Below are 144,179 nucleotides of genomic sequence, written 5' to 3'. Positions count from 1 at the left end.
CTCAAGTAATTGTGTTCCCATCATCCACATGGAACCTCTGGATTGCATTCCTGGTTCCTGACTTCAGGCTGGGCCCAATACTGGCCATTGTGGGCATTTGGGGGAGTGAACCAGTAGAGGCAAGCCCTTTCTCGTGTCTCTCTTGCTCACTTGCACTCTCTCAATCTTTCTCAAGTAAGTGAAAATTTTAAAATCAATAAATAAATAGTCAGGACTTGTGTTAGGTTCTTTCCTGGAGCCAAAATACACCAGATATATTTGTAAACTCTAGTTTTAAAATCTCTCTGGAACACCAGGAGTCGAGTTCACTCTGTATCTAACAGACTTCATATATTACAGATCACTGACTTAATACAAAATATTTCAGACCCATAATTTAGTGGACTTGATCTTCACAAACCCTCAGACAGGAAGCTTACTGTATCACTGTGGTGCCCTGCAGCTTCTTTCCTCTTAGTAGGAGAGGGGCCACTTCCCTCAGTACACAAACTCTCCTTCTAGCCCTTTAGTGTCCAGAGACCCCTGAAGTCCACCTCTCCCACGCGTCCACAATGCTGGAACTGTGTGTGTACAGGTCGGCCAGAATCCTGCTGCCACACCACTGGAGAGTGGGTTAATAAGAAGGACCAACTCCAGGGCAACGTGAAGAGAGTCTTCTGTGAGCAGCAAAGGAGCTTTCTTAACAGGTCATTTTAACTCTAATTATTTTCCAGGGTTCCACCTCCAAGGTCAGCATTAAACATGAAAATGGGCGGCTCCGTGGCTCAATAGGTTAATTCTCCGCCTGCGGCGCCGGCACCCCGGGTTCTAGTCCAGGTCGGGGCACCAGATTCTGTCCCGGTTGCTGCTCTTCCAGGCCAGCTCTCTGCTGTGGCCCGGGAGTGCGGTGGAGGATGACCCAAGTGCTTGGGCCCTGCACCCGCATGGGAGACCAGGATAAGTACCTGGCTCCTGGCTTCGGATAAGCGCAGCCCGCCGGCCGCAATGTGCCAGCTGTAGCGGCCACTTGGTGGGTGAACCAACAGAAAAAGGAAGACCTTTCTCTCTGTCTCTCTCTCTCTCACTGTCTAACTGCCTGTCAAAAAAAAAAAAAATGGATCTGTATGAAAATGACAGTCTTTCCTCATACAAATCAATGCAAAGAATTAAAATAGCCCCATGTTAGCCAATGTTAAAATATCAGTTGTAGGGTGAAATATAATAACATTTAGATTTTAAAAGTTGGAAACTGTTTTGAAATTATTTCTTTAATATTGACTTAAATAAATAGGATAATGAAAAAATAATTTTAAGGACACAAATATTTTACAGATTTGAAATTTTCTTAATTGTGTTAAATTGAAAACAAACATGTTACTACTCCTTGAAACTCTCATTTTTCTAGCCATGATGCCAATACAAGGATACAAACAAATGTCTTCAACAACCGAGTAACAAATGAACGAGACTCAACTGCCAATTAATGTGACTTGCCAAGGTTCAGAAATGTGTACTTTCACAGAACGTTATAAAAAACAATGTTAACACACACACACACACACACACACACACAGCATATAAAAAGAACCAGACATCTCATTTCCAGAAAGAGATGACCCTAAAGGCACACAGTTCTAACTCAAATGACTCATACAAAGATTTTTTTAAGAAAGTCAGCAGAAAGGTCAATTACAGAAATATACTATCGTGGGAGTTAGTTCAAAGGTTATTGTATTTCCTTAATATGTTTTCATAATGACATAAACTTTCAGGAAATATTACCCATAGGGCCACATATGCTCCCCTCCCCATCCATCTCTTTCTATCCTTTTCCATATCATTTCATGGTAAGGAACAAAAGACGTTGAGTACTACTTATAATGGAAAAAGATGATATTTTCCTTCAGTTTCTCCCAGAAATATTACATAAAAAGCACTTATCTAAGGAAAGAAAATCAGTTCTCACTCTTGAACAAAAGTTGCTCAAATAAAATATACTAATGATTCTTTTTTGATTTGATTTTATTGGGAGAAAAATCACAGTATTAAATTTTCAGTTTTGCTTTCTCACCTATCTTCCAAGTGCATTTAGTTTGTATTTCTTTTTTTTAGTTTTTTGTTTGTTTTTGTCCTTTTTTAATTTTTTTATTTTCTCTTTTTATCTTCCCCAAATATTTCTTTTCATGTGTGCTTTTTCCTAATAGTTGCTTTGCTAAGAAAACAAACAAACATAAAACTCCTGCCATGACATCTACTCTTGCTTGCTTACTTTTTCTTTCTTTTAATTTAATGGACTAGGATTTTTAATCTCTGGGATTTGTTTTTCATTCTTCCAGCAATGCCTCCTGCTTTGTTTTGAAACCATTACCACTTTCACTATGCAGTTAGCATTCACATTCATCTGAAAGTTGGTGAGTTGATGCAGCATTGGAGAACTATCCCTTTTGTATAACAGGTTAAGGTTTGGGAATGAAAGAAAAATGAGTTTCCTACAAAAGACAGAAAACACCATATTGAAGAATATAACAGGATGGGCCTTAATTTTTTTCTCAGTGGAGATTCAACACTGGCATTTAAAGTATTTTTAAAAATACCTTTAGGATCTAATTGAGCTAAGAATAAAAGTCAAAGATTTTATATATATATAAAAGATATATATATATAAAAGACTTTATATATATATATACACATATACATATATATAAAGATCTTTGGGAGGATTACATTCCTTGCAATGAAATAAATAGGCAAAATAAGTTGTCAAAATGTTAACAGTATTTAAGTTTTAAAATTCTCATTATTAAATGTATAGTGCTCTTTTTCTATTAGCCATATGTTGACTATGCTGATTACATGATCAAACGCACCAAGTGAATTTCTGCTATGGATATTTTTTTCAAATGTTCTGTGCCTTGAAAAAGAAATTAATTTCTTAAACTAATATTCAAAATAAAAGACATTATAATAAAAATCTCTTGAACTACAGAAAGATAATCCCTGGTAAGAATAAAAGATGATTTCTGTAAGGGCCAAAACAAAGCACATTACAAAAAGTAGTACAAAGTACAACCATTCCCTGTGATTCCAGGATTTCAAGTTTTTGGCAAGACGTTTTTACAGCCCATTTGTGTATAAAAGAGAACTTTATTCTAGACAAGGACCTGTGTGTTTTATAGATGTGTTAAGTGCCTGCTTCCTTCCCAAGTGTTCTCCTTAACATTTCCTAAGTTTATATTTATCAAGCCATTGAATGACATTTCTATGTGTAATGGAATTATTTGAAGAACTTAATAGCTTTTGCGATTTTCCCATGGGAATTCTTCAAAAACTAACAAAGATTGGTTTTTTCATGTATTTACTAAGTTACTGCATATTTGCTGAATATTGAAGTTTGTTCCTGGGAATCTAACTATGCAAATACTTTGAAGCAAGTCGGTCTTAAATCCATGTCTAAAATAACTCTTTCTACTATTCATGTTTCATAAAGACACCTGTTTTCCCTTCAAAATATACCACTTTTAATATAAATAAAACTCATATAAATGTAAGTGTTCAAATAGCCTAGCTATTGTGGTATGTTCTTTAATTTTATTTGCACTAAAATTACAGAATTCCTGTAGTGTATGATTAATGTTGGTTATTTTCACCCTGGTTCTAGAACCTTGAGCTTATGCAAGCCTCATATTGGGACATGTGCTCCTGATACCGGTGGTAAAAAACTTACCACTCCTAAGTGAAATCTACTGGTAGGCTCCAAGTACCTGCCCAATAGTTGTGAAGCATACAGATACACCCAGAAACCTTCCAGGGACAATGTGAACTGTATTTAGAGGAAACACCCCATTTGGAGGCCGATCCTTTTTCCTAGGGAGCATGATGACCAGACTCCGCTATAGTTTGGAAACCCTGCTCAGCTGCATCAGTGTGGCTGAATCAACTGATCCTGTCCTTACTGCAAAGATTGACTGGTTCCCCTTATGCAACCCATACCTAAGCAATGATTATTTGGTTTATCATAACATTATATTTGTAATATGAAGTCACCATTATTTAATACCAAAAGGAAATGAAAGACATCCTCATACAGATATTGAAGGATAATCCCAAGAAAATATCAAAATACCAAAAAAAAAAAATCAGAGTGGAAGGAAAACAAATCCTGCTCTTCCAGCATTTCTAAGCCTGGAACAGAAATGATAATATTATAATAAAAAGATGAGTAGCCACAGAAATGCACAGTTTGACCAATTTTCACCATAGAAGAGAAAGCAAACAGCCTTGTGTGATAAGAAATCTCCCAGCTGCTAGGAGAGTTCCTGGCCTTTGGGAAGTCAGGGAAAGGAATCCAGGGAAGGGAAGAGTCACAGCCAGCTCCACCAGGATATTGACGGTAGCAAGAAAATATCCCTGGTACAAACTCACAATCACCCCCGGAGCCCCCTGATTTTAGGGAAAATGTCCCAAACCAGACTTAGTCTAGTGGACTTAACAAGGAAAAAAAAATAAAGAACAAAGCCAGTATAATTCCATTTGCATGGTACTGATTCCCTCTCTCATTCAACTAAGCCAGTGCCCTGCCCCAGGGGAAGCTGGAAAGTCATCTTTGAAGACAGCATTCCCAATAGCCTAAGGAGCCATTTGGGATTTTAGGATGACAACCTAAAAGTTTAGATGAGAATCACTCAAAAGTGGCAAAAAGTAGGAGAGAAGATCACTGGACAGATTAAGACTCAAACCAAAGGAAGGGGGGCAGGTCAGAGTTGCACCCAGAGTATCATCATCAAGGGAAGAATACCTGTGGAAAAGAAAGAGGTCAAAATATTTCCCCAGATCTTCCTTTGAGTTGAAACCATTTAGAAGACAAAGAGTTAGAAATACCTGGGCTACCATGTAGCACACAACATTTACAACTTGATGTGGCTCAACCACCACCATTTAACTTAAATTCAAAAGAGAATGCTAAATTGGTAGGCACAGGTAAAATCCAGGCGTCGTAAGAGGGCAGTGGCCTGAATGAAAGGAGCTTTGTTAATAATTTATAGATTTATGATTTTCCATTGCTAAGACACACAGTGTAGACACTTTTTTGTGGTTCAAACAGGTGCCTGCTCTGTGTAGATGAATTGAGAAAGCAGTCAGCTTCCTGCTCCCTGTGGAGATGAGACTCCCTCCCCAACCTTAATATGGTGTTTTTGTTTTGTTTTGTTTTTTTAACAGGAAGTAGTCTTTTATTAAGCTGGCGTAAGGCACAGGTGAAATTTCTTATCCAAAACTCTGAGCCCTGAACAAAAAAGGGTTTTCCCTTCTATATGGTTTTAGCCTCTTTGTCTGCCTTATATGGTTACCTGCACACATTTGATTGGATGTTCTTTTTTAATTTTTTTTTATTTTTCCCACCAAAGAAACCTTTTAGTTAAGGAATACAGACTTCATGCATTTCGTAAGTAAAACTTTAGGAATATAGTGATTCTTCCCACCATACCCACCCTCCCACCCACTCTCCCACATGTTCTCCTCCTCCCTCTCCCATTCACAGTCCCATTCTCCACTAAGATCAATTTTGATTAACTTTATACACAGAAGACCAACTCTATACTAGTAAAGAGTTCAACAATTTGCATAGTTAAAAAAAAAAAAAAAAACCTGTTCCTAAGCAGTGGAGACAAGAACTGTTCAAAGTCATTGCATCTTCAAGTTAATTTCACTTCTTTTTTTAAGAAACTTAATTAACATTAATGAAACACCTGAGAATGATACATCTTTTGTGAACACTTAGACACAGTAATAATACAACTGTGAAAATAGAGGTCATGCATGGGAACCTAGTGCACAATGACTCTTGTTGTTAACTTAACACTTAATACTCCTGTGTATAACATCAGTGATCACCTGAGGTTCTTGATATGAACTGCCTAGGCTGTGAAAGCCTTTTAAATGCACAAACTATGTCAGTATTTAGACAAGGCCATAAGCAAAGTGGAAGTTCTCTCCTCCATTCAGAGAAAAGCACTTCCTTCTTTGATGACTATTTCTTTCCACTGGGGTCTCACCCATCAAGATTCTTCATGCAGGACATTTTTTGCCTCAGTGTCTTGGCTTTTCATGCCTGAAATGCTCTTGTGGGCTTTTCAGCTAGACTAGAATGCCTGAAGGGCTGATTCTGAGGTCAGAGTGCTATTTAACATGATTGCCATTCTATGAGTCAGCTGTGTGGACTTCTTCCCGTGTTGGAGCATTAACTTCTATTTAATTCTATCTATTATTATTACCAGACTCTTAATCCTGTCAAAATGAATACATATGATCACTTTAACACTTAAGATGGTATTTTTACCACCCAACTTAAGGGGATTTGAGGTTCCATGGCAACTTTTTTAACTGTACCCTTAGAAGTAAGTCCATAGGAAAGTATGCAGAACTATACAGCTTTATAGTTACAAACCTCATACACTTCATAATTACAACTTTAGGAACATGGTGATTCTTCCCACTATGCGCACCCTCCCACCCAAACTCCCAACCCCTCTTCCTCCTCCCTCTCTTATTCCGAATTTATTTTCTACTGAGATCTATTTTCAATTGACTACATACACATATGTTTAACTGTATGTTAATTAAATAGTTCAACAAATAGTATAAAAAATGTTCCTCAACAGTCAAGACAAGGGCATTTCAAGTCATTGTTTCTCAAAGTGTCAATTTTACTTCTACATATTGCCTTTTAGGTGCTCTGTTAGTTATCACAGGTCAGGGAGATCATGTGGTATTTCTCCCTTTGGGACTGGCTTATTTCACTAAGTATGATGTCTTCCAGATAAATCCATTTTGTTGTAAATGACTGATTTTCATTTTTTATCACTGAGTAGTATTCTATAGTGTACATATCCCATAATTTTTTTAACCAGTCTTCAATTGACAGGCATTTGAGTTGATTTCCTTTCTTAGCTATTGAAATTGAGCTGCAATAAACATGGGGGTGCAGATAACTTTTTCATATGCTGATTTCATTTCCCTTGGGCAAATTCTCAGAAGTGAAATGGCTTTGCCATATGGTAAGTCTATGTTCAGGTTTCTGAGGTATCTCCATACTGTCTTCCTTAGTGGCTTTACTAGTTTATATTGCCCCCCAACAATGGATTAGGGTACCTTTTTCCCCATAGCCTTACCTGGATTTGTTGTTTCTTGATTTCTGTATGAAAGCCATTCTAACTGGGGTGAAGTGAAAACTCAATATGGTTTTTAATTGCATTTCCTTGATGGCTAGTGATCCTGAACATTTTTTCATGTGTCTGTTGGCTATTTGGATTTCCTCTTTTGAAAAATGCATGTTAAGTCCTTTGCCCATCTTGTAAGTGGGTTGTTTGTTTTGTTGTTGTGAAGTTTCTTGATCTCTTTATATATTCTGATTATTAATCCTTATCAGTTGCATTATTTGCAAATAATTTCTCCCATTATATCAGTTGTCTCTTCACTTTCCTGAGCATTTTCTTTTGTAGTACAGAAGCTTCTCAATTTGATATAATCCCATTTGTGAATTTTTGCTTTGATTGCTTGTGCTTCTAGAGTCTTTTCCAAGAAGTCTTTGCCTTGCCAATGTCATTGCAAGTTTCCACATGGTCTCTAATAATTTGATGGTGTCAAGTCATAGATTTAGGTCTTTAATCCATTTTGAGTGGATTTTGTGTAATGTGTAAGGTAGGGGTCTTGCTTCATACTTCTGCACGTGGAAATCCAGTTTTCACAGCACCGTTTGTTGAAGAGACTGTCCTTGCTCCTGGGATTGATTTTAGCTCCTTTGTCAAATATAAGTTGGTTGTAGATGCTTGGATTGATTTCTGGCATTTCTATTCTGTTCTATTAATCTATCCATCTGTTTTTGTACTATTACCAGGTTGTTTTGCTTATAACTTCCCTGTAGAATGTCTTGAAATATGGTATTTTGATGACTCCAGCTTTGTTTTTGTTATATAAGATTGCTTTAGTTATTTGGGCTCTCCTCTGTTTCAATATAAAATTCAACATCATTTTTTTCTATATCTGAGAAGAATGTCTTTGGTATTTTGATTGGTATTGCATTGAATCTGTAAATTGCTTTTGGAAGACTGGGCATTTTGATGATATTGATTCTTCCAATCCATTAACATGGGAGTTTGTTCTATTTTTTTTGTATCTTCTTCTAATTCTTTCTTTAATGCTTTGTAATTCTCATCATAGAGATCCTTGGTTAAATTTATACCAAAGTATTTGATTTTTTTGTAGCTATTGTGAATGGGATTGATTTTACAAGTTCTTTCTCAGCCATGACATTGTGTATTCAAAAGTTGTTTATTTTTCTGTATTGATTTTATATCTTCAACCTTACCAAACTCTTCTATTAGTTCCAAGTCTTAATAGTCTTTTGGATCCCTTATATAAAGAATCATGTCATCTGCAAATAGGGATACTTTGACTTACTCCTTCCCAATTTGTAACCCTTGATTTTTTTTCCTGGCCTAATGGCTCTGACAAAAACTTCCAGGACTGTACTGAATAGCAATGGGGACAGTGGGCATCCTTTTCTGGTTGAGATCTCAGTGGGAATGCTTCCAACTTTTCCCAGTCAGTAGGATGCTGGCCACAGGTTTCCCCAAAATTGACTTGTGTTGAGAAATGTTCCCAATTTGCTTAAATTTTCATCATGAAAGAGTTTTATATTTTATCAAATGCTTTCTCTACATCTATTGAGGTAATCATATGGGTTTTGTTCTTCAGTTTGTTAATGTGATGTATCACATTGATTGATTTGCAAATGTTGAACCAGCCCTGCACACGAGGGATAAATCCCACTTGGTCTGGGTGGGAAATCTTTCTGATGTGTTGTTGGATTCCATTGGCTAGCATTTTATTGAGGATTTTTGCATCTATGTTCATCAGAGAAATTGGTCTGTAGTTCTCTTTCTCAGTTGCATCTTTTTCAGGTTTAGGAATTAATGTTCTTCTGGCTTCATAGTTAGAATTTGGGAGGATTCCCTCTCTTTTGATTGTTTTGAATAACCTGACAAGAATTAGACTTAGTTCTTTAAATTTCTGGTAGAATTCAGCAGGAAATCCATTCTGTTCTGGGCTTTTCTTTCTTGGGAGGATCTTTATTACTGATTCAATTTCTGTCTTGGTTATGGATCTGTTTAGGTTTTCTATGTTTTAATGGCTCAATTTAGTTGGGTTGTATATGTCCAGAAATCTATCCATTTCTTCTGTGTTTCCCAGTTTGTTGGCATACAGCTCTTTGTAGTAATTTCTGATGATTCTTTTTATTTCTGTGGTGTCTGTTGTTACATTACCTTTTTCATCTCTAATTTTATTAATTTGGATCGTCTTTCTCCTTTTTTGGTTAGTTGGGCCAATGGTGTGTCAATTTTGTGTATTTTTTCAAAAAATTATCTCTGTTTTGCTGATCATTTGTATTTTTTTAATTTTGATTTTATTGATTTCTGCTCTAATTTTAATTATTTCTTTTCTCCTACTAGTTTTGGGTTTGGTTTGCTGTTGTTTTTCTAGATCCCTCAGATCCTAATGCTCATTTATTTTTACAGTTTCTTGACATAGGCACCAATTGCTATAAACTTTCCTCTTAACACTGCTTTTGCTATATCCCATAAGTTTTGGTATGTTGTATTGTAATCTTCATTTATTTCTAGAAATTTTTTGATTTCTCCTTTGATTTCTTCAATGACCCACTGGTCATTCAGGAGCATGTTGTTCAGTCTCCATGTGTATGCATGTGATCTAGAGATTCCTAAGTTGATGATTTCCAGCTTCATTCCATTGTGGTCTGAGAAAAAGCATAGTATGATTTGATTTTTTTTAATTTGCTGAGACTTGATTTATGGACCAGAGAAATCCTAAAGAAAGTTCCAAGTTCTTTTCTGCTGAGAAGAATGTGTATTCTGCAACCATAGGATGGAAAGTTCTGTAGATATCTGTTAGGTCCATTTGGCCTATAGATCCCTTTAGATCCCTTAACATTTCTTTTAAATAGCCAGGTGCTCTGTATTAAGGTGCATATACATTTATAATAGTTACATCTTCCTGTTAAATTGGTCGCTTAACCATTACATAGTACCTTTCTTTGTCTCTTTTAACAGTTGTTGTGTTAAAGTCTACTTTGTCTGATATTAGGATAACTACCCCAGCTATTTTTGCTTTTTGTTAGCATGGAATATCTTTTTCCATTCTTTCACTTTCAGTCTGAGTGTATCTTTGTTGATGAGATGTGTTTCTTGTAGGCAGCAAATAGATGGGCTTTGTTTTTTAATCCATTCATCCAGTCGGTGACTTTTAACTGGAGAGTTCAGACCATTAGATTCAAGGTGACTACTGATAAGTAACAACTTTGCCCTGCCATTTTTCCATAAATATTCTTATTTTTTACTTTGTATTTCCTTTCTACATTTAATGGAGATTTTTTTCCTTTACCTTCTTTCATAGTAACGACCATTTTTCTGTGTGCAGCACATCCTTAAGCATCTTTTGCAAGGCTGGACAGATGGTGACAAATTTTTTCATTTTTTGTTTGTTATGGAATATCTTTATTCTACCTTCATTCATAAATGAGAGCCTTGCAGGGTTCAGTATTCTAGGTTGACTTTTTTTTTCTCTTAAGACTTGGGATATATCTCGCCATTCTCTCCTACCCTGTAGTGTTTCTGACAAGAAGTCTGCTGTGAGTCTAATTGTAGATACTCTGAAAGTATCTGGCATTTCTCCCATGCACATTTTAGAATCTTTTCTTTCTGTTTTCCATAGTGATTTTGATTACTACGTGTTGTAGTGAATATCTTTTCTGGTCATATCTATTAGGAGTTTAATGTGCTTTGTGTATTTGGATGTCCCTTTCTTTCTCCAAATTAGGGAAGATTTCTGTTAGTATTTCACTAAAAAGGCCTCTAATCCTTTCTTACTTTCCACACCTTCAGGAACTCCTAGAACCTGTATGGTAGTTCATTTGACAGTATCCTGTAGATTCCCAGCACTGTTTTTTGGTTTTCAATTTCCTCTTCTTGTTCTTGGTTTGACTGTATAATTTCCTGTGCTTTATCTTCTATGTTGTATATTCTTTTACTGCTTTACTGATTCTGTTGTTGAGGCTTTCCATTGCATTTTTTTACTTGTTCTATTGAATTCTTCATTTCCAAGATCTCATTTTGCTTTCTCTTTAAGATCTCAATTTCGTGGCAGAAATTTTTTTTCATGTCAAGTACGGAGCCCATTAATTCATACATTTGCTGATTACTTCTATGTAAACTTATGATAAATTTTTTGAATTCCATTTCTTGCATTTCTTCAAACTCTTCATCTTCACAATCTAGTATTGAAGTGTTGTATTCTTTTAGGGGCATCATTTTGTGTTCCTTATTCTTGTTTCTTTAATTGGTGCATTTATAATTTGGCATTTTTGGAGATGCTTGTTGGTTTCTTCTTTGTTTTTTTTGTTTTTGTTGTTGTTGTTGTTGTTTTTGCTGTGGCAGCTTTTATCTTTGAACTATGTCTGCATGGATTAGTGGAGTGTCTGCTTTAAGGGAGTACCTAGAGGCATGTGGTAAGTGTGGCCTGGGAGTTTTCTTCAGTGCTCCGGGGTGAATGGAGTGTTAAAGTGACACCCAGGTTGTGCATGGTAAATCTCCTCTTTTTTAAAAAAAATAGATGGGAGTTTTTCTTCTGTTGGTGTAGTTTCAGCTCATTTCCTCTCCTCAAAGAGACCAATGCCTAGGCGCTAGCCCCAGTGGGTATATTTATCCACACTTCCACAAGTACCACACAAAGGATCTGTGCAGTCTTCAGTGTTAGAAAATTCCCCAGCAATGTCCCTCACCAGGGAACGAGGGAGCCCTGAGCATGTGGAGCCTCCCACAGTGACTGCTGAAAGTCCCAGCCACACCCTAAACCTTCCCATACAGCTTCAGTGTTTTCAAAGCTACACAGTCTCAGTGTTTTCACAGTCTTGGTACACAAGCCTCCCAGAGTCACAAGCACCCAGCCCCCCATCAACTCTCACAACCAGACACAGGAGTCTCCACTTGGCTGGTCGTTGGGCATTGACATGAGCTGCAGCAGCTGTTACATATGTTCAAAATGGTGCCCACTGTGTATTGGCTTATTACAGGATGCCCATTGCAGGGTGATCAGGGAGAAAGAAACTTGTCCTCATCCCCCCCATTTTTTTCCTCTCTAGTTTGGCAGGTACACTATCCCCCACAGGGTCCAGGTCAGATTCCCTTCCAGCTTTTCCTGTAGCTTTATAGCCAGTGGACTGGGCTGCTACAGTCTGGTTCCTTTCTCCAAAGCTTGTGCAGAGGCTCTTGGCTTCTGGGGTCCTGAGTTGTGTGTGTCCACACCCTCCACGTAGTCCACTGTGTCCCTCTAATTTGTGTGGAATTTCCTTTGCTGTTTTCTCCCTATCTCTTACCTGAGACTGTGCTCTCTCCACTTTTTTAAAACTATCTTCTCCTACACCACTATCTTAATCCAAAAGTGACATGGTGTTTTTAAATGTAGATTTTCATTATTCGGGTATGGCAATGCCAACAGATCAGAAAATGACAGCTGTTAAAAATATGCACATTATACTCACAGATTCCAATGGGAGAAGGAACACCACACCACAGAAGGTTGTATGGAGAAACACCAGGGCAGGTCAGGTGACAGAGGAGTGGAGGAGAAAATTGTTACTTTCTTTATTTATTTTATCTTTATTTCAGGGAAGGGGTGTTCAGATTTATGTATTTATTTGAGAGAGAGAGAGAGAGAGAGAGAGAGAGAGAGAGAGATCTTCCACAATGGCCAGGAAGCCAGGTAAATCAAACTCCATATGCATCTTTCATAAGAGTGGAAGGAGCCCAATTTTGTCTCCAGGGAGATCCATCAAAAGTGGAGCAGCTAGGACTTGAACTGGTGTGCATACAGGATGGGGCCATTGCAGGCAGCGTCTTTACCTCCTGCACCATGTATCAAACCCTATTGTGACTTCTGTAGGAAGGAATGGTTAGAGTAAGCAGGTTTCAGATGAACTGGATTAAGTCAGGTCACTGAGCTCTGTGTTATTATCTAGGTGTCTGGGAGCTGACCCTGGGGCGATTAGGGCAGGTGGATAGTGGCCCAGAGAGCCAATAAAAGAGATGGTGCAGGTGCGGGTTCTGCTTGCTTGCTTTGCATATCAAAGGTGCACCCACAGGCTAGTGTTGACTAGCCTGAGGGAGGGACAGGGGAAAGCAAAGCACCAGGTGTCAGGAAACCATACTTAATAATGCATTTGTGGAACTAAAAACTTTTCTGGGGAGAGCAGGATTTGGCAAATCAATCCTGCTCATGCTGTGCTGGTATACTTTAACAACCTGCTCTCTGAAGAAGCACAGTGCCAAATCAGCATCAGCTCCCAATGCAGCCCTCTTCAAGATCAACTTGCTCAATAAATTCCTGAATCTTAACAAATGACTCTCACAAGCAAATACAAACCCACTTCAGCACCTCACTCCAAGGTCGTACATAACTTTTAAAAATAAATTTAAAAAGAAATATTTACACTATTTTAAATAAAGGAGAGGATATGCTATTTGAACCCTCACTCCTCACCCACACTCTTGGTCTTTAATATTTGTACACTACTTGAACTGCAAACCACAGGCAAGGGTCATGATTTTTTCATAAAGTGGGAGCTATAAACTAGAACAAATGGCATGTGAATCTGATTGTAAAAGTCATCCATAAAGGCAGAACACAGATTGTTTAGAAAAAGAGTAATCTTTAAGAATTTAGACATGTTTCTCCTATCGAATTTTCCTGGTGGGTGGCTCTCATATTTCAGAGCAGGAGGTGAGATATCACTAAGAAAGGAAATTTGGGGTCAAGACTGGTGGCACCATCTCTTGTTGAGGGTTTGAGAGCTGAGATAAGAGCTCAGTAATATGAGATGAGGCTTTTACCCAGTAATAAGTATTATTCAAGTATTAACATTCCTGCAGAATTATGGGATAAAGTACAGGCAACAAGGAAACAACACCAAGGCAAAGTGAGTTCCTTTCTAGGGAGAACTGAATAAAACCTAATTAAGCTTTCGAACTATGTGAGCTTAGAAATGACTTTGTTGTGCTTAAAATAATTAGTATAAAGAAACTGACATATTATCCCAACTGACCTCAGAACTGCTACATACTCAAGTCTCCAGGCTCCGTAGTTCTTTATTTTTTTTTTTTAAAAATGTATTTTTTTATGTTTGGGTACTCTGTGCATTGATGATCAGTGAGTCTTTTTAAAAAATGTTTATTTTCCATCTATTTGAAGGGCAAAGCTAGAGAAAGAGCAAGAGGGAGAGTGAGAGAGATATCTTCTATCCACTTATTTACTCCCTCAAATACCTGCAACAGCCAGGTCTGGGCCAGGCTGAAATTAAGAGCCCGGAATTCCACCTGGCCTGCTACATGAAGGGCAGAGACCCATGCACTTGAGCCATCATGAGCTGACTCGCAGAATGCATTAGCAAGAATCCTAGATGGGAAGCAGAGTAGTGGGGACTGGAACCAGCACTCCAAAATGAGATGCAGGCATTCAAAGTGGCAGACACAAAAGAAAGCAAAATTAACAAGCAAGTCAAGCTCTGGTGACATCAACCTGCCTTTAATGAGTGAGAGACCCCAGCACCCAGTACTCTTCCACATCTCTGGGCACTTGCTACTCCCATCACAGAAGACAACATAAATAGCAGAAGTCAATGAATAACATAGCTTAATGAGCAAGGTGGTAAACAGAGGCAGCAGTTCAGTAGAGGCAGACAGATGAGAGTCTGACAGTCAAAGCAGCCCAGGGTCGGGCATACAGCTAAATCACATAAAGCCTAATATGCTATGTGAGTGGCACTCAGTCGCAAATTATGTTCATGCCAGAACTGCCTCTACAGTTATAGATGAAATAGGTGTTTATGAGTGCAGATTTTATCTATACCCAGGGTGGTCTGAGGAAAAGCAACTGTGCAGAATACTCCCCACAAAATAGTTCCACATCCAAACTAGATGTCCGCAGGGTTCCGTGGTTGGTGAATGGCACAGAATGGCACATGAATCACCAGAACCACCAGGACAGCAATGTCAACTTGCAAGAAGGAAAAGCAGTGGTGGTCAGACAGCCACGTGTAACAGCTAATCTTACTATTCCTTTGCAATGGTTTAGAAATTCACTCCTTGATTTCTTTTCCCACATATTTGATTGGTATTTGGCTACCTATCTGCTATGTACATGGCACTATAGTAAACTCAGTTTAGATTGGGGATAAAGTCAGGTACTGCTTATTCTTGTGAGTTTACAGTATGGAGGAGAAAGACCTATAATTATACAGATATGTTTCCTAGCTTTTTAAAGTATCATTGTGCTGTAAAGGATGCCATATGAGTGAATCCAACCAAGGTTGGAGTGAAGGGAGAGAATCAACAATTGCTTCTGTCTCTTTAACAAGGCAACCAGGCTCATAGTTCTGCTGTCTAGTCCCAAGATACATCTTGCTTCCACATCTATAGTTGTGGCTTCTGTGAATATCTTTTGGGGATACTTGAATGGACTCTAGGAGAAGGGCTAGGATCTCTTAGGTCACATCCAGATGCTATGGTCTGGATGTGGTTTGTCCACCAAAGTTCCATGTAGTGTAAGTTCAGTTCCCAGTTTGGCAACATTGAGAAGTAGTGGAACAACCATGCAGTATGACCTAGTGGGAAGTGGTCAAGATACTAGGGCTCGGCCGGCGCCGCAGCTCACTAGGCTAATCCTCCACCTTGCGGCGCTGGCACACCGGTTTCTAGTCCCGGTCAGGGTGCCAGATTCTGTCCCGGTGGCCCCTCTTCCAGGCCAGCTCTCTGCTGTGGCCAGGGAGTGCAGTGGAGGATGGCCCAAGTGCTTGGGCCCTGCACCCCATGGGAGACCAGGAAAAGCACCTGGCTCCTGCCATCGGATCGGCGCTGTGTGCTGGTTGCAGCGCGCCAGCCATGGCGGCCATTGGAGGGTGAACCAACGGCAAAGGAAGACCTTTCTCTCTGTCTCTCTCACTGTCCACTCTGCCTGTCCAAAAAAAAAAAAAAAGATACTAGGGCTCACACCTTCCAAATGGATTAGTGCTGTTTCTCGGGACTTGCAGCTCTCCTGGCATTAGTTTAGTACTTGCGAAATGGGCATGTTATAAGTAATCACCCTGAATCTCTCTTGCACATTTTCCACTTGATTCTTCTATTGCACTCTAAGCTACTTAGGGTCTCCTAGTGAATTCAATCTTATTAATTGAGCTATGCACTGCTTATAGTACCTTATTAATATCCTTTGATGGATACGAGCTGTGAAGTTGACTGGTGGTAGGAGCAACATTGAAAAACTGAAGGGCAGAAAACATTTACATTTATTACTTCTGGTTGTGGGCTGAATTATATCCCTCCAAATTCATATGTTGAAATCTTAGCTACCAGTACCTTAGAATGTGACAGTATTTGGAGACAAGTTTTTAAAAGAGGTAATTATGTGAAAATGAGGTTATCTTAACTCACCCTATCCCAATATAAGTGGTGTCTTTACAAGAAGGGGAAACTGAGAGACAGGCAGGTGCCCTCAGATGCACTTGCCACTGTGTTGTGCTATCTACCATGTCACAATACAGCCAGAAGACCCTCACCAGAGACAAACTAATGGGACCACAAAATCTTGGACTTTCAGCCTCCAAGACTGTGAGCTAAATAAACTTTGCCCCTTAAAAAGTACCCAGCCTTAAATAGTTTGCTATAGCAACCCCAAAATGCACTAAGACACCAAAAAGTATCTCAAAATGTTTATGGAAATGCTTAATGATAAAATTATGCACGGATTCTAAACTTTTTGCACTAAAATAAATTTATCTCTTAATTCCATTTTCCATGAATTTTTGAAGTACCCAGAAACAGGAAAATAAAGATCTTTTTAAGATTTATTTGTTGGGGCCGGCACTGTGGCAAGTAAAGCCACCACCTGCAATGCCAGCATCCCACTTGGGTGCCAGTTCAAGTCTCGACTGCTCCACTTCCAATCCAGCTCTCTGCTATAGCCTGGGAAAGCAGTGGAGGATTTTCCATGTCCTTGGGCCCCTGCACCCACATGGGAGACCTGGAGGAGGCTCCTGGCTCCTGGCTTCAGATCGGCATAGCTCTGGCTGTTGCAGCCAACTAGGCAGTGAACCAGCAGATGGAAGACCACTCTGTCTCTTCCTCTTCTTCTCTCTCTGTGTAACTCTTTTCTTTAGGGGCCATCACTGTGGCCTAGTGGGTAAAACTGCTGCCTGCAGTGCAGGCATCCCATGTGGGCACGTTTCAAATCCCAGCTGCTCAACTTCAGATGCAGCTCCCTGCTAATGTGCCTGGGAAAGCAGCAGAGGATGGTTCAAGTCCTTAGGTTCCTGCACCCATGTGGGAGATCTGGAAGAAGCCCTTGGCTGCTGGCTTCAGATCAGCCCAACTCTGGCTATTGCGGCCATTTAGAGAGTGAACCAACAGATGGAAGATCTCTCTCTTTTGCTCTTTTTCTGCCTCTGCCTCTCTGTAACACTGCCTTTCAAATAAATAAATAAATCTTAAACAAACAAACAAAAAAAACCTCACCTTACTAAGCCACAGTGCCAGCCCTGAAAATAAAGATTTTCACAACTAATGTAAAATTGATAAAATGTTTCTCCCTTCCTCTCAAGCAGCACTGAGAAAAGGTTACAAGAAGGAAAAGAAAAGTATGTGAGAAGCAAGTGTCCAGTCCTCTGGATCCATGTCTGCCCCTGACAGTCCTAGTAGGAGCTGTGAGCACAGAAACAAGACTAAGGTAGGAGCAGGGGAACAGCAGGGTCTAAGAGAGCTTTTTCAATCATTTCAGGAGAAATTTGGAATAAATAAATTTTTGGTCAAAGAACAATACAAACTCTCTTCTCCTTACCAAATTAGTGAATCAGTAAGTTTTTTAAGGCAAAGAAAAAGACATTCAAACAGCTAAGAAACAAAAGAGATTTTTGTGCTAGTTAAATTTTTATCCAGGGGTTGGCACTGTGGTGTAGTAGCTAAGCCTCGGGCTGTGACACTGGCATCCCATATAGGGGCTGGTTCGTGTCCCGGCTGCTCCTCTTCTAATCCAGCTCCCTGCTTATGGCCTTGGAAAGCAGTAGAAGATGGTTCAAGTGTTTGGACCCCTGTACCTACATGGGAGACCTGGAAGAAGCTCCTGGCTCCTGGCTCCTGGCTTCTGATCAGCCCATTCTCCAGCCATTGCAGCCAGTTGGAGAATGAACCAGTGAATGGAAGACCTTTCTCTCTGTCTCTCCCTCTGCATGTCTGTAATTCTGCCTTTCAAATAAACAAAATCTTTAAAAAATTTTTCTATCCAAAGCATATCAGAAAAAAGAAGTAAATGACATCATAACAGTGTTTGTCAAGGAAATGGATTCCATTTTTATTTAGTGTTAAAGACCTTAGAGCAGACTAAGAAATTTAACTTGCAGAAATGTAGGATATTGAATTCACTTTATAAAATCTAACGGGACATCTTGGGAGCAGTCTGGGCTTTGGATTAGCCTGTCTTCAAAGAAATGAATTTTCATGAAAATCTTTCAGATAACACATTACATTTTCATATAAAATGTAAATCATATTTCTTCCTGTGACTACAGCCTACATCTCATTTAAAAGAGAAAAAATAATAAAGTGTGAGATAATCCTTCTGTTCTTTGCCTCCCTGGGGTCTCACTGTCTGTCTCACATTTCCTGATGCTTGCAAGGACCACTGGCTTCCCACATGTCAGGAACCTCCCATGTAGGTGCAACACTGAATATATAAGGTCCATATTACTAATAGAGAAAACAAGGTTTCCATTCCAGGCCACCAAACACCATATATGAGGAAAAGGCAGGGAAGTGGCCCTAAACCTCCTGTTCTCCACTCTCACTGCACAATAGCCCCCCATGGAATCAGAATTTCTTAAACCTCCCCAAATTATTTTAAAGGCACCCAGGCTTAAGAGTTTCTAAGCATGCAGATGAGGACTTGCACATCATTACATTTCCTCACCAACGTGGAGGAAACACTGCCTGTACTCAGAAAAAGAGAAGTGTCTTAGTTTACTGGAGCTGCCATAACAAAGTTTCACAGACTGGGTGACTTAAGTGACAGATTTTCCCACCACCATTCTAGAGGCTGGCACCCCAAGATCAAGATGTCAGCGAGTTGATTTCTTCTGAGGCTTCTTTCCTGGGCTTGCAGATAATTATCTTCTCTCTGTATCTTCATGTGGTCTTCCCTCCTCACCTACCTGTGTCCCAGCTTTCCATTTTTGTAAAGCCACCACTTAATTGGGCTAGGATGCAGTACATTAGGCTAAGATGCAGTCAGAAGACCTCTTTTAAAAACTTATCTCCAAACGCTGTTTCATTCTGAGGTAATGGAGGCTAAGATTTCAACATACTGATTTGGGGTGAGTAGAATTCAATCAATACACAGAAGTAATAAATGTAAATGTTTTCTGCCCTTCAGTTTTTCAATATTGCTCTTACTACCAGTCAACCACATAGCTTGTATCCATTAAAGGATATTGATAAGCTACTACAAGCAGTACCTAGCTCAGTTAACGACATTGAACTCACTAGGAGACCCCAAGTAGCTTAGAGTTCAATAGAAGACGTGTGACGTCAAGGGGCTGGTATTGTGGCATAATGGGTGAAGGTAGTGGAACTGGCAAACCATATGGGCACCAATTCATGTCCCAGCTGCTCCACTTCTGATCCAGCTCCCTGTTAATGGCCTGGGAACAGTAGCAGAAGATGGTCCAAGTGTTTGGGCCCCTGCCACCCATGTGGGAGTCCTGGATGAAGCTCCTGGCTCATGGCTTCGGCTTTCCCCCTTCTGTGTGTGTGTGTGTGTGTGTGTGTGTGTGTCTATCTCTCTGTAAATCTTTCAAATGAGTAAACCTTAAAAATAAAAAAATAAGAGTCAAGCATGTGAAAATCTCAAAGGTCTTAAATGATAAGTAGCAGTTAATGTGGGGAGCAACTCAGACTAGACTAAGTTACTCGAATTAAGACTTATTCTATGCATCTGCTCTCCCACAATATGGCGCTGGGAGAGGAGTAAACAGCTTCTACACAGCTGCCTCCAGTTCAACCAATAAGCTGCAGGAGCTGCTCCTGATTGGAGGAGAGCAGCGTACTCGGCGTGTGGGTAGCAGAGTTGGGATTGGTGGAAGAGGACTATAAAGGAGGAGAGAGACAACATGCACCAGGAACATCTATCTGAAGGAACACCTGAGCAGCCCCCGAGAGAGCTGGCTGGCGGTGTGCCGCTCCCCCGTGGAAGTGGGGAAAGTGGCAGGGGGAACCGCCCTTCCACGGAGGTGGAAGGGTCGGTAGCCAACCGGGGAAGAACCAGCAGCAAACCCGGGGAGGGCCGAGCAGACAAAAGAACAGCGCAGGGTCCTGTGTCGTTCCTCCACGAAGAGGGGGAGCGACATAATGGTGCCGTGACTCGGATAGGAAGCCTAGGAGGCATAATGGTGCCGTGACTCGGATAGGAAACCTAGGAAGGGTTTAGTGTCATTCCTCCACGAAGAGGGGGAGCGACAAGTTAACAGACAGCTGTGTGAGATATCAGCAAAGACTAGAACATACTCCAGTGCCCTAGCTGATGGGTAGAGGAACAGGCTGCCAGGAACCAAACAAGACTTCATGGAGAGTTAGTGATGCAGGATGGGCTGGATTTAGACAAAAAGAACTCAGAAGGTGGTAGATGCCTTCCTTTAAAAGCCTGTGGTAAGTTGTGTCCTGCTTATCAATAAAATGAATAAGTAAAATTAATAAAATAAAGATAAGATAAAATAAAATAATAAAGATGACAAAAAGGAAGTTTGTGGCTGAACTATGAATATCTTTAAAGTTATAGGCTATGGCTAAGGTCAATATTTAAACTTTTGTTAAAATGGCTATAAGTCAATATTTTAAAAATTGTTTTCTTGAACTTGGTAATGATGTTGCTTAAACTCTTTTTTTAAAAGATTTATTTTATTTATTTGAAAGAGAGTTACAGAGAGAGGTAGAGACAGAGAGAGAGGTCTTCCATCTGCTGGTTCACTCCCCAGATGGCCGCAATGGCCGGAGCTGCACCAATCCAAAGCCAGGAGCCTCTTCCAGGTCCCCCACATGGGTGCAGGGGCCCAAGGACTTGGGCTATCCTCTACTGCTTTCCCAGGCCAAAGCAGAGAGCTAGATCGGAAGAGGAGCAGTGGGACTAGAACTGGCATCCATATGGGATGCCAGCGCCTCAGGCCAGGGCATTAACCCGCTGAGCCGCAGCGCCGGCCCCCTAGAGTAAACTCTTAAATGTTCACTGAATGGGACTGATGTTGTGGCATAGTGTGTTAGGCTGCCTCCTGTAATGCCAGTATACTATATGGGCAGCAGTTTGTGTCCCAGTTGCTCCAATTCCAATCCAGCTCCCTGTTAATGCACTTGGAAAAGCAACAGAATATGGGCCAAGAGCTTGGGACTCTGTACTCACATGGGAGACCTGGATGAAACTTCTGGCTCCTGGCATCAGTCTGGCCCAGGCTCAGTTATTGCAGCATTTGGGGAGTGAACAACCAGAAGGATGATCTTTCTCTGTGTGTCCCTCCCTCTTTCTCTCTCTAACTCTGATTTTCAAATAAATAAAGTAATTCAGAACCAGATAAGGATGCCCACTTTCACCACTGCTATTCAATATAGATCTGGAAGTTTTAGCCAGAGTCATTAAGCAGGAAAAAGAAATCAAAGGGATACGAATTGAAAAGAAGAAACTCAAATTATCCCATTTGGTCAATGACATGATTCTATATATAGGAGAGCCAAAAGACTCCACTAAGAGACTAATGGAACTCATAATAGAGTTTGGTAAATTTGCAAGATATAAAACCAACACACAAAAATCAAAAGCTTTTGTATATAAAATTCCATGGCTGAGAAAGAACTTCTAAGATAAATCTCATTCATGATAGCTACAGAAATTTTAAATACCTTGGAATAAATTTAACCAAGGATGTGAAAAGCCTTTATAGTAAGGATTACAAAATATTAAAGAAAGAAATAGAAGAAGACACAAAGAGAGTTGAAAATCTTCTGGTTTGTGGATTGTAAGTATTAATGTCATCAAAATGTCCATACTACCCAAAGCAACTTACAGAATCAATGTGATCCCAATCAAAATACCAATGGCATTCTCCTCAGATCTAGAAAAAACAATGCTATTAGTCACATGGAAACACAAGAGATCCCAAATAGCTAAAGCAATCTTAAACAACAAAAACAGGAGGCATAACAATAGTAGATTTCAAGACATACTATAGGTCAGTTATAATCAAAACATCCTGGAACTGGCACAAAAACAGACATGTATACCAATGGAACAGATTAGAAAACCCAAAAATTAACCCATCCATCTACAACTAACTAATCTTTGAGAAATGAGCTAAAATCAATCCCTGCAGCAAAAACTGTCTCTTCAACAAATAGTGCTGGGAAAATTAGATCTCCACATGCAGAGGTATTAAACAAGACCCCTGCCTTACACTTTATAGAAAAATGAACTTACAATGGATCAAGGTTCAAAATCTATGCCTGGATACCATCAGATTACTAGAGAAAAACATCAGGGAGTTCTGCAAGACAATGTAATAGGCCAAAACTTCTTGAATAAGACCCCAAAGCATAGCCAATAACAACAAAATAGACAAATGGGATTACAGCACGTTAATAAGCTTCTTCACAGCAAAGGAAACACTCAACAAGTGAAGAGGCAACTGACAAAATGGGAGAAAATATTTTCAAACTGTGAAATTGATAAAGGATTACTATCCAGAATCTATAAAGAGCTCAGTAAACTCAACAACAGCAAAACAAACAATCCAGTTAAGAAAGGGGCAAAGGACATGCGCATGCATTTTCAAAGGATGAAATACAAATGGCCAGCAGACACATGAAAAAATGTTCAGGATCACTAGCCATCAGGAAAATGCAAATTAAAACCATAAAAGAACGGGTCATCAAAGAAGGAGGTACCTTTCTCTGAAGGGAGGAGAGAACTTCCACTTTGACCATGGCCTTGTCTAAATATGATCAGAGTCAGTGAACTCAGGGGGCTTCCATAGCCTTGGCAGTTCATGACAAGAGCCTAGGGTGATTACTGATGCCATAAACAAGAGTGTCAATTTGTTAAGTCAAAAACAGGAGTCACTGTGCCCTTACTCCTCATGTAGGATCTTTGTCCTTAGTGTGCTGTACATTGAGATTTAATGCTATACCTAGTACTCAAACAGTATTTTTCACTTTATGTTTCTGTGTGGGAGCAAACTGTTGAAATCTTTACTTAATGTATGCTAAACTGATCTTCTGTATATAAAGAGAATTGAAATATGAATCTTGATGTGAATGGAAGGGGAGAGGGAGTGGGAAAGGGGAGGGTTGCACGTGGGAGGGACGTTATGGGGGGGAAGCCATTGTAATCCATAAGCTGTACTTTGGAAATTTATATTCATTAAATAAAAGTTAAAAAAAAAACACAATGAGGTTTCATCTAACTGCAGTTAGAATTGCTAAAATCCATAAATCAAGAAACAGTAAATGCTGTTGAGGTTGTGGGGAAAAATGTATCCTAATCCGTTGTTTATGAGAATGTAAACTAGTACAAGCATTATGGAAGACAATATGGAGATTCCTCAGAGATCTGAAAATAGATCTGTACGATCCAGCCATTGAATTCCCGGGAATTTACCCAAATGAGATGAAATGAGCATATGAAAGAGTTATTTGTACCCCCATGTTTTTTGTAACTCAACTCACAATAGCTAAGATGTGGAATGAATGCAGATGTCCATCAACTGATGACTGCATAAAGAAAACATATTTATACACTCTGCACTACTACTCAACCAAAAAAAATGTAATATTGTATTTTACAACAAAATGGATGCGACTGGAAACCACTATGCTTAGTGAAATAAGCCAGCCTCAAAAAGACAAATATCATACATTTTCTCTGATATGTGGCAGTTAATATAGAACACAAAATAATGTTCAGGAACAAAATGGATATTTTGGGATATGATTATCATTTTCAGCCCTTGTTTATACTCCTGTGGAAATGTGGTTTTTCTACTTTTTATTTGTCTAATATTATGGCTAGTGGCTAATTAAACCTGTGATATAGAGTAGATTAAAATTATCTCTTCGTTGTACAGTGTGGGACATGCTCAATCAGACTTGCCCCAAATGGTAGAGTTAGAAACGTGCCAGGGACAGTTATTCTTAAGTGTTGAAAATTAACTGAAATGTGATCCCTGTTGAACATGGGAGTGGGAATGGGAGAGGGAAGAGATGTATAATTTGGGACATGCTCAGGCTGACTTGCCCCAAGTGGTGGAGTTGGAAGCATACCAGGGGATTCCAATTCAATCCCATCGAGGTGGCATGTACCAATGCCATCTCACTGTTCCAGGTGATCAATTTCAGTTCACAGTTGGTCATGGTGGAGGGACTGGGAGTCAAAGGGAGCACATAGACAAGTCTAGTACCTGCTAACGCTAACCGATGGAGTAAATAAAGGGGAGAGTGATCCAACATGGGAAGTGAGATACTCAGCAGACTCATAGAATGGCAGATGTCCTAAATAGCACTCTGGCCTCAGAATCAGCCCTAAAGGCATTCAGAGCTGGCTGAAAAGCTCATGAGAGTATTTCAGGCATGGAAAGCCAAGACACTCTGGTAAAAGATCTCTGCGAGTGAGATCCCAGTGGAAAGAACAGGTCTTCAAAGAAGGAGGTACCTTTCTCTGAAGGGAGGAGAGAACCTCCACTTTGACTATGACCTTGTCTAAACAAGATAAGAGTTGGAGAACTCAGAGGGCTTCCATAGCCTTGGAAACTCATGACTGGAGCATAGGGAGATTACTGATGCCATAGACAGGAGTGTCAATTGGTAAAGTCAACAACAGGAGTCACTGTGCACTTACTCCTCATGTAGGATCTCTATCCTTAATGTGCTGTACATTGAGATTTAATGCTATAACGAGTACTCAAACAATATATTTCACTTTGTGTTTCTATGGGGGTGCAAACTATTGAAATCCTTACTTAATGCACACTAAACTGATCCTCTGTAAAAAAAAAAAAAAAAAAAAAAAAGAAATTATCAATTCCCAACTTGACTCTCACTGGGATTAAACATGACAATAGGTCTGCTCTGATTTCATCATCATTTAAAAAAAATCATCTATTATTTTTCACTTTATGTTTCTGTGTGGGAGCAAACTGTTGAAATCCATACTTAATGTATACTAAGCTGATCTTCTGTATATTAAGATAATCGAAAATGAATCTTGATGTGAATGGAAGGGGAGAGGGAGTGGGAAAGGGGAGGGTTGTGGGTGGGAAGGACGGTATGGGGGGGAAGCCATTGTAATCCATAAATCGTACTTTGGAAATTTATATTCATTAAATAAAAGTTAAAAAAAAAAAGAAAAAAAAAAGAAACGTGCCAGGGGATTCCAATTCATCCCATCAAGGTGGCATGTACCAATGCCATCTCACTAGTCCAAGTGATCAACTTCTGTTCACAACTGATCATAATGATAGGACTAAGAGTCAAAGGGATCACATAAACAAGACTAGTGTATGCTAATACTAACTGATAGAATAAAAAACGGAGAGAATGATCCAAAATGGGAAGCAGGATACACAGCAGACTCATAGAATGGCAGATGTTGGCTGGCGCCGCGGCTCACTAGACTGATCCTCCGCCTTGCGGCGCTGGCACACCGGGTTCTAGTCCTGGTCAGGGCTCTGGATTCTGTCCCAGTTGCCCCTCTTCCAGGCCAGCTCTCTGCTGTGGCTAGGGAGTGCAGTGGAGGATGGCCCAAGTCCTTGGGCACTGCACCCCAAGGGAGACCAGGAGAAGTACCTGGCTCCTGCCATTGGATAAGCGTGGTGCGCCGGCCACAGCACACCGGCCGCAGCGGCCATTGGAGGGTGAGCCAACAGCAAAAGGAAGACCTTTCTCTCTTTCTCTCTCTCTCACTGTCCACTCTGCATGTCAAAAAAAAAAAATTGTAGATGTCCTAAACAGCACTCTGGCCTCAGAATCAGCCCTTAAGACATTCAGATCCGGCTGAAAAGCCCATGAGAGTATTTCAGGCATGGAAAGCCAAGACACTCTGGCAAAAAAAAAAAAAAAAAGATCTAAATGAAAGATCTCTGCGAGTGAGATCCCAGTGGAAAGAACAGGTCATCAAAGAAGGAGGTACCTTTCCACTTTGACTATGACCTTGTCTAAATATGATCAGAGTTGGCAAACTCAAAAGGCCTCCATAGCCTTGGCAACTCATGACAAGAGCCTAGGGTGATTACTAACGCCATAAACAAGAGTGTCAATTTGTTAAGTCAAAACAGGAGTCACTGTGCACTTACTCCTCATGTGGGATCTCTGTCCCTAATACGTTGTTCAATGTGATTTAATGCTATAACTAGTACTCAAACAGTATTTTACACTTTGTGTTTCTGTGTGGGTATAAACTGTTGAAAGCTTTACTTAATATATACTAAATTGATATTCTGTATATAAAGAGAATTGAAAATGAATCTTGATGTGAATAGAAGGGGAGAGGGAGTAGGAGAGGGGAGGGTTGTGGGTAGGAGGGAAGTTATGGGGGGGGGGGAGGAAAGCCATTATAATCCATAAGCTGTACTTTGGAAATTTATATTCATTAAATAAATGTTAAAAATATTATCTCTTCATAAAAACTAATGAAGTGAAGGGGACTGTGGGAGACAAGGGAGTGAAGGAAGTGTGGTTATCTTCTCAGAACTGTAAAAATGGAATGCATAAAGTCTGTTCTCTTTATATGAATAAATTTTTAAATAAAATAAATCTTTTTTAAAAAGCTCACTGAATGACCAAATACTTGATGAGAGACCCACAAGAACCTGTTGGCCCCTAGCTTCAGCCTGGCCCAGCCCTGGCCATTGCAGCCATCTGGGGGTGACCAGCAAATAGATGTGTGTGTGTGTGTGTGTGTGCCTGGGTGTGTGTGTATCACTCTCTTTGTAACTCTTTCACTTAACTAAACAAATATTTTTTAAAAAACAGAGAAAATTTTTTCATGAAATATTTTCTGCTAATACTGTAAGATGGTATTAGAAAAACATATAACTTTCTACATAAGTAAAATAAGTAGCTATGCACAGAGATGGTAAAAATGTTATAACATATCGAAAGGGAACTTTATAATTGGCAAGTCAATCATCTGCACTGGGGAAACAGCCAGGACTGTGAGTGCCTGATGTACTACACCAGGAAGTGCTCTACTGACCTTGTATCAACTCAAGCTCCCGAGTCTAATTAACCAGTCTACAGGACACATGGCAGACAGCAAATAATGTTAAGCAGCATCAACCTAATTCAGAAAGGAAATTCCAGAGGACGAATGACCTGGTTTCTTCAATAGACAAGTGAGGTAGGGAGAAACAGGCAGTGTGAAACTGTAGATTAATGGTTACTTTAAAAAAGCCTATGACCCTTCTTGTGAGAATTTTGGATTTGTAGTCAAACAATTTATAGGAAAAAAAAATTTGAGATCATTGGGAACATTTTAACATGAGTTAAGCATTAAATACTATGCAACACATAGTTCTTGCTGATTAGAGTTACATATCAGTTAAATGGTATAATATCTTAAACTTCGGGCCGGTGCCGCGGCTCACTAGGCTAATCCTCCACCTTGCGGCGCTGGCACACCGGGTTCTAGTCCCGGTCGGGGCGCCGGATTCTTTCCCTGTTGCCCCTCTTCCAGGCCAGCTCTCTGCTGTGGCCAGGGAGTGCAGTGGAGGATGGCTCAAGTCCTTGGGCCCTGCACCCCATGGGAGACCAGGATAAGTACCTGGCTCCTGCCATCGGATCAGCGCGGTACACTGGCCACAGCGGCCATTGGAGGGTGAACCAACGGCAAAGGAAGACCTTTCTCTCTGTCTCTCTCTCTCACTGTCCACTCTGTCAAAAAAATATATATATCTTAAACTTCAAAAACTCCAGAAAGTAGTATCATACCTTAAACTTTTAGATACTCCAAAAAAAAAAAAATGAGGGAAATATAGATGAAATGAGGTAGACAAAATTTGGTAATTGTTGAAGCTAGGTGATGTAGACATGGGAGTTTATTATAATATTCTCTCCACTTTTAGGTATATATAAATATTTTAAAAGTTTGATGATTAGAAAATAGTGTTTTTCAACTTTGTTTAGTTATGATTCACAAGTTAAAAAAAAATGGTACTTTATGAACTAAAAATAAGGTGCCATATATCTTCCCCAAGATTTATTTTATTTATTTGAAAGGCAGAATTACTGAGAGAGGAAAGGATAGCAAGGTTTTCTATCTGCTTGTACAGTCCCAAAATGGCCACAATGGCCAGAGCTGTGCCAGGCTGACACCAGGAGCTTCATCTTGTTCTTCCACATGGATGTAAGGGCCCAAGGAGTTGGGCCATCTTCCTCTGCCTTCCCAGGCACATTAGCAGGGAACTGGATTGGAAGTGGAGCAGCTGAGACATGAACTGGTGCACATATAGGATGTCAGCATTGCAGGTGGTGGCATAACCTTTTTTGCCACAACACTGGTACCCAAGATGATTTTTAAAAGAAGAGAATGGAGCCAGAAAATCAATTTGATGGCCATTAGCATATAATGTAGTAGAAGTAAGACAATAATAGCCAAATAGATGTGGCATTATTAGTAGAAAACTAGGAAGAAAAAATACCACAGATGATAAAATGTTAAGCCAAGGTAATGGGGTGATACGAGTAATTATTACTGACATCTCCCTTTTTCAACCCCACCAGTTCATTGAGAGCTACTAATATTAGAGAGGGATGGAGATGGAGAGAATGGAAAGGAGAAATATTGTGCCTGACTGTATGTAATAATTTTGAGCTTTCGGCAGGAGTAGAATTGATGGAGCAGAAAGGCAATGACCATGATCCTACTTGCATGCCTGGCCTGTATGAAGGAGTGGGGGAGCAGGTAGGAGTGAGGACTTCTGTTGAGGGCTCAGGGCCCATGGGGAACAGTGCAGCCCACAACAACATGGAATTGCCGGAGAAGCATGGTAAAAACTGTGGCAATCAGGGACTCAGTGATTCCACATTTTGGCACCCAGAAAGTTGGAATTCTTAAGTGATCTTAAGAGGTTATATTTCCTACTAGACCAGATTGTTGGAGGCTCGGAGGATATTTAATCTGACTTAGAGAAGTTAATATGATACAGAATGTTAATGCTCATCAGATATTTTATCAAATATTTCAGGTGCCTCCCTACTCCTCAAACCCTCTTGCAGTTAGGTGGAGCCACGTGACCAGTTCTGGTAAATGCACTGACAAGAAGTGGCATGTACTTCTCCTTCCCTCCCTTCCCAGCACAACAGCTTTGGGAGTTATTTGTTCTGAACTGAGTTGCTGCAGCAGGGTGGAGGTTCACCTGTCCCAAATCAAATGTCACAAGGTTGAGAAATAAGCATCTCGCTTGGTTAATTCACTAAGATCACGGGCCTTACAATTGCACTAGTTAGCATTAATTACTCTGGTACAGAAGACAGTATATGCCCCAGTTAGTCAAATATGTGCCCACTAAATGTAGCCATTCTCTACTTGGAGTGGTGCTCCATTAGAATATCAGCTATTTGATTGGAAGACAGAAAGCTGAGTTATTAATGATGGAAAGAAACACAAATCATAAATCATATGCACAGATGACATCATTGAAATCACAGAAGTATTCAACATCTTCTAGGAAGGGAGTAAAAATAGGACTTAAGAGAAGGGAATGGAAAGAATGGAAGAAATGTAACTTCCAAGAGACCCTGATATCTGAGAAATCTGAGTCTAAGCAAAGAGCTTAGAGATAGGAAAGGTTTTCATGGGCTGATGTGGGCCCTTGAGAGATTATATAGAGAAGATCTACGCTCCTGAGTTCCTCCATGCAGAACCATTAGATGAAAAAGAAATTTATTTTTTGTTAGGCCACTGAAGTTCTTTTGTTTTTGTAGCCTACCCTAACCTCACCAATGCAGTTGTTGTTACTGCACCTTCTGGCTGCAACAATATAATGCTTGAGCTTCTAATTAGGCACCACGGAGTAACCACTGGGGCAGGCATTCGGCTCAATGGTTAAGACACCGCATGAGACACTCACATTCTGTATCAGAGTGCCTAGCATTAAGTCCCAGAACCGCTTTTAATTCAAGCTTTCTCTTAATGTGCAGCCTGGGAGGCACCAAGTGATGACTCAAGTATTTGGATCCCTGTCATCTGTAAAGGAGACCTGGATTGAGTTCCAGGCTCCTGGCTTTGGCATGGCCCACTCCCAGCCATTGCAGAAATTTGGGGAGTGAACCAGTAAATGGGAAATATCTCTCTCTCTCTCTCTCTCTCTCTCTCTCTCTCTGTGGGGAGCAGCCCGGACTGGACTGAGTTACTGGAATTAAGACTTATTCTATGCATCTGCTCTCCCCCAATATGGCGTTGGGAGAGAAGTAAACAGCTTCCGCACAGCTGCCTCCAGTTCAACCAATAAACTGTAGGACTTGCTCCTGATTGGAGGAGAGCAGCGTACTCGGCGTGTGGGCAGCCGAGTTGGGATTGGCAGAGGAGGACTATAAAGGAGGAGAGAGACGGCATGCACCAGGAACATCTAAGGGGAACACCTAAGGGGAATACCTGTGCAGCCCCCGAGAAAGCCGGCCGGCGGAGTGCCGCTCCCCTGCGGAAGTGGGGAAAGCGGCCAGGGGGAACCGCCCTTCCATGGAGGTGGAAGGGATAGTAGCCAACCCGGGAAGAACCAGCAGCAAACCCGGGGAGGGCGGAGCAGACGAAAGAACAGCGCAGGGTCCTGTGTCGTTCCTCCACGAAGAGGGGGAGCGACATCTCTCTCTCTGCCTCTTCTTCTCTCTGTGTGTAATTCTTTCAAATAAATAAATAAATCTTAAAAAAGAAAAAGTGGAGCAGCTAGGGCTTGAATCAGTTCTCTGATACGGGATGCTTACCCCAGCACATCACTACACCTGCTCTGTCCAGTTCCTTTTAGAAACCCTTGTCATGACAGCCATCATAGTTTCTAAGTCTGAATATTTAGGGGTTTATAATTCTGTTGTCAGGAAATTGTGTATGATACGGATGATTTCTGGAAAGTGATATTTTATTACCAGCATCTTCACTGAATTCATCAAATTTAATAGCTCCAGAAGCACAGCTAGTATGAGGCTACAAATATGTCATTTCCATAACACTCATCAGTTTTGAAAAGCCTTTTTAAAAAATAAAGGAAAAGAAAAGACCAACATATCCTAGTTGATCTTGTAGAGATCACATCATGCCACAATGAAGAGAGAGAAAAAAAAAAGGACTTTTTACATGTCCACCCTGCATCAGGTATCCACCCTGTTCAGGGCTCAGGGAGCACAGGAATGAGCAGAACAGCCTGGTTTATTGGACACTTCCCTTCTAGAGTCTTTCTGTCTTAGTTTTGCTGCTTTTGCTAGAGTAAATGAAGGTGGCTAAGAAAGACATCTGAAAAATCATAATTTCTTACTAATAATTCGAAATTGCCTTTGCTGAAAACAAATCCTTGGAGGAGGTACAAATTAGTTCAGGCCTGGAGAGGTGCAGCAGAGATTCTTTTGAAAAGTTGTGCTAAGACCCTAGAGCAAACATTGCTGCTTGCCACTTATCTACCCAAAAATCTCTTTTAGGTATTTCCCACAGGTCCCAAATGTTTCCACAGCCTCTGCCTGCCAGGGAGTCAATGCATTAGGAGGCTTCCTTTGTTAAGAATCAGTTTTCCAGAGCCAGCACTGTGGCATAGCTGGTAAAGCTACTACTTGCTGTGCCAGCATTCCATATGGGTGCTGCTCCACTTCGGATCCAGCTCTGCTATGACCTGGGAAAGCAGTGGAAAATGACCCAAGTCCTTGGGCCCCTGAACCTGTGTGGGAGACCCAGCAGAAGCTCCTGGCTCCTGGCTTCAGATTGGACATATGGGAAGTGAACCAGCAGATAGAAAACCTCTCTCTCTTTCTCTCTCCCCACCCCGCCACCCTCTGTAACTCTGCCTTTCAAATAAATAGATCAATCTTTTAAAAAATGAGTTTTCAGTGCTTGTTTTGGCAGCACATATACTAAAATTGGAAAAATACAGAGAGGATTAGCATGGCCCCTGCGCAAGGATGACACGCAAATTCGTGAAGCGTTCCATATTTAAAAAAAAAAGAAGAAGAAATGATGGCTTTCACACAAAAATAAAATGAGTACCAAAAAAAATGTTTAACTGATTAACTGATGGGGTAACTAATAAGTGTTATGATTAGTTTAAAGGAAAATTCAAACTGACACACAAAAATAAGATGTCTCAAAAACTTCAAGGAAAAGTATGAGCTTATTTTGCAAAGAAAAAAATCATATATAGGAGATATATACTATGGAAAAAGCTGCATAAATTTCAATTTTTCAGTAAAATAAACTCATATTTTAATTTTTTTAAATTTATTTACTTGTGAGGGATGAGGGTGAGAGAGACAGAGTGAGAGAAAGAGAGAGCAAGAGAGAGAGAGTGTGCAAGTTTCTATCCACTGTGACAAGCTCCCACAATGGCCAGGACTAGGTGAAGCTAAAGTAAAGAGCCAGGAAATCAATCCAGGTCTCCCACAAGGGTGTCATGAACTCAATTACTTGAGCCATCTTTATTGCTTCCCAAGGGTTGCACTAGTAGGAAACTGGAGTCAGGAACCAGAGCTGAGTATCAAACCCAGGTACTCTTCTATGGAACATGGGCTTCTTAACCAGTATTTTAACTGCTAGGATAAATGCCCCAATTCATACTTTTAATTTTTTTCTATGAATTCTTTGATGTACCCTCATATGTGCAGATCAAGAATGTTGAGATTTGGGTGGGCATTTGTCCTAGCAGTTAAAACACCCTTGGGCCACCTTCATCTCATGTAGCATTGCCAAGATTTGAGTCTTGACTCCAATCCTAATTCCAACTTCCTGTTAATGCACGCATCTAGGTGATGGCTCAAGCAGTGAGCCCCTGCCACCCATGTGGGAGACTCAGAATGTATTCATGGCTCCTGGTTTCAGACTGACCCAGCCCCAGCTTGCATGCATTTTGAAGAGTGACCCAGCAGATGAGACTCTCTCTCTCTCCCTCCCTCTCTCTCTCTCTTTCTCGCTCACTCTCACCCTCCCCTTCAAATAAATAAATAAAAAAGTCTTTAAAAGAAAAATTACAATGCTGAGATTCATTTACAAATAAAGCAAAACCAGTTAATTTCTAGTAGGCAATAGTCAATTGTAGTCACTGCATTTCTATATACAAGAATAATTTTGTGGCCGGCGCCGCGGCTCAATAGGCTAATCCTCCACCTAGCGGCGCCGGCACACTGGGTTCTAGTCCCGGTCGGGGCGCCGGATTCTGTCCCAGTTGCCCCTCTTCCAGGCCAGCTCTCTGCTGTGGCCCGGGAAGGCAGTGGAGGATGGTCCAAGTGCTTGGGCCCTGCACCCCATGGGAGACCAGGAGAAGCACCTGGCTCCTGCCTTTGGATCAGCGCGGTGCGCCAGCCGCAGCGCGCCAGCCATGGCGGCCATTGGAGGGTGAACCAACGGCAAAGGAAGACCCTTCTCTCTGTCTCTCTCTCTCACTGTCCACTCTGCCTGTTAAAAAAAAAAAAAGAATAATTTTGTCATTATCTATTTTCTACCATTTATAGAATTATAAATAAGTCAAAGACAATGGAAAGTAAAAACCACTTGAATAGGTAGCTAGACAGGACCACTAATCTCCTTTTGCCCATTTCAAAGTCATTTACAATTTTTTCTGATGTGTTCAACCAATGAAGCGTAGCTTCCTTGTCCCTAAATGAGATAATCCAAAGATGTGTTCTACAGTTTCTCAACATGTCTTCAATGGGATTCAGTTCAGTCTGCCCACAGCTGTAAAATAGTCAGTAACATTTTATCGGCTTTTCTTAGTCTTTCCCAGCTTACTTATTCATTCCTTCAGAATATTCCCTAGAATCACTCCTCAAATTTACTGCTTATACCCAGTTCTTATCTCACAGCCTGTTTTTGGAGAAACCCAAACTAAGACAGATTCCCCATTCATGCACTTAGCTCAATTTCCATAGATTGAAAGAGGCTTTCATCTTCAGAAATTTTCTTTAAAAAAAAAGATTTATTTATTTTTTATTTGAAAGGCAAAGTTACAGAAAAAGTGAGAAAAGGAGACAATGAGAGAGAAATTTTCCATCCACTGCTCACTCCCCAGATGGCCCCAAAGGCTGGAGCTGGGCGAAGAGCCTGGAGTTTCTTCTGGGTCTCCCACAAGAGTGCCGGGGCCCAAGCACTTGGGCCATTCTCCCCTGCTTTTCCAGGCACATTACCAGGGAGCTGGATGTTAAATGGAGCATCCAGGTCAAACCGGTGCCCATATGGGATGCTGGCACTGGAGGCAGTGGCTTAACCCGCTGCACCACAGTGTTGGACCCAAGAAACTACTTTCAACATGTGGAAATACGAAGCTCCATAAAATGGTTAACCTTTCTCTCCTCTACACCCTCCACCTCCATCACCCATCATCATTAGTATCACCACCCAGAAGCTTGCTCAGATGATCAGCATTTCCTAAAAAAGAGCACTGAACAAAGTTGACTTGAAGCAATACTAAGCTTATCTTTGTACACTGGTGTCCTGAGAGCACAGAGGTCATTCAGTGTGCAAACTTGCCAAGTTCAAGGTGTACCTGCAGCAATGAATTTGTGTGGACATTTGCTGTTACTGATGTTTCCGTTGCTGCTATTCCCACTTCCATCAAGATATCCAGCCTGGAAGCAGAGGCTATGATATGCGTTCACAGACCCAAGATCAGGAAACCATACATAGCATGTGAAAGAGTATTTCCCTAGACCACAGTTTTAACAAAGCAAACCCTATCCTGGAAAATGTCTACAATGTAGGTTAGTCAGCTCTGCATGACTATAACACAAGCTACTAATGAAGAAAGGAATATCATTTCAGCTCACAGATCTTGAGGTTCACAGTCTAAGATCAGGCAGGTCTCATGGTTTAGTCATCTGGTGAGAGCAGGATGTGGTAATATAGAGGAAGTACAGAGAAATCATCACACGATGAGTTGGAAAGCATAGAGAAAGGCTAGGCCAAGCTCCCTATTGGAAGCTACTTCCTGATGGCATGGCCCCCATGACCATAGGTATCCCACTAGGCCACCTCCTAGACACCATCTTAATTGGATTGAGTTCCCATGCTCTCAGCACCATCAACCTATGATCTTAGAATTTAACCATTTTCATGAGTTTTGGAGCTATATCCTATCAAACATAGCCAAACTTTTTAATTTTTCAACTATGTGGGGGTAGGTTGGCAAGATATGACCTGTATTGAGTTTACTCTCAGATTCAGATAGCCTCTGAATCCTTTCTTCTCTGAATTCCATGTTAGATGTTAAATATTTGCCCACAAAAAGCAGAAAATCTCCATGCAGATAAGGGGCTATCAACAGAATTCTGAGATACCTACTAGGGTGGTTAATTTTGTAAATGGAATGAATTGCATATTAATATCCAAGTTAAAGAATGCAAAAACATAAATATATGCCATTTCTATCCTTCATGTAACAGAAAATAATAGAAGACTGGGCTCAAAAGACAATGCGGGGAGCCAGTGCTCAGCCAAGGCTCAGCCCGCAGTGCCTGCATCCCATGTGGGTACCAATTTGAGTCCCAACTTCTCCTCTTCCAATCCAGCTCTCTGCTATGGCCTAGGAAGGCAGGAGAGGATGGATCAAGTCTTTGGGCCTCTGCACCCATGTGGGAGACCCAGAGGAAGCTTCTGGCTCCTGGCTTTGGATCAGCTGTAGCTTGCAGTCATTTGGGGAGTGAACCAGAGGATGGAAGACCTTTCTCTCTCTCTGGCTCAACCTCTCTCTTTAAAAAAATTTTTTAAAAAATCATTTTTTTTACCTTGCTTATGTCCTAGGATTACCTTGCTTATATCCTAGGAGTAAAAATAAACTGTAAATTTATTTAAGAATGAATAGTATTTTGAAAATTATTAAAATGCTGTTTTAAAATTGCCTTTCTAAGTACATGATGTTTGAGATATTTATTTTCTATGAAAGTGGGGGTAAATTTTATATGCTTAGAATGTTCTGGAAGGAATGTAAAGATCTCTGACATTCAAAAGTAGCATAACCTTTCAAGCCAGGCAATTATACAAAGGATTATATAAATTGCTCTATTTTCCCCTTTAGGATACTTCAAGCTGAGCTTTGCCAGATAATTTTGCATAATGGAAGTCCAGACAAGAAAAGAAAAGGAAGAGTGCTTGCCTGTTCTAATGTCAGGAGATTTGGTGAAACAGACAGCAAAGTTTGGCTGAAGAGAGAGAGAGGAGAGAGGAAAGAAGAGAGAGAGGGGGAGGGAGACAAGAAGTAGGTGAGTACAGTGAACAACAAGAGCTTCTGTGATGTTGCTCCTCATCCTCTCATTTCTTATTTATGCCTCTGAAACGTGATTACTCCAGGTAGGCCACAGGTAAACACATGTAGTGAACATTGTATGTGGCACAACAACTAGGATTGACCTGAGAATGGCTGGTCTTCACTGCACCTCCATTGCTATAGACTTCAGGGATAGCCTGGTCATGACTGTCACATCTTGGCTCTGTGGCCTTCGACAGCCACTTTGCTTTTCTGTTTTCTAGTCTACAACACATAGTGAGATTCAGAAACCAGGGTTTTCAAAGCAGACCATTGTGAAGGTAGATAGGGATGGAGAGATGAAAGGGACTTACAGAAGGACACTCATGATCCCTTCCTGACTATAACCAGAGGAGCTCCTTGTTTACCAGTTGCACATACTGGGTGTTGCTTTAAATTTCCATTTAAAGAATAATATTTAATAACAACAGTTGAAAACCACCGGGTAGACAACCTCTAAGGTCTTTTCTAGATTTTCTCATTTAAACTGCTTCCTGTCTGGACTTCCTTTTCAACATCTCCACCTTTTCACATCTCCCAGGGAGATTGCCACTGTCTTCTGGCAGCCCAGAGCCCCTTGGGGTGAGCCATCAATACAATTGACATTCAAGTACCTGCTGTAGTCTGACCATCGGTGTTCTCCCAAAACTCAGAGGTTGAAATCTGAACCTCCCAGGTGATGGTGTTAGATGTGGGGCCTTTGGGAGCTGGTTAGATCATAAGGGCACAGCCTTCATGGCTAAAGTGAGTGTCTTATAAAAGAGGCACAGGGAAGTCTCTCTTCTCACGCCTTCCCCCATGTGAAGACACGGAGAAGGCACCAACCAAGAATCAGAAAAGAGGCCCTCCCAGGGCATCAAAGCGGCAAGCACTTTGATGCTAGACTGCCCAGCCTCCAGAACAGTGAGAAATAGGATGTTATTGTCCATCAGTTTCTCAGTTTATGATATTTTTCTATAGCAACTAAATAGATTGAAACAGTACCAGTATCACTGGTATTACCGCCAGACCCAGCAGCAAAGAGGCAATGCCTGTAACAACTAGGGGCTTCCAACACTGCTTCCACACTATGGTTACTGCAATCCATGCCTGCTGCTAACACAAAAATATCTGATGGGGACTGTCTACACTGGCTTAAATATTGATAAGGGTAACCATGATAAGGATAACCTTATCCAGGACAAGGAGAATGCACTCCTCTCTCCAAGAAAGTTTATCTACTCTTTCCTCTCCTGGCTTTGCCCTCCCCAAGAAAAAAACAACTGTAGCCTTATTTCAGGGTTTGGGATGGGGTGACTGTGTTTGGAATATCAACCTTGGCATTTAAGTTCCAGGAAAGCTTTGGTCTTTCCAGATTCTTCTATAGCCTGCTTGTCCCCAAATACACTTACATCCAAAGGTCAGCCTTTAGTAACTAATATAATAAATGATCTGTTGAAATCCATACTGAAGAATTAATGAAGCTTAGGGCTGGAGGGTATGGAGTAATTTGAAACTACTAAGGAGCTTTCAAAGGACATCTCCCACAGCCCCAAGATTCTGATATAGTTTTTTTTTTTTTTTTTTTTTTTTTTTGACAGGTAGAGTGGACAGTGAGAGAGAGAAACAGAGAGAAAGGTCTTCCTTTGCCGTTGGTTCACCCTCCAATGGCCGCCGCGGCCGGCGCACCGCGCTGATCCGATGGCAGGAGCCAGGAGCCAGGTGCTTTTCCTGGTCTCCCATGGGGTGCAGGGCCCAAGCACCTGGGCCATCCTCCACTGCACTCCCGGGCCACAGCAGAGAGCTGGCCTGGAAGAGGGGCAACCGGGACAGAATCCGGCGCCCCGACCGGGACTAGAACCCGGTGTGCCGGCGCCGCTAGGCGGAGGATTAGCCTAGTGAGCCGCGGCGCCGGCCTGATATAGTTTTCATACCACCATTCCCAATCCACAGGGGATGCAAGAGGGTATGTGCTTTGTAGTTATTTATTTCGTGTGTGTGTATTCTTTTGGTTTGGCTTTTTTGTTTATTTTTCCTTTTTTTTTTTTTTTTTTTTTTTTTGGAGGAGGTGGGAACTGTGCGTTTTGGAAAGAAATCTCTGGTGCTCTGGTGAGTGAGAAGATGTTTCTCTTAGGAAAACCTCTGGAGTTTGCTGTGCATTGCCTGAAAAGATTTACATCTTATAATGTAAATTACTGAAACAAACAAAAATGTATTAACTGTAGATTTGCAAAATAAAGCTAAGAAAAGATATTTGCAATAGGCCAGCAACACCCCCTTGTACCAGCAGGGACTCCTCAGGTGGCTGCCAGAGCCAGAAGTGTTCCAGTCTGGATGAAATCTGTGCCATTGTTCTAAGTAGAGAGAGTTCCAGTAACTGTCTAAGTGACATGACCTCACAAACTCAGATTGTGGCTGTAGTTGACCTGTCTTGGATTTATGCTTATGCATCTAAGTATCTAATTCCATTCAAATACAGGTACTTAGCAGCCCTTAAGGAAAAAATATGTATCTCAGTAGGTTAAAAATTAGTGCTAGGGCCATAGAATCAGTAGAATCTACTACAAAATCTGTAAGCTGTGGGTTGTCCAAAAGTGATAGGGTTTCAATGGAAAAAACAAATAACAAAATCAAGGGTTTAGTGTGATTCCCATACTGCCTGCTTATGTAGCTAATGCCTGTGTGCAGACAGCAGGTGTGTGAGCAGAGGACATGGAGGTGATGTGAGCAGAGATGGGGGCATGTGAAGCAGGTGTGATTTTATGGGAGGGGCGAGGAAGGGAGTGTGAGAGGTGTGGAGACCATGTTCACACACATGGACATATTTGCATACATTTGGAGTCATGAACACTATAGGACTCCAACAAAGCAAAATGTTAAATGCACTCACATTCTTTGGATGCTTTATTTTTAACAAGCTATTGGATGCTAGGGCAGGGCAAGTAGGTGTTGAGGAATAGAGGTAAAGTTCACAAGCAATCCTCCAATACTTATGGCTCTTGGGACCAACAACAGAATCAAGACAGGAATTACACAGGGTGTTGTTCCCTACGGTTTCAACCAATGAGACCTTTAAAAAACATTCTCCTTCATAAGCCAATAAATTGCCCAGAGTATGCCACCTTACTATGCCTTGTCCTCTGGACCCACCCCCAACTGAGATGCTGGAAAACTGAGAACTGGCTGACACTCCCAGCAGGTTGTGTGACAAAACAGTGGGGATCATGAGCAGAAATCAATTCCCTCTGTGGGGATGCTGGCATATTTGCAGCTGGAAACCTCCGTGCCTCTTTCGATGTAACTTCAAAATAAATCATAATTTTCAGCACAGTGGGATTTTGTTGCAGCTATTGGAGACTGAGCAAGTAATTATTTGGGATTGGAAAGCAAATAATGTAATATATATGTGAGGCCAATGTTACTTTATATATTTTACCTAGAATGCTTCTTGAAACACCTAAAAAGCAATTTGGAAATCTTAGTCATAGTCACCCAGTATTTCCTCTCCCACTGCAAGAAAGTTGCTGATAATGAGCCAGAGACAGCTAGTAGTTAACTATATAAGCATATTGCAAAGTTGATCATATCATTAATAATAAAAGTCACACACAGCCCTCGGTTTTACTTCTTCGTTTCTTTTGTAGCCTCTACAGCTTTCTCCTGCTAGTGTTTTCTAAGCCTACAGTTTCTGTGGCTTCACTAGTGCTGAAATTTTGGAACAGATACAACTCTCTAAGCGAGGGACTAGCTCCCTCAAGAGGACTTCAGGCTCAGCTGGGAACCTTCTTGCTGTTGTCATAGCTGATGCCACCAATGCCCTCCAGGATATTCATGGGCAGAGGGAACACAATGGTGGAATTCTTCTCGGTGGCTACAGTGGTTAAGGTCTGTAGGTAGCGCAGCTGGAGGGCTACGGGGGACTCAGCCAGCACCATCGAGGCCGACTTCAGAGACTTGGAAGCATTCATCTCTCCCTCAGCTGCAAGGACCTAAAACGACAGAAACACACGTTCACAGCAGGGACTGGAGCTTTCTTTTCCTGGAACTGTGCCCCAACTTGGCCACAAGTGCGCTATCTGCTTCTTTGGCGAAGATCAGGGTTTCACATGCTTACATGGTCAGAGAAATGCAAGGAGATTGCAGGAAGCAGGGAGAGATATTTTACAAATTATAAGCGTCTGGATTTCATTTTCAAACAGAAGTAAAAGTGCTATCTTTAATGCAAAGGATCCAAGGATTCCTGGCCAGCCACCCCAGGAATGCTCTTGAACCACTCTGGAGCCTCCCTAACCGCTGCATTAGTTTTGAGAAAAGTCTGAAATTGAAGGCTTCTAACTGATTTTTTTTGTCTGTTTTTTTTTTTTTAATCACAGGAGAGATTTTGTTTATTCTGTTGCCAACAAAGTCTAATTCTTACAATGCCAGAGCTGTTCCTAGTTCTCCTGGCTCTTTATGGCTAGTGCTGAGTGCCAGTCTGATAACACCCACTGGAAATCTTTTAAGCACTCTGCTCTCCTCATAGTTCTCAGGTTGCCCACAAACAACCCTGCGGCTGGCACCCGGTTGCCCAATTGGTGGGCGCTTCCTGCCTGTGTGTGAAAGTGATCCCCATGCAACATTGCCAAGTGCCCGCTGGGAAGCTGCTGGAACCTAGCAGACAAACCAGATATGAGTAAGAAATAGGGGTAGAGAAAAACCTTCATCAGCTCACGAGTGAGATTCCAAAAAGGGCTTCCCAAAGGGTTCTAATCTGCAGGTTGCTGATATTTCAGGAAACCAATCCACATGGACTTGACAGCTACAGCACCAATGCATTCAGGGACTCTCAGGGCCAGGGTGCACTTACATTTTTAACCCTAACATGAATTGTATTGCATTACCTTTTTAAATCCAGTAGCATTTAACATCCTAGCACAATGATGCTCAAGAGACAGACACCAAGTTGGCTACATCCCAATCATTAGCTTTATACAAATGTAGGAGCCTGAGCCCACCCCACACTCTGCTTCCCTGTTCTGGAGTGAGGTCTAGGAGTTGGTGTTCTGGATGTGCATCCGGAGTTGGGCCACACATGGCTAAGTGGCTCCACACGTGCTGAGCCTCCTCTTGACCTGATACCAGGCTTCCCTGGGGTATACAAAACTGTTCATAACTTTTAATTTCAGGAGACTTCACTGGTAGAAAAATCTTTTCTGATTAAAAAATAGCAATAATAATAATTGCAAGGAGTTGACATTGAGGCACAGTGGACTAAGCTGCCACTTCGGACACTCTCATCTCATACAGAGTGCTTGGGTTTGAGTCCTGGCTCTCCTGTCCATTCCAGCTCCCTGCTAATGGCATCAGGGAGGCCGCAGGGGATAGTTCACGTGGTTGGGTCCCTATCACTCACATGGGAGACCAAGGTGGGGTCCTGGATCCTAGCTTCATCCTAACCCAGTCCTGGCTGTTGTGGCCAGTTGGGGAGTGAACCAGTGGATGGAAAACTTTTATCTCTCTCTCTCTCTCTCTCTGCCTTTCAATTAACATATGAATAATTAAATAAACTTTAATTGCTAAATAATTGCTAAAGATAGGATTAAGTGTCAAAGGGATCACATAAATAAGACCAGTGTCTGCTAATAATAATTGATAGAATTAAAAAGGAGAGAAAGATCCAATATGGGAAGCGGGATACACAGCAGACTCATGGAATAACAGATTCCCTAAACATCACTCTAGCCTCAGAATCAGCCCTTAGGCCATTCAGATATGGCTAAAAAGCCCATGAGAGTATTTCAGGCAAGGAGCACCAAGACACTGTGTCAAAAAAAATGGCCTACATGAAAGATCTCTGTGAGTGAGATCCCAGTGGAAAGAACAGGCCATCAGAAAAGGAGGTACCTTCCTCTGAAGGGAGGAGAGAACTTCCACTTTGATTATGGCCTTGTCTAAATAAGGTCGGAGTTTGTGAACTCAAGAGGCTTCCATAGCCTTGGCAGCTCATGACAAGAGCCTTGGGTGATTACTGACGTCATAAATAAAGAGTGTCAATTGTTAAATCAACAAGTGCACTTACTCCCCACATAGGACCTCTGTCCTTAATGTGTTGTACTATGAGAATTATCAGTAAAACTAGTCTTCAAACAGTACTTTATACTTTGTGTGTCTGTGTGGGTACCAATTGTTGAAATCATTACTTAGTATAGAACTGATCTTCTGTATATAAAGATAATTAAAAATGAATCTTAATGAAGAATGGGATGGGAGAGGGAGTAGGTGGGATGGTTTGGGGGTGGGAGGGTGGTTATGGGGGAAAAACTGCTATAATTGAAAAGTTGTACTTTTGAAATTTATATTTATTAAATAAAAGTTTTCTATTAAAACAAATAAATAAAAACATAATTAATTGAAAAACCCTGACCTTCAAGCTCTATCCCTGTCTACCCCACACCAGCAGCTCATCCCCCCCCCCCCCCCCCCCCGCCAACTGGGCAGTCCTAACCTTGGCTCGGGCTTCCCGGGTGGCCTCCGCCTCAGCCGCCATGGATCTCTGCAACTGCACAGGAATCCGGACATCTTTGATTTCCACTCGGGCCACATGGATGCCCCACAGCTCAGTGGCATCATCAAGCAAGGTCTGTTTCCGAATCAAAAGGAAGAACATTGATCAGAAGGCAGGGGCTGCGATGTACGATTCGGACACAGTCAATACCACACGATAAATCCTCCGTCTCTTTCTCCTTTTGTAGTCACAGCATGTGGACTGACATTCTCTTTCCACACTTTCTGATGACTTCCTTGGATTGAAGTGAATCCCATAAAGGATTCAAGAGCAAAACCTGCCAGATCGTCTGTGGGAGATCTACCAGAAAGATCCACCGCAAACCACCCCTAGGAAGTATCTGACATCCATTCAGATTGGAGCGAATGCCTCACGCTTTCTTGTCACTGACATCGAGCAGGCAGCCATGCATGGGTTTCTCAGATAGACGCGGGTTTTGTTCTGGCCCTGTCACCTGTTGTTGTGAATACTGGGCCAGTTTCTTACCTTTCTGGTTCTCAGTTTTCTTACCCATTACAGGTTTCTTTTCAGGACAGTATTGAGGTTTGGACAGAAGACCTCCACCTCTCAGTGTCTAACAGTGACCCAAGGGATATTATTTACTTTTGGAGATGGTATTCATCTCATTCTGTTTAACCTCTGTCCTGTAGCCAGTTCTTAAAAAATAGCAAGGCATGTTTTTTTAAAAAGCACAAGCAGCCTTAAATCAAAGATATTCTTGTCCCTTGTGAAAATTTAATACCACTGCAGACAACTTGCTGGTGAACCTGAAGGAGGTGATGGGGAAAATGCTTTAAGAAATGGTAAGATCAGAAGGGAGTCCCCCAGAGGGAGGCGTGGAGCCCTGTGCTGCCAAGTGATCCAGTAATCCCTGATCTTTCTGTGATCCTCGTAGAACCAGGGATCTGGTGAAATACACAAGAAGACCTGACCATGGCTGGGAAACGTTGGAGCTACATCCTTACAGACTGGAACAGATGCTGAGGAAAACAAACCTCAACTTCCTCACCCAGCTTACAGAAAGGGGGATCAGTGTGAAAACATTACTGCTGGGGCCGGCACCATGGCACTGCAGGTAAAGCCGCTGCCTGCAGTGCCAGCATCCCATATGGGCTCCACTTTCCATCCAGCTCTCTGCTATGGCCTGGGAAAGCAATAGCAGATAGCCCAAGTCCTTGGGCCCCTGAACCAATGTGGGAGACCTGGAGGAAGCTCCCAGGTCTTTGGCTTCAGATTGATGCAGTTCCAGCCATAGCAGCCAGTTGGTGAGTGAACCAGCAGATGGTAGATCTCTCTCTCTCTCTCTCTCTCTTCTTTCCTCCCTCTCCTCTCCTCTCCTCTCTCCGTGTAGCTCTTTTTATTTATTTATTTATTTGACAGGTAGAGTTATAGACACTGAGAGTGAGAGAAAAGAGAGAAAGGTCTTCTTTCTGTTGGTTCACTCCCCAAATGGCCACTACGGCTGGCGCTGCGCCGATCCGAAGCCAGCAGCCAGGTGCTTCTTCCTGGTCTCCCATGTGGGTGCAGCAGCCCAAGCACCTGGGCCATCCTCCACTGCACTCCTAGGCCACAGCAGAGAGCTGGACTGGAAGAGGAGCAACCGCGACTAGAACCCCGGCGCCCATAAGGATTGCCGGTGCATGCCGCAGGCGGAGGATTAACCAAGTGAGCCACGGCGCTGGCCTAACTCTTTCAAATAAATAAATAAATAAATCTTCAAAAAACATTATTGATTCAAGAAAATATAGAAATATGATTGTGTATAAACCAGGATGTGCAAGAGATGGGATTGATACTTGATATATCCTCATCGATACAATAAATATTATTAATATTGCTATTGATACTGATAGTATGGTAGATCTGTGATTCATATCCATTGTCTTCTAACTTTCATACTTCTACTGAATGTAGGAATAAATACACACCCTAGGAAATGCGAGCCCTTCTGGAGTAATCTATACTAAAATAAATCTCATCTCTGACTTCTTCAGAAAAAGCCACACTACTAATTCATAATTTTGAATTCCAAAGAAAATTGCTAAGAATACAATTCCAGCAGCTCTCTTCTCCCACCCAGATATTTAAATATGTACCTCGTGATGATCGATAAATAAAATCGCAAGCTGAAGCTCCCCTCATGCATGTGTGTGAGTATGCATGTGTGAGAACACACATGTGGGGGATGCTCTGACTACCACTTGATAACCACGGATCACTGAAATGATTGAAAGCACAGGTTCTTCATTCTTGGAGCCTTTACCTGGATGCTGTGAGCAATCTCTTCCCGCCCTGACAAAATCTGGGACAAAGTCTGTGTCCCTAAGACGTTTCTCAGAGTGGTCTGAGCCAGCAGAAACGTGGCCTGGTGGACATCGTTGACATTAGCCACTGCCGAGACCGCACTGTAGATTCTGTAGTAGACGACTCCATCCACCTGTGTCGTCACAGAGTCTCTGGTGAGGATCTGTAGAGCAAGAACAGGGCAAGCTCACAGCGAGTGATGAAATGACAGCCAGCCCAAGAGCCCTCCTCCACAGGACAGCATTACTGACCAGACACCTGTCCTTGCTTAAGTGTAATATCTTCATAGTTGATGCCAAAATTCCTGCACAGACATAGCCTATATCTACCTGTTACTTCACCTTAGAGACGCCTTAACATCGCATAGGCAGAAGCCCTTGGCTGGCAGTGGTGAGAGCAGATATTTCCAGTCTCAACAGAGTAGTGGAACTTTCTGGGACTCCACCACCTTTTAATTCTAAACAGAGGTAGTACATTGTGTTCTTGCTAATCTATTTGCTTCTAAGACTTGACGATGCAGTACTTCTTAGAAACCATAGATGGCACCAGAGACCGTGTTTATATTCAAATAGCGAAAAATGGATTTAGCATTACAAAGATTGGACATGAAGCTTTTTGTGTGTGGCCAGGTGTTTCGAAGCCAGTGAGAGATTACTGCGTGTATCATGAAACCCAGACCTACAACTGTCTATTATGGAGACAGAAAAGCCCCACTCTAGGTCAGCACACATTGCAAGCGCTTCTCGGCCTGGGCCTGCCTGAATCCAGTTTCTGCTCTACAGTTCCCGACAGCGGCCTGCAGGTGGCACTTTTGGTCCTGATTGCGTTTCCTGAGCCAGGGAGAAGGAAATGAAATTTATTCGCAAATGTTGACTTTTTGCCTTCCCTCTTCCTTTGTCCTCCCACATCCTGGGTCCTATTTGGATTTTCCTTTCTTCCTGGATCACTCGGGTTCTGACAGGGTGACGTCATTATTATTAGTCACTCGGTTCCTCTTCCCTAGGGCCCACTTAATGGTTTGATCATTTGTAGCACTTCAAGTATTAGAAAGAGTGTGGCCTTCGCTCTGTCCCCAGAGCTGTCCTACTCAGACACATCCAAACACACATGCAACTTAAAGTCATAAGCAAAGGGACATCATGACATGCCACTGTCTCAGGCCAGGTTCAATTCTGCGGCTCTGTCCAGTGACTTTTCTGCCTCTTCCAGGGATCTGTTTCCTCCTCCATTCCGGCTCTCCTGACAGTTGCAAGTTTTCTCTCGGAACTTCTCCCATCTGGGCTGTTCCAAGTCTTCAGTTCTACCCTTGCACTTGGCTTCCTTCTCATTTTTCAAAAGTTTCAGAAACCACCTTGGTCAAATAAGTAGGTTTTGGGGGGGAAGTCGGTGCATTGTCCACCTTATATTTGAAAACATTCTGTAAGGTTTCAGTTGTCAGTGTAATGGGAGAGATAAGTTTGATTAAAAATGCAAGGGATCTTCAAAAAGTTTATGGAAAATGTGTATTAAGAAAAAACTATAGATAGACTTCAAAATGGACTTTTATTTCTGTTTTCTGCACAACTTTTTGAAGTACCCTCCTACCTTTACCCAGCATTACCTCTTGTGGAGGAATGTTGCATGTAACTGTTCGGAGATCAACTTTGACAAACACATCTATGCAGGGCAGGATCAGAATCAAACCTGCAAAGGAGAAAATGAGTTTGAAATTCCACTCCACTGAAAACAGTCACAACAAGTGTTTTCCTAGCTCATCATTACCATGGGCTGGCTCATTCTGCCCTTCATGTGGTCATCAGTGTGTACACATACGGCTGTGGGAACAATGATTTCCATCTACTGGTCAGCAACTAAAGGAAGGGTGTTGGTTACCTGCGAATTAAGGTCTTTGATAAGGAGCTAAAGAGTTAATTCTTTAGATTTTATTTTTAAAACACTCATTATGCTATCCAAGTGTTTGATCTGACATTAATTAAAGACAATATTTTGTAAGTTAATTTTTCTATAATAAAGATTTTTTTTATAGATTCAAGAAATATAAACTTTTATCCCTGAATTCCAGTGACTGGCAACATTCTCAGCTGCCTTCAACAATACTAAAGGAATATTGATTAAAATGTTCCCAGGACCTTAGAGTCCCTGAAACCAGCGTATTACAGGACTCAGAGTTTCCCAATAGCCACGTCTGGTTTGAGGACAACAGCATCCCCCGTTGTGAACACTTTCTCTTCTTCCCGAGCTGGGAAGCGTTAGAGCTGGGTAGCCGGGGAAGGATGAGTACAGGAGCCCTGTCAGTCTTTAGCATTAGCCCGAGAATGCTCTTTCTTTACTGGAAAAGTTACGCTCCAGCAAGATGCAGATTCATTTCTGTTTATAGGATTATTGTCCCAGTTTTCTTTCTTTTCTTTTTCTTTCTTTTTTTGGGGGGGCAGGTAAACGATCTTCCTCTTTTTATATTTGCAATATGAAATAGAAGCTCAGCACGGACACACACACTCATGCTAGCCTGGGTGTGGGGAGTGGAACAAGGCCCCCTGGCAGCAGGACAAACCCCAGGCCGTCAGGGTGCAGGGCGTCCCAGCCAACAGATTCAGGGCCTCTGGGGAGGTTGCCAGGGAGGTCCCTGCTCCCCAAGGCCAGGTCCCTGGGTAGAAGTGCAGGGTCTGAGTGAAGGTACTGCCCCCTCCTCAGGCCCCAGTGCCAGCAGCCCTCAAGGTGGGTTTTCGAAGCAGACATTATTTTCATTTTGAGCATTATGGAAAAGACTGATAGTTTTTAAGCAGAAAACAATGTGAAGGTGCTTTCTTTCAATCTCTAAAACTTCCTGAGATTTGTGGTCAGAATTACCACTCAATTCACTTTCTTTATTTTTAAATTGTATGTATCTCATAAATACATTATATACATAGTAATTCTTCCCACCATAGCCTCCCTCCCACCCAGTCTCCCTCCCCCTTCCTGCTCCTCTCCTGTTTTATCAGAAAAAGAAAAAGAAAAAGAAAGAAAAAGAAAAAAAAAAAAAGAATGAATGGAGTAAAGCAAACTAAGAGACGTGTTCCTCAACATTCTATACAAGGGCTGATCTATGTTGTTGCTTCTTGAAGTTGATTTTGGTTTTTTGTTTGTTTGTTTGTTTTTTTGTGCCCAGTCACTGGGTTAAGATCACGGCCCTTGGAAATAGAGAGAATTAAGTGTCAGCCCAGCTACTTAGGAGCCTCATAATCAGGGAACATTCGCCTAACTTTTCTGAGCTCTGCTTTCCTAATAAATATAAGATGGTAATGACAATTAAAGCATGATTCAACATAATAGCGAAATAAATTACTAAAGGCAGCATGAGGTGAGGTTTTCCATTAGCAGTTTGGCTTGTTTCCCTCCCGGTAACTTGCTCACTCTAGAGACACGGATGACGAGAGTTGTTGTCACCCTGGGACACTTCGTGGTGAAATCCTCTGGGAAAGCACATTTGAAAAGAGATATCTTTCTCTCTGTTCTCCATGTTACCACTCTTCTGCCTCGCTCTGATCCAGTTTTATTTTAACTTAGATGGGGGGATTGCAACACTTCTGTTTGACAAGTTCATAAGGACATCCATGATAAGTAAATCTTGTGCTCTCTTAGGTCTTTTCTGAAACTAGAGAGGAAAGTTTGTACTACTTGGAATGGCCAAACCTACTTCACCGACCTGTTTTGAAGTTTCTCATATTTTTTTTTCAGGTTACAGATATCTGGGTACCTACCATGATTCACAACCAAGTGCAAAGCACACAGAGTGTGACCACAGATAGAAAGTTCTTGCCACCAGAGCTCCGAATACAGTCGGAGAGAGAACAATTTTATTCAACCATGATATGGAGCAGAAAACAAGTATTGTCAGAGAGCCATAGCTAATAACCATTGTTTCTGAGATTATAGGTTTTTTAAATTCCTAATTATTTAATTGTGTTTTATTTGAAAGGCTGAGAGACAGAGAGGGAGATAGAGAGACAGTGAGAGATCGTCCATTTACTGGTTTACTCCCCGTATGCCCACAACAGCCAGAGCTGAGCCAGGCTGAAACCAGGAGCTGGGAACTCATTCTGAGTCTATTCTTTGAGTGGTAAGGACCAAACTCCTTGTCCATCACCTGCTGCCTCCTAGGGTGTGCACGTTATCAAGAAGCTGGAAATGGGGGCTGGCATTGTGGCATAGTGGGTAAAGCTGCCACCTTTTGGTGGCATTTGGGCAATGGGTTGTGGCCTGGCTGCTCCACTTCTGATCCAGCTCCCTATCAATGTCCTGGCGAAAGCAGCAGAGGATGGCCCAAGTGTTTGGACCCTTTTCACCCATATTGGAGACCTGGATGAAGCTTCTGACCACTGAATTTGGCCTGGCCCAGCCCTGACTGTTAAGGCTATCTGGGGAGTGAGACAATGGATGGAAGATTCTCTCTCTCTTGCTCTCTCTCGCTTGCTCTGTGTGTGTGTGTGTGTGTGTGTTACTCTTTCAAATAAATAAATAACTCTTACAAAAAAAAAAAAAAAGCTGGAATTGGGAGTGGGGCTGGAACTCAAATCCAGACCCTTCAATATGGCATAGAGATGTACCAAGCAGCATCTTAACTGCGGTGCCGCAAGCACACCCCTAAGATCCTGTTTTGATAGCATTTCCCTTCAAGAACATTTGAATTAGTTTTATAAAATGGCCATTTTTTTTGTCACTAGACGTCCAATGTGCTATCCATTGCACCACAGAGCCACCTAAAATGGCCATTTTTGTGAATCAAAACAAACCTCGCAATTTCATACTAAATATGCACTGGGAAAAGTTACCAGTATTAAATCAAGATCTTGTTTCCAAGGAGTTTTAGTATCAACACCTCCACCCTTAGCCAAATAAAAGGAGCCCCATCCTTTTATGACATGACCTGTTTAGAACATTTTTTTCCTTCCAAGGTTGTAGAGAGAAGGACACAACCTACATTAGGTGTTGTAATACCTAAAGCCACCTACAAAGCTAATCTTAAATAAATCGTCAAGCCTGCGTTGGCTTCAGATTTCTTATTTTCAGCGCCAGGGTATCTGACACAAGAAGTTGGCAGCAGTTTTCTGCTCTATCTCTCTATTAATTCAGTTGCCACAGGAGGAAATTATCTTTTGCTTTTCTGTTAGCAAAGAGTGAGAAGCGAAGTCAGCTTCCTGAGTACTGCCCCTGGGTAATGCAGTGGCTTACAGTGGTCATTTACTATTTCCATCATTCTATGGCATTCGCTTAGAGATCCTCGTAGTAAGTGACATCCAACCAACCTAGCCAGAGCCACCGTTTGCTCAAATTCACTGGACTCCTCAGAAAGACAGAGAGGGGAAGTGGGTTCAGATTTTCACTCTCAGACGAGGGGGCACACCCATTAACAGAGCTCCGGCTCCCAGTTCTGCTTGGCTCTCCAGCAGTGCACAGTGCCAGGGAAAATATTGGCAGCGATAGCACTAGGAAGGTGCCCATTGTCTTGCTCTGGGGCAGCCATGACGTCTTACCTGGCCCTTTGGCTTTGTCAGCTTGGATGCGTCCCAGCCGGAACACGACAGCACGTTCATACTCCTTAATGATCTAAGAGATTGAGCGAGAGCGTTTAGTCTGAATGCATCATCAGCTCATATGGAGAGTCCCATTGACTTCCCAGGGTATTACCTTCAAGCACATCCATATGGAAATGGGGAAGGTGATGATCATCAACAGGAAAGAAAGTGTAAGCAGAATCCAGCCACACACACCGAGCCGTTTGCTGTTGATGCCTAGAAAAGGAGAAGGTGGCAGGTCTGCAGTCAGTGTGATTCTTAGAAAACTGCTCGGGTGTGTGAGTGAGTGAACTAGCTAGGTAGCTCCAAGCCTGATGTGTCAGAGCTTCTACCCATCCCGACCGCACAGTCTCACACACACACACATACACACACACAGGCCTTTAGAAATTAAAATTGACCAGTCCCAGGGGGCAGCCACTGTGGTACAGTTGGTTAACGCCCTAGCCTAAGGCGCTGTCATCCCTTATGGGTACCGGTTCTAGTCCTGGCTGCTCCTCTTCCAATCCAGTTCTCTGCCACGGCCTGGGAAAGCAGTAGAAGATGGTCCAAGTGCTTGGGCCCCTGCACCCACGTGAGAGACCTAAAAGAAGCTCCTGGCTCCTAGCTTCAGATCGGTGCAGCTCCGGCCATTGCAGCCATCTAGGGGAATGAACCAGTGGATAGAGGATCTCTCTCTCTCTCTGTCTCTACCTCTCTCTGTATCTCTTTCAAATAAATAAATCTTTTAAAAAAAATTGACCTGTCCTGCCCAAAAACACCTCATAGCAATCAGCAGCAATAAAAATTATTGCATTTGTATAGAGCTATCATGATTTAATATTTTCTTTCTTAAAAGATTTTATTTATTTGAAAGACAGAGTGAGAGAGAGACAGAGAGAGAATCTTCCATCTGCTGATTTACTCCCCAAATGGCCACAACTGCCACTGCTAGGCCAGGCTGAAACCAGAAGCCAGGAGCTTCTTCCGGGTTTCCCATGTGGGTGCAGTGGCCCAAGGACTTCAGGAATCCTCTGCTGCTTTCCCAAGCACATTAGCAGAGAGATGGATAGGAAGTAGAGCAGCCAGTACTTGAACCAGCATCCATATGGGATGCCTATCCTGTAGACAGTGGCTTAATCCATTGCGTCACAGTGCCAGTCCCATGGTTTAATATTTTTTAAAACACATAAAACAGCATTTCTCAAAATGTGATCCAAGGACTACCCAGACCAGAATCATCAGATTCCAGGCCCTGTGAATTCTACGGGTAAAATTCTAAGCCACATCCATGGCAGGTAGGTAAGTAGGTATGTAGGTAGGCAGGTACTATTATCCCCAGACTGAGACAGTGTGGCACATGGTGAAACATTTTAAAAAATCCTGGGGCTGGCGCCGCAGCTCAATAGGCTAATCCTCCGCCTGGGCGCCAGCACCCCAGGTTCTAGTCCCGGTCGGGGAGCCGGATTCTGTCCCGGTTGCTTTTCCTGTCCAGGTCTCTGCTGTGGCCCGGGAGTGCAGTGGAGGATGGCCCAAGTGCTTGGGCCCTGCACCCGCATGGGAGACCAGGAGAAGCACCTGGCTCCTGGCTTCGGATCAGCGTGATGGGCCGGCTGCAGTGCGCTGGCCGCGGCGGCCATTGGAGGGTGAACCAACCGCAAAAGAAAGACCTTTCTCTCTCTCTCTCTCTCTCTCTCTCACTGTCCACTCTGCCTGTCAAAAAAAAAAAAAAAAAAAAATCCTTGGATAGGAATCTCACTGTGAGTTCTTACTTACTAGCTCTGTGGCCTTAAACAAATCACTCAATCTCTTTGAGTCTCCATTTGTTCACCTATAGGAGGGGAACAGAAGTTACCTAACTTAGAAGATTGGATAAGAATTAAAAGATATTACTTTTACATGGTTCCTGGCCCGTACATTAGCAACTATGTTAGTAAATATGTATTTTTATTATTATTTTTATTTTACAGATGGGTAGGTATTATAGAGACTTCTTTGTAGACCTTGGTATTTGACATTTCTAACTTTTTATGAAATTTTATTATCAACTCTCATCACAATAGATTTATTTTCACTATTCACACATTACAATAGCAATAGCATTTAGCTGGGTGAATGTTGCCTTATTATAAGATGAGTTTGAGTCCAAATCCTACCTCAACCACCTAAAGTTATATACTTATTTCATACCAATTACTTAGCTTCTCAACTCTCAAGAATCTTGTTTGCAAAATATGCAGATCTGGTTAGCTGTTTTATGTCAGAATTATTTATATCTACCATTTTACCTAATTGTAATTCTTTAGTCTTGTTCTTCCATGACAACAACCCTGTCCTAAATCCCACATTCCCTCAATTGACTCATGTTCTTCAGCCGAACTAAACTCATTATATTTACCACATATCTCTACCCAGGGACTCCTACAAACACCATCTTCTCTCTGTATATCAGTTGATGCCTTAATCACCCACCCTATGGATCAGGCTAGAGACCAGGGTCACCAGTGCTTCTTCCCTGTTCAACTAGAGAAGCCACTAAATCTAAAAGATGCCACCTCAATTCCCCTCCCAACTTGCTTTGGATTATTTGGTATCTAAGTCACATTTATGAATATCTAGGAAAGTTCTAATGCTATGAAGAATGCTGTTAAAAGTGTTTTTTGTTCACATGTTTGGGATTAATTCCTGGTGGTGATATGTTGTCAAAGGGATTAGTATTTATAATTTCAATAATTATAACCTATACTCTCACCTACACTCTCACCTACGATATAAACATGTGCCTGTTTCTACATGTCCTGTCCTCATTTAACAATTTCAATCATTATGTCCTAATAGGTAAAACTACCAAAGTTTTAGATACATATTTAATCTGGAAAAGCTTTTATGTGCAGATATACTTTTATAAGTTTAAATATGCATAAATGTAGATGTTGAATGGTAAGATTTGCCGGTGTACCCCCAAGGTCAAATTCCTAAAATGTCACTTTCCAAGCCCATGGATCCACACTGAGGTTGGATCAGACTATTTTTATGGAAGAATAAAAGATGCTTTGTGCATTATTTTAGAATATTTGTTGCATTTTATATATTAATGCTTCTTTAGTAACAATAACACATCATATATATATATATATATATATACATACACATTCTCATTAAAGAAAACAAACTCTGGCCATCTCCCCCTCTTCTCCATTCCACTTTTATTTAGAACAGTTCTCATAGTTCTGTTTGGTGAATGTCCTCATAGGTCCACTTCTATGTGTTTACACACATCATTCTATTTTTAGAAGCTACATGGCGGCCGGTGTCTCGGCTCAATAGGCTAATCCTCCACCTAGCGGCGCCGGCACACCAGGTTCTAGTCCCGGTCAGGGTGCCAGATTCTGTCCCGGTTGCCCCTCTTCCAGGCCAGCTCTCTGCTGCAGCCAGAGAGTGCAGTGGAGGATGGCCCAAGTCCTTGGGCCCTGCACCTCATGGGAGACCAGGATAAGCACCTGGCTCCTGCCTTCAGATCAGCATGGTACGCCGGCCATGGCGGCCATTGGAGGGTGAACCAATGGCAAAAGGAAGACCTTTCTCTCTGTCTCTCTCTCTCACTGTCCACTCTGCCTGTCAAAAAAAAGAAGTTACATGGCTTTGATCTATAGATCTTTGTTCTATGATAAATTGCATCACAGACAACTTGAGTTTCTACTCTCTTCACTTAATGTAACTTGGAGCTATTTCTTTGTCAGTTTATACTCATCTACCTCATTCTTCTGTATTGCTGCATTGTATTTCATTTTTCATTTTCAGGTTACTGAGCTCTCTTCCTACTGATTGACATTAAGGTTATTTACAGTTTTGCTTTGACATACAAGGCTGCAATTACAGTGCTTACACATGCCTCCCTGGGCCAACAAGCACTTCTGCTGAGTCTTTGTTGTTTTAATACTTAGCTCATTTGAAAGGTGGAACAACAGAGAGAGAATGGTGGTGGGGTGGGGAGAGAGAGAGAGAGAGAGAAGCCAGGAACTCTATCCATATCTCCCACATGAGTGGCAAGGGTTAAATACTTGGGCCATCTTCTGCTGCCTAACCAGGTACATTGGCAGGAAGCTAGCTCAGAAGCAGAGGAGGCGGAACTCAAACCGGCACTCTGATAGGGGATGCTGCTGCTGCAGGTGGCAGCTTGACTTGCTGTGCCACAAAGCTGGCCCTTTCCATCATGTCTTGATGAAAGTGCTATAAGGCAGCACAGTCTGTCACCTTTGGTGTACGTCCTCCCTGCTGTCACTGGAGTATTTGGTATTCAGAATTCTGGGGCTGAGATTGTAGAGTGCAGCATACACAGGCAGCGGGAAAAGATGCCATCCATACTCAATGCCCTGAGCCAAGCTGAAAACATTTCCAAAGTAGCGCAGTCCTAACACCAGCAGCCTAAGCAAGCGCTTATCTCCCAGAGAAAATCCCCCTGACCGGCGGGCACTCCACTGAAGTCTCAGCAAGTCTTTGCATCATTCCACACATGCTTGAGGCATGGCTCCATTAGGTACTAAACATACTGAGATGGAAAAGAAACGAGACGTGATTAATCCTCCAAGATTTACACCTGAGTATTAGAATCACCCAGGCCACTGCTTCTCTGAGAATTGGTGGAGCCTAGGGGTGTCATTAGCTGGTTAACGTGGGGCTGTGGGTACTGATGCAGCTTCCCAGCAGGCTCCCCAGCTCAGCCTAGTGAGCAGGCACAGCTCGGGGGCAGAAGGCAGTGGGCGTGGACCACAAAGCTTCCAGTGATGCAAATCTTTTTTTAAAAAATTTACTTTATTTATTTGAAAGGCAAAGTTACAGAGAAGGTGAGAGAAAGACAAAGAGAGAGACAGAGAGATCTTCTATCCTCTAGTTTACTCCCCAAATGGCTGCAATGGCCAGGGCCAGGACAGGTCAAAGCCAGGAGCCAGGAGCTTACATTGGTCTCCCACATGGATGCAGGGACCATGTTCCACTGCTTTCCCAGGCACATTAGCACGGAGCTAGATTGGGAGTTGAGCAGCTGGGACTCGATCCGGCACTCATACAGGATGTTGGCATTGCAGGCGGCAGCTTAAATTGTTAGGCCACAATGCCGGCCCCAGTGGTGTAAATCTTTGAGGTATCCTTTCTTCTCCTTGCAACTCCCTTCTCCATCACCATCACAGCAAGTTAAAACCAGGGTGCCAGGCTGAAGCTTAGATTTGAACATAACAGTTCTGATTAGAATGCTATGCTGGGGTCGTATTACAAAGTAACCAGAAATTTCTCATACTGATGCTAATGTAGTTTACACAAGGCTCCAGCTAAAGCCCTCCCTTGAGGCTGAAAGAATGATGGAAGAAATAATGTGGCACCACCTCTTTGCTGGGCACTAAGTTCCACTAACATGTACTCTATGGGCAATTGTGGCCTAACCATAAAACCACTGCCACATGCTTACTTCCTGGTAGAGAAATGGATTTTGCCACCCCCACCCCCAACAAATTGCCCTGTGCTGGAGCTGAGGTCTCAAAGGAGAATACAATGTGAACTTATCATGGAGGGTTCAGGCATCTGAGAAGAAAGACAATAGAGTTAGAAGGATTAGTAGAGTCAGCATTCCACTGCGCTTATGTCTAAGAAGTATACAGCTGGAGAAATAAGTGGCAGCTATGTCCAGCATGTGGTGGTGACAAAGGACATCACAATGTTTGATTGACACCTTTCCCTTCAATCTGCAAAGGGAAAGAAAGGTAGAGTCATAACCTCTGGCACCTGAAGCCCAGAGCCACTGGCACTGTGGAGAAGGACTCCACTAGGTCAGCTGGAAGGACTCTGGAGATAACCAAGGCCAACCATTCACTTTGCAGCTTTAAAACCTCTGAGTTCTTGCTGTCATCATCATCTTACTCTCCCTTTCATTAACGTGGCAGTCACCAATTTCACAAGCTGACAGTCAGTCACATCTACCTTTACTGATTTAGACAGTCATGCAAAACCCAGCTACAACTGTAAAGGAGTTCCCCAGGGCTTTGTGCCTGGTGCTAAGATACTCTTTGTACCTCTGGAGACTTAAATGCCCTCTAGGACAGGGGCAAATACTCCAAGCAAGATTGGGTTTTTGTGGAGACCAGGAAGTAAGGAAGAACATTCCAAATATTCCAACTTAGATGCATTAGAAGCAGAAATAAATCACAGTAAGTAAAACAGGCTACATGACTTGGTTGCCTATATATAGCTGTCGGCTTGGTCATCAGTATTTACATATTAGATCAATCCCACTTACAATTTTTGACCAGAGATTTGTGTTGCCACAAATGGTCGTGTCCTTTCTTTCTTATTTTCAGACATCAAAGAAGAATGATGTACATGGCACATTAGGGAATTGAAAGCTACAACTACAATGAGGCACTAATACATTGTTATCAGAGTATCAAACACCAAAGAACGACATTACCACATTTTAGCCAGATTGTAAAATGACTGAAACTCCCAGGAATGCTGTTGGAAGTGCAAATTGGTTCAATCACCAGAAAAACTCTTTGGATGTATCTACACATACTTTATGACTCCAAATTCAACTTTTAAGTAGTATCTATGATGTATGAGTACTGAGAAAAGTGGAAAACATGTCCAAGAATGTTCTTTACCATTTTATTCATAAAAGTCAAGAGATGAAGGAAGAGTCACCTGAATCTATTAAAAGTAGAATGGATAAACAGAGCTGTAGATACATTTTTAAATTTTTTACTTATGCATATTCATTTTATTTGAAAGCAGAGAGAGAGGGAGGAGAGCGAGCTCAATATACAATCCAGTCGTTTATTCCCCAGATGCCCAAACAGCCAGGATTGGGCCAGAACAAACTCAGGATCTTAGAACTCCATCCAAGTCCCCCACATAGTGGCAAGGCCCAGAGTACTTGAACCACAATGTGTGGCATCCTGGGGTGTGCATTAACAGGAAGGTGGATCAGAAGCTGAGTAGCTAGTCCTCTACCATAAACTCCAATATGGTATGCTATCATCCCAAGTGATAACTTAATTGTTGTGCCATATGCCTGCCCCAAGTTGTGGAATATTTATACAATTAATATTACCCAGGAAGAAAAAAGTCAAAATTATTGCTATATGCAAAGTTCAGATGAATACAATTTGCTGTAAAATATGTCAGACACAGAAGTAAATACTTTTGATTTCATGCATAAGAGGCCAGCGCCGTGGCTCACTAGGCTAATTCTCCGCCTTGCGGTGCCGGCACACCGGGTTCTAGTCCCGGTCGGGCGCCAGATTCTGTCCTGGTTGCCCCTCTCCCAGGCCAGCTCTCTGCTGTGGCCAGGGAGTGCAGTGGAGGATGGCCCAGGTGCTTGGGCCCTGCACCCCATGGGAGACCAGGAGAAGCACCTGGCTCCTGCCATCGGATCAGTGCTATGCGCCAGCTGCAGCGCGCCGGCCGCAGCGGCCATTGGAAGGTGAACCAACGGCAAAAGGAAGACCTTTCTCTCTCTCTCTCTCTCTCTCTCTCTCACTGTCCACTCTGCCTGTCAAAAAATAAAAAAAAAATTAAAAAAAACCACGTAAGAATATTATGTTTGGTGTCAGAGTAGTGGCTCTCTAGGTGTTGGGGTTTGTGGTATTCATGAGGAAGGAACATGAATGAGTCTTCTGGGGGTGCTGGAAGTGTTCCATGTGTTTATCTGGGTAATGACTGCACAGACTTACATATGTTCATCTGGGTAATGGTTCCATAGATTTCACTATGGAAATAAGTGAGGATCAAAAAATGAGAAAAGCCAAGGTTATTTATTCAGAACTCGCTAAAATAAGAGAGTCCTGTACCATCATTTTGACAGAGGCTCAAAGGGAGCAGAGATGAGAAAGGCATGGGCAAAGGGAGGGCTTCGGGTGTGCTTGACTGGTGCTCCTCCTCCTGGGGAGGCTGCAGGTGGGCTACCCCAGAGTGGGGCATCCTATGGCACTGGCTAGGTGGCACATCTGATTTTCCCTGGTTGGACCTAAGTTAGAACTGGGGGGACAATTAGGGAAGCTGTTAGTTATTAATCAAGTCCTGACTTCTGGGCTGATTGCTGACCAGTTTGGTTTCCTGGGTTCTTATTAGAGGTAGCATTCTGGCTTCTTACAAGTCTGCCTTACAGGAGGCTGGCTTCCTGAGTTGTGTAGAACAGGGAAGAGTTTGTTTGCCTTAGCAACTTGTTGTAAGTTGTGGGCAAAAACTTTGAAGGTACTTCAAAAAGTTGAAAGTGGAATTAAAAGATAAGTTTATTTTTGGTGTAAAAAATGTGAAATGTATACAGTTTTTTCGTAATTCACATTTCTATGAACTCTTATTTTTAAATTTTTAATTATTTATTTCAGAGGTGGAGAGAGAGAAACAGATGGAAAGACTTCCATCCACTGGTTTGCACCCCAAGCTCACAACAGCCCCTGGCTGGGCAAATCCAGAGTTCCTTTATAGGTGGTAGGAACCCCATCAATGATCCATCACCACTGCCTCTCAGGGTCTATGTTAGCAGAAAGCAGACTCAGGAACAGAGTTGGGTATTGAACTCAGGCACTCTGATATGGGGTGTGGCATCATAACCACTTGGCCAAGCGCTTGATCTTCGTGAACAATTTGAAAACCTCTCATATATTTTTGTGCATTATATTGCCATTGCCTTGTCATACGTTTAGCCACTCAAGCTAAGCACTTCAGACTTGTGCACTGAGACCAGAGTATGGAATGTAGCCTTGGAGAGGAAAACTCCCTCCTTACCAGATCCACAGAAAGAGAAGGGTGAGGAAAGCGCTGAGCAAAGCCAGCTTGTGTGCAGAGCAGGGATGTGTCGATCCCCGTCTTCGTGGAGGAACGACACAGGACCCTGCGCTGTTCTTTGGTCTGCTCGGCCCTCCCCGGGTTTGCTGCTGGTTCTTCCCGGGTTGGCTACCGTCCCTTCCACCTCCGTGGAAGGGCGGTTCCCCCTGCCACATTCCCCACTTCCGCGGGGGAGCGGCACACCGCCGGCCGGCTCTCTCGGGGGCTGCACAGGTGTTCCTCAGGTGTTCCCCTTAGATGTTCCTGGTGCATGCCGTCTCTCTCCTCCTTTATAGTCCTCCTCCGCCAATCCCAACTCGGCTGCCCACACGCCGAGTATGCTGCTCTCCTCCAATCAGGAGCAGGATCAGCTCCTGGAGGTCATCACTCAAGTTGGCAAGAGGCAGCTGCGTAGAAGCTGTTTTCTTCTCTCCCAGCGCCATATTGTGGGAGAGCAGATGCATAGAATAAGTCTTAATTCCAGTAACTTAGTAAAGTCCGGGTTGCTCCCCACAGGATGGAAAGCCCTGGCCCTGTGGTCTGGGTCAGTCGGCTACACATCCTAATCCAGACACCTCACTTCAAGGCTGCATGGCATCTCACAGGTAAGTAGCCTGCTCAGCTCTTAGTTTCATCTTTTAATGATGGTAATAGCTGGTTATAAGGGTTAGATAAATTAATACATGCAATGGAACCACTAGCCACAGCATGAGGCCATCTGGCCATCCTGGCAACTCCCCAGGGTTTGCCTAGTGCCCTGCTCTGACCGAGATTGCCTAAAGCTCACCCCAGCTCCAACAAGTTTCTTCCTGACTGGAGGATGCTGAGGCCCTTTCCTGTGCCATTCTCTTTAGAAAACTGATCATTGTACAGTCTTTCTCTGTCCCTTCAAGATTTTAAATCCTTTAAAAAACCTCTTGCTGGTTTCACAACCCAGGACTATCTTTTTCAAGGATTTGCAGACTATTCTCAGAGAGTGCCCATATCTCCCCTTCCTGTGGGAATCAAAAGCCTAGCTACAGTGGGCACCTTTCTTCAGGTGGTGAAATTCCTGCCTGTCAAAAGATCTGGGAAATAAACCAATAAACACACAGCCTATGACCTCCTGCTAAGGTCCTCCAGTACCAGCCTTTTTTAGAAACCACTGCCTCTGGAAAGCCAAGACACCATGGAAAAAAAGTGTTCTACATGAAGGATCTCTGTGAGTGAGACCCCTGCAGAAAGAAGTGGCCATCAAAGACGGATGTACTTTTTTCTGAAGGGAGGAGAGAACTTCCATTTGGCTTATGGCCTTGTTTAAATACTGTCTCAGTTTGTGGATTCAAAAGGCTTCCACAGCCTAGGCAGCTCATGTCAAGAGCCTCGGGTGGCCACTGACATCATACATAAGAGTCTTAATTGTTAAATTATCAACAGGAGTCACTGTGCACTAACTCCCCACCAGGACTTCTGTCCTCATTGAGTTGTATTATGAGAGTTAATTGTAAAACTGTTCTCAACAGTCTCTGTGTGTGTGTGCAAATTGTTGGTCTTCTGTGTACAAAGTTAATTGAAAATGAACGTTAATGGAGGATGGGAAGGGAGGAGGTGGAGAGGTAGGAGTGTGGCTGGGAGGACGGGTATGGTGGGAAGAATAACTATATTCCTAAAGTTGTACTTGTGAAATTTGTATTCCTTAAAAATAAATTAAAAAAAAAAAAACTGCCTCTTTGTTTCAATGGAGTTGAGCTCCGACAGAGTTCTCTTCTCTATCACCTATTGCCTTCAGTAAAGTGTTCCTTGCCTGTTTAACTGTGTTCCATACAACTTTTGCTTTGATAATTTATGTATTATTTTGTTGTGTTGTTTTTGTTTCTTTGTTTACCAAACAGGATTTTAACATCTATTGTGGATGATGATTCCTTTACATATGCAAGAACAAAAAAAAATTTTTTTTAGAGATTTATGTATTTATTTGAAAGGCAGAGCAACAGAGAAGCAGAGGCAGAGAGAAAGGCAGGTCTTCTATCCACCAGTTTACTCCCCAAATGGCTGGACAGCCAGAGCTGGGCCTATCAGAAGCCAGGAGCCAGGAGTCTCCTCCCAGTCTCCCACACAGGCACAGGACTTGGGCCATCTTCCACTGTTTTCCCAGACCACAGCAGAGAGCTAGGTCAGAAATGGAGTAGCTGGGACTTGAACCAGCACCCACAGGGAGCACCAGCACTGCAGGCAGCAGCCTGACCCACTATGCCACAGTATTGGCCCCAAGAACAAAATTTGTTTTTCTTTTCTTTTTTTTTTTTTTTAGACAGAGTGGACAGTGAGAGAGAGAGAGACAGAGAGAAAGGTCTTCCTTTTCCATTGGAAGAACAAAATTTTTAAAAAATTTATTATTTTTTTTTCATGAGGCAAAGAGAGAAAGAGACAGTAGGACAGGGAGACAAACAGCTCCCAACCCCTGGATCTCTCCAAATGCCTGCAACAGCTGGGACTGGATCCAAAGCCAGCCTCAATTAAAGTCTCCCATAGTTCAAGTCTCCCTCGTGGGTGGCAGGAACCCAGTTACTCGAGCCATCATGTGCTGTCTCCCCAGTTCTGCATTGGCAAGAAGCTGGAATTGGGAGTTGGGGCTGGGTATCTAAGTCAGGCACTGCAATATGGGACACAGAGGTCTATACTGGCAGCATAACTGTTAGGCCAAATGCCCACCCCATGAGCTGAAGTTTCATCAACATAGGAAGCCTCTAGATTCCCTGAAGGTTTCCACTTCTTAAAGGAATCTGGCCACTGACATCACAGGCTCTCTCAGTTAACCCTTGGAGCCTTAAAAGAAATAGAGATGCCAGGGCTTTAGAACAGAACCACTAAATCAGATCTGGACAATGATTTTCTCCTGGAAGCACAAAATTCCATAACCTTGTGAGGTTTCTAAATGACCAGATTCATGTTCCTGCTCCAGAATGATGATCTGTGCTTAGTTATTACATGAATTTTACAGGAAATTACCTACTGGGAGTTCCTTTTTCCCGTTCACTTTTTTTTTCCCCAGAAATATTTAAAACATATTTGAAATAGAACATTCAAGAAGCCATGCACTAACAGTGCAGGGAGAAAAGCCACCAAAGGCCTCATGCATCTTTGCACCTTGGCACAGGCCTTTGTGCCCCTACTTCTATTTTGAATCCCACATCCTCCTGCCATCCAATCACAGAGCTAGGCTCAAATGTCACCCTTGTCCTGTAGAGAGATTTTTCTGTAACTCCGACCCCCACCTTTGGGTGCTCCTCTGTGGAGTCTTTAATACACCCTCTATCATCACTTTTTGCAGGACATTGTAGTTTTTAGGTAACTTTTGTGTCTTCCTCATATGTTCCCAGTACTCTCAGGGCAGGTATTTTATTTGTATGTTTCCACCTCCTGACCCCCAGCAGACGCTGAATGAGTGGTGTGAATGGTTCACTTTTAAACACTTGGGCATCAGAATGATGCTCAGCCATGCAAAGTTCTTGTCTGGAATAATGATCCAATAGGCAAGATTCTGTTTGCTTGAAGACAGTCCAGCCCTGGTCATGGCCACAGTTTGGGAAGTGAACCATTGCATAGAAGATTCTCTCTCTCACTCTCTCTCTCTCTGTTTCTCCATCTCTCTGTAACTCTGCCTTTCAAATAAATATTTTTTGAAGAAAAAAGCACATTTTCCTTGCATCATTATCTTATCTCTCCACCTCCCAATGCTTTCAGTCCTCCCTGTCTGAAACAACAGCCCTGGAAACAACAAGCACCAATACTTTCCCCTTAAGATTGACACCCAAACATTCTCATAACGGTGTTATTTACAACAATGGCAAATGACAATCATTCTGAGAGTCAGCAATGGAGTATGACATAGCCAAGTATGATAAAGCTACACAATATCACATGCGAAAGTTATTATAGTATAGTGTTAAGAGAAAAAAGAACAGGCCAAAATCATACAGATAGTAGGATACCAGTTAGTATCCTACATTAATACATGCAGAGGAAAAGTTTTGGAAGATAATTAACCAAAATATTAACAGCAGTTATTTCCAAGTGGTGGAAGTGTAAGTGGTTTAGAGTTGTGAGCAGTCTTAATTCTGATTTGTTTATGATTTTAAAAAGTAAAATAAAATTAGAAAATCAAGTCAAAATATTTAAAAGTTATTTACATTTACAGAGCAAAAAAAGACAAGATGCTTCCTTGGAAAAATAGAAGGGATGTGGGATGGGGACACCCACGTTCCCCGGCTTGGGGATGAGTGTTAACAATTTTCTCTATATACAGTCATTTCCATCCTTGTGAAGACACAGTCAGGAAAACAGAACTGCAGCAACACCTTGGTTCCTGCTGCGAACAATCAAGGGCTTTGAGCACCAACCATGAAGCCTACAACAAACCCCTACGGGATCAGTGCGAGCTTCTCATCACCTGTCATTCATCTTCCTTCCTGCCTCTTTTCCCTGAAAGATACACAGTTTGTGTCAAGGAACACTTTCCAGGAAAGTTGAAACTGCTGAAAAGAAATCTAGTGCTTCTCAAAATGCCATCTGGGTCTGGCAACTTCACCAGCTTCTGGGACCTTGGTTTGTTGCCAGATCTCAAGCCCGGCTCAGACCTGGATTGCCAGAATTTCTGGGTTTAGGCACCAGGAGTCTGACAAGCTCTGCAAGAAGAGTCTTTGGCAGGTTGATGCTGAGAAGAATAACAAGGATATGGGTGATCTGGATTCCAATGAACTTTAACTCCTTTGTAAGAAAGGATCAGAAGTCGCGAAGTAGTGGTGTGTTCTTAGAAGTTTAACAACTTCGTTTCTGAGGGACAGTAGCCCTCACTGCCAGCATTTCCTTGGTGAAAATACACCATACCCACCCAGGTGACTTCAGTCTACACGGGTGACTCATGAACTTAGACTTAGACAGAGATGCACACAGGTGGTTTTCAAAAGCTGGCAATTGTCAGCCACACGAAACCTACTTCGTGAGGCTTCTGTTGGGGGTAGTGACGAGAGCTTGGTCATTCACTTATTTCCCAAACCATTTGTGAGTGGAAACAGCTGTGCTGCTTAACTGACTGTCTCGATAGTACATCTGAGTTGGAGAGGGGCAAGGGCAAACTTTCCCAAAAATCCAAGGGAACAGCTGACATTGCAGTTTTTTTAATTTTCCAAGAGTCAGTTTTCTCATTTGTACAATGAAATTATAGAAGGATCTACCTCCACATTATTGTAAGATTTAAAAGATAATGGAGGACCAGTGCTGGGGCACAGCGGGTAAAGCCACCACCTGCAGTGCCGGCATCCAATATGAGCACTGGTTTGAGTCCCAGCAGCTCCACTTCCAATCCAGCTTTCAGCTATGGCCTGGAAAAGCAGTAGAAGATGGCCCAAGTCCTTGGACCCCTGCATCCATGTGGGAGACCCAGAGGAATGTGGGCAGCCACAGGTAGTCGCTCCCTTTGTTTACACTTAAACACATGAATGGAGACTTCCAGGCACAGACAAATGGGCTAGGGAGATTCCGGGAAGAGGCAGGAAGAACCTAAACCTCTCACAAGAGATAATATAGATAATCAGTCACACCTGAAACCTGCATTTATCACCTAAGTGTTTTATTGTAACCTTAAAAGCCTTTTTGATATGTAAATCTTTTGTGCTCCTTCTTGTAAACAACTGGTCATGTTTAAATACTACTGGATTTGTTCAATAAAGGAGCCTTGATCAGGACTTGTCTTGGTTCCATTCTTTGCGTCCTTGTCCCTGCATTCCCACTCTCTGTTTCAGGAAAACCCAGTTCATTGTGCCGCAGGCCGGCACAGAGGAAGTTCATGGCTCCTGATTGGCACAGCTCTGGCCGTTGTGGCCATTTGGAGAGTGGGCCAGTGGATGGAAGATCTCTCTCTGTCTCTCTGCCTCTGCCTTTGTAATTCTGCCTTCCAAATAAATGAATAAATCTTAAAAAACAAGATAATGGAAGCCTTATGATACATAATGGTCGTTAATGCTCAGGCAAGTACTTTGGTCTATATTTTCTTTTTCTCAACTTCTCCCCATTGATCAAACATGATAGAGCTCAAAGCAAGCAAGTTTTCCTTTGAATCATAGCATCATCAGATGACCAATGAAGAAAAGCCATGCTCCTCAGTATATCTTTGTTATTCAATACAAAAAGAATGCAAAGGTAAATACCAATTCTATCAGAAACCGAAGAAAAAGAGCAAACTGCTGTGCAAGAAGCAAATAAAATCAACATAAGTGATGAATCCAAAACAAATTTGGGAGCTAAATGAAATTGAAGCCGGTTCAGCACATCTATCTCATGCTTCCTCTGTAACTCTCTATAATGCTACTACTCCTGCCTTGCTTTGGTGTGTATAAAATAAGCTTAATACATGAAAATGGAACTTACCCACTAAATTCTCTTTATCCTGCTTCTCAGGCGAAGACACCCCAGAATCCATCTCATTCTTGAGAAGCTATTACACTGGGCAGATCTTCATGAGTGTGGAGCCAGGCAGTCACCCAGGTGTGCCTGGAAGGCAGAGGAGGAGAGACAGTGTGAGGAGTAAGAGAGACTCCTTCTGTGGAGTCAGCACCCTAAGGAGAAGTTGCCCTGGTGAAGGACGCCTGATAACATAAACAAAAGCACTTCCTTCAGGAGCTCAGCCTGCCTTTGTGGATAGAGAAAATTCAAAAGAATATGCTGTTGCTTCATGTAGAATGTCACTATGTGAAGTTGGTATTGAATAGCTTTTAGAAAACACTTATTTGTACCAAGTGTCATTTGTTCACCACAGTGAGCTCTCCAACATACATGACATCTTCCTTAGGTGTCAGAGGAGGAAAGTTAATCCAACTCATTCTGCCTTTGTGATCTTTTGAGACATGAATTTGATCCCATTATCATCTTGCTTAAAATAATCTAAGATTCCCAACTGTTAGCATGGTAAAAACTAAAACCTGGAGTGTCTTGCAAGACACTGCTGGACTCCCTCCCTCCCTGTCCAGCCTCAGTCACCAGACAGCCCCTCACTCACACTAAGTTCTTCCACAGCTTTTTGTGTCCTCCTGCCACCAGGCCTTTGCACTTGATACATTTGCATAATTAATTGTCTTGTGCCTATTTCTTCCTCTACTCAAGGAATTAGCAAACATGCCAACCAACTTTGGTCTACCACCTTTTTTTTTTTTTTTTTTTTTTTTTTTTTTTTTTTTTTTTTTTTTTTTAATCAAGTGTTACTGAAAGACAGCCATGCCCATTTGTTTCTGAATTGTCTGTGGCCACACTTGCACTATACTTGCAGAGTTGAGTACTTGTGATTGAAATTCTATAACCGGCAATGCTTAATTATCTACTATCTCTCCTTTTACAGAAAAGTTTGCTGAACCCACCTTACACTGTATATTTCCATGAGGGAAGTGACTAAGTCTGATATTACTCACTGTTGCATCTTCAGCATTTAACACAATGCAAGTACAAAGTAGATTTTCAACAGATGCCTGCCAGATGAATGATTAAATAGTTATCAATGACATTAGCTCACAAATGATAAAACTCTTTTTTGAAACCAGCTCCTTGTCTCCTGTCCCAGGATTCCTTCTTTTACCACACTACATGAAATAAAGGTCAATTTTGATCCTATCCCAATACTAAGAACACGAATTTTCTGGTGTTCCTTTCTCTTGTATCAATGGCCCAACAATATTTTGCTTTTCTTTGTATGAAAACCAAACAATATAAAACAAACTGATCTCTCCCCAGTCATCATCTGTTTTCTAGCGTTCCTTCTCCCAATCACCTGGTTATTTTTATTTTTTTTTTTAGCAACTGAATTTTAAAAAAATTTCTTAGGTTGGGGTGGGAATTTGCCTTAGGGGTTAAGAGACCCATGTTCTATATCAGAATACCTGGCTTTGATAACCAGTATCTGGCTTCTGACCCCAGCATCCAGCTAATGCTGACCCTAGGATGCAGTGACTGGGTCCCTGCCACCAAAATGTGAGAACTTGATTGAGTTGCTGGCTCCTGGTTTCAGATCCCAATAGTTGTGGGCATTTGGGGAATGAAGTAAATCTCAGCATGCTACCTCTGCCTCTCTCTACCTCTTAAATAAACAGGGAGACAGGTAAACAGAATTTCTTTATTCCCAACACAAAGAAATAATAAATCTTTTAAAACTCCCCATCTGTGGCTTACTTTTACAACTACTTGGTAATCTTAATTGCATTCCCTGCAAACTCAAATTGTCATAATAAGCATGGCTGCTGTCTATATTTTGTAATTATAGGGATTAAAACAGAGTATGAGAACTTTAGGAAAGGAAGCTAGGGACCAGAAATATAGAATGAAAACATGCCACTGCATGCACAGTCAGCATCTGTCTGCTCTGTAAGCTTTTCCACTGCATTTTACTTATTTTTTCTCTCCTGTACAAAGTTCAATGTGGAAATGATGTCAGACTCCCAGGGTCAAAGAAAGTGGACTCTGGTCTCACCCTGCCTAGTACAAAGAAATCCATGCAGTGTCATGAAGGAGCTGTGTGATGCTCGAGAAGTTCCTTAACATTGTCAAAGCTTCATTTTCTTCTTCTGTCAAATGGGAATGATAATAGTAACCACCAAACTCATTTCGCTATAATTTCACTTGTGATAGTAATTAAAATACTCAAAAGGATGATTTGTTTTAACAAATGCTGACTATTATTACCATGCACGGGCACTGAGCTGTATTTCTCAGAACTCATTTACTTACTCTCTAGAATGGGAATTTTGGGTTCATTTTGGCAATATCAGTTTTCCCCTGTTTTATTATGAATGCAAGATCATGAGAGATTGATTGATTCAGTGTATAACATTTTCACCTCCTTTCTCTTTTCCGTCAGGCGTGATCTCAGTTTGCTACAGATTCAATGACTTGAGGTCCATTCCTGGTTCTGCACCATCAGTACACAGGTCCCATTGTACTTCTCCCGGGCCTCTACTCAGCGCCATGCCATCATTACTTTGTGACTAACTGCTCGTGGAAACAGCAAGAGAAAAACTTACTAATTCCATCATCTCTCCTGACAATCTTTTCCTGGAAATGGGAAGCCCCTTTTCCTTAGAATAGGATGCCCACCCAGTCATGCAGCGCCCCAACAGGCAGCAGGTGATGGCTCAAGTACTTGGGTTCCTGCCACGCATATGGGATACCAGGATTAAGTTGTCAGGCCCTAGTTTCAGTATGGGTAATTGAGAAGTGAACTAGTGGAAAGGAGAATTCTCTGTCCCTCTGTTTCTACCTCTGCCTCTGCCTCTATATCTGTCTACCTCACTGCCCTTCAAATAAAATGAAAAGCTATTTAAATAAATTTAAAATGTATTTTGGAGGGGCGAGTGTTGTGGCACAATGGGTTAAACCACTGCCTGTGATATCAGCATCCCATTTTAGAGTGTTGGTTTGAGGCCTGGCTATTCCACTTCCGATCCAGTTCTCTGCTAATGCACCTGAAAGACCAGGGGGGAAGATGGCAAGTACATGGGCACCTGCCACCCACATGGGAGACCCAGATTGAGTTCCTGGCCCCTGGCTTGAGTCTGGCCCAACCTAGACCATTGTAGCCATTTAGAGAGTGAAACAGCAGATAAAATATCTCTTTCCCTCCTTTTTTCTCCATTTATGGCAATATTTCAAATAAATTAATCCTTTAAAAATGTATTTTGGGGGCTGGCATTGTGCTTCAGCAGGTTAAGCCTCCGCCCGAAATGCTGGCATCCCATATGGACACAGGTTCAAGTCCTTGCTGCTACACTCCTGTTCCAGCTCCCTAATAATGCACATGGGAAAGCAGTGGAAGATGGCTCAAGTGATTGGGTCCCTGAATGCATGTGGGAGACTTGGAAGAAGTTCCAGGCTCCTGGCTTCAGCCTGGCCCAGCCCTGGATGTTGTGGCCATCTGGGGAGTGAATCAGTGGATGGAAGATCTCTCTGTGACTCTGCCTTTCATCTGCCTTTCAACTAAATCTTTTCTTTTTAAAAGTGTTTTGGAGGTGCTAGTTTAGCTTATTTCTAAATATATTCCCACTCCATATTAGCCCAAACTCAGTGTGCCAGCAGGGCCAGTCACTGAGGTGCAAGGTTCAAAACAACACAAACAGTAATTGTTCCCTTGAGGTGCCTGAAAACATGCTCAAGGGTGTAAGTCTCCATTCATCCCCCTGGAAGATGATTAAGCACCTGTTTTTCTTCTTTCTGCAAAATGTTCCAAATATCTCAGCCTAGAAAGCAAGAATGGGTTCAAGAACTAACGAGCACCTATGGCAAATAGAGTTCCTGCAGAGGCGCCTTTGGAAACAAACAGGGAGCCCATTTCCAAGTTCCTTCCTCCTTTGTCAGTTACAAATGATTAGGTCAAGATGATAACCTCTCATCAACTGGAGGGCACATTCACAAAATTCTATTCTCTCCTCTCCATCAAGCAGGAGTGAGGATGGGGTGGGGGGAGATTTCTGCAAGGTGCTCTGGTGACTTTTCTATATCTTTACACTTCTGTTCCACACGCTCTTGTGCTAGTCAAAGTTCTGAAGGAGGACAACTGAGCTTTTAAAAGTCCTAATTCTATCCCCACTCTTGACATACAGGATTTCTGTCCCTATGTGTGTATTACATTCATCTTAGAGTCAAACTTTATGCTTTTATTTTTAAAAGTTTATTAATTACGTGAAAGGCAGAGTGATATATATATATATATATATATATAGAGAGAGAGAGAGAGAGAGAGAGAATATGAAGGCCAGGTTGAAGGCAGGAGCCACTCCACTCAGGTCTCCTACACGGATGGCAGGGACCCAAGTATTTGAGCTATCACCCGCTGCCTCCCAGGGGCATTATTTGGAAGCTGGATTGCAAGCAGAGGTGGAACTTGAACCCAGGCATTCCAATATGGGATGTGAGGATACCAAGTGGCCTTTTTTTTTTTTTTTTTTTTTTTTTTTTAAGATTTATTTATTTGTTTGAAGGGCAGAGTTACAGAGGTGCAGAGGCAGAGATAGAGAGAGAGGTCTTCCATCTGCTGGTTTCCTCCCCAGATGGCTGTAATGGCCAGAGCTGCACCAATCCGAAGCCAGCAATGAGGAGCTTCTTCCAGGTCTCCCACACGGGTGCAGGGGAGTATCTTCCATTACTTTCCCAGGCCATAGCAGAGAGCTGGATCAGAACAGAAGCAGCCAGGACTCAAATCGGTGCCCATGTGGGATGCTGGCACTGCAGGCAGTGGCTTTACCTGCTACACCACGGTGCCCAAGTGGTCTTTTAACTAATATACCAAACGCTCGCCCCTCCCTTTCTTTAAAAGGAAAAGTGGTTTGATTTCTTTAACTTTTTACAACAATCATCATCCATTCTCTTATTCACTCCCATTTGTCATATCAGTTCTTGAATTCCCACATCTTTAACAAATACATTCCTAGATCAGTAAGTGTATTTATTGGAATAACTCACCAAACTGCAACTCTGGCCTAGACCTCTCTCCAGAATAGTAAGAATTTCCAACTACCAGCTGATCAAACTTCTCTACCAGGATGTCCCCTTGATTAAATATTCTAGACATTAGAAAGCAATCTATGGAGGGGATTAAGATGGTGGAATAGGGAGGGAGCTTACTGCTCTAGTCAAGGAGAAGATAGTTTTAAAAGTGGAGACAATGCAATCTCAGGGAAGAGTTAGGGAGAAAATGGCAGAGGAAACTCCATGCAAGTTAGAGGGACAGTTAACCTACATGGAGGTCATGGATGCCCACAACTCAAGACCCCAGCAGCTGAGAGATTCTGCTCCAGCACTGGAGAGCTAGACCACAGCAGCCCAAGCCACTGGCGATAAAGCCGCAGGAAGAGCCTAAAGGGAATCTGGTTTGGAGCCCCGTGGGGGATAGTATACCTGCCAAACCAGAAGAGAAAAAAATTTTAAAAAGGAGGGACATGCTTCGCTCTCCCTGATCACCCTGCAATAGCATCCTATAACTAGCCGATGGAGAGCAGGTGCCATTTTGTACATATGTAACGGCTGTGCCAGCTCATGTCCATGCCCAGCAACCAACTGAGTAGACTCCTGAGTCTGGTGGGGAGAACTGACAGGGGGCTGAGTGCTTGTGACTGTGGGAAGCTTGTGTGCCAGGACTTTGAATAAACCAAGGTGGTGTGGGAGGGCTCACAGTGTAGCTGGGACTTTGGGCAGTCACTGTGGGAGGTTCCACATGCTCAGGCTCTCTGGTTACCCGGTGAGGGACATTGCTGGGAAATCTGAGCTTACACTGAGGACTGCACTGATCCTTTGTGTGGTCCTTGGGGCAGAGCAGACCAATATTATACCAGGGGATAGCACTCAGACACTGGTTTTGTTTGAGGAGAGGGCTCAGCTGAGCAGAATAAACCTCCCTTCTGATAAAAATTTTAAAAAGAGATTTACTACACCAAAGCTGGGTGCATCACCTTAGACATGCTCTTCACTGTGGAGAATTGAAAAGAGCTCCCTGGCTACACACACCACACACCTCTAGGTATTCACTGAAAGAAGGTACTCCACTAATCTACAAAGGCATAGTACAAAGATAAAAGCCATGCAACACAGCAAAAAAAAAAAAAAAAAAAAAAAAAAAAAAAAAAAAAGAAGAAGAAGAAACCAACAATTATCTCTACAAATGCCAAACAACAAATGCACCAATTCAAGAAACAAGAAAAAAGAAGACAACAAGATGCCCCCAAAAGAACACAAAACACTTCAATTTTAGATTGTGAAGATGATGAGATTGAATAAATGCCAGAAATGGGCTTCAAAAAATTGATCATAAGAATACTTAAAAATATTATTAAGAATATAAATAGAAGGGGCTGGTACTGTGGCATAGTGGGTTAACACCCTGGCCTGCAGTGCCGGCATCCCATATGGGTGCTGGTTCGAGACCCGGCTGCTCCACTTCCAATCCAGCTCTCTGCTATGGCCTGGGAAGGCAGTGGAGGATGGCCCAAGTCCTTGGGCCCCTGCACCCACATGGGAGACCTGGAAGAAACTCCTGGCTCCTGGCTTCGCATCTTCACAGCTCCAGCCATTGTGGCCAACTGGAGAGTGAACCATGGGATGAAAGACCTCTCTCTCTCTCTCTGCCTCTCCTCTCTGTGTGTAACTCTGGCTTTCAAATAAATAAATACATCTTTTTTTTTTTTTTTTTAAGAAAAGAATACATAGAAGTAATGAGAAGCAAATGCATGAACTAATGAAATCCATACATGACATGAAAGAAAATTTCTCCCAGTAAATTGAGATCTTAAAGAGAAATAAAAATGAAATCTTGGAAATGAATAATTCAATAGAACAAATAAAAATGCAGTGGAAAGCCTCAACAACAGAACTGGTGAAGCAGAAGGAAGAAAGGATATCCAACTTGAAAGAGAAAGCACAGGAAATTATACAGTCAGACAAAAAACAAGAAGAAATTAGAAAACTAAAAATCACTGTTGGTAATCTACAGGATACTATGAAATGACCCTGAAGGTATGAAAAGAAAGAAAGGATTAGAAGGCCCTTTTAGTGAAATAATAACAGAAAACTTCCTAATTTAGAGAAAGAAAGGGATATCCAAGCACATGAAGCACACAGAACTCCTAACAGACATGACTAGAAAAGATCAAGGATGTCAAAGATCTCTACAATGAAAATTTTAAAAAACATTAAAGAAAGAAATAGAAGAAACAAAAAATTGGAAAAATCTTCCATGTTCATGGATTGGAAAAATCAATACCATCAAAATGTTCATTGTTACAAAAGCAATTTACATATTCAATGCAATACCAATCAAAATACCAAAAACATTCTTCTCAGATATAGAAAAATGATGTTAAAATTCATATGAAATTCAGGAGACATCAAATAGCTAAAGCAATCTAATACAACAAAAACAAAGCTGGAGGCATCACAATAATACCAGATTTCAAGACATACTACAAGGCAGTTACAATCAAAACAGCCTGGTACTGGCACAAAAACAGAGGATCAGACCAATGGAATAGTTTAGAAATGCCAGAAATCAATCAAAACATCTAAACCAACTTATATCTGACCAAGGAGCTAAAACCAATCCCTGGAGCAAAGACAGTCTCTTCAACAAATGGTGCTTGGAAAACTGGATTTCCACATGCAGAAGTATGAAGCAAGACCCTTACCTTACAAGTTACACAAAAATCAACTCAAAATGGATTAAAGGCCTAAATCTATGACCCAACACCATCAAATTATTAAAGAACACTGGGGAAAGCTTGTAAGACATTGACACAGGGAAAGAGTTCTTAGAAAAGACCCAAGAGGTACAGGCTATCAAAGCCAAAATTAACAAATGGAATTACATCAAATTGAGAAGCTTCTGTACTGCAAAAGAAACACTCAGGAAAGTGAAGAGGCAACTGACAGAATGGGAGAAATTATTTGTAAACAATGCAACTGATAAGGGAATAATAACCAAAATATATAAAGAGATCAAGAAATTCCACAAGAGCAAAACAACCCAGTTAAGAGATGGGCAAAGGAGTTAAACATATATTTTTCAAAAGAGGAAATCCAAATGGCCAACAGACACATAAAACAATGTTCAGGGTTACTAGCCATCAGGGAAATGGAAATCAAAGCCACAATGAGGTTTCACCTCACCCCAGTTAGAATGGCTTTCATACAGAAATCAACAAACAACAAATGCTGGTAAGGATGTGGGGGGAAACATACCGTAATCCACTGTTGGTGGGAATGTAAACTGGTAAAGTCACTATGGAAGACAGTATGGAGATACTTCAGAAATCTGAATATAGTCCTACCATATGACCCAGACATCTTGTTCCTGGGAATTTACCCAACGTAAATGAAAATAGTAAATAAGAGTTACCTGCACCCCCATTTTTGGCAGCACAATTCATAAGAGCTAAGACATGAAATCAACCTAAATGTCTTGTCAACTGAAGACTGGATAAAGAAATTATGGGATATGTACACTATGAAATACTATACACAGCAAAAAAAAAAAAAAAAAGAAGTCCAGTCATTTGCTACAAAATGGATGAATCTGGAAAACATAATACCTAGTGAAATAAGCCAGTCCCAAAGGACAAATACCATATGTTCTCCCTGATCTGTGATAATTAATAGAGCACCTAAAAGGAAATCTATAAAAGTAAAATTGACACTTCAAGAAGCAATAACTTGAATAGTCCTTGTCTTGACTGTCAAGGAACAGTTTTTTTTTTTCTTCAGGCTATTTGTTGAACTCTTAAAATAGAGTTAATCATATGTGTATAAAGTCAACTGAAAAAATAAGAGTGGGAATAAGATAAGGAGGAGGAATTTGTAACTGTAAAGCTCTATAGTTCTTCATACATCCCTATGGACTTACGTCTAAGGGTATAGTTAAAACTTGCCATAAGACCCCAAATCCCATTAAGCTGGGTGGTAAAAATATCATCTTAACTGTTAAAGAGATCATATTAAGTGTTAAAGTGAACATATATGGATAGGATTAAGTGTTAAAGTGATCATATAAATAGAATTAAGTATTTGGTAGTAATAATAGAATTATAAAGGAGAGAATGTTCCAACATGGGAAGTAGTCCACACAATAGATTCATAGAATGACAATCACTTTAATTAGCACTCTGAACTCAGAATCAGCCTTAAAGTCATCTTGGTCTGGCTGAAAAGCCCCTGAGAGCATTTCAGGCATGAAAAGCCAAGACACTGGCAAAAAAATATTCTACATGAAGGACTTCCGTGAGACCCCAGAAGAAAGTCACCATCAAACAAAGATGTACTTTTCTCTGAATGGGAGGAGAGAACTTCCACTTTGTTTACGGTCTTGCCTAAATACTGTCATAGTTTGTGGATTCAAAGGCTTCCATATAACTAGGTAACTCATGTCAAGAACCTCAGGTGGTCACTGACATCATACATAAGTATTACTTGTTAAATTAGCAACAGGCGTCACTGTGCACTAACTCCCCATCACAACCTCTGTCCTCAATGAGTTTTATTATGAGTTAACTGTAAAACTTGTTCTCTCTGTGTGTGCGTGCAAATTGTTGAACTCTTAGTAGAGTTAGTCTTCTGTGTAAAAAGTTAATTGAAAATGAATCTTAATGGAGAATGGGACTGTGAATGGGAGGAGGAGGAGGAGGAGCAGTGGCAAAGTGGGTGGGAGGACAGGTATGGTGCGAAGAATAACTATATTCCAAATAGCTGTACTTATGAAATTGTATTCCTTAAACAAAAGGTTTCTTGGGGGGGGGGGGAAGAAAGCAATCTATTGAATAAAGATCTTGTTGCGAGACTTTTGCTGACACATGCGAAACATATACAACATATCTTTACTTAACACAATATACAACTGTGAACAGAGGACCCAAGTCCTAACTAAAGCATTACCATTCCCTAGTTCTCTGTAAGCACAACCCACGATTTTGTTGATTATGGACTCACCTTTAAAATACAGTTTTTATCATCACTTATGTATTTATAAACAAGATGGTATTCAGCTTTGTTTTTAATACTTATGTAGTCTTCCTCTGTGATTGCTTTTCTCTCTCCATGTTATGTTTCTCAGGTTCATTTGGATTTAGATTTCCATGAATTTTAAGGTGGCTGAACAACATTCACATTTATTTACAATTCATGTTTTTTCCTCTGTGAAATGCACATAAATGTTTTTGGCTCTTTTTTTTTTTTTTTGGCCTTTTTCTTACAGATTTATAGGTACTCTTTGTATATACAGATGTTCCTAACTTAGGATGTTTGGACTTAACAATTTTTGACTTTATGATGATGCAAAAGCAATGGACATTCAATGGAAGCCATATTATGGTTTTGAATTTGGATGTTTTCCTGGGCTACTGAGATGTGGTATTATACTCTCCTGCAATGTGGGCAGTGGCAGTGAGCTACAGGTGCCTGTCAGTCCTAACACCATTGGGGAAGCTACCTGAGACTCTGCATTGTGCTATTACTTGCTAAGCTACATTAGTTGGTCGCTTAGGTATATTAAACTAATTTTTGACTTATATTAGTTTCAACTTAACGATGGGTTTATTGGGATGTAATCTCATCATAAATCAAGGAGCATCCGTATTTATATATGCTTGATACACAGACAAGCACATTTAATACAAAATGTATACTTGAGATTTAAGAATGAAACCAGTTGCCACTTTTTATTTATTTTTTTAAAGATTTATTTATTTCAGAGTTACACAGAGAGAGAAGGAAAGGAAGAGACAGAGTCTTCTATCCACTGATTCACACCCCAATTGGCTGCAACAGCCCGAGCTGCACCAATCTGAAGCCAGGAGCCAGGAGCTTCTTCCAAGGCTCCCACATGGGTGCAGGGGCCCAAGGACCAGGGCCATCTTCTACTGCTTTCCCAGGCCATAGCAGAGAGCTGGATCGGAAGTGGAGCAACTGGGACTCAAACTGGAGCCCATATGAGATGCTGGCACTGCAGGCAGCGGCTTTACCTGCTATGCCACAGCAGCAGCCCCCACTTATCTTTTTAATGATGTATCTGATATCAAGTATATGAAGATTCACTGTATTTAGTGCCTGATGTATTTTATTTAAAAATCCTTCCCTTCCAAACTTTCTAAGGATCTCAAGGATCTAAATATGTTGTTTTAATGTTCAGCACAGCAGTCCTCTCCATCTTATTTCTTGTCTTCACCCTTTGGTTATCTACCTAAACTTTAGAATAAGGTCATTAAGCTTACTGAAAACTCTGTTGGGATTTCAACTGGAATTGCATTGAACTCTGGTTATTTCCAGAGATTTGATATCTTGAGGGTATTTTATTTGCAGCCATGATCACTGTGCATGCACAATTTAAGCTAGTTTTCTTTAAAAATTGTCATAAGGTTTCAAACATTTCTCTATATTATTTACTTCTTATAAATAATATAGGTTATAAATTATTATTAGAAACAACAGAGGCCGGCACTGTGGTGTAGCTGGTGAAGCCGCTACCTGCAGTGCTGGCATCCCATATGGGTGCCAGTTCAAGTCCCAGCTGCTCCACTTCCGACCCAGCTCACTGCTATGACCTGAGAAAGCAGTAGAAGATGGCTCAAGTCCTTGGACCCCTACACCCCTGTGGGAGACCTGGAAGAAGCTCCTGACTCCTGGCTTTGGATCAGCACAGCTCCAGCTGTTGCAGTCATCTGGGGAGTAAACCAGTGGATGGAAGACCTCTCTCTCCCCCTCTCTGTAACTCTTTCAAGTAAAACAAAATAAACTCTTAAAAAAATACCCACCATCACCACCATCAAGTTTTTTCTGTTCTTGCTCATGTCTCAAAGTGCAACTGGCCTTTGAATGCACTCTGTGAACCTAAAACTTATTAAGATTTATTAAACCTGAGTACTGCCAGTCTTAGAGCATCCATTCCAATCCTTCTATTGTTTAACATTTCCTGTGCCTTACTACACCAGCTGGCATGTCTATCTAGTACAATGTGGAATTACCCTTTCCTTGATCAACTGATTTTAAAGGGGTATTTTTAATATTTCATAATTAAGAATGTGACAAGCTCTTTTTTAGAATTCCTTTACCTAATCAACTTTCCTTCTTTTCCTAATTTGCTAAATTGTTTTTTTTCCCCCATCATTATTGTGGTTGAATATCATCAAATGCTTATTATGTACAGGCTGAGAAAACAGCTTGCTACTTTCTGGTTTCCTAATGTTATTTTACCTTTATGCTCCTGATAGGATACTCAACTTGATTATGCTATATCACTTTTTTTTTATTTTATTTATTTATTTTTTATTTTTATTTTTTTTTGACAGGCAGAGTGGACAGTGAGAGAGAGAGACAGAGAGAAAGGTCTTCCTTTTTGCCGTTGGTTCACCCTCCAATGGCCGCCGTGGCCGGCGCGCCGCGCTGATCCAATGGCAGGAGCCAGGAGCCAGGTGCTTTTCCTGGTCTCCCATGTGGTGCAGGGCCCAAGCACCTGGGCCATCCTCCACTGCACTCCCTGGCCACAGCAGAGAGCTGGCCTGGAAGAGGGGCAACCGGGACAGAATCTGGCGCCCCAACCGGGACTAGAACCCGGTGTGCCGGCGCCGCTAGGTGGAGGATTAGCCTAGTGAGCCGCGGCGCTGGCCACTTTTTTTTTTTTTTTTAAAAGAATGCTCTATTTGTGCTGATTTATGATTTTCACTCTTCTCTTGAATAAGGTTGACTTGTATTTTTTTATTTCTCATATTTTGTCTAAGTTTTGGGATCATGGTTTTGGGATCATGGTTCTGCTGACCTTATTTAGAATGAATTGAGCAGTGTCTGTTCTTTTTTCTTGGAAGTTGGTATACTCTTGAATGATTCATTCCTCCAAGTTCAGTAAAACCAGTCTGAAAAGTCTTCTGAGCCTATTGCTTCAATTCAAAAGAGCTGTGATTATGAAAACATGGAAGGTAGCTAGTATCTTATCATGTACTGCTTCATTCTTACCTTCTTATTAGTTTCCCTCTCTACCAAATAAGAGTTAGAACACCACCTGACATTTGGCTCATACCATGATATTTTATCAGATATTTAAATTAAAAAAATGGTATAATAATGCTCCATCTGAATACAACAGGACCTCAGGGACACTTTAGTTTTGAGCACTCTTTTAATTTTTGATCACTTGCTAATGTTGTTTAATCTTTTAACTGACCAAATTAGGCATGATTTACCAATACATTGTATCACCTTTAAAAGCAAAAAAGACTCATTAAGTTTCATTTGTAGTAAAGTCTTTTCTAAAACTCTAATACAGATTATTATATTTTATAAATACAGATTGAAGCCACCTGGTCAATCAAATTGTGAGGCTTAAAATTAAGGCCAATAAGTTATATAAATTAACAGATTTTATAAACTCCACAGACCATAGGCCTTCATTAAAGGGAGTAAACAGAAATATTTCTATCTCCTTTCCATAATGTCAATCCTCAGTCTTCATTTTTGGATTTCTGCTACAATCATCCAGTTTACTTCTAATCCAACCTCATGATGCAGGCTCAGTGATTTTCTGGTATTTTCTAACTGTTGATCATAGAACAAACTGCCAGCTCGTTAGCTCAGGTTACAAGGCTTTTCTTGATCAAGTCTCTCTCTTGCCCAACTTCATTTAAAGTCCACATGATACTCCATGAGTATAGCACTAAGCTATTCTGTCATACTTTGTGCTTTTTTAAAAATCTTAATTCTCACTCATTTATTAGGATTTCATCATTACTAAGAAATCTTTCTGGACTCCATCAGATAGTAAGATATTCCCTTCTTCCTGTCACCTCTGACTTCACCAATATATTTTTCTAGCATTTGGTAACACAAAATGACTGATACGCAGAAAATGTTTGATTCAAATTTACTATTAGTCATTGTGTACTTTAGATCTTAAATTCTTTAACTAGAGGATTAGGTTACTAGGACTTATTTCATAGGGTTGTGAAACAGAGGCATAAACCAGTCCCAGTTATTAGTGTAAGTTCCTTCTCTTCTATATAAATCTTGAGTGCCCAATGCATGCAAGATGTCTGGAATACACCTCAATGATGAACAGCTTCTCTGCTCAAGGGGTTCAAAGGATAGCAAAACTCAACTGCAGTAGCATCACATTGCATAAAGATTATTCTTCGGGACATGCATTGTGGGCCAAGGGGTTAAACAGCCTAGGATTTCTGCATCCTATATTGGGAGCGTCTTGCTTGAGTTCCAGTTACTGTATACTTTTGATCAAGCCACCTGCTAATGAGTTTGGGAGGCAGTCAATGATGGTCCTAGTACCTGGGTTCCCTGTCACTCATGTGGGTGACCTGGATGGAGTTCCTAGCTCCTGGCTTTAGTTTGGCCAAGTCCTGGCTATTGTGGGCAGTTAGCGAGTGAACCAGTGAACAGACTATCTCTCTTTCTCATTGTCTGTCACTCCGCCTTTCAAAATAAAAGTACTACTACTAATAATAATAAATACAGATTATTCAACCAGAAACTATTTCTGAATGAATTAGCAACATATATAAGCAACTCAATACAATCTTAAAAAGTTTTATGAGCACAGATTTAAAAAGAACAAATGACAACTTCTAATAATTGCTATCAGATTAACTACTGAGACCATTATGTGCTTGAAGATAATTAAAGGCAATCAGTGTATTTCAAGTGCTGAACATGACTTCTGCATAACATATTAAAGGACTGGGCAACAGGTTTAAATTGAGCTTTGTAAATTTTGACAAAAATATTCAATATATTAACTCTAGTACATACAAAAAGTTAAAAAAAATCCATCCAAGCATTTCATCAAACACTTATAAAAGATTTGTCTTATCCATAAAGTTTATTTTTAAAAATTGTTAAAAACTAACCATACAGGAATATTTATTAATATACTTAAAAAGATTGTTCCCCATGTTGAAGGAAAATACATTTGCAACATCTTCTAGACACCATCTTTACAAAAGTAGAACTTCTAGATGCTGAAATGTACTACAGTAGATTCTATAGTTTACACTTTTAATCACTGAATTGGAATTTATTCTCCCTTCTTCTCCCCCCTCCCCAATGTGGCAGTTATTACTCTTAAGTTAATGACATTCAATCATGTTATACTACCACAGATCCTTAAATAGACTACACACTGCATATTTACTAACAGAGCAAGTCTTCTCTATTTGTTGTCACATAATTATTTCAGATAAGCATTTGACTTTAAGTACAAATAGAAATACTACATCCTGTGATTGTAAACATTCACCAAGAGCTTCCAGAGTACAATGAGCAATAGAGGCGGCCCAGGAGTCAGTCAAGTGTTCCTCACTCATTTGGATACTGCTGAGATTAGGAAAAATGTTTTGAAGGCAAATTATAAGCCTTCTGTAAGAAAGTAGTTCTGGGTATATATTTTTAGTCAAAAACACCTGAAAGTCATTCTAAAGACTACATTAAGCACCATTTTCACTTACCTGAAATATATTGAGTTAAATTCATCAGTATATATGATCCTTAACACTAGAAATTAAATATAACGGTGGGTCTCAAGTTCCTTTTTGTGGATACATAATGGAGTACTGGGTTCTCGCTGATGCTAACGGGAGTCACTCATGCATACCGAGGGTGGAAACTCCTCAAGGGCCATGTGCAACCCAAAAGCTTGAGGCACAACTATTACTTCTGTCAGTGGATGCTATACAAGCAGATTTAAGGCTGTATTCGGCTATAAAGAGTTCAATCTCCTCATTAATATTCTTTCTATGTAGATCACATACACAATTCATAATTTTGTAGGATGGGAGGTGAAAAGTCCCCAAATACTTCTGAAATACTATTCTCCATACAATTTAGTCATTGTCAGCATATTTACACATGGGGATGTTTTTACTTAAAACCCTTTTAAAAGCACAAGTGGGATTTAAAAACTCTTGTCATAATTTCCCCAGGATTAGCCTCATTTTCATTTTCTGACTTTTGGCCAAATTCACATTTATCAGATTCTTCACTATAGTTCTTAGGCAATTCTGATGATGAATCGAAGGAGAAGAAAAATCAAAACTTGTTCACTGCCACCCACTTTGGGACAGGCCTGTTTGTAAAGAAAACGGTGTTCCTGGTGTGGAAGGGTAATTGGGGAAGCCCTCAGGCTGAGCCGGATAGCTTTCCAGAGCCGCAGCGGAATGCACCTGAAGGAAGAACAGCACAGTTCAGCAGAGTGCACATTCAATCCAGACTGGATGTGGTTCTGCCTTCCCCACACACTAAGTAATCAGAACAGGAAAGAAAGAAAACATTTGGGGCCAGATGAAGTCTACTCACTCTCCTAAGACTTTTAAGCCTCAGTAGAGGAAATGCATAGAAATGCCACTAAAAGATTTAATATTCTTGCAAAGAAAACTCAGTTGGTTTTCCAGAGATAACTTGCTTTAATGGTATATAACTTTGGAAGACAAGTTAAAATTTAATTGTTGTTCCATTTTATTGAGTTAATTTTTCCACGATGAGATTCAAAAAATCTGTCGGCAAAAAAAACCATTCATGCAAATTTGGGGAGAAGTAATCATCAATTCTCTAAACACTTTGATAATTATGGCCAGTGTTGCCGTATCTCAACAACGTATCTCAACAATGGAGTTCCCAGCTCCTGGCTTTAGTTTGGCCAAGTCCTGGCTATTGTGGGCAGTTAGCGAGTGAACCAGTGAACAGACTATCTCTCTTTCTCATTGTCTGTCACTCTGCCTTTCAAAATAATAAAAGTACTACTACTACTACTACTAATAAATACAGATTATTCAACCAGAAACTATTTCTGAATGAATTAGCAACATATATAAGCAACTCAATACAATCTTAAAAAGTTTTATGAGCACAGACTTAAAAAGACCAAATGACAACTTCTAATAATTGCTATCAGATTAACTACTGAGACCATTATGTGCTTGAAGATAATTAAAGGCAATTCAATTATCTTACCTGCTGTAACAATGCTGACTGTGCTGCTGCATTGTGCTGTAATTCTTGCAAAGATGATTGTGAAGGATTCTGGGAAAACCCAGGGATACCTGGGAGGGACAAAAGGCCTGGAAAAACAGAACTGCCTGCAGCTTGAAGTCCAGATGATAAGCTGAAATGATTGACAGAAAAACAGGTCAAAATATGCATCAGACTTAAAAGCTACTGCTGCTGTATTGGTCAAATACCATCTACAGATGTTAAAAACAAAATAAGAAGACTTAAAATTTATTCCGCCATTGGATGGAATCATAAAAGTCAGTCATTCACTGGTGTAAAACTTAATTTTTACTGTAAGGTGTGTGATTCTGAATTCATTAAGTCTATATTTTGCACATACAGTCATGCACAACACAGGAAAGTTTCAGTCAGCAGCAGGCTGCAGGCACCATAGTGGTCCCACCAATTCTATCTCCTTAGTTTGTGTCAGTCAGTGCACTCTATTATGTGCGCACAACACATCATCTAATGACACATCTCTCAGAACATGTCCCTGTTGTTAAGAGACACATGACTAGGGCTGGTGTTGTAGCAGAGTGGGTTAAGCTTCTGCCTGCAAAGCCAACATCCCATATGAGTGCCTGGTGGAGTCTGGTTGCTCCTAATGCTACTGAGAAGACAGTGGATGGCCCAGGTACTTGGACCTCTGCCATCCACATCCAAGTCCCAGATGGAGTTCTAGGCTCCTGGCTTTGTGGCCATTTGGGGAATGAACCAATGGATGGAAGATCTATCTCTCTAAATCCCCATCTTTCTAATTCTGCCTTTCAAATAAATAAATGAATCTTAATTTTAAAAAATAACTATTTAAAGAGAGACGCATCACTGTTAAGTCTTTCTACCATTTTATAAGCAAATTAAATGACCAAATTCAAGTATTATGTTAGCAGGCATTCATGTTACATATTTTAATGTGCTTCAAGAGCTAAAAGGCAGAAAATGCTAACTTAACACCACTGAATAATTAGATTTAACTTTCGTTTGAGTAGCTTAAAATAACACTATGGACTACAAGTTACATGAACAATGATTTCATCCTGTTTGCACACTATTCACGTACCCGGCTTGTGCAACGAGAGCAGAGTTGAAATTGGAGCTGAACGCTGAAGCAAATCCTGGGAGGACGGGGGCTGGAGATGGGGCGGTGGCAGCAACAGGCAGTGGGGTGACAGCTGCAACTGTGGAGGGCGCCTGCAGCCCCGGGAATGAGGAAAGGGCAGGGGTAACACTTGAGGCATTAGAGACAGAAAAGCCGGGATAGGAGGGGTTTGAGGATGGCAGAGGTCCTTGGGTGACTGAGAAAAGCGAGGGGACAGCAGTAGACAGGTTGAGGGGGAAAGGTGCTGCCGAGACTGGTGCTGAGGCAGAAAGCCCTGAGAGAGCGGCTGCTGTCGAGCTGGGATGAGGGACGGAGGTGGAGGTGGCAGGGGCAGATGAGGTGGCTATTAATGACCCCGGGAGAGACACTGGGGGATTAAGGGATGGGTTGCCAGTTAAGGGAAAACTGTTGGTTAGAGAAGTAAAAGGAGGCAGAGCAGTAAATACTGGAGGGATAGGAGCAGAGGAACCATGTGGTGGAAGGGAAATGGAAGAAAGAGGATTTGAACCATTTAAGGGAGTACTCAAACTGGAGAGCCCTGATAATGCGGGGTTAAGGCAAGTAGACAGACTGATGGGCACTGATGTTGAGGGATATGCACGGCCCAAGGTCCCTGACAAACCTAACGTGCCATGAGCGGGATTCACGGAATGAGACGGGCCTTTGAAGGCGGAGGGAGTAGGACTCGTGGGCTCAGTTTTGATCATCACTGGAATTGTCGTTACAGCAGGGGTGGATGGAAGGTGCAGTTCTGAGGTACCTGGGTGAGGGCCATGCAAAAGGGCAGTGGAGGAGCCACAGCTCACTGGCACAGACGCTGAGGAGGACGTGGGAGTAGCCAAGGGAGACTGGGCAGGCAAAGTAGGGGCAGCAGAAGTGGCGTTAGCCACAGGGGATGGCAGGCCCGGAAACATGGCCATCCCTGGAGTGGAAGACCTCTGGGGAGCAGGAACGGCCGAGGGGGTGAAGCATTTGCTAGGGGCTGAAGCAGCAGCATCAGAGTTGGGGTTAGTGAGAGAAGATAATGAAGCCAGCCCACTTGTAACAGCAGAGGATAAAGCAGAGGAGTTCATTAAGTTGGAGTCATTTGATGTCAAAAAGCCTTTTAAAGCAGACAGAAGAGGGCTGTTTACAGCAAGTGGACCAGCAACACTGGGAGCAGCACCGCCGGCAATTACGGGAGTTGGGTTGGATACACCTTGGGATGTTGGTGCTAAGGGCAAAGGGAGACCTGCAAACACTGACGACAGTGAAGCAGAATTGGGGTTGTTGATAGAAGCAGCAGTGGAGTTGGCAGAAAAGGAGAGGCTAGTGAAAGAAGCAGAAGTAGAAGCGAAAGTTTCACTGGAAGCAAGAGTGGCCCGAGGTGTAGACGTGGCTTGAGGGGCTGGAGTAGGAGCGGCAGAAGGACCTGGCAGTGGCACTAGGCCAGAAAAAACAGAAGGAATAGGAGCAGATGTTGTACTGTGGTTGGAAGTAGCAGGTGCAGTAGGCAGCGAAAGGGTTCTGATCACTGTAGGGTTTGGTGTCGATGGCTGAGGCGTAGGAACGGCTGAGGAGACCTGTCCTGGGAACACAGGAAGGACAGTGTTTTGCATGTTCATCCCAGAAATGCTGGCTGCTGCTGATGCTGACGGATGATTGACTGCCTTGACTGGAGATGCAGTAGGGACAGGCGTCGCAGCAGGTGTTGAAGGATTAGAACCATGAGGAGAAAAGAGTTGACTTGCTGGGGTAGAAAATGCTACAGGAAGGAGAGAAAAAAAGAAAAATGTATGTTGACATGTCCAATTTTAACTTAAAATAAATACATAAGAATTTTTGTACTGTTTTACAAGTGTCAAAGAAAATTAATGAGAGATATTAAAAAAAATAGGCTCCTGGGGCCAGCTCTGCGCACAGAGGATTAAGCCACCATCTGCAGCGCCAGCATCCCATATGGCGCCAGCCTGAGTCCTGGCTGCTCTGCTTCCAATCCAGCAATCTGCTAAGGTGCCTGGAAAGGCAGTGGCAGATGGCCCAAGTGCTTAGGCCCCTGCTGGCCTGGCCCAGCCTGGCTTTGGGGCCATCTCTCTGTCTCTCCTCTTTCTCTCTGTTATTATGACTTCCAAATAAAATAAATACATATTTTTTTTTAAAAAAGGGCAGCTAACAATATCTAAATTGCTGAATTCCATTCCCTAAACTTTGTTCCATCAGATCTAGGTGCTGCTCACAACAGCCCTTGAGAAACAAAGCCTTGAGAAGCTCATAAAAACACTTTCATGTTTTCCCACTTTCTTAAAATTCCAAGAAATTATTTTAGCTGTGAATAGTGCCGATGTGCTGCTCTCCCCCGAATCCCCTCAAACCATGTACTTAAGGAAGAGTCACAAGTCAGGGCTCCTGAAGAGCTTTCAGGACATGACTCTCCTTCCAGGAGCTTACAAGGCCTTCTAGGATTCACACCCATCTCACCAAGACTGCCCGTTGCCACTTGGTGGGCTGAACTTAATACTCCAAATTATTAATTTGTGCAGTTTTTCCCTATGCATTTGATCTTACTGACCACTCTATACCACATTAACCTACGTGGCTTCTCTTATACATGGAATTCAGGTTTGGAATCTTAGTATATTGAGCACAGATCACAGCACCTGTGTACTTAATAAAGTGCTGGCTGTACTGGCTTCATCATGATTGACTCAAACGACACTTCCCAAACCTCATCAGGGACTCATTCTCAACATTATTTTGAGTTTGCTATAGTATTTTTATTCTGATAAGCTTTACAAATTATTACTGCAAGCCGTTTGGGAGGATTTGGTTTCCTCTATGAATGAATTCAATGACTCATCTACCCAAAATGATCTTGCCGGTGCAAATGGAAAGCAAGACATGGGTAGCTAAAGTTATAACCGTAACTATCATCCTACACTGTACTTGGACCAAACTGCTTCAGTTGTAATCAGAGAATGTTCCCTATGTAATGAAAATCAACTGAAAGACAATTTCATGGACTAAAACAGACATTTTAAAATCCATGCATAATTAGAATTCTTGACATACTGCAGTCAATGACATAATGCACTATTAAGTGTGGGGGGAACCAGGGAAAAACTAGAGATAAAAAAAACATACAAATAATTAATTTGTGTAAAGTGAAGGCAAAAGAATGCCATATTGGGTTAAACATATTTTGCTATTGTTTTAAGAAAAAAATATGGCAGGAAAGTTGACAAAGAATAATTTATAAATACATAAACTGCAAATTCAAAAGTAAAAAAATTAAGTCTATACCACATTCATGTTGTAAGCAGTAATTTAAAGAAAACAAGACAGCTATTGTTTTAAATTTAGACTACCTATGACAATGAATGTATACTTTTTAAAATTTGTTTTGTAAAAATTAGAGGCATAAGGAATATATACCTAATTTTGTGCTGTAAATAATATGCCAAAAATATGTTGAGTCCACAGTGGTTAGGGAGTTGAGAATTCACTATCCTATTAACTACAATTTCAAGAGAGTTTAGTGACAAATAGCAAGGTAAAACCAAGGTATCCTAGAGTGTTCTTTCAATAGCAACCTTTGTTGACAATCTTTCCTATAGTAAAGCAAAAGCTACGCCCTTATCTCTCATAGTGCCTGCAGTTAAAAATGGAACAGAATAAAAACAAACTAAAAAACTCAACCATGTACCATGATAAGCATCCCTTTGCTGTCATCTAATTTTGTTATTAACCATATAACGTAAACAGTCCACATCCCCATTTCATTTTTTCTCACATTGGCCCATGAGACCTCCATTTTCAGGATGGGTAAACTGAGGCTTGTGTTGCCAAGATGTCTAAAACATGAAGCATCGGGGCACCGGATTCTTTCCCGGTTGCCCCTCTTCCAGGCCAGCTCTCTGCTGTGGCCCAGGAAGGCAGTGGAGGATGGCCCAAGTGCTTGGGCCCTGCATCCCATGGGAGACCGGGAGAAGCACATGGCTCCTGCCTTCGGATCAGCGCGGTGCGCTGGCCGCAGCGCGCCAGCCATGGCGGCCATTGGAGGGTAAACCAACGGCAAAGGAAGACCTTTCTCTCTGTCTCTCTCTCTCACTATCCACTCTGCCTGTCAAAAAAAAAAAACAAAATACAAAAAAAAACCATGAAGCAGCTATTAAGAGGTGGGGTGGCTGGCATCGTGGCTCACTAGGCTAATCCTCCGCCTGCGGCGCCAGCACCCCAGGTTCTAGTCCCAGTTGGGGTGCTGGATTTTATCCCAGTTGCTCTTCTTCCAGTCCAGCTCTCTGCTGTGGCCCAGGAAGGCAGTGGAAGATGGCCCAAGTGCTTGGGCCCTGCACCCGCATGGGAGACCAGGAGGAAGCACCTGGCTCCTGGCTTCGGACTGGGGCAACGCGCCGGCCATGGCAGCCATTTGGGGGGTGAACCAACGGAAAAGGAATATCTTTCTTTCTGTTTCTGTCTAACTCTGCCTGTCAAAAAAAAAAAAAAAAGAGGTGGGGCCATGACTGGACCCCAAGTCTGTCAGGTATGTTCTTAACCACTTTCTTAGTGTGTCTTTCACAGTATTTCTTAATAATGCTTCAAAAGGGGGGGGGGGGGCGATGTTCACCATGTTAAAATAACAGCATAGGAAAATACAGTATGCTGTTTCTACCAATGGTGCTTATGCCAAGTAACCTGGTTACTGCCTTCAAAAATCAGATTTATTGATGAAGCTGAGGTTTCTTTAATTTCTTTCTATAGAAGGAAAGTTAAGATTATCTGCTTATGGTCACAAAGCCAGGTGGTATCAGAGGCAGAATAACAGGATAGCCTGACAACTCACTTGCAGTTCTCTCTACCCCACAAGGCCACTTCCTTTGGAAACCACCAGCCCCAAAGTCCCACAGGGCACCATTTCTGGGGAGTGGGATTCATCCACTGAAACTCCCGATCACGCTCCATAACAGTTACATTCATGTGTACCTCTGCTGCGCAACAGCTAATGCCAGTTTGTCTCACATCAGACAGCATCTCCTTCCTCACCCACCTAAGCCCAAGGAAGGGAAGACTATGACACCTGGTGCTGCTGCCATCTGCAGGCCACATTTCACCTTCACTTTCATTTTCTGCTTTGGTGTCCTTTACTCGTTTCTATTTTAAGTTATACCTAATAATACTTATTGAAATAATTACATCTAAGCACAGAAATGGACATAGCATTTGTCAAAAAGGCTTTTATCAGCCTGTGTATTTTACTGAAAAAGAAATGAGGCTTCTAAATCAGAGTGTAAAGTGAACATGGATATAAAGCCACACAGCACTTAGATTCCATCACAAGTTTTACAAGTAGCATATAAAGTACTAAGATAATTTTAACTTAGTTAATATTGTGGTTTCATGTTGTGTGAATAAAATGTATCACTCTAGCACTTATTAATTAATTACACACATTAACCAGGAACTTTTTTTTTTTTTTTTTTTTTTTTTTGACAGGCAGAGTGGATAGTGAGAGAGAGAGAGACAGAGAGAAAGGTCTTCCTTTTGCGGCTGGTTCACCCTCCAATGGCCGCCACAGCCGGCGCGCTGCGGCTGGCGCACCGCGCCGATCTGATGGCAGGAGCCAGGTACTTCTCCTGGTCTCCCATGGGGTGCAGGGCCCAAGGACTTGGGCCATCCTCCACTGCACTCCCTGGCCACAGCAGAGAGCTGGCCTGGAAGAGGGGCAACCGGGATAGAATCTGGCGCCCCGACCGGGACTAGAACCCGGTGTGCCGGCGCTGCAAGGTGGAGGATTAGCCTAGTGAGCCACGGCGCCGGCACTTCTAAAACATAAAGACTCCAAACATACAAACAAATTAAACTCAATAAATAACAGAATACACAACCACAAGACTTCAGATATCTCCACATCAAATTAGTACTTACTTTGATTCTGTGTAGGTTTTGACTGATTAGAAAGGTCTTCATTTTCTATAAAAAAAAAAAAAAACAACAACAACACTGATTTCATGTTTTAATCAAATTACTATCGTAACAGTAAGAGACTGGGTTCAAGCAAAGAAAAATGCAAAATATAAATGAGTACATGCATATTACATGAGGAAATATGGTGCATATGGAAAAGAAAAGAAATAAATAAAAACCCTAACTATATGAAAATGGAGAGGATTACAAAGAATTTCTCTTTCCCTCCAACCCTATACATCTTCTTATCCTGTCAGGTTTTAAATAAACACTGTTATTTTACAAACATCCTTGGAACACTTTCTGGAGGGATGCTGGCCTCAGTGTGCCTTCTAAGAGAAAGGGCAGCCCGTGGCTGGACTGCAGCGAGGAAACACACCTGGCTGAGCCAACTGCCAGCCACCCTGGGTACTACTGCCACAGGACTGGGAAGACTGCGAAGTGGGAGGTGGCTGCTTGGGGAAAAAGTACAGAATCCGCTGCCATCTGAGTGGCTGGTGGATCACCCAAACCAGCACAGCAGAACCGCATGGCGCACTTGCTGCGCTCAGTTCTGGGGGAGTCTCTGCTCGGAGCTGTCGTGGAGAACCGCTTTAGGAATGGCTGATGTGAAGCCTATGACACTGGCAATGGGAAGCACCCACTCTCCACTCCCACAGGGAAAGCGACTGTCCTGCCGGCCCACCAGCCAAGGACACAAAGGGGAAACAGCACTGTCACAGGACAAGAAGCGGCAGAGGGAACCATAAAGCCTGACACGGGGATGAAAGGAAGGCTGCAGCTTGCTGAAGGAATTTGCTTGCTTGACCAGGTGACAACAAATAACCATCAGAACAATAAAAATTCAATTAAAGAGAACAAGAACTTTTAAAACCTGTAATGCAAATTAAGAACACAGACACATTACTGTGGAGAAAGAACAAAGATGGCAAAGATTTTACATATAAAAATCTAATACCAAATTAATATTGCAAAGAGTGGGAAAGATTAAAAATAACACTACTAAGTACTAAACTCCTAAACTGAAAACAAGAAAAAGACAAATCCCACATAAAATGCCAAAAATACACACACACACACATTTAACTAAGAAAGGAGGAAGGAAAGATGGTAGGGAAAGAAGGGTCAAAAACAAAAGGAGGCTACAATAGGAAATCTAACCAACCTGAAATACCAGTGTCAGAAAGGGATGGATGAAAACAAAAAAGCAACAGTTAAAGGAATAAAAGCTACAATGTTTTTCCTAAGCTTTCAAGACTTGAATTTTCAGATCCAAAGAGTTTACAGGGACCCAGGAGAAATTAATGACAAGATACACATCTAGACATCCTGGTGAAATTTCTGAAATCCAAAGCTAAATATTTTCTTCATAAGCTTACAGGAAGGAATCAAGTTTCCAATAAAGAAAGGAAAATTAGCTGAAATTGAGTTTCCTAAGCCTCAATTCTACACATGGGTCCTTTCTTAAGATATTTATTTAAAGATATTTTCTAGCAAAGAAAATTAGAATGAACATATTCAGACTAGACAATCAAAGAACATAAGAAAATGTAATAAACCAGAGTTAATTTTAAAGGATAACTAAACATCAGAAGCAAAAATGTAAAATATTTTAACAAAACACCTAGATTGATGAAAGTAAGAAAGTTTCAAAGTAAAACTGTATAGTACAGTTCTTTATTCAACAATAATTGGTTTTTAATTCAACAATAATCATTAAGAATTTGCAGGAAATCACTAGCAATATTAATTATAAAATTTCTAAGTCTCAATTTGGTTAAGGAGAAAATCATTTTTTAAAAAATAAAATGGCGGCCGGCGCCGCGGCTCACTAGGCTAATCCTCCACCTAGCGGCGCCGGCACACCGGGTTCTAGTCCCGGTCGGGGTGCCGGATTCTTTCCCGGTTGCCCCTCTTCCAGGCCAGCCCTCTGCTGTGGCCAGGGAGTGCAGTGGAGGATGGCCCAGGTGCTTGGGCCCTGCACCACATGGGAGACCAGGAAAAGCACCTGGCTCCTGGCTCCTGCCGTCGGATCAGTGCGGTGCGCTGGCCGCAGCACGCCGGCTGTGGCGGCCATTGGAAGGTGAACCAACGGCAAAAGGAAGACCTTTCTCTCTGTCTCTCTCTCTCACTGTCCACTCTGCCTGTCAAAAAATAAATAAATAAATAAAATAAAATGGCATTTGACCAATCCATTAAAGCAAAAGTAAGAAAAATGGAAAACTGCTATAAGCCCACAGTATAAGTACTTGTAATGAATATAAAAACAAATGGAGGCCGGCGCCGCGGCTCACTAGGCTAATCCTGCACCTTGTGGCGCTGGCACACCGGGTTCTAGTCCCGGTTGGGGAGCCGGATTCTGTCCCGGTTGCCCCTCTTCCAGGCCAGCTCTCTACTGTGGCCAGGGAGTGCAGTGGAGGATGGCCCAAGTCCTTGGGCCCTGCATTCCATGGGAGACCAGGATAAGTACCTGGCTCCTGCCATCGGATCACCGTGGTATGCCAGCTGCAGCGTGCCAGCCGTGGCGGCCATTGGAGGGTGAACCAACGGCAAAGGAAGACCTTTCTCTCTGTCTCTCTCACTGTCCACTCTGTCAAAAAAAAAACAAAAACAAAAAAAAAAAAAACAAAAACAAAAAAAACAGGAAATACTAAGAACAGATGGGTAATTCTTATGATTGTTTGTAATTTTATTAAAAATACCAATGTTTTGAAAAACAGAAATTCAGCTATATATAATTTACAAACCAAACGAACCTACCAAAATAAGCCAAACTCTGAGCAAAAAACATTGAAAACAAAGGTATAGGAAAATATTTTTTGCAAGTTTAAAACAAAAAGAGTTAGGAAAATACTGAGTAATTTATTATTATTATTCAATTAAGCCTTGGAAAAAATAGTTTATGGTAAACTATAAAGCTGCTGCAATATAACTTGGGCTGATTTCTCTATATCTAGAAAACTCAGGGGACTTTAGGTAATTAGTAATAAGAATCTAGAAATTAAGCACCCATTTATAATTACAACCAAAAAAACCTCTAAAATCAGAGACAAACATGTTACAAAATGTATACACAAAAAATTTCAACAACCCTAGAATGAGATTAAAAAAACCCTCAGAAGTAAACAGTACTAACTTGACATGATATAGACAGATACATGATTTAACGATGAGACTGCCATTAAAGTATAAACTCTCAAACATTTGGCACAGCAGTTAAGACACTGCTTGGGACACTTGCATATCATAGAAGAAGGCCTGGTTCTAATCCTAGCTCCACTTCCAGTTCCATCTGGTGCACACCCTAGGATGCTGCAGGTGATGGCCAAGTTCTTGAGTCCTGTCACCCAAGTAAGAGACTGGACTGAGTTCCAGACTCGTGGCTTCAGTCTGGTGCAGCCCTTAGCTGCTGCAAGAGCATTAAGGAAGTGGACCAGCACACAAAATATCTCTGTCTGTCTTTCAAAGAAGTATTTAAAAAAATCTTTAAGAAACATTATCTCAAAAAGTCAATTCTCGGGGCCAGTGCTGTAGCGGAGCGGGTTAACGCCCTGGCCTGAAGTGCCGGCATCCCATATGGGCGCCAGTTTGAGACCCGGCTGCTCCACTTCCGATCCAGCTCTATGCTGTGGCCTGGGAAAGCAGTGGAGGATGGCCCATGTCCTTGAGCCCCTGCACCCACATGGGAGACCCGGAGGAAGCTCCTGGCTCCTGGCTCCTGGCTTTGGATTGGCACAGCTCTGATCGTTGCAGCCAGTTGGGGAGTGAACCATCAGATGGAAGACCTCTCTCTCTCTGTGTGTGTAACTCTTTCAAATAAATAAATCTTTAAAAAAAAAAGTCAACTCTCACATAATATACAAATTCAGTTTTATTTTTAATTGCATAAAATGATCTTAAGATTCAGTTAGGGGGCTGGTGTTGCAGCATAATGGGTTAAAGTGGTCACCTGCAATGCCAGCATCCCATACAGGCACTGGTTCATGTCCAGGCTGCTCCATTTCCAATGCAGCTCCTTGTTGACGTGCCTAGGAAACCAATGGAAGATGGCCCAAGTGCTCAGGCCCCTTCCACCAGTGTGAGAGACCTGAATGGAGTTCCAGTATCCTGGCTTTGGTATGGCCCAACCCCAGCTGTTGTGGCCATTTGGGGTGTGAACCAACGGATGGAAGATCTCACTCCCTCTCTGTTTCTCTCTGTAACTCTGCCTTTCAAATAAATAAATAAATAAATAATCTTTTTTATAAATCTCCAGTTAGAATACATTGCCTTTTTTTTTTTTAAGATTTATTTATTTATTTGAAAGGCAGAGTTACAGAGAGGCAGAGGCAGAGAGAGAGAAGTCTTCCATCCACTGGGTCACTCCCCAAATGGTCGCAATGGCCGGAGATGGGCCAATCCGAAGCCAAGAGCTTCTTCTAGGTCTACCATTCAGGTCCAGGAGCCCAAACACATGGGCCATTTTCTGCTTTCCCAGGCCATAGCAGAGAGCTGGACTGGATATGGAGCAGCCAGACTTGAACTGGTGCCCATATAGGATGTCAGCACTGCAGGTGGCAGCTGTACCCAGTATGTCACAGTGCCTGCCCCAGAAGAACACATTTCTAAAAACAGAGAAGAAAAACATGAAAATAAATGAAAGAGAGCTAAGAAGAATAATAAAATATAAGAAGTGAAGCTTTCCTCATCAAATATTAAAACATTATAAACCCACTAACCAAATCAATATGGTGGCATTCATTAAGTCAATTACACTTCTCCATACCTTGGACAAGTTTATCACTCATGGGAAATTTTTATTTTCTTCTATAGTCTGCCCATGTTTAGGTAAGTGGCTCAAGGCTACCCAAGTGGAGCCTTTCAGTCATTAAAAAGTAAATGGACATAGTACTATCCTCCATTTAATACACTAAATGGAGGCGATTCTTGAAAACAAGTTTCACTATTAATGTTTCATAAGTTAACAAGAGATGTACCATCTTAGGTTCTTTTTTTAAAGACAATTAAGTTCTTTTTTTTAGAGATTTATTTTTTTTTAATTTGTTTATTTGACAGGTAGAGTTACAGACACTGAGAGAGAGAGAGAGGGAGAGAGAGAGAGACAGAAAGGTCTTCCTTCTGTTGGTTCACTCCCCAAATGGCTGCTACAGCCGGAGCTATGAAGATCTGAAGCCAGGAGCTAGGAGCCTCCTCCTGATCTCCCATGTGGGTGCAGCGGCCCAAGGACTTGGGGCATCCTTCACTGCTTTCCCAGGGCCACAGCAGAGAGCTGGACTGGCAGAGGAGCAACCGGGACTAGAACCCAGCGCCCATATGGGATGCAGGCGCCACAGACATAGGATTAACCTAGTGCACCAGGGTGCCGGCCCTGACAATTAAATTTCTAAAAGAAGGGGGAGGAAGGAAGGGAAAAGAGGAAGGAAAAAAAAAAGCGAAATCACCTTCGAGAATCTATACCATTGAACAGCCCTTGTCTATACTGTTGAGGAACAGTTCTCTCAGTTTTTTATTTCATTTTTTTTCTTTCTTTCTGTTTCTTTTTCTTTCTGGGGCTAAACAGGAGAGGGAGGGGGAAGAGAGGAAGTGGGTGGGAGGGAGGGTTCAATGGGAAGAATTCATATGTTCCTAATATTGTATTTACAAGATACATATAAATGAAAAAATAAAAATTTAAAATAAAAAGTGAATGGAGGACAGGCATTTGGCCTAGCGGTTAAGATGCCAGTATCCCATGTCAGAGTGCCTGGATTTGATTCTTGGTTCTGGCCTTCAATTCCAGTTTCCAGCCAATGAAACACTGGAAGGAAACAGCTGATAGCTAAACTGGATGGATCCCTGCCACTGTGTGGGAGACCTGGTCTGGCTGCCTAGCTCCTGGCTCTGGCTCCAGTCCAGTCCCTGACACTGCAAGCATTTAGGGGGTGAACCAGCAGGTAGGAGCCCCATCTGTCTCCCCATCCAAAACCAACCAACCAACCTGGATGGAGAGATAATCGTGCCAACTGGGACTGGAACTCGGGCTACAGCAGGCTGTATTCCAGCTCCTTCCCTGACTCTGCCAGGCCCAGGATGCCCTGACCATACCCTTCACAAGGTCTTACTCTTCCAATTTGCATGAAATTAACTATCTTTGGGTAGAGTATACTTTGTTACCCCACTGCCAACCCCAAACATATTCATGAATGAATTCCAGTTTCTTTCTCAATGGCCCCTTTGCCGAGTCAGACAGGTGTGTGCCCTACTCTCAGTAAAGGTCTGGAGGTAGACAGTGTCATGGCTCTCTTCAATCTGGCAGTTAATGGACAGTCAGAAGCTCTGATCCCTTTGAGTTCTTAATATGGAGATTCTATTGTTTCCAAAACCTATTTGCAATAGGATTCACCTGGAGATCATTAAAAAAATACAGATGACAGCGCCTTGTATCTATATACTCAAAAGCTCTAACAAATGTCCCAGGTGTTCCAAGTTACAGGAAAAAAAAAAAACTTGTCACTGTGCCATTCCTCACAAAACAACTCATTGCTGGTCTGTTCTTACCTGTTTCTTCAACTCAGTTCAACAACCTCTAGCAGTCCTGCATGCAAATAGTTCCCACAGATTTTCATGGGACTGGTTTTGGTGCCCCTCTTATGAGTTTCTGGAGCTCCTGCACTCTCACAACACTTATCCTTCTATCTTATCTCTCAGAACTCAGGATGCCACACCACAATTCCACAGACTTCATTATGAAAAAATGTACAGTTCAGAGCCAGTGAAGAAGAAAGTATTGAAATTGTCTTGTCTTCCTTTGTCTGTATTTTTTACTGGGCTGTAAACCCTGCAAATAGGACTCTTCATTCACCTTTGTATCCCCTGCACAGAGCATGGTAGGGTTCTCTAATATTCGTTGACTACATTACTGAAAGATACCATTAAAGAGTTACCCAGCGTTACAAAAGAGGAAACAAAATCCTGTCGAGATTATGGTATCAAGGTCACCAAATATTCACATGCAAAACCTGGGGGGTTCCCTGTTAGGACATGCCATGCCAAAGAACAGTCTCCTCTGGTGTACATTTGGGTATGAGTAAGTCACTTAAGTTGAGCATCCACAAAAACATGACTTTACCTGTTCCTACTGGATTAGGAGTATATGGAGGTGGAGGAGGTACTCCTGGAGCTATGACATTGGCCAATGGTACCAGACCTGCATTGTTGAAAGCACCTAAAATACAAATGTAATACAAAAACATAATATCACTTTGTGGCCAGGTTCTCAAACAGAATTAACTCAGTTTTCCAACTTGTTTTTAAAACTTACACTTGCATTTTACATGAAGGTTTGGTCTAGAGAAAATGGAAAGCAAATGAGACCACTGAAGATTCCCACTTCCTACTACACGCTCACTCCAAGCAGAAGCTCCCTGAAGGGCAAGGCAGGCAGAACTTGCCAGAACTATTTGTCCTTTCTGTCAAGCATACGTACTTGACTTTCTAAAGTTAAATGCATTAATGATACCGCTGGACAGCAACTACCAGGAAAGGGATTCAAAGGGTTTTCCAAAGTGAAAACCCATCTTAATAAAGAATGATTAAAACTAATCTGCCATTAACTTATCAATACTAAAAAAACTGCCTGGTGCAGTATCATCAGCTAGGACACTAGTAGCTGACTACTGGCAAAATTAAACTCCTAGCAGCAACTCACACATGCTGCTGGACACAGAGACCAGGACTTAGTTTCAATTCAACAAATAAATACACAACAAAGGAGAAAAACAAGTAAAAAAATAAAAGATCTCCTTACTTGGTGCAATAGTTGCATGTGGCCGGCATGGAGGTATTGGATAAGGAACAGGTTTATGCGGATTGTATGTTGAAGGAGGCTAGATAAGGAGAGAGAGTAAAAGAGTTAAAAGATAAAAGAAAATTATGTAAGCAGTCTACTGGCAAACAAAGTACATCTTGTCTAAAAATGCCACAGTGTTATCAAATACTGCTAGACTAAGACAGGGTTCAAATGAAGAAAATTTTGTTGCTTTAAATAAGCTTGTTTCCTAATAGAGTCCAAAGGTGGATCCTGTCAAAAATGTCTGGATTTATTTATTTATTTATTTATTTTTAATGATTTATTTATTTATTTGAAAGGCAGAGTTACAGAGGCAGAAACAAGAGAGAGAAAGAGGTCTTCCATCCGCTGGTTTACTTCCCAAGTGGCCAACAATGGGAACTGGGCTGATTCGAAGCCAGGAGCCTGGAGCTCCTTCTAGGTCTCCTACATGGGTGCAGGGGCTCAAGGATTTGGGCCATCTTCCACTTTCTTCCAGGCCATAGCAGAGAGCTGGAGCAGCTGGGACTCAAACCGGTGCCCATATGGCATGTTGGCTCTACCGATGGCAGCTTTACCCATTACGCACAGCACCAGCCTCTGGATGTATTTACTTTTAATTTCAGTACCAGATCATCTCTAATCAATGGTCAGACTTTATCTCAAATAGTACACACCTTTCTACTAGACCCAGTCTAGGTTAAGCTAAAAAATTCCTATCTTCTATGTATCTAAGACAAGAAATACTCCAGGTTTTGGAATCTCGGATACTCAAGAATTCTCAATGGCCACATCCCCTAAACTCCTTAGGAATTCATTCTGTCATTCCCACCCTCATTTCTCCCTTTGAGAGACAAAGACCTGCTTGCTTTAGCTTTCAGTACTTTGACAACACTGTAGAAACTAGACTGGAATTAGGAATTCAATACTGTAGTTTTAGTTCTTTTGTGTTTTTAATCCACAAATAGGTAAGAAAGAGAATTAATTAATCTCTAGAAACTGGAAGAATCACAAGTTAAGCCAAATGCTGTACCTTTACCTAAAGAAAGCCAGAGAAGGTGTGAGAAAGGAGAGAAAGGAACGCACTTTTTGGGGTGAGAAGGGATCCACAACCTTTCTAGCTCTTATGATGGTGGTCACTCCTGCAGCACTAGCCCTATGCAAGGACTATGATCTGAGAGTGTTTCGCCACAGACAGCTGCCCCGGGAATCCCTGCCCTGTGGATAGGCTGGCTGCAAAGTAGCAGTGTGTAGGCCACAAGGACTTCACTGTGATAATCCTTCAACACATACGGCTGTGTTCCGTCCAGTTCACATTCCAATCAATATAATCATTCCCCCTGAAAGTACTCTCAACCTCCTAGATCCGTTCTTCTTTCACTATTAAGAATTTGGGGCCGGTGCCATGGCTTACTAGGCTAATCCTCTGCCTGCGGTGCTGGCACACTGGGTTCTAGTCCTGGTCGGGACGCCAGATTCTGTCCTGGTTGCTTTTCTTCCAGTCCAGCTCTCTGCTATGGCCCGGGAGGGCAGTGGAGGATGGCCCAAGTCCTTGGGCCCTGCGCCCACATGGGAGACCAGGAGAAGCACCTGGCTCCTGGTTTTGGATCAACGTGGTGCACCGGCCGCAGTGGCCATTGCAGGGTGAACCAACGGAAAAAGGAAGACCTTTCTTTCTCTCTCACTCTGCCTGTCGAAAAAAAAAAAAAAAAAAAAAAGAATTTGGGCAAATCACACCTTCGCTACAGCAAACTCTCCTCACTCTATACTTGCAACTGAAAAGCTCATTGTGGCTAAAGGGATAAAAGTTTTTGACTGGTATCCCTTTATTCATTTATTTAAAGCTTTGGAGGGTCATTTTTATTTATTTTCTTATTTATTTGACAGATGGAAAGACATTCAGGCACAAAGAGGACCCAGTTCACCAGTTCACTCTGCAAATGCTCATAAAGGACAGAAATTGGGAATCCATCCCATGTCTCCCACTTGGGTGGTGAGGACACAACTACTTGAGCCATCACTTGCTGCCATCACTTGCTGCCTCCCAGGGTCTGCACAGCAAGAAGCTAGATCAGAAGTGCAGTCAGCATTATAAACCAGATATTCCTATATGAGGTGTGGCTGTCTCAGGTGAGATCTTAACTGCTAAGCCAAATGCTTGCCTTGGTTTCATTTTAAAATGCTTACCCTCAAAAGGGCCCTTAGTAGGTTAACTAGTTATACAATATTTCCCTCAACTATTCAACTACTCACCCTCCTACTCTCCAAGAATTTTTTTTTTTGACAGGTAGAGTTACAGACAGTGAGAAAGAGAAAGGTCTTCCTTCCATTGATTGACTCCCCAAATGGCTGCTACGGCTGGCGCTGAGCCGATCCGAAGCCAGGAGCCAGGTGCTTCTTCCTGGTCTCCCATGTAGGTGCAGGGACCCAACCTCTTGGGCCATCCTCCATGTCCTCCCAGGCCACCGCAGAGAGCTGGACTGGAAGAGGAGCAACCGGGACTAGAACCCAGCAGCCATATGGGATGCCGGCGCCACAGGCAGAGGATCAACCAAGTGAGCCACGGCACTGGCCCTGAGAATTTCTAATATACTTTAAACTTGGCAATAAAAATTGAACTTATGCTATGAATAAATATGAAACTACATTTTGAAGTTAAGATTTGTTTCATTATTTGTTTTCTAAACATACAGGTTTGGATGGTCCAAGAATCCGTGCAGCTATTCCTTTGCCTTCATTGGTACATTCTTCACCATCTTTTTTCAAAGGTGTACCCTATTAAAAAAGGAAGGTAAAAAAACAAAAATCAAATAAACAAACTCATTATGATACATAGATACATTTTCCTCCACAAAATAGATAAATCAGAAATAGACTTCAGTGCCACAGTGGGCATGATGCCCAAAGAATCAAAAATAATACCTGTATCATTGATGAAAATAGATGAGAAAAACAGTGCTCTTCATAAATATTAAGTGTGATCACTTATACTATGCAGGGTAAATGTGACTTCACTCAAACTGCTGTAACTGATAGACCAGAATAAGTTCAGATGACTACAGTGTCTGTCCCTAACAGTGTGTATCCCAAATGGTATACACTAGCATGGAAGCCAACTTTGAAACAGCCTCCACAGATCCCCTCCCAGAATCACTAACAGGATTTGGCAGAAATGATGGCATTGGATTTCTGTGGTTTCTACTCGCTATCTCCTGTAAGACTTGCTCTGGTGCAAGCCAGCACCATGAAGATATTTGAGTAGCACCACAAAAAGTCCTGTGGCAAGGAATAGAGGCCCCCTGCCAACAAGCAACACCAACCTGCCAGACATGTATGCGAGCCACCTGGAAAGTCAGCTCTGGAACTCTAATCAAGTGTTCCGGTGAACAGAACCTCATGAGAAACTCTGGACCAGAACAACCCAGCTTGGCCTCTCCCAGATTCCTAACCCACAGAAACTACATGAGCTGATGAAGGTGCATTGTTTTAATGCACTATTTGTCACACAACAATAGAAAGATAGCATTCTCTGAAAAAGTTACTTTACAAGGAAGTCCGAGGAACACTGGATGATATAAAAACGAGCTTCTTTCTTACAGGACTCCTCAGAGCATTTATTATGCAATATCATTTCCAGGAAGGAAACTGTGAGGCTGTATGAAGAACACTGAGAGCTCGATAAATGCTCCTTTGCTAAATATAAATCAGTACTTCTGAAGTACACTAAGAGACAGAATAAAACAAAATTACCCTCTCTTTGTTTGGCTGGTTCTGTAGACTTTGCACAAATAATTTTATGGAGTTTACACACGGTCTTTCAGTTAGTGGGTGAATTGATGACTTAAGTTGCTGGTATAACAAAGTTGCTTTTCTTTGTAGAAGCATTATCAACTGGCCTGTTCTTTAAACACCACTAGCTTATGCTACATTTCACACTAGTCTCGTGAATTTTCATAGATAGTCAAGAAATTGTGCTTACTGGGAAAATTCCATTTATGCGACTAGGTTTTCCTTTGGGATATGGATTTCCTGGGATGGTTCCACAAGAAGATATCATAGCATGAGGAGCTTTGCAGCCCCCCTTAAAAGCCTGTAATTAAAAAAAAAAAAAAAACAGTTAAATAGTCTGGATTTTGGGAATCCTAGCTAAAAAGCATGAATAAAAGAATAGAATCACAGCCAACCTGCTCACAAATCAACCATCATTTACTATGATGAACATGACCAAAAGCAATGTAAGTAAAACTGCTTTAAGTGGAATTATTAAAATGACACTGTTACTAATCTTGCAACTAATAAAGTCTTACAAAATTATATTACCACAGTGGGTTTTATAAATTGTGTGCAGAAACATATATTTATTATTTAACCTATTCCATTTCTCCAACCACCAAGAAACAATATAGTCCAAATCACAAACACCAAGCTTATGGTACAGGCAAGGCAAAGGGGAAACTGAAAGAGATATGGATCATTCTAAAGAAGTGTACAATTTGGAGAAGAAAACACAAACAAGGAACTCAGGACAATGAGCACCCAAAGAGCCGTGCCTTTGAGAAAGCAAGAGTTAGTAATTTTACATAATTGTGGGATAAAATAAAGGTAGGAATTTTGGTTTAGGATGTTTATTACTGCAATCCAAGACTCTAAAATGACACCTCACATAATGAATTAGTGCTTAATACATATTTATTAAGGAATAAAAAACACTGTACTAGACAAATATATCCCAATGACTCTATAATAATACCTAATTATACATAAATATATATATATAGTTATATTTTACAAGTATGTATGATATTACACATTTGGTTGCAGTTGTAACATATATTGGTTTTATAAATTCATTCCCAACAAATATAATTATTAGTTATACAATCTCAATCCTAAAATCCATCTCAATTATGGGGCATTATAAATAGTACTGGGGTGAATGCCCTTCTGCATGAGTTTGAATATTTCTACTAATTTCCTTAGAAAAAAATCCTAAAAGTAGAACTTCTAGGCCAACATGAATTTTAAGGGCTCTTCAATTTTACCTTCCAGGAAAGCTGCACTAATTTACATTGATCACAAAGCCTCCTCCACAGAACTCTCAGTCCCAGAATATTTCTGGGGAGGAAAGTGACATGAACAGAATGCATTACAAGTAAGAAAACTAGAGCAGTGATATGCATGGCACCTTAAAAAGTTTAGTTCAGGAAACCAGTGATGAAGCTCCTGAAGAAGTGTGGGCTCAGCGCTTATGTCAGCTGTAAAAATGGAAGACTGAGGCAAAACTGAGGACTCTCCCTGGGCCTAGAGGAAGTTTTGAGGATTAAGTGACCTTTCAAGGCCCTGGGAGATTAATCTGCATCTTGTTCGTTCAAGCGGGTTTCTAACTATTATGCTGTTTCCAGTCATCACAATCCTAGGAAATTACAACCTTACAAGATGACAAATCGAGTTTTCTAGAGTTGAACAAGCACTGATTTTTCCCATGCTTGCAAGGTTTAAGCTAACAAACTGAAATCCCACTTTAATAGTCATCTCCTATAAATCTAATTAACATAGCTTGATAACAAAACAAATCTGAAAAGTCAGATTCCAAAGTACATAGGTTAAAGACAAAACTTGGAAGCCACAGCAAAGCTACCAACAGACCAAGACATAAATAAGCACCCCGTGAGGCACAAGCCAAGTGACCAATAAGCTTTTCCCCCTAACTAAGCTATCTCTTCCCCCCTCCAGTATTCCCTTCATCCCAGCTCCATTTTCACTTCATGGATTGCAAGCAAGTTCACCTTTGCCATATCATGTAACAGCACTCATCAGAGTTACCACTCTGAAAAATAAGCATATCATTTTCAAAGCAATCCTGAGAAAGTTACCTGTTCAAGTACTCTCTTGCACCGTTTCTTCTCAGACATATTTATCCTGAATAAATCTTCGATGGGACGAGAGTTTTGAGCATCGACAATGTTTCTACCAAGGAAATAAAATTTAGCTTTCCATTTAGAAACCTGGACATATGTACTGGAGTCTACAACTTTCATTTACTGCACAAACATATCTGAGTGAACTTTCCCTATGACACAGGGAGAAAATGTGATTATTTACTATTTTACAGTTCAATTTAAATAATATGTTTACAAAACATTATAAACAACTGAAGTTTAACTATCTGATTACTGAAATGTAACAAAATAATACTTTTATAAATTATTAAAAATCTCTATTTTGAGATTTTTGGAAATAAAATATACTCTCTTGAGTGCATCTTAGGAGAGCTACAGCAACAGAACCAGCCTATCTGTTAAATGCATAAAAATCAGAGCTGATCTAAAAGTGAAATTTTGCCTTATGCTTTGATGCTGCATCTTTGTGGACATCTATAAATGTAGAAGGGATTTTAAAATGCAGCACTCTTCAATTACATACAGGAGTAGGTTCCTTCCTTTTTTCTTTGCGCTTACATACATTAGGTTTACTTATCAAATGCCCTGGTTAGGTTGCTTCCACATTCCTTATAGTATTTCAAGTTCATATACACTACTAAGTGAGTGAAATTCTTGTTTTTAAAATAGAAGGAAAAAAAGGTTCAGAAAATATAAGTAACCTGCAAATATTATCTTTCAGTAAGTAGCAGAACCTCTCACTCTTAAATCTGTCTTTACCAAATCCTAAACCTTTCAAGTTACTCAGGCAAGGCAAATTGCTGAGATGCAGAAAATCAAATTAAATAATTAATCTTGATGAGTTCCATTATTTTATAAGCAGTAACCATGTGTGTACTGACTACACTGGATATCTATTCCCTTGAAGAAATCAGAATTTGTCATTACATTTTCACAGACTATTTTATTACAGCCCTACATACTAATATTAAATGACATATTCATGAGCTAAAAGACAGAAAATTCCAAACTTTTATTTAATAAAATAAAAAAGAAATACTTACGAAGCCAACAGCTCAAGAGCAACTAGCTTGTCCTTACTGAAGGTGAAACAGTTGAGTATATTTACTACTTCTGCTGGATGAACAGCTACCATTTTCTATTAATATAAAACATAATTTTATTTTCAATATGTGAAGTTTTCATGCCAGAAATTACTCTTTTTGGAAGTACAGTTAATGCCCTTGATATAAAACATTTTAGGTGAAATATTTCACACTTTAAGAAAAAGCTACTTCCTCAAAAGCCCCAGCAACTCAAACAGAAGTTCTAAAAATATGTGAATTATATTTCTACTTTCAATGTCACCATTTTAGATGGTAGATAAATTCTATGCCCACTTTTCAAAAATCTTTCTTTGCTTATTTTTTATTTTAAAGAAAGTGAAAGAGAGACTGATCTCCCATCTGTTGGTTTACTCCCCAAAGTCTTGCAACAGCCAGCACTGGGCCAGGTTAGAACCAGGAACCCAGAAGTCCATCCAGGTCCCTCATGTGGATGGCTGAGACCTAAGTGCTTGAGCCATCATCTGATAAGTCCCAGTATGTACTAGCAGGAAGCTGGAATGGAAGCAGAGGAGCTGGGACTCAAACCAACACTCCAATACAGGATGCCAACACCAGCCCTCAAGCTCATTTTAAAATTCACTTTTCTCAGTGTGTTCCCTATAGCGTAAAATAAATTTATAAGTAATACATTGCTCAGAGAGGTCATATAAAAAGGTGATATTTATATATTTAGGAGATTAAATTGCTTGAGGTGTTAAAAATATTACATTCCTGTACAGGTGTGTCAGAGATCACTAGCATTTTCCCAAAGAGTGGTGCATGGTGCTAAATGATGTCACACAGGACAAAGCGACACAGGTATTCTAGTCTGATAGGCTAGGAAAAAATAGGGATAAACAGTTTTCCTTACTGCAAAGCTTTCTTCTTTTTTTTTTTGTTCTTTTTAATGATTTATTTATTTAAAAGGCAGAGTCAGAGGCAGACAGAGAGAGGTCCTCCAACTGTTGGTTCACTCTCCAAATGGCTGCAACGGCCGGAGCTAAGCCGATCCAAAGTCAGGAACCAGGTGCTTCTTCTGAGTCTCCCATAGGATGCAAGGGCCCAAGCACTTGGGCCATCTTTCACTGCTTTCCCAGGCCATAGCAGAGAGTCTAACTGGAAGTGGAACTAGAACCCATATGGGATGCAGGCACTGCAAGGCAGTAGCTTCACCCACTACACCACAGTGCTGGCCCCAAAGCTTTCTTTTATTTAAGAGTCACAGTAATGTACATTGTGGCAATCTAACACTCATAAAATGTTACATAATTATTTGACTAGCGTACCTTCATTTTTAGAAATCATCCAGAAGATTATTCTATGTCATAGAATTATGTTAACAGTAAAGGAAATTCAAAAGAAAAGTTAATGTAAGAAATAAGATTGGGGCCGGCGCCGCGGCTCACTAGGCTAATCCTCCACCTTGCAGCGCCGGCACACCAGGTTCTAGTCCCGGTCGGGGCGCCAGATTCTGTCCCGGTTGCCCCTCTTCCAGGCCAGCTCTCTGCTGTGGCCAGGGAGTGCAGTGGAGGATGGCCCAAGTCCTTGGGCCCTGCACCCCATGGGAGACCACGATAAGTACCTGGCTCCTGCCATTGGATCAGCACGGTGCGCCGGCCGCGGCGGCCATTGGAGGGTGAACCAATGGTAAAGGAAGAGCTTTCTCTCTGTCTCTCTCTCTCACTGTCCACTCTGCCTGTCAAAAAAATAAATAAATGAAATAAAAATAAAAAATAAAAAAAGAAATAAGATTGGTTAGCATTAACACCCAATAGTTTCTGAAACTTGGAGCAGTAGTTTTCAATGCATTTATTAATGTATCATCCAAAGAACTGATACAACTATGTACCCCTTTGCATGTTTTTAATTTGATACCCAAAGATTTTACCAGAAGTTTAAATACAAAGGTACTTCAAAAAGTCCATGGAAAATGGAATTAAAAGATGCTTATTTTGGTGCAAATATTTTGAAATCTATGCAGTTTTTTCTTAATATACATTTCATACAAATTATGAAAAAAAAAACTTTTTGTACCAAAATAAACTCATACATTAAAATTCATTTGTCCACAAGTATTTTGAAGCACCCTCATATAACTATCTGGAAGGACCTTGGAACTACTAATTTAGCGCATTTAATTCATGGAAATGTTCCTTATGCAACCTTATTGGTACAGAAGGTTGTAATTATGAAAACAATCTGTCAAATCAGATTGACTTAAAAAAGGTCAGAATTAATTTAATTCACAAGTATATTAAGTTGTCCTATGATACACTTCTCACCTCTGCATTTTAATTATAAAGAAGCAGACAGGCAAGTTGGCCTCACAGCTTTGTGAGGAGCTTGCTGTCTTGATATAATAGGGTCAACCCCTCATCAATATTTCCTATAAAAGCTGAGAGTGGGCATTTAGCCTAGCAGTTAAGATTCCTGTGTTCCACAACAGAGTGCATGGGTTTGATTCCCAACTTGGGCTCCTGACTCCAGCTTCCTGACCATGCAGACCCAGGGAGTTAGTGACGATGGCTCAAGAAACTGAGTTCACCCACATGGGGGACCTGGATTATGTTCCCAGCTCCTGGCTCCGGCTGGGCCCAAGCCTGGCCCACCCTAGGTTATGGTGGATATCTGGGAAATGAACCAGCACACGGGGGCCCTGTCTGGTTCTCAAATGAATAAAAATTTTGAAAACATGTATTTCTTAGAGAAGCTCTCTTTGCTTTGCTCTCCCTCTCTCAGGAGCAAAGCATTGTCTCTTTGAAAGGTGGAGAAAGATTTCCACCCCAGAGAACTGAAAGGTAACTCTTTTGTGAAGAAAAAAAGAAATCGTTAAAGAGAAGGTGAGAAAGAAGTACTAACAGACCCAAATACCTTCTTAGGCATTTCAGGAAGTCAAAGATCTTTCTCCGATTCCACTAAAGCCAACCACACCTAATACTTGGAATATTTTCCTCTACAGTCAGATATCCAATTTGATCTAGGTTCTAGTGCAGAGCCATACAACACAGTAGCCACTAGGCACTGGAGCCTATTTAAATTAATTACATTTAGTCCTGCACTCCACAACAATGGACCACATATATGACTGGGGTCTCATGATGATATTGCCTAGTGACAACCTAGCCTTCTGATTCACAGGATGTTCGCATAAGGATGAAAATGCAGAACAATACACTTCTCAGAATATATCACCATTATTAAGCAACGTATGCTCCTAAATAAAACTAGTTCCTTGGAGCCTGCATTATGGCATAGCAGGTTAGGCTGCCACTTCAATGTCGGCATCCCATATGGGCGCAGGTTCGTGTCCCGGCTACTCCACTTCCAATCCAGCTCCCTGATAATGCACATGGAAAAGCAGAAGATGGCCCAAGTGCTTGGGCCACTACACCCACATGGGAGACTCAGATGAAGCTCCTGGCTCCTGGCTCCTGGCTCTGGCCTAGCTCAGTCTAGCCATTTGGGGAATAAAACAGCAGAGGGATGATCTCTCTCTGCCTCTCCTTGTAACTCTGCCTTTCAAATAAATAAATAAATCTAAAAAAAGAAAAAAAAAAACAATAGAAGCATAAAAACACTGGAGGATTCCAATCTTTTATTTTGCTTGTCAATCCATATTTTCCTCCTCCAATTTGCCCACCAGGATGCTGTGGTGTACAATTTAATAGTATAGTATATACAATTTATATTTATATTTTGGAAAGTTTTGCTTTTCAACATAGCTACTGAATAATCAAAGTACAATAAAATTTAGGATTTGCTTTTCTGATGGACAAAAATTACAACTTGAGATAATTATCGAAAACTGGGGGAATTAAAAATACTTAAAACTCTATATTCTAAGGAAAGTTAAGTTACTTACATGCTGTAATGCCTTCATTGCCTTCAACTGAGGCTCAGCCCAGGAAAAATATCTCAGTAAATCAACCACCTGAAAGCAAAGACTAACTTAGCTCTAATGACAGGGTGTTTGCAAACATTTCTCTAGGATTTATTTCAGTACTTGGAATTCTGTGCAACCGGGGCCCAGCTAATCAGTGTCACACTAGACTCTAAACATGCTAAAAGAACAGCCATACATGGCTATACACATTTAAATCACTTAAAATCCAATAAAATTTTAAAAATTCAGTTCCTTAATGGCACAAGCCATGCTTCAAGTATTCAACAGCCACATGAGGCAATAGCTTCCACAACAGACAGTGCAGAGAACACTTTCAACTTCACAGAAAGGTCTGTTGGACAGCACTGGTCTACAAAACAAAAAATTTACAAAACAGGAAAAAGTTTCCTAATTTAAAAAAAAAGGAACATTAAAAAGTATGTGAAAGAGTTAAATGTCAGCTTAGGAATACAGAGAAATTTGGTGAATGGGACAGTTTTAAAATATTAATGAAGAACTGATACAGCTTTAATCAACCACAGGGTATGAGGGTGTGGTTTAACACAGGTCCGCTAACTTCCACCCTTTCACGTGAAACTGGAAGGCATGATATACCCAAGCTGCATTCCCTAAACATGTAAGAATTGCCATGAATTGCCACAGCAGCTTCTGACCAGTGCACTGTTTTGAGTTTAGATACTCAGGCTCTCCAACTCTTACTATCAGCAGCAAACTTCCAAGGAATGAGGGAGACAGCGTGATGCAGGTGGCGAGAGGCGAGCAGGGAGGGTGCCAAGCCCAAACCCCTAAGTCTCTACATGATCACTCTACACTGATCCTATGTCTCCAAGTACACTCCACAAAGAAAAGCATAAAAAATTTCTTGGGATGGGAGGCACCATAAATCCTGACTTAATTAAGTATTTTACTGTGAGTTCCTGCAAATGTGGTAATGTTTAAATTATTCTGTAAAGCAAGGTTGGAGGAGCTAACTGGCGTGAAATAAAGAAATAATACCAAACACGCATCGTTTATAAAAATGAGTATTTTTCAAAAACTTTTGAAAACACTTTGTAATGTACAGATTTCATATATTTTTGCCCCCAAATCAATTATCGTTTAATTCTATTTTCACAAGCATTTTGAACTTAATATTTATGTGTACATGTTGTGTATGTGTGTGTATATATGTGTATATTTGTGCATATGTGTGTATAAATTTTTTTTAAGTTTTGAAAAGCTTTGAATCAAAGTTTCACTACAGTATTATGCTTAAGGCATTATTCTTGTTTTAAACAACTTATTAGACATCATATGCTTTTTTCTTAGTTCTTTAATTTTTATTTAGGGGATTCATCAAATATATTTCATTATTCACATTTTCTTTTACATTATGTACTGAATTTTGCAATCACTATCTTATAAAATTTTACATATTTGAGTAAGTTTCCTATTAAAAGTTCAAAAAATGTTGGTATAGTGGACAGAAAGAAAAACACTTTAAATGTTTTGACACTAGATTTGAAAATCACGTTAGAATATGCTATTGTGGTGAATTTGTGCTGTTTTATAAAATGCTCCTGAATTATAAATTCTGTAAAACTTTCTCCCAAAGCTGAAAGCTTCTTAAGTTCTTGAATAAAGACAGCAAAAAGTAAAAGCAATCCTGAATTTAACCAGCAGGTCAGCATTAAGCAGAACACTGATATAAAAGAAAATCCTTGTTGAAAAATATGAGGAATACCTGTTCACTAGAGAAGTATCCATGCACATATTCAATTGCTTTTAATTTGTACTCCGTCAAAACAGCCTGAAAAGATACAGAAACACAGCGTTAACATATGGGAGCAGCACGGTAACATGCATACATCATCAGAACGGTAGAAGCCACTCAACAATATGGCCTCCTTTAGCCCTGCCTTGCAGAAGGCTGCTAAGGTCAGCATAGTGACACGACATTTTACCTTTCCAGGGTCCCACTGTAACACAAATGAGTTAAGAGCACATCTTGGGCCTCCCTACTCTCTCCTAAAAAGAAAACGAATAAAATGGAAACTGATAGCATTCAACATCAGTAGAGAGTACATATAGAATTCCTGTGAATGTAGTTAAGAGTTTTGAAATACAGCAGGTCCAACCAAATTGTCACTGTTAACATCAAATGTATGGGACATCAATCATGACTTACTTGCTGAGCACCTGTTATGCACTCTGATAAAGGAACAAGAATACACAATGTCGAGTAGAGATTCTCAGTGCTTGTTCCGGGATACAAGAACCCCGAAGCATGAGGGTCCTAAATTGTCTGCATCTGCCATTGGCTGGCAGCCTTTGAGAAGCATTTTAATTACCCTGAAAGTTTCCTCACCCATTAGAGGGAACTTCATTCACTACCCATCTCAAAGAGTTACAGGGAGCGTAACAACAGCCAACATCAGATCTGACACACAACAGGTAGTCACTAAATGGAATCCATCAAAAGTAGGGTCACAGAGAAGTTCACAGTCTTGATACAGCACTATCAAGGCCAACAGTAATCACACATGCTCCCTCTGCAAATATTTGCTGAATGTAGCTATCAGAACTTGACAAACACTAACCATGAAAAATCAGTGCATCTCTTTGCTTTAACTACAAAACAATTATATTTGTGCTTCTCATATATACGATTATACTAGGAAAAAATACCAGAGAAGTAAAAACTTCCAGGGTGCTCAACAGCTTAGCTTTCACAGATGAAGTGTGGGTGGATAATGTACTCTTATGAGTTTGATTACCATTTATCATTACTGATCAGTCAGAAGGAAGCTTCTGGATCAAATCCTGCACTGTGTTGGCACCAAGTGATGTCTCAATTATTTCAATGCCTGAGAGGCCCAGCTGTACCCCCAGGCACACCAGCACACCACAGTCTGAACACTGCTCCCCACAACTTGCCAGAGAGGTAACTTTGAGTTAACTCAGAGACTAGGAAAAAATAGGAATACAGTACCTACCTTAAGGGTTGCTAAAAGATCATATCACACAGGGAAGGTGTTTAGAACAGATTCACACAATAAGTGCCCCCTAACTCATGTAACTCAGTATCTCACTTTTGATTAACAAAGTCAACATTCCTGTCCCCTTTCCTTTCCTTTGCTTCCTGTTTTCCTAGTGTCTCCTTACAGGCCACTGCATTAAATTAACAGTCTTAACTAAAATCCAATGGTGACAATCAGGAAAAGAGATTAAAGGGACCTACATACACAAAATCTAAAAGTAATTCTTTGAAAACATAAAAAAATTCAGGGGCCAGCGCTGTGGCATAGTAGGTTAAGCCTCCACCTGCAGTGCCTGCATCTCAAATGGGCGCCAGTCCAGGATGCTCCACTTCTGATCCAGTTCCCAGCTGATGGTCTGGGAAAGCAATGGAGGCTGGCCTAAGTGCTTGGGCCCCTGCAACAGTGTGGGAGAGACCCTGAAGAAGCTCCTGGCTTTGGATCAGCCCAGTTCCAGCCGTTTCAGCCATTTAGGGAGTGAACCAGCAGTTGGAAGACTTCTCTCTCTGTCTCTCCTTCCACCTTTCTGTAACTCTGCCTCTCAAATAAACAAACACATCTTTAAAATGAAAAGTCAATAGTAACACTCATACTTAACTTATTTTTAAGGGATCAAGATGATGGAATGTTTTTAATCAATTGGTAAAGCCAACAAAAGACATACTTTGATTGCTGACCAGAAATATGGATTTAAGTTGCCATCTTATGTGTTTCATCTCTGGAAAATGTGTTATTCTAGTCATTAGTATTTACTATGTGGCATTTCTGTCAACAGAAGGGAGGGATTATGCAAACTGACACTCTATCTTCCAAATGTAGAAATCTGCTAGTCAATTCTCTCATCAGCAGTGAACAAAAATCAACTCACAAACTGACAAATTCTAAGTATACAATTAGTAAGCCACCATTGCATTTCACACTTTAATAGAACAAACTGGCTCTGCAAAAACAGATATTTGTTCAAATAAGAGCACTGTCATCAAATATGAAAAACGGAGCATCAATTTGAAAATGAAAAGAAAAATTGTTAAAAACACAGTAAAAGAGCAAGGCCAGATACAATTTTACTAATAACTTGATGAACTGAAATAACCATCAGAGCACACGGTGTCACTTCCCTTCTGGTCTGGCAAGGGTCTGACGACTATGTAAATGCAAGTAAGTAGGAATCGCCCGGAAGGCCTAGGCCAGGCACCTGGTGTCGATGCAACAATGCCAGTTCCTTTCAGTCCAAACAGGTAACATTTTTTTTTCTGTCCTTAGAGATATTGTAACACATTCCGAAAATTGTTGCAGCCTGGTTCACTCAGAGAGTTAGGATACATAACTTCCACAACACGGTTTCTCAAGTTCAGCGTTAACGTAACTTAATTTCTACTTGCAACGCGAAATGCATCCAAGAATCGAATGCCTACACTCCACGTGAAAATGCAAACCAACCTGGCAATGCGACGACCCATATCCTGTGCAATCTACACACAGTACCTCCAAGAGAATAAACAGTAGAATCTCGTAGAATAATTGAAGGAATCTAGAATAATTACCTTTCTAATTTCATCCAGCACCGTTTCAAAGGACTTTTTGTCCATCTTTCCTACTTTCTCGTGGTTGTAAGCTACAATTTCAACTACAAAACGTCCATCTCTCGTCTGCTCCGCGGCCAGTAAAAATGTTTATAGCGGGGGAGAAAAAAAGACACCCAGAGCAAGAGAAAGGAGGCGAAGAGGTAGAGTATGGCAAAGTCCGCAAAAATTTCCAAAAACTGAGACTTAGAAAACTTTTTTTTTATTATTATTATTATTAAAAACACTCCCGTCAGACTTTCCTCAGCTTCTTACACAAAGCTTCAGGGCGCTCGGGGAAGAGCCGGGTCCTCTGAGTCCCGCAGACAAACCCGGGGGCTCAGTAGCCGGTGCTGAGCCTCCCTGCCCTGTCGCTGACGGCCGGCACGGCCGGAGGATGCGCGTGAAGCCGCTTTCCCGGGTGCAAGTCGTCAGGGAAGCAGAAGCACCTGCGCCCCGAACCCCGCGGGCTGCAGGGGGGAAGGCGCCGGCCTCGCCCTCACCGTCACAAACCCGGACGCATGGCCTGGGTCGCGCTCCCCCACCCCGGCCTCTGAGCCCGACTCCGGAATCCTGCAGCCCGGGTAGCAGGCGGCCCGGCAGGCTCTTTGTTACCAGATGCCGAGGTTTCCGGGAGCGGGCCGGCAGCCAGACAGCTTCGGGAGCCGGGCGAAGGGGGACACAGCCTCGCATAAGGGGACTCCCGAACACCGCAGTTTGTAAACCGCCAGGCGCCTGCCGGGTTGCCCCTATAGCCCCCACCAGCTCACGGGGACCTTCTCTAAAGCGCGTCGCGTCGCAGCAAAATCAACTCCGCGCCGCCAGCCTGGGCCGCTCTTTCCTTGGAGCCAGGAGAGGGGGCCTGATGTGGGAACATAGGCATCTACAAAAGATGCCTGATGCCTTCGGAGAGGATGTGGCTTAAGTCCGTTTCAGAGCCCGGAAGTGATTTCTTTGAGTGTCACATCGTCTTTCAGACAGGAATTCCGTGTGCAATATGTTGATTGTTCAACCTGAATTAAAAGAATGACTTGCGAGCGGGTAAGGCATTTTCTGAGGGCGCCCCCATTTTTTTTCTTGGTGGGCGGGAGAAGTCCGCGGCGAGGACCGCCCAGAGGACACGGAGGCGTGGTCACTGGATCTACCAAAGCACCTGACTAGGGAGGCGGGGACCCGAGAACCTGCCGGGAGTCTGGGCTGGCGTGGGTGATTCTCGCCGCTATCTCCGCTCCGGTTCTTTCTCAAAACGCGCGCCTGCAGTGAGGGTGACCTGGAGGAAGGGGCTTGGGAAGGGCAGGGCCCCTGTGCATTGACGAGGGGCTCGGGCCCGCGGCTATCCCGGAAGTCCCCAGCCGCCTGCGGGCGCATCTCCTCCTTCGTCGTCTGGTCATGGCGAGATTCTGGGTGTGCGTAGCCGGCGCCTGCACCTTGTTTGCGTTGCTGGTTTTGCATTTCCACATCTGTGGTTCTCCGGTGAGCTGGGTGACGAGGATCTGAATGACCGGCGGGTGTATTTGCTGGGAGGCGACGCCAGTCTTGGGCGAGGCGTGTTGGGCTCGGGCTCCCTCTCCACCTCTCCCGCTTGTCTGAGCGCTAGTTTGGATGCAGTCCATTACCATTTCCTTTATTTCCTCTTTTTCCCCAGCTCCTACTCCAGCCTCAATCTGCAGGCTCGTATTGTGGTCGTCTCAGCCTTTAGATGGATAAGCAGGTTTCTTTGGAATGATTTCAGTCTGGCAATCCAGTTGTCGATGCATGCTGCAGATAAACACTGCGTACCCAAGCCCGCACCCCTCTTCTTTTCCTACCTAGAGGGAAAACGGAATCTTAATTTCTTGAATTTTCTTAAGGTTTTTAGGAAACTTTCTTTTCAAGTTAACTGGAACACTAAGGAAATTCTTTACCGGCTGGATGTGGGTTGGCCCAAGTATTCGGAATACTTCACTGGAACAACGTTTTGTGTTGCAGTTGACTCCCTCAATGGATTGGTTTACGTCGCCCAGGTAAATAAACAGGGATTTATAGTATGTTAGAACACAGAGGAAGCCACATTCTACCTGTTGCACTGTGCTGATTTTGTAACTTATTTTTGGGTTGTTTTCAAGTCAGTAGTTTGGTTTTGAATGTGACATTGTTAGATTTTGGAAGGTGGTATTTTAAAAGTTACTAAGTTTGTCGATTAACCTTTAATTTCTGTTTCCCTAAGCCACAATAAAGATGACTGCTCCTTAGAACCTACCCTATCTAAGCAGTTATTTTTGTATACCTTCAGAGAGGGGATAACATCCCAAAGGTATTAGTGTTCACAGAGGATGGATATTTCCTACGAGCCTGGAATTACACAGTTGACTCCCCTCATGGTATATTTGCAGCCAGTACACCACACGAACAGTCCATCTGGATCACGGATGTAGGAAGTGGTATGTGTAGTAATGTCTATTCAATTATCTTGCTAGAAATCACATCTTTGCCCCTGTTCTTGCTGGTACATTTTAAAATCACAGTTGCCCAATCTAATTGCAGTTTCTTTAATAGTTCATGATACAAGCTTGTCTGTAAAAATCTTCACATACTTCTACAGAATCAAGAAGTTTAGCAAGAAGTCTAGTTAATTTGGTCTTTATTTTAACTTGCTGAGGGACTTTTTAAAAGCATCTTTTATTCTTCTGATTAGATAAGTCTGTGTCTCTCCTATGAAGCCAGATAAAACAGTGATCTTAGAAGCAAATGAATGCAATCCTTGCCAGTCATTTTCCTTCACCGTTTCTCTTTCGAGAGAGACTGAGATTGTTTTGTTGCCCTGAGCACAAATTTTGTATAGATCGGTGATCACATTTTTGAAATTCCACTGCAATGTGTCTGAAATCTTCCCACCATCAAGTATTTTTAGTAGAAAGTGGTGAAAATGATTGAATTTATAACTATGAAGAAAGCATTTGGGGAAGGCAGTTCACCTGTACTGTGGCTTAACACAAGGCAGTACTACAGTCTGGCGTGACCTTAGGGACTCAGCATTAATGACTGTGACCCAGTTAAGCTCTGGGTTTGAAGGACATTCTGCTAATTCAGATACCAGCCTTTAGAACTAATGAGGTCTCAAAAAAAAAGAATTTATGCGATCTAGTTTTTAAGTAGTGCCTTTACCACGTCTGTTCTCAAAACCCAGAAGATTTCTTGGTCTCAACTGATAACCCATTTATTTCAAGCAGTATTTTAGCTGGTATGGTTCTGGTTAAAATCCTAGATTATTTCTGAGTTCATTGCAATACTATGATGAAATCTGTCTCTTCTCACTATTTATTTTTCAGAAGTACTGCTAAAGTCCTTTACTTTAATTCACTCCATTCTTATGATCTTTTTTGTAGACTTCACTGATTGCCAGAAATAAAAACAGCACAGACGATATCCTCATTCTTTCCATCACAGCTTGCTTTCCAACCCACAGATCTGAAAATAGTTTCTATGTTTCTTCCCATTTTTCAAAGGAATAAATGTCCTCTAATGAAAATATGACTGCAAGTCAGCCATTTACAAAACACATTATTTCCTGCTAGTCTATCCCTTTTGCCAATCCTTCAGAAGCTTTGGGGTCACTTTCTTTAATAATATCATGTTCTGTTATGGCTATACACACTATTTAGCTCAGACTTCCAAAGAAAATACAATAATAAATACATGTTCAAAGATAGACTTATAAGGCAAGCTGATTTACTTTATTGATGGTGAGCTCAGTGTTTCCAGTTCATCCTTTGAACACCTCTCAGTTTTTTTATATGCCTTCATGTTGATTTCTATTAACTGCTTTATGATTTTTTATTTAATAACTTTCTACTTTATGCTTTTTCTTTCAAAATCATTGTAATTCAAAGAAATTTTAATGTAATTAATAAAGTAAGGCACTAGTGATTGGGAAGATAATTTCCTTCCTAGGAAAGAAAAGTAAATGAGTTGCTTCCACTGAGAGAAAAAATAGCTAAAAATTGGTAGTATAGAGAATTTTTTATTAACCTACTGATGTTTAAGATCTATCTGTGAATAACTGAAGTAACACTTTCAAATAAAAGATCTTTTTTACAATTCCCTCTTGATTTTCTTTAATAAGCAGTGCTTGTTCAAGTGCAAAAGATTAAATAAGAAATTAGTGCATCTATAATTTGTTAACATGAGTTTTCTGTAGAATGTGTTCAAATTTTTTTTTTTTAGAATTTAGAATCAACTTATTTTGAAGTAGCTGAGACTAATTCATGAACGAGTTTGCCTGCAACATAAGAAGCTCTATTACTTGTCAGTTACAATATTTAATTATCTGAGCCTACCAGTCTTTGATTAGTATTAATTCTGGCAGATTTTTACTCCCAACTTTCTTGAAAAATGTGACTATGCAATGGTGGTGTATATGCTTTTCTTTACAGGATCATATGGTCATACTGTTAAAAAATACAATTCCTTGGGTGATCTTGTTCAAGTCTTGGGCACCCCAGGGAAAAAAGGCTCCGGTTTGAATCCTCTGCAGTTTGATAATCCTGCAGAATTATATGTAGAGGACACAGGAGATATCTACATTGTGGATGGAGATGGAGGATTAAATAACAGGTTGATCAAATTGTCCCAAGGTAAGTGTGGCTTAATTTTGTATACTATTATAAGATTTATGTTTTTCAGATAGGATTTGTTTGATATTTGGTATAATGTTGTAACAGTGTTGTATGTGAAACTATGTGTAAAGGGTAAAGTGTGTCATCAAGAGAAAACTAGAAGACAGGTGGGTGAGATTGGCAACAGTAATTGATTCTGATAACAAGCCTGCTTATTCTGCACCAAAAGCTAGGGGTTTCCTCTGAAAGGAACTGGAGGCAGTATGAGAATTTGCAATGATCTCAGGATATCAGTGGGCATCCTAACCAATCAAGAAAGAAGTTAGAAACCTAGACTCCCACCCTTAAGGCATTCTGGTCTGGCCAAAAAGCCCAGGGGAGCATTTCAGGCATGGAAAGCCAAAACACTCTGGCAAAAAATGTTATGCATGAAGGATGTCTGTGGGTGAGACCCCAGTGGAAAAAAGTGACCACCAAAGAAGGATGTACTTTTCTCTGAATGGAGGAGAGAACTTCCACTTTGCCTTTGCTTTGTTGAGTTTGTGGGCCCAAAAAGCCTCCATAGCCTAGGCAGCTCATGTCAAGAGCTTCGGGTGGTCCCTGACATCATACATAAGAGTGTTAATTGTTAAATTAGCAACAAGAGTCACTGTGTGCTAACTTCCCATGCAGGACCTCTGTCCTAAAAGAGTTGGATTATGAGATTTAGTAGTAAAACTTGTTCTCAAAGATTTACTTCATTTAGGGTATTAAGTGGAGGAGATTATTATGTCTCATTTATAGTTATTCTAAGAGCTCAGGAAAGATGTATCATTCTTGGGTTCTTCTTTAAAAGTAATTAAGTTTCTAAGTTTCTAAAAAAAAAAAAAAAAAGCCAAAGTACTTCAAGATGCAATGACTTTGAAAAGCCCTTGTCTGGACTGTTGAGGAAAAGGTTTTTTGTTTTTTGTTTTTTTTTTTCCTTCTCCTACAAAGCATTGAACTCTTTACCTAGAATAGAGTTAGTCTTCTATAAATAAAATTATATGAAAATAGATCTTAGTAAAAAAAAAATAATAAGATGGAGAACAAGAGAGGGATGTGGAAGAGGGGTGGGAGAGTGGGTGGGAGGGCGGGTACTGTGGAGAGAATTACTATGTTCCTAAAGTTGTATTTATGAAATGCGTGCATATGAAAGAAAGAAAGAAAAGAAACCTGGAATCCCAGTGTCACGGATCCTGCAAGCTGATTGATAGCAAACGCTTTATTGCGTGTTCGACTCGGTGTTCTCAGTGGTATCAGTAGGTTCAGGTTCATTGCTATAGGTAAAACAATTAAACATAATTATGGTATTGATTCTTCGAGCAACATGGGAATTAGGAGAAGGAGAAACTAAATTGACTGGAAAAATAGGACAAGATATCGTGAAGGAAGTGGTTCTTAAGCTGGGTTGGTTTTATTGGAAGAAAAGGGAGTTGGGCAGAGCATCCATGGAGGCTTTCTCTTGCGAGCTCCAAAGAAGTCGTTAGCAGAAAAGTAGCTGAAAATACGCTTTTTGGGCAGTGGAAAATAAGATTTGGAGTGTCCCTGAGAGCATGTAGGAGGATTTTTGAAGCCCTATTTTTTGCCCATAAAGTGTCTGAGGTGTTTTTAGTGGGACAGTGATGTTATGGAAGCAGAGTTTTTTTTACAGAACTCAACACTGTGTCAGGATGTATTTCCGGGGACTGCCACGTAGAGGCTGTGGTCTATTTATCACTTAGTAACTGGATTCAGTTGGGAACAGTTAAAGGGAGATTGGGTGGAATCAAACAGGAATCCAAATAATTTTATGAAAGAAACAGTCAAATTTAAGAGTCAGATTGAATATGGGAATATTAATTGCGTGTGGCTGCCATAACAGATTGCAACAAATTGGATGGCTTTGAACAACAGGAATTATAGTTCTTGAATCCAGAAGTCAGAATCTGTGTGGCAGGCCATGCTTCCCCAGCAGGCTCTAGGGGAAACTCCTTCCTCGGCTCTTCTAGCTTCTGTAGTTCAGGGAGTCCTTGGCTAAAGGCAGCATAACTCCACCCTACCTCTGTCTTCATATGGCCCTTTCTTTGCTGTGTGCCTCTGTGTCTCAAACCTTCCACTTTCCTCTTGTAAGGATTTCCCAGCAAGGTCACATGCACAGGGACCAAGGGATAGCACTCTGCGAAAACTTCTAGAGTTCCACAGTTCAGCCCCTACAATGGGGATTCAAGGAGACGGACAACAGAAACATAATGTTAGTGATCATCCCAGTGAAATACCACAAGCAAATTGAGAAGGAGAACCAGCTTGAGTGAGGGCATGGCATAGCCCTAAACAATGGTTTGAAGCCGGCATGAAAACTTCAGGTGAAGATGAAAGTAGATAAATTGCTTGAGGCAGAGGACTTTTCTAAGCGTAGGAATTAGGCAAATAAGTAGGTTCAAAAACCTGATGCCAGGAAAGCTTAGTTAAATTGACCAGGAATAGAATTAAATAGTTTTTCTCAGCTGTCTCCAAATGTAACATGCAAATGCATTAGACATTCTATATGTCACTCTGACCATATATTTTTTACCATTTATAGATTTCAGCATCCTTTGGCTGCGAGGAGAAAATGGCTCAGGGCCTGCTAAGTTCAATATACCTCACAGTGTTACAGTTGATTCGACTGGCCGGGTAAAAATTCAGTGTATCTAGATTGTGTGTCCGAATGTGTGTGTGTGAGTCTAGGTGTATTGGGGCTGAGGGACATGTGTATCTGGATCATGGTTTACACATATATATCTGAGCTTATATAGATAGATCATGAGGTACATTAGTAGGTATGTCTGGGCAGTTCCTGTGGGGCTGGGAATGTGCACATGCTCTCTTACAGATGTTTCAGTCTTGTAGTGAAGAGGTTTCCTAAATATGCAGAAATGAGCAAAATAGATATCCTGTATCTCTTAAGAACCAAAGGAACAAATAATGGATTCAGACATGAAGTCACCTGGAAAAATAACAGCTTTCCCTACTACTGGAAAAACTGTGTTCAAATACAATTTCAGTTCTCAGCAACAACAAAAATTGTCTTGGTCAAAAGGAAGGTGAGAGAGGTTAATTTTGGAAGCTTGGAAAAGACAGCCTCGTAAGCCGACTCATTCTCATCACTAGCTCCACTCTGGGGAGCAGAAAGCTTTAACCAACAAATTTCAGTCAATTTCTGTCTTTTCTACTATTACCTCTTTGCTTTTAATCACCTTCTCAGCATAGATATCACTTCTGTCTTCCCCAAATCAAGCACCCACAAAAATTGTTTATATCAGTTTCTCCTTGTTTTTCTTCAGTGGTCTGCATTTCTCCCTTATGTAACTATCATGTTATGTTATAATCATTTAATTGTCCATCTCCCTTAATAGTGTGTAGGCTGTATGAACTCAAGAACTGATTCTCTTTCATTTTATGTCTTAGTGCCTAACACCCAGTAGTCATAAGCATTCATTAATTGACTGAATGTCTTGATGCACAATGGGTACTTGCCTTAATGCCAGTAGACATTTTGATACTTTTCTACTTCTGATTCTCAGCAAGCAACATTCTAATTTGATTGGGCTTCCTTTGTTGACAGTGTTTTGATCACTAAATCCGTTGCATCTTCCTCTCTACTATAGCAAGTTAACTGACCATGTGAAGTTTGTGTGTGAATTGGAAACTAGAAACTTAGCATGCAGACTTAACACTATGGAGCTTAGTTAATTACTACTACTTGGAGCCAAGAAAAAAGGTCAAATTTCATAGCTGGCAAGACCTAGACACAGATTTGTAAGCAGTGGTGAGGAATGGCTTTCTAAGAGGTCTTAGAGAACATTTGATGAGAGTTCACAGACATTACTGAGTGAGTAAGAATGTTAATTTCTATATGTTTGTGCTTTCATAAGAACAGCACTGTCTGTGCATTTTATATGATTAACTCCTTCAGTCATCATGACAGCCCTATGTGAAAAGTTCATTCATTCAAGAGTTAAAGACTTCTTGTCCCTTAAACAAGATTTCCCATAATCAAAACCCATTGAGTGTTGACTAGAAAAGACAGTGTTAAGCATCGCCATTCATTCTTGGTGTATAAACTGTTTTTTTCTCATTGGTCATTTTTCTGAGACAGCAACCCTAAAATCTTCAAGGAAACTCACCCTTAGTAAAGAATCATACATCAGGAGGAGACCTTGAGAAACTACCTTAAGTAATCATCCATAACATTTCTCAAACGGTATAATGAGTCTTTATTTGTTTCTTATTGGAGAGGAATTCAGTGGCTGCTAACATTCGCAAGCCCTGGCAAAGATGTACGTAGGGTTACCCTGAAGAAATAGCCTTTGGTTCCAGAAACTCAGCAAATCCTACAGGCCTGAAGACGAGGGTGAGAGGCATCGGAGTGAGAGCCCTCCTCTCCAGTAAGCTCATTCTTTCCTACCTCTACAACTCAGGCCATCATCATCAAAAAACATTTCATTTTGTTTATGTCATAGGTTGCATACATACAGTACATGAAATGTCATTTATATGACTCATTTTGGCCTATTAACAAGCCTGAAGTAAACCTATCAGGGCTGGCACTGTGGTGCAGTGGTTTATCCTGTGAAGCTGACATCCCGTATTGAATACCAGTTTGAGTCCTGGCTTCCCTGCTTGCAGTATGGCTTCTGCTAATCTGCCTCAGAAGGCAGGAGAACATGCCCGTCTACTTTGGCCCCTGTCAAGCATGTGGGAGACCAGGGTGGAGTTGCTGAGTCCTTGGCTTCAGCCTGGTCCACACCTGGCTACTGGGGCCATTTGGAGAATGAAACAGCAGATGCACGATCTCTTTATCTTTCTCTCTGTCACTCTGCCTTTCATATAAATAAATAAATCTTTAAACTTATTTACCCTACTTTAGGTGTTTTTAACTAGCCCAGCTTTCCTTCCTAAGTGATTCAGCACTTTGAACACGCCATGGTAATGGCAGGTATAAGTTTACTGAGATTGCAGTGTGAATGAATGCCTCACTTCCCCCACTCTCCTGAACTCCTGAGGATGAACATTGCTAGTCTTTATTTTGTTGCCTGGCCCAACGATGGAGGTGGATAGGACTCAACAGCACCGTGCTCAGTGAAAGGGAATGCTTGTTACTGGAATAAATACCTACCGATCCTCTGCATTCTGGTGGAGTACTCCTGTTTGTTAGTTGCTCACACATTAACATACACATGTAGTATATTGCAGGCTTTTGGTTAAGACAGATGGCCATTTATATTGTAGCTGTCCCACTTGAGTACATTTCAGATGTGGCATTTAACCTTTCTGAACTTTAGTGTTTCCTCATCTGAGACAGGGGCCTTTAATATCTTCTTCCTTGCGATCCTCTAAGTTCTACATGAGACTATGTGTGTTCATTTTAGAAAAATCTAATGTGTACGAACTGGCCACCTAAAGTGGAAGGTATGGGAAACCAAAGAAACAGAAAATCCACAATGACAGAGACTAATTTATAAGTGGACTCCTGGACAGAAGTATGGTTTTTGGCAGCCTCAAGACATATGGGGCTCCATGTCAAGGCAATGAAGAGAGGCTTTAATAGACAAAGTTGGCCCATTGCTAATCTAAATATATCTGGACTTTCTCAAGAAATACCATTCTAAGCATTAGATAAGGGGCATTCCAGGGTCCTACCTGGCAAGACAAGCCTGACCACTTACCTGTTGACCTGATTTACCCCAGTAGGGCTCCAGTGACTTCCAGGGTTGCCTAAAGGGCAAGATGGCCATTGTGACCAAAATGGCTGCGCCATGTCAAGTTGAATCCCTTCCAGTGTGAAAACACAGACTCATTCGCTGCCTTTCATTTTTCCTTCCTTTCATATTCTGGATCTTTTCCAGTTGATCCTTTGTTTTGTTTTGTTTTGTTTCTTAGGTATGGGTTGCTGACCGAGGAAATAAAAGAATCCAAGTGTTTGACAAAGAGACTGGGGAGTTGCTAGGAACATGGGATAATTGTTTCGTACAAGAGGGCCCTTCTGCAGTCAGGTATTGTTTCTTTGCATTTTGAAATGATGTTTTAGTCCATTTGTGTTACTTCCTCTGAAGAGCCAGCTGGTATTTTAAAATAGTTATTGGTCATTTTAAGCAGAGGAAAGTAGAAGAATACAAGAGAAATTTGCTACCTGATGTTTTTCAATACCAGATAAAGTGAAAACAACTAAACTTCCAGTGTTCTATAGAATTCTAGTGTCAGGAAAAAAAAATGTATGCTAATCCTCTCCTACAGTCTTTATCCTTGAGATATATTTGCTAAATTTTTAAACACATCAAAATCAGCCTGAGTCTGTAGTATCAGATACAGCCTAATACAACTTGTCCATTAGTTTTATTGTGTGTAGTATTATGATATTGATATTTTTTAAAGATTGAAACTAATCTTTGGCCATTTCTACCACCAGTCACTTACTCCCTCATAAACAGATTTAGATCAAACTTAAATTCTTAAATCATTCCGCAAGTAGGTGCCTCCTGTTATTTAGCACTGTAGGGAATAAGAATGTTGATTGATGTTTATTTTGTATGAATTTATTATGTAAAACTTCTTTCTCCATAGATTTACACCTGATGAAAAATACTTGATTGTGGCCCAGCTGAATCTTAGTAGGCTCTCAATTGTGGCAGCACCCCCAGTGGGAGACATTGGCATGTGTTCTGTGATCAGCACAATCCAACTGGCAGATCAAGTTTTACCACATCTCCTAGAAGTTGATAGAAAGACTGGAGCAATCTATGTAGCAGAAATTGGAGCAAAACAAGTACAAAAGTATGTGCCTTGGAGTGGCTATGTTCTTTGATTTGGATCATAATTTTTTGTTTTTACTGTGGATCTTTCTTAGATTCTTAAATTTTATTAAGTGCTTACAAATGATATTCAAGCACAAGAATTTGTTTACATTTTCCTGATCTAGTATCAGATTTGTTTTTAATGTTATTAACAATCATGTTTTTATTGCCTTTCTTGGGACTTAGTCTTACTTCTGAGTGCATGAGGTTATTTAAAGGAAGAATTGTGGGAAGGTGTTTAGCCTAGGAGTTAGGACATCAGAGTATGTGGATTCAATCCTGGCTCCAGCTTCTGAATTAAGCTTCCTGCCATTGCAGAACCTGGGAGCCACAAGTGATGATTCAAGTAAGTGGGTTCCTGCTACTCATAGGAAACCTTGATTTCATTCCTGGTTCCCTGCTTTATCCCCAGACTCAGACCAGCCCTGACTATGCAGGTGTTGAAGTGAACCCATACAATGGGTACTCTCTCTTATCTGTTTCTCTTCTTGTTCTGTTGCCATTTATCCATGTCTGTCTCTGCTTTCTTTGTCTCTTTGCCTGTCCAATAAGGGTGTAACTTAAAAGAATGAGGTCATAAAGAAGGACTACGATTATAAGCTAGTTATTTGGTCTGGTGAATGAATTCTCCCAGGTAAAACAGTAGGAACTAAAGTGGGTTCACAAGATAATTTATTGAATGTCATGGAAACACCTGCTGATGTCCAGTTTGTTCAGCTTCCATAAAATGAACTCACTGAGAGAAAGTAAGTCAGGTGGGCTGTTAATTATTTTGAGTATCCACAGAGTACTAGGTCCTGAAGATTCAAAGATGGAGAAGCAAATTTTGTGCTGTTTGAGTTGCCTACAGTGCACTGAGGAGACAAGCGGACAGTCACAGCATAGTGACAACAACACAGGAGTGCAGTGGCACTTTCCAGAAGAGGAGCACTGCATTTGACCAAGGGACTCATGAAGACTTAGACAAGTCTGAACTTGGACTTGAAAATTAAGGAGGAGTTTTTAGTGGACCAGGAGGAAAAAATTGCTTCCAAGTAGAGAAGGTATGAAGGCTCTCAACTTGTGAGAATGAGCCATGCTTTTAGCCTTTGTTTTGAAGCCTTGCCTGGCTTTTTTGTTTTTTGTTTTTAAAGATTTATTTATTTATTTGGAAGTCATAGTTACAGGGGGGGTGGGGGGGGATGGAGAGAGAGAGAGAGAGATCTTCGATCCACTGGTCTACTTCTGAAATGGCCACAGTGACTGGATCTGAGCCAGGCCAAAGCCAGGAGCCAGGAGCTTCTTCAAGATCTCCCAGTTTGGTGCAGGGGCCCGAGCACTTGGGCTGTCTTCCACTGCTTTCCCAGGCACATCAGCAGGGAGCCGGATTGGAAGTAGAACAGCTGGGACTAGAACCAGCACCCACATGGGATACTGGCATTACAGGCAGGGCTCAACCTGCTACTCCACAATGCTGACCAGCCCCCCTTGGCTTAACAGAAACCTTTAAAATGCGAGGATGAAGTGACTTATGCCATATGCCTAAGCACTTTACTGGGAGGAGTTCTTAAACATAACCAGAATGGTTTTTAAAGGTAGCAGTAAAAACAGGGCCTCTCCTCAGTGCTTCTTCCAACTTTAGTTTATTCCTGACATGTGTGTACCTTAGTGAAGTTTCAGGAGAGTTGCTTGTATGGGGATGTGCCAAACTCTTTGAACTATTGTGACTAAATATTTTCTGACTTTCTGTTTCTACATTTTTCTCCTCTTGGTCTGAAGATTTGCTTCCCAATTAAGACCCTGTTTTTCCAGTTGTTCTAGTTTGTTCTTGGTTTTGGTGGAACCTTGCTATATAGCAGTCTCTCCTATCAGTCTTCCCCCTTGCTCTACTGTAAATTGTGTAGCAGTTGAGAAATCTTGAGCTAACTTTGCTCATCACCTATGGTGCCTGGAGTCTGCTTTCCAAACCGGAAAGAAGTTGTATGTTAATGCTTGGCCCATATCTCAGTGTGGTTAAGGGAGTGAAATCTATCCACAGGAAACCCTATTCCTGTGTTCCTGAAAGGAATGTGCCACAGTGGGCTAAGTTTTTTTCCAGTAGCATGGGTACATTGTGTTGTAAGGGTCAGATCTGCAATAGGTACGTATGTGCCCTTTGAATCCCTGCTCCAGGTATATTACAGGACTTTTATTAATAAAAAGTTCCTCTCAGTATGTTGTTTACCTGACACAAGGACCAGGTTGGCCTTAATTTTATGTTTATGGCTTTTTATAAAACACTTCACTTATGTACTTTATGCAGTTAAGATAAAAAAAATAATTTGAGAGTTTATTTGTTGGCAAGCTAGGATAAGAAATGCAAGTGCCTCTGTGAAGGAATGTAGGCTAGACTGATTTTTTCATTTAACAAATGTTTTATTTAATTTTGTTTTATACCAGATTTCTATAAAGCTTTCTGAAAATATTGTTTCTGTGTAACTTACGTGAAGTATTTGTTTCACAGCATACTTGTAATCATAGTATTTTTTTCCTTTGGATTAATTGGTTAAATGAATGGGAAATATACTTTGTAATTTAAAAAAATATAGATTAAAATTCTGGAATGAAAAGTCAATGTTATCCAGTTCTCCAATTAAAGATTAATTTTATTGTTATAAAAACAGTTTGTAATTCCTTATTCCATTAAAGAATTTCAGCAATACTGGAATCACATTTGGTGCTAAGAAAATATCCCCCTCTGCGTACATCTGTGAAGTGTAAGCTGTTGTTCAATATTGCTGGACATTGCTTGGACAATTTAAACAGTGTGGCTGCCTTTGTGTATTAGTAGCTAATTGTGGTTAAGCATTAGAAGTAGAACCTCTTTATGCCTCTGCTTTCTAAGTCTGTTCTTGGGGTAGAAGAAGGGAGTATTTCAAAGGTAACTATAGGTATCTATGCTCACCTCCGCTATAAGATTAAGTCCGTAAAACAAAATTTTGTTGATCATAGAAAACTTGGATACTTTCTGAGTAAACAAAGAGGATCCATATAATTTGTGCTTAGGTCACTTGACAGGTAAATGAATGCTATGATTTGAGTCGCAGCTCCACTCCCTATATCAGCTTCCTGCTAATGTGACATCCTGGGGGGCAGAATATGGCTCAAGTAATTGAGTCCATGCCACCCACATGGGAGAGTCCCCAGCTCCTGATTTTGGCCAGGCTCAGCCTAGGCTGTTGTAGTTATTTGGGAAGTTAGCTAGTGGATGGAAAATCTCTGCTCTGCTTTTCAAATAAATAACAAATAAAATAAAAGCTGTAAGGCTTATAGGGTAACATTCTAACTTCTGTTTTGGCTTTACTGGTTTTAAATGTTTTTGAATTTGAGAGCAAGATAACTTGGAAAGCCAGCATCAACGCTGGAACTTTTAGGGCTGATGTTGTGGAACAACAGTTTAAGAGGCTACTCAATGCCAGCATCCCATATGGGCATCCGTTTGAGTCCTGGCCACCCTACTTCCAATCCAGGTCTCTGCTAATGGGTCAGGGAAAGCAACAGAGGATTGCCTGAGTACTGGCCCTTCCCACCCATATGGGCGATCCGGAAGAAACTCCTAGCTTCTACTTTTGGCCTGGCCCAGCCCTGGCCATTGTGGCCATTTGGGGGATGAACCACGCATGGAAGATCTCTTTCCTTCTGTTCCTCTCTCATTTTGTAACTCTGCCTTTCAAAAATAAATCTTTAAAAAATTCAAACTGGAAATCTCAGATTTTTACTTCTTAACTCACCAAAATATATATCATATCATAAAAATAAAACCATGTCCTATATTTATATAGCTTTGTTTCATTCTCTGCTGTATATTTTCAGCAATAATAACATTTTAAAAACTTTTTTGAAACAATAAATAAGGTTAATTTCATTCAACAAAAGGCTATGAGACCACAGAATTGTGAAGGTGTGTGCCCAAGCGTTTCTCTGCCGTGGAGGTGTGCTGCCTAGTGGAGACAGCCTGCTGAGATCACTGCCTCGCAGTACTTTTGGGAGTGCTGTGCGGTTATGGAGCTTCCATTGTGTTACATTCTTGGGACAACAGAGGGCAGTAGAGCTCTGCTTGTGATAAGCATTTCTTGAAATCAAAAGGACAAATGACTGTATACTTGGATTTTTTTTTTAATTGAAACTACATTATTAATCAGACTTCTTTCTGCTTTTTCTGGAGTTTGTTTATGTCTTAAGGAAACTGACTTATAGATGACGTATTTTCCAAGTGGTTTTGGACATGTTTACTACTTGATTGAACTTTTCCACATTTTAAAAGAAAAGTTTAAACTTTTTCAGTAATCCAAACTATAAGCAGAAGTGAATAACTCATTTTAAATGGAGGTGGAACTATATTCTGAATATTTGAGTTTTGTGCAATAAAAAACATTCATGTTGCAGGAATTCTTTTCTTCCTCACTAGTTTTTTGTTTGTTTGTTTGTTTTTCTTTTTAAGGTTAAGATTGTTTGTTTGAAGGGCAGATTTATATATAGAGAGAGACAGAACTCCCATCTGCTGGCTCACTCCTCAAATGGCCACAATGGCCAGGGATGTGCCAGGGTGAAGCCAAGAGCCTAGAGCTGCTTCTAGGTCTCCCCAGTAGATTCAGGGCCCCAGGCACTAGGGCCATCTTTTGCTGCTTTCCCAGGTGCATTAGCAGGGAGCTGGATCAGAAGTGGAGCAGCTGAGTCTCGAACCAGTACCCATGTAGGATGCCAGCATTGCAGGTTGAAGCTTAACCCACTGTGTCACAATGCTGGCCCCTTTTCTCATTTTTAAGCAATTTTGCCTTCTGGCTATTGATTATTTTATAAATAAGGAAAATAGACTATTTACAAAGTCATTTCTCCACCAGGCATTTATCCATAGAGGCTGTGCATTTATATAGTAGAATGACTCTAAATACTTAATGACAGGCCAGCGCCGTGGCTCATTTGGTTAATCCTGTGCCTGTGGCACCAGCATCCCATGTGAGTGCTGGGTTCTAGTCCCAGTTTCTCCTCTTCTAGTCCAGCTCTCTGCTGTGGCCTGGGAAGACAGTGGAAGATGGCCCAAGTGCTTGGGTGCCTGCACCTGCATGGGAGACCAGGAGGAAGCACCTGGCTCCTGGCTTTGGATTGGCGCAGCGCCAGCCATGGTGGCCATTTGGGGAGTGAACCAAGGGAAGGAAGACCTTTCTCTCTGTCTCTCTCTCTCACTGTCTAGCTCTGTCAAATAAAAAAAAAATACTTAATGACATGCAGGTACTAGTTTTTGTATGTAAGAAATGAATACAATTTGAGCAATGAGAAACAACAATTCTGAAAACCTTTATCTCTTACATTGTAACCAATGAGATAGTGTTATGATTTAATTCTATTAAGATTTAATTGAATTATTATTTAAATACATTTAAATATATTACATTTAATTTAAATACATTGTAATGTATGAAACAAGCATGTCCTAACTAACGAGTCTTTCGAATAAATTCTTTTTTTTTTTTTTTAAGATTTACTTTATTTATTTGAAAGACAGAGTTACAGAGAGAGGTAGAGACAGAGAGAAAGGTCTTCCATCTGCAGGTTCATTCCCCAGATGTCTGCAACAGTTGGAGCTGCACCAATTCAAAGCCAGGAGCCAGAAGCTTCTTCCAGGTCTCCCACGTGGGTACAGGGGCCCAAGGATTTGGGGCATCTTCCGCTGCTTCCCCAGGCCATAGCAGAGAGCTGGATCAGAAGAGGAGCAGCCGGAAATAGAACCAGTGCGTATATGGGATACCGGTGCTTTAGGCCAGGGCTTTAACCTGCTGTGCCACAGTGCTGGCTCCTCGAATAAATTCTTTAAAAAGGTAAATTAATTTGAAGGTGTCACAAGTTGCTTTCATAATCTTCTCAGTTTTCAGTATAATTCCCAAGAAAGAAAACTTTAGAAACATGGCCCAAATTCTCAGGTCTGTACATAACCAGAATTGGTTACTATAATTCTTCTGATATATTTGTACTGTAAGGCATTTATATACAGATTGTCACAGTTACCAAAGTTAATCATTTTTATAATACTCTTCTTCACAGGGTATAAAAAACATTTTAAATATTTTTATATTTACTGTATTTAAAATATTCATTTTTGCATGAGTGCTTAGAACTAATTATATTCTTATACTTTTAATCTACATTAACTTTCTGAAATTTATCCAGTTTTTACTTTGTAGGCTACATGTACATGTGTATGCCAGTGCATGTACATTTCTGTAAGTATAGATATACACATCAAGAACATTATGCCCAAAATAAGTCAGAACAGCTGGATCCTAACAGTTTATACTTAACATGGCTAAGTATAAGTCCTTTATATATATGTATATTATGTATATAAACATGTATATGTGTGTATGCATATATATATATATATATATGTATGTATATTCAAAAGTTCATGGAAAGGTCTTCCTTCCATTGGTTCACTCCCCAAATGGCCGCTACGGCCAACACTGTGCTAATCCGAAGCCAGAAGCCAGGTGCTTCCTCCTGGTCTCCCATGCTGGTGCAGGGCCCAAGCACTTGGGCCATTCTCCACTGCCTTCTCGGGCCACAGCAGAGAGCTGGACTGGAAGAGGAGCAACTGAGACTTGTGCTGAGCTGCTCGGTATCATTTATTTCTCACTTGTGAAATGGAAATAATAGTATTTTCTTCATGAGATTATTATGAATACAAACATGATCATGTATGCAAAGTACTAAGTCTGGTCCATGAGACACAGTACACATCAAAAATGTGAAGAGATTCATTCATTTGCGATGTTTAAGGCAGACACGAGCAGACATGCCACCTTTGGAGCAGTGTCATGGATTGGTTGAATGTGAAACCAGATGACCTTTCCTTCTCCTATAATTCTGTGTTTAGTTATATTGTTGAATATTAAGGTCCCTTATTTTTTAATAAGCTTTTCAAAATTGTAGATCCTGTGCCTTTCTTCTTATCAAATTTAGATTCCTATGTTAAATTCGTCCCATGAATTTATTAGTTATTTCTCCTGGAGTAGGACTTTGTTTTTTTTCCATATCTAATTAATTGGTGGTGGTACAGGGTAATGGTATCAATTCTTTCCATGTAGAGTATATCTGTTTACCTCAATAGACTAGACTTAATGGAAATAAACTTTATGTAATTAGCTACAGATTACAGATTATTATTACAGATATTTATAGTTTCTGGGTATATAAGCATGAAAATAAAAATTTGCATCTTTTAGTACTGTTTGTAGTGTTTTATTTTAAACTTTTTATTATAGTGGCTACACCATTCAGAACAATGTTGAATATTGGGATGGGGATATCCTTAGCTTCTGATCTGAATGGTGATGTCCGTACTTCATCAATTACTAATGAAGTTTACTGTTTAGTTTTGATAATTTTCATACTTGTATTTTTATCATAGAATTTTATTAAGAAGAATCACTTAATTTGTTAAATTGACCTTGACACTGATATATATGATATGTTGTTGTAATTTATGTTAGAGGTTTTTTTCCTTGGGTTTATTATTGGAAAAAACCTTACTTGGCCATAATATCATGCTTATACCTTGTATTCTTTAAATGAAGAGGGCAGTAGAGGTCTATTCATACACAATTTAGTATGTTACAGCCATTTCCAAAAGGAATTTGAGTTTTCTTACAATAAAATATATAGAGTACTTAAATGAAAAATAGTAATGTCAAAAATTATATGTTTGGTAGAGAAAATACATTATTTTAAAACTTGAAGTAATTACAAGTTATGCATTAAATTATTCCTTAGTCTTATTGTTGCCATAGCAAAGAAGGAAGTATATATATATAATTCTTACTTTATCAAAGGAAATTCTTTTAGAAAGCACTGTCCTATATAAGTGACAAGGCTCATATTCTGTATCTTTCCATATCTCAGCTGTTCAATAAACTAGCCTGTAGCTCAGGTAGTTTTTGAGTGTTTGAAACATACATTGTATATCTGAGGAACTGAGTTTCTTACCATATTTTTAATTTAAGTAGTTAAAATTGACTACTGGCTATGTATCAGCATAGAAAGTGAATCTAGGGTTTCATAACGAAAACCAGTTTGTTTTCACCCAACTTCCTTGCATAATTTTCTTTCTGTCAACCTTTTAAGGTCATGGATATTCCAGATTCACTTTCCTGGAGTTGTAGCTATTTAGTTTTTAGGTTTTCACCATGTGACTCTCACCACATGTGAGCCCATTGGGATGGCCACAGAGAGGAAAAACCAAGAACCTTCTCAAAATAATCTTTGGGTGTGAACCAAAATAAGTTTTTGAATTGCCGTGACTGTGTATAAAACAACATGCTTCTTTACTATTGAGTTCCTGCTGAGCAAATTTTAAGAACATTTTAAGAGAATGTGATTATCTGATAGCCACTTTGCCTCTACACAGAGTTCTAATTCCTGGTTAACACTCCAGAATGCTGCTACAGAAACATGTTACTGAACAAATTGAGCTTCCTCTAGGCCTCCCTCACAGGTGCAGGGGTCCAAGCACTTGGGCCGTCTTCCACTGCTTTCCTAGGCCATACATAGCAGAAAGCTGGATCGGAAGAAGAGCAGCCAGGACATGAGCCAGCACCCATATGGGACACAAGTGCCACAGGCTCCCACAGATTACTTTTTTAAAGTTATATTTTTAATTTTGGGTTCAATTAATATACATTTTTATGGATTTCAGCACAGTGTTTCAGCACATACACACATACACACACACACACACATATATATATACATATACAGCATAAACTGAATATAAAAGCCAATTAGCCTTTCAATTTCTTTTTCTTTGTGTTTGGAGCATACTAGCTCCTCTCTGCCAATTTTTTACCTGAAATAAAATACGTAATCATGAACTGTAGTCACCTCTCTGTGCTTTGGAGCTCCAGAACCCATTACCTTCTCTTGACAGCATTTCTCCTCCCATCTGCCTACCTTATCCTTCCTAGCCTCTAGTAATCACTATTTTAAATTCAGATGAAATATATATTCCTCTTTTCCAATTTGGATGCCTTCTTTTTCCCCCTTTTTCTTGTCTAACTACAAGTATTATGTTCCATGTTGAATAGTAGACACTGAAGGTTTTGAGGACTAACATACCATACCTTTCATTAGGTATAGTATCTAAGGTAGTATATATATATTTCTCGTCTAGTGCTGAGCAGTGCTGGGTAGAGGCAAAGGACAAAATATTAGAACAGTGAAAAGGAAACATTAGAACATGGAATATCACATGGGTTTCAATATGAGTTCCATATAGAGTGATAAGTGAGATTTGGACTTTTGAGAAACAGCATGAAGCGGAGCAGAAGTCTTGAAGGTGTCTCCTGTTTCACCTGATCCCCTGCAGTTTTCAGGGAAACCATTTAAGAGGCAGAAGTTAGTGCAAAAACTGGAGCAGATCCCAAGTCTATTGCTTCACAGCGTCCTTGCTGCTCAGCTGCTCAGCTGGTCTGTCTTCCTTTCTACCTTATTGAGTGACACAATGCCTTGTTTTTTTGTTTTTGTTTTTTAAGATTATTTATTTGAAAGAGTTACAGAGAGAGAGAGAGAGAGAGAGAGAGAGAGAGAGGTCTTCCATCTGATGATTCACTCCCCAATTGACCGCAGCGGCCGGAGCTGTGCCGATCCGAAACCAGGATCCAGGAGCTTCTTCCAGGTCTCCCACATGGATGCAGGGGACCAAGCACTTGGGCATCTTCTACTGCTTTCTCAAGCCATAGCAGAGAGCTGGATCGGACGAGGAGCAGCCGGGGCTCGAACTGGCGCCCATATGGGATGCCGGCACTGCAGGCCAGGACATTAACCCGCTGCGTCACAGTACCGGCCCTGACACAATACCTTGTTAAAATATTATGTACACTCATTGTAATCCATGAATGATTTATCATAAATATCACATTCCTTCCTGTGCTAGACAATCTTTTCCAGAGAGTGGAACTAATATTTAGATTTCATTATCCTTAATTTGAAGAGTTGCATGTTTTACCATGTACTAATACTTTTTATATTTTGAAATATACCTAAAGAAAATTATGAAAGAAGGCTACCTTGAGTTGTAGAAAAACAAAACTACAGTAAAAATGAGACTTGAACTAATATAAAGAAAAGACAAATGAAATGAAATTTATTTATTTATTTTGTTGACAGGCAGAGTGAACAGTGAGAGAGAGACAGAGAAAAAGGTCTTCCTTTTCCGTTGGTTCACCCCACAATGGCTGCTGCAGCCGGCGCGCTGCGCTGATCCGAAGCCAGGAGCCAGGTGCTTCTCCTGGTCTCCCATGCGGGTGCAGAGCCCAAGGACTTGGGCCACCCTCCACTGCCTTCCCAGGCCACAGCAGAGAGCTGGACTGGAAGAGGGGCAACCAGGACAGAATCCAGCACCCAGACTGGGACTAGAACCCGGTGTGCCGGCGCCGCAGGCAGAGGATTAGCCTATTGAGCCATGGCGCCAGCCTGAAATGAAGTATTATCATCAAGTAACTATTTTGAATGTTCAAGTAGCAAAATACAAGGCATAGTGTGACTAAAACCTGCATTAACGAAACTGATACGAATGAAACCACAATACTAATTAGGATTTGGTAAAACAATATTCTTATAATGTTAATGTAAATTAATACTATTGATTTAATTTAGTAATGTGTTAAAAGAAGTAAACATTTAGTGTCTGTGTGGTAATAATTGTATATCTATAAAATGATATACTTTAAAAAATTAAAAATAAACTAACGCAAGTTGAATGTTCCTTATCTGGGGACCAGAAGTGTTTCAAATTTTGGAGTATTTATGGATTTTGAGATATTTACATAGACTTTATCAATTGCACATCCCTAACTTGAAAATCTGAAATGCTCCAAAGTTTCAGATTTTGCATCATTTTGGATTTGGAATTTTTGGAGTAAGGATATTCAATGCTCACCCTGTAGTTGACATTTGCTGAATACTTACTACTTGGCAGGTACTTCACTGTGAACACAACATCTACCGTTGTTTTGAGGAAAGTAGCATTATTAGATTAGGAAGCTGTATGCAGCAAAGATGAGAAATTTACCCCAGCAAGTAAACAACAGAGATGGGATTAAATGCCAGGTAGTCTGCACCAAGCACTATCTCTTCTCTCTCAGAGGGATGCACGCACACATTGACTCATATATATGCACAAATGTGTAAGTGTATTAAGGAATATTTATAACTGATTTTCATTGACAACATAGTAAAAATTTAGAAGACATAGTCTGGGGGCCAGCACCTTGCTGCTGTGGGTTAAGCTGCCACCAGTGACACTGGATTTCATATCATAGTGCCTGTTCGAGTCCCAGTTGCTCCACTTCTGATCTAGCTCCCTATAATGCGTCTGGGAAGGCAGCGGAAGATGGCCCAAGTAGTTGGACCCCTGCTACCCATGTGGGAGACCCTGGATTGAGTTCCTGGCTGTTGACTCTGTCCTGCCCCAGCCCTGGCCATTGCAGCCATTTGTGGAGTGAACCAGTGAACAGACGATCTCTTTCTCTGTCTCTCCTTCTCTCTGTCACTCTGCCTATCAAATAAATAAATATTTTAAAAAGTCACAGTGTTACAAGACAACAATGAATAAAGTATAGTTTGCTTGTATTTGGCCACTATGTGGCCTTTAAAAGTGATAATTATGAAGCAAGTACAGCCATAAGGGAGATGATCATGATATAACATGAAGTGAGAAAGACTTGGAGGAATGTAAGACTGTAAGATCCATTATAGTTGTGTACCTGTGTATATAGTACTTCTTATGAACCACATACTGGTCTAAGGACTCTGGATTGTATTGTTTAATCCTTAAAGAAATCCTATAGGGCCTGGCACTGTGGCATAATGGATTAAGACTCCACCTGCAGCGCCAGCATCCCATGTGGGCACCGGTTCAAGTCCTGGCTGCTCCTCTTCCAATCCAGTTCTCTGCTATATCCTGGCAAAGCAGTGGAAGATGGCTCAAGTCGTTGGGCCCCTGTACCCGTGTGGGAGACCCAATGGTAGCTCCTGGCTCCTGGCTTCGGATTGGCCTAGCTCTGGCCATTGAGGCCATTTGGAGAGTGAGCCAGCAGATGGAAGACCTCTCTCTGTCTCTCCCTGTCTCTGTAACTCTGTCTCTCAAATAAATAAAATATTTTAAAAATTAAATCCTGTAAGTATTATTACTATTCTCATTTGACATTTGAGGCAACTGAGCTACAGAGAGATGTAGGTCAAGATTTCACAGGAATAAATGAAGAGCCAGGATTTGAACCTAGGCAGTGTAACATTAGAGTCTGCGTTTTGAACTAATCATCTTTGTATTTACAACATTATATTCCAGAAGAGATCAAAATGACAATACTGGTATTATGAGGCGGAATGAGGAGGAAGATGTATTTTCCTGTGTACTTGAAGGAATTCTGAACTCCTTGGCAGTCACACCCAGTAAAGGAAAGGGGGGGAATTATCCTGGAATGCAGCCCTCCCTGGCAAACTTCTTTGGGCCGCTTCCTTCCACTCCCCCTTCCCCATTTCTGTCTTTCTGAAACCACTGCTGTCTAGCACTGCCAAGCAATTTGGAGTAGAATTATCTTAAACGTGAGGATTCCACTGGTAAACATTCTAAAATTGATGATCAAGTTAGCAGTCTGATTTTTCAAGCCATGTGTCCTTGAAACACAATCTTCACGTCACTTCCAGGGTTCCACTTTCTCCTGGACTTGCATGTCCCTCAGTGATTCTTTCCTAATGTCTTTACTTCTGGTGGCTTCTGTCTACCTGACTTCCAAGTGCTGGAGTGCCTCAGGGCTCTGCGCTTGTCCCGCTCTCTATCTGCACTCATCCCGGTGCATCCAGTCCAGTGAAACTGATTACCATGCAAATGTTAATGACTCTCAAATTAACATCAGTGGTTCAAAGTGCTCATCTGTGCTATGAACTTGAATAGACAATTACCTCCTTGACATTTCCACTTGGAAATAGTTGTTTCAAACTTAATATGTCCAAAATAGATACTTGATCCCTTTCTCCGAATCTCAAATAGAATTGTACAACTATTTGTTTACCTGACTGCTCTTCTACCTACCTGGAACAGCCTTACTCCTTATCTGTTCTTGGATTAATCCATATATTTAAATTCTGCTCAGATACAACCATTTCAAAGGCCAACAAAAGTTAGCAGCCACCAGCAACTGGAAGCGGAAATGAATTCTTTCCTAGGTTATCCAGGAGGTTGAGAGCGGACCTGCCTGGGCCTTGCTTTTGGCTCCATGATAACAACTTCAATGTTATGAAAGAGTAAATCCAGGTTGCCTTAAGTCACTAAATTTGAAGTAATGTGTTACAACAGCCATAGGAAACTACTATAGTTTTGGATCCTGGAAATTAGGTGCTACTGTGGCATATACCTGAACATGTGGCTTTGACATTGTGTAATAGGTAGAGTCTGGCAGACTTCTGAAGGGCATAAGAAAAAAGAAAGCTAGGTTGGTTGCCTTAACACTGTCGGTTGATGTACAGAAGTTAAAGGCGCTGCTGGTGAGGGCAAAATAGGAGATAAGAAGCATATTTTTGGAAAATGGAAACATGTTTTCAATATAGAGTGGAAACAAACACAAGAGTAAATCATAACAGAATAATGTCTTAAATTGATTAAAGAAGAAAAAGTCAACCTAGAATTCTATCTCCAGCAAATTTGTCTTTCATAAGTAAATGTAAATACAGACATCTCAAGCAAGCCAAGTGGAATATGAGGTTTAAAAAATCTTTTAAAATTCATAGAAGATGCATATTATGAGAAACCTATGCATGGGTTTCCAAAAAAAATTTCACCATAGTAAACTTACCTTTTAAAATATCTTTTTCATTTATTTTTATTTGAGATGCAAAGAGATAGTGTGAAACATAGATAAATACAGAGCTTTCATCTGCTGGTTCACTCCCCAAAGGCCAGTAATGAGTGGACTGGGTCAGCTGAGAACCCAGTCCAGGTCTTCCACGTGAGTGGCAGAGATCCTTCCACTGCTGCCTCCTAGGCAGATTGCTCCCACCCTGGGTCTGTGTTATCAGGAAGCTGGAATCAGAAGCAGAGCCAACACTCAAACCCAACCACTCTAATAATGGGTTCAGGTATCCTAACGATGTCTTAACCACTAGGCCAAAAACGCACCCTAAAATAAATTTATCTTTTAATTCCATTTTCATACAAACTTTTTGAAGAACCCTCATATTCACTGCCATCAAATTTGTACTATAAGATATATTAAATGAATATATTTGGGATGAAAAAAATGATACCAGTTGGAAAAAAGACCCAAAATGATAAATTTATGGTTGAAGATAAAAGACTTTTCTTTTAAAGATAAATAACTAATAAAAACTAGCAGTAATGGCTTGATTAGTAAAATGAATAACACTGATATATAATATAGAAGTAAAAAGAATGATGAAAATATCACAAATGATCAAATGTGGAAAATGAAAACATATAAGAATATGATAAGGGACATATCATTCAAAAGTATGCTGACAACTTGCAGTGGGTTATTGTCAATGATAGTTCTACCAATCAAAAACTGAAACAAGAACAGATAATAAACTGATAGAAGAAGACAAAGTGTATAGACATAGTATACAAATAGTCAATTCCAAAAGAAGCTGGAGAATAGATAAAGGGAACAAAGAACAAATAGGATAAATAAAAAGCATAATAAGACCAAAAGCCAGTCATATTAAATATTATGTTAAATGTAAATGATATGATTACTCCAATAAAATTCAGCAATGAGCATAGTGAATCATAAAAAAAAACAAACTATATACAGTATACAAGAAATGGCTTTATATATAAAGCAAGAGAGTTAAAAATGAAAGGGTGAAATAAGATACACAATTATAACCAGCAGTTATAAAAAGCGAAAGTGGCTAAATTATTGTAAGTCTAAGTAGACTTCAGAAGAGAAAGTATGACTGTTCAAATGTCACTTTATAAAAAGAATACATCCAACACTGTGGATGAATCTCACACATGTGATGCTGAGCACAAGAAGGCAGAAATAAGAGTACATACTGTACTGATCTCATTTATATGGAATTCTAGAAAACGAAAGACTAATTTAAAGTGACAGAAGGCAGATCGATGTTTTTCTGAAGCTGTGATGCGTGTAGGAGGTTAACTGGATGGACATGACACAATTGCAGTCACATAATGGGAAATTATCTATTTTCATTTTGGTGGTAGTTTCATAGATATATACATCTATCAAAACTTATCAAGCTGCACACTTCAATGGGTGTATTATATTGAATGTAAATTAAACCTGAATAGATTTGACTCAAAAATAAAGCAGAAGATTGGAGAATGGAAACATAAACCAAATAGAAAATCGAAGAATGAAAACAACAACAAAAAAGAGAATTGTAGGTAGAGGAGTGATTAGTGAGAAAGCTGTTGCTCAACCTTGACTTACAAGAGAAGGTTAAGAGGGTGATAAGAGGAAGTGATTGTTTGAATGGTATAAAGTGTGCTAGAAAACACCAATGAATTCATTGCAACTAAAGTCAGAGAAAAAGGGTATTGAATGTGTCATGTGTTCTCAGTGTCCTTGCTTTATTTGGCCACAGTTTGCAGCCCAGAGAAAGCAGGCAGTAGGAGTTACTAAGGATGAGGAAATGTAGAAGTGCATATGGCTAGTAAGAAACATATAGTGTTGGGGCTGGTGTTGTGGCACAGTGGGTAAAGTCACTGCCTACAGTGCCGGCATCCTATATGGGCACCAATTCCAGTCCCTACTGCTTCCTCTAATGCACCTAGGAAAGCAGCAGAAAATGGCCCAGGTGCTTGGGTCCCTGCACCCACATGGGAGATCTGGAAAAAGCTCCTGGCTGCTGACCTCAGATTGGCCCAGCCTCAGCCATTGTGGCCACTGGAGAGTGAACCAGTGGATGGAAGATCTCTCTCCTTGTCTCTCTGTCTGTAACTCTATCTTTCAAATAAACAAATAAATCTTAAAACATTAGAAATGTCTAGTGTTAATAAAATCCAAGTGGATACAATCTAGTAGTTTAAATAGAAAGCTTAAAGGGTGAGGAGGGGTAGTAGGGTAGATCTAGGCTACAGCAAAGAAGAGGAGAAGTGTATATTACAGATAGAGAAAGGCAATACACAAGAATGATTTTGACTAAGAAAAATTACTTTCTATGCCCAGTTGCTATATTATGCAACATTAGTCAACCAAATTAGTATAGTAATAGCTGGCAGCTAAAACTGAAAATATAAAATACTTTTATTAAGCACACACTTAGAAGATTCCTCTCCTTTTTGAAGGGAATGATCACAATAGACATCAACCCTAACAACTTGTAGTTCTAGCTGTATTTAGCATCCTCCTTAATTTATGGATTTTTTAACTTTTATTTAATGAATATAAATTTCCAAAGTACAGAATATGGATTACAATGGCTTCCCCCCCATAACGTCCCTCCAACCCACAACCCTCCCCTTATCCACTCCCTCTCCCCTTCCATTCACATCAAGATTCATTTTCGATTCTCTTTATATACAGAAGATCAGTTTAGCATACATTAAGTAAAGATTTCAACAGTTTGCTCCCACACAGAAACATAAAGTGAAAAATACTGTTTGAGTACTAGGTATAGCATTAAATCTCAATGTACAGCACACTAAGGACAAAGATCCTACATGAGGAGTAAGTGCACAGTGACTCCTGTTGTTGACTTAACAAATTGACACTCTTGTTTATGGCATCAGTAATCACCCTAGGCTCTTGTCATGAGCTGCCAAGGCTATGGAAGCCCCCTGAGTTCACTGACTCTGATAATTTTTAGACAAGGCCATGGTCAAAGTGGAAGTTCTCTCCTCCCTTCAGAGAAAGGTACCTCCTTCTTTGATGACCCATTCTTTCCACTGGGATCTCACTCGTGGAGATCTTTCATTTCATTTATGGATCTTAATAACAACACTTTTTCAAGATTACTCTATGCCCAGTTTTTTGATTTGTTGTGGACGTCATAGTCTGTACTGCAGGTTATATTCTAGGAAACAGCTCTAAAAGATAGGAAATGAGATAACTGACGAAGAAAATAGGCTAGAAGTCTTCAGTATTTCAAATAATTAAAAGAGCTGATGATTGATGATGGACAATTCTACTCTAGAGAAGGAGCAAAAAAGGTTTCAGCTTGTCAATAGTGTCTGACTCACTGAAAAACACCTGAATATAACATTTAAAGTCAATCTTAATATTCAAACCTGCTCCATTTAGATATGTCAGACCTGTATCTCTATAGAAACAGTAGCTTATAATTAACAAGGAAAAAACTGAACGCTACTTTTCCTGTTTAGAAGAAAATGAAAGGTAAAATTTTAAATGAAAGTGCTTTTGGGTTATCTGATATGATATCAGCTATCAAGACCATTCTTGTAATTTTTTAATAGCTTTTAAATCTTTTTTGGATTTTTTACATTATTTATTCATTTGCTACTTTGCACTTAAGTATATATATATGTATACATATGTATATCTATATATATATATCTTTTTCTCAGTTGCTGTGTGTCATAACCTCCACCAAATATGTAAAATATAGAGACGAGAGCTTTGATATCTTCCAAATGCCTCTCTCAGGGCTATGCATATAATAAATGCTCTATTAATCAACTGCATCTGTATTCAAAGGTCCTTCAGTGGTAGTGAATAGGAAAGTAATAAGACAGGCTTTCCAGTCTCCTCAGAGCTGAGAACAGCACAATGCTGTTATCAAGTGACTGGAGCAAACATATGGAGAAAGAAAGACTATTCCTTTGGAATCTAAGGAGACCATTGTTTAGTCCCAGAGAACACCTCCATTGCTAAGTCAGGGATTAAAGCCTTAAACAAGTTGTTTCCTCATACAAACACACAAGGATAAGGAGACTTACCGTATCTCATCAAGAGGAAGAGGATAAAGGACAAAGCGATCTAACATGGGCATGGCCAGTCACCTGCAATCTCTCCTCCCCCATCAATGGCCTCCAGGACCTAGAATGCCACCACCTAAAATCATAACCAGTGAGGGGTGCAGTGGGGATGAGGAGAACTAGAAAGTCTTCTAAGATGTAGTAGAAAATTCCTCTGCTTCACTAACAGTCTCACTTCCATTGTGCATTTAGACATCACAATGTCAATGCATTTTATTCATTTTTAAAAGATTTATTTATTTGTTTATTTGAAAGGCAGAGTAACAGAGAGAGGAAGACAAATACATATAAAGCACGCATGCACACACACACACAAGTCTTCCAGTTACTGGTTTACTTCTCAAAATGCATACAACAGCTAGGGCAAGGCCAGGCTGAAGCCAGGAACCAGAACTCCACCCAGGTCTTCCATGTGGGTGGCAGCAACCCAGGTACTTGGGTCATCATCCACTGTCTCCCAGGCACATTAGTAGGAAGCTGTATTGAAAGCATGGATTAGTCAGCACTTAAACCAAGTACTCAGGTATGGGATGTGGGCATCCCAAATGGTGGCCAATCTGCTATGCTACAATGTTGCTAGTCAACACACAGGTACAGATCAGTAAATGCCCTTAAACATACCTAGGTAAGTAACAATTCTGTGTAGAGAGATACATCCATCCATGATTTAAGATACACAGAAGTCAAAGTTTCCAATTGCACCATGCCAGTCCATACAGTAATTGCATTCCCTCTGAATAGGAAATCAACAGGATGCTCTCATATAGAGTCCCTCACTTTAAAAGGAAAGAGTTAGGAAAAGCTGTGAGTAGTAGCCGGACTCTTCCCTCTACCCACAGTGTGATCTCAGAGAAGTCAGTTTAGTTCTTGGTACTTCAGATTTCTTCTTTGTAAAACATGATAATATATATTTTTAGGTATTTATTTATTTAAAAGAGTTAGAGAGAGAGAGAGAGAGAGAGAGAGAGAGAGAGAGTCTTCTGCTGGTTCACTCCTCAAGTGGCCACAACAGCCAGGTCTGAACCAGGCAGAAGCCAGGACTTGCATCTGGGTCTCCCATGTAGGTGCAGACGCTCAAGCACTTGGGCCATCTGCTGCTTTTCCCAGGCACATTAGCAGGGAGCTGGG

General features: G+C 41.1%; 3 protein-coding genes and 1 non-coding gene across 4 annotated transcripts; 2 read left to right on the top strand and 2 right to left on the bottom strand.

The window, feature by feature from the left end:
* Nucleotides 1-32,207: 32,207 nt before the first annotated feature.
* LOC127487190 (U6 spliceosomal RNA) lies at nt 32,208-32,314 on the top strand. The gene has a single exon (XR_007913756.2). It is a non-coding gene; the product is annotated as a U6 spliceosomal RNA (small nuclear RNA).
* Nucleotides 32,315-39,475: 7,161 nt separating this feature from the next.
* On the bottom strand, nt 39,476-66,356 carry STOML3 (stomatin like 3). The gene is made up of 7 exons (XM_008274496.4): nt 66,188-66,356; nt 51,102-51,205; nt 50,948-51,020; nt 47,035-47,117; nt 45,394-45,597; nt 43,071-43,205; nt 39,476-40,575 (listed from the first exon to the last, which is right to left on the bottom strand). The coding sequence occupies exons 1-7, from the start codon at nt 66,237-66,239 to the stop codon at nt 40,357-40,359; spliced, it is 870 nt and encodes a 289-aa protein (XP_008272718.2). The 5' UTR covers nt 66,240-66,356; the 3' UTR covers nt 39,476-40,356.
* A 14,777-nt stretch (nt 66,357-81,133) lies between these two features.
* On the bottom strand, nt 81,134-113,848 carry PROSER1 (proline and serine rich 1). Its single transcript, XM_002721091.5, has 13 exons — nt 113,614-113,848; nt 110,776-110,841; nt 109,011-109,079; nt 105,107-105,201; nt 104,037-104,130; nt 102,143-102,253; nt 100,855-100,938; nt 98,143-98,221; nt 97,465-97,560; nt 90,318-90,362; nt 84,378-86,160; nt 83,279-83,429; nt 81,134-82,491 (listed from the first exon to the last, which is right to left on the bottom strand). The coding sequence occupies exons 1-13, from the start codon at nt 113,656-113,658 to the stop codon at nt 82,369-82,371; spliced, it is 2,841 nt and encodes a 946-aa protein (XP_002721137.2). The 5' UTR covers nt 113,659-113,848; the 3' UTR covers nt 81,134-82,368.
* An 862-nt stretch (nt 113,849-114,710) lies between these two features.
* NHLRC3 (NHL repeat containing 3) lies at nt 114,711-127,698 on the top strand. The gene is made up of 7 exons (XM_008274498.4): nt 114,711-115,104; nt 115,482-115,634; nt 115,904-116,051; nt 118,044-118,244; nt 120,808-120,899; nt 124,149-124,261; nt 124,830-127,698. Exons 1-7 carry the CDS (start codon nt 115,021-115,023, stop codon nt 125,068-125,070), a joined length of 1,032 nt encoding a protein of 343 aa, XP_008272720.2. The 5' UTR covers nt 114,711-115,020; the 3' UTR covers nt 125,071-127,698.
* The last annotated feature ends 16,481 nt before the right edge of the window (nt 127,699-144,179 follow it).

Source organism: Oryctolagus cuniculus, chromosome 9, assembly GCF_964237555.1.
Source record: "Oryctolagus cuniculus chromosome 9, mOryCun1.1, whole genome shotgun sequence".
Classification (NCBI taxonomy): Eukaryota; Metazoa; Chordata; class Mammalia; order Lagomorpha; family Leporidae; genus Oryctolagus; species Oryctolagus cuniculus.
The sequence above is the reverse complement of the archived record's forward strand: the minus strand, read 5'-3'. Positions and strand labels throughout refer to the sequence as shown.

Excerpts from the sequence above, each read along its gene's own strand:
- PROSER1 (XM_002721091.5), bottom strand. The coding sequence starts at position 113,658 with ATGGACAAAAAGTCCTTTGAAACGGTGCTGGATGAAATTAGAAAG. Across the intron at positions 90,363-97,464 it reads TCCTAATCCAGTAGGAACAG|AAAATGAAGACCTTTCTAAT; the intron begins GTAAAGTCATGT and ends TTTTTTTTATAG. Across the intron at positions 83,430-84,377 it reads GCTCTCGTTGCACAAGCCGG|CTTATCATCTGGACTTCAAG; the intron begins GTACGTGAATAG and ends CAATCATTTCAG.
- STOML3 (XM_008274496.4), bottom strand. The coding sequence starts at position 66,239 with ATGGATTCTGGGGTGTCTTCGCCTGAGAAGCAGGATAAAGAGAATTTA. Across the intron at positions 51,206-66,187 it reads GGATAAAGAGAATTTAGTGG|GCATCAACAGCAAACGGCTC; the intron begins GTAAGTTCCATT and ends CTCCTTTTCTAG. Across the intron at positions 51,021-51,101 it reads CCATATGGATGTGCTTGAAG|ATCATTAAGGAGTATGAACG; the intron begins GTAATACCCTGG and ends TCAATCTCTTAG.
- NHLRC3 (XM_008274498.4), top strand. The coding sequence starts at position 115,021 with ATGGCGAGATTCTGGGTGTGCGTAGCCGGCGCCTGCACCTTGTTTGCG. Across the intron at positions 115,635-115,903 it reads GATTGGTTTACGTCGCCCAG|AGAGGGGATAACATCCCAAA; the intron begins GTAAATAAACAG and ends GTATACCTTCAG. Across the intron at positions 124,262-124,829 it reads GAGGGCCCTTCTGCAGTCAG|ATTTACACCTGATGAAAAAT; the intron begins GTATTGTTTCTT and ends CTTTCTCCATAG.